This window comes from Sinocyclocheilus grahami, unplaced genomic scaffold (genome assembly GCF_001515645.1).
Source record: "Sinocyclocheilus grahami isolate Dianchi unplaced genomic scaffold, SAMN03320097.WGS_v1.1 scaffold154.1, whole genome shotgun sequence".
NCBI classification, from domain to species: Eukaryota; Metazoa; Chordata; class Actinopteri; order Cypriniformes; family Cyprinidae; genus Sinocyclocheilus; species Sinocyclocheilus grahami.
This window is the reverse complement of record NW_015505333.1, coordinates 1,191,173-1,319,116: the sequence shown is the minus strand read 5'-3', so window position 1 is coordinate 1,319,116 and position 127,944 is coordinate 1,191,173. Positions and strand designations below refer to the sequence as shown.

General features: G+C 37.7%; 5 protein-coding genes and 1 long non-coding RNA gene across 11 annotated transcripts in view; 4 read left to right on the top strand and 2 right to left on the bottom strand.

Moving 5' to 3' along the window:
- Nucleotides 1–1,826, top strand: part of LOC107592590 (protein kish-B) — a 15,130-nt gene extending 13,304 nt beyond the window's left edge. The window contains exons 2-3 of the mRNA XM_016282120.1: nucleotides 1,006–1,137; nucleotides 1,222–1,826. Coding sequence (XP_016137606.1) covers nucleotides 1,006–1,137; nucleotides 1,222–1,304 — 215 coding nt within the window. The 3' untranslated portion in view covers nucleotides 1,305–1,826. The remainder of the gene's footprint in view (nucleotides 1–1,005; nucleotides 1,138–1,221) is intronic.
- A 9,478-nt stretch (nucleotides 1,827–11,304) lies between these two features.
- Nucleotides 11,305–27,850, top strand: LOC107592575 (mitogen-activated protein kinase 14B-like). The gene is made up of 10 exons (XM_016282104.1): nucleotides 11,305–11,355; nucleotides 12,771–12,829; nucleotides 16,510–16,621; nucleotides 18,567–18,596; nucleotides 19,999–20,046; nucleotides 20,236–20,350; nucleotides 21,808–21,879; nucleotides 26,333–26,430; nucleotides 27,068–27,308; nucleotides 27,409–27,850. The coding sequence occupies exons 1-10, from the start codon at nucleotides 11,305–11,307 to the stop codon at nucleotides 27,474–27,476; spliced, it is 894 nt and encodes a 297-aa protein (XP_016137590.1). The 3' UTR covers nucleotides 27,477–27,850.
- Nucleotides 27,851–34,398: 6,548 nt separating this feature from the next.
- On the top strand, nucleotides 34,399–86,957 carry LOC107592563 (SRSF protein kinase 1-like). Of its 6 annotated transcripts, none has more exons than XM_016282092.1 (17): nucleotides 34,399–34,524; nucleotides 49,322–49,376; nucleotides 54,291–54,368; nucleotides 68,724–68,839; nucleotides 71,454–71,562; nucleotides 71,670–71,757; nucleotides 72,036–72,123; nucleotides 72,308–72,414; nucleotides 72,485–72,650; nucleotides 75,814–75,839; nucleotides 75,957–76,173; nucleotides 79,765–80,172; nucleotides 81,837–81,937; nucleotides 82,129–82,236; nucleotides 83,961–84,030; nucleotides 85,231–85,323; nucleotides 85,606–86,957. In XM_016282092.1, exons 1-17 carry the CDS (start codon nucleotides 34,512–34,514, stop codon nucleotides 85,788–85,790), a joined length of 2,028 nt encoding a protein of 675 aa, XP_016137578.1. In that variant the 5' UTR covers nucleotides 34,399–34,511; the 3' UTR covers nucleotides 85,791–86,957. The 6 variants fall into 6 exon arrangements, with proteins under 6 accessions (XP_016137578.1, XP_016137583.1, XP_016137581.1 ...); XM_016282097.1 differs by having other exon boundaries at nucleotides 34,400–34,524; nucleotides 79,765–79,989; XM_016282095.1 differs by lacking the exon at nucleotides 54,291–54,368 and having other exon boundaries at nucleotides 34,400–34,524.
- A 1,327-nt stretch (nucleotides 86,958–88,284) lies between these two features.
- On the bottom strand, nucleotides 88,285–94,003 carry LOC107592561 (tetraspan membrane protein of hair cell stereocilia homolog). Its single transcript, XM_016282091.1, has 3 exons — nucleotides 93,592–94,003; nucleotides 91,357–91,596; nucleotides 88,285–88,727 (listed from the first exon to the last, which is right to left on the bottom strand). Exons 1-3 carry the CDS (start codon nucleotides 94,001–94,003, stop codon nucleotides 88,717–88,719), a joined length of 663 nt encoding a protein of 220 aa, XP_016137577.1. The 3' UTR covers nucleotides 88,285–88,716.
- A 13,195-nt stretch (nucleotides 94,004–107,198) lies between these two features.
- The window catches only part of LOC107592560 (kinesin-like protein KIF21B), a 107,838-nt gene continuing 87,092 nt past the window's right edge, over nucleotides 107,199–127,944 (top strand). Inside the window, exon 1 of the mRNA XM_016282090.1 lies at nucleotides 107,199–107,646. Within this exon, the coding sequence (XP_016137576.1) occupies nucleotides 107,606–107,646 (41 nt within the window). The 5' untranslated portion in view covers nucleotides 107,199–107,605. The remainder of the gene's footprint in view (nucleotides 107,647–127,944) is intronic.
- Nucleotides 107,657–109,314, bottom strand: LOC107592562 (uncharacterized). The gene is made up of 3 exons (XR_001609994.1): nucleotides 109,233–109,314; nucleotides 108,592–108,603; nucleotides 107,657–108,374 (listed from the first exon to the last, which is right to left on the bottom strand). It is a non-coding gene; the product is annotated as an uncharacterized lncRNA (long non-coding RNA).

The window sequence follows — 127,944 nt, the reverse complement described above, 5'->3', positions numbered from 1 at the left end:
CTGGTTTTAAGGGATACGGCAATTAAAGGGTTAATCCAAACCATCAAGACTGTGAAATACACAGAACAATATATATAACTTTAGTAACGCTTTACAATAAGGTTTCAGTTATTAACATGAACTATATTAATGAACATGAACAATAATTATATAGCATGTATTAATGTCAGTTAATATTCAAAACTTAAACATTAAAAAAATTGTTAACACTTTATAATAACTGCACACTATGAATCATTAGTTAAGCATTAGTAAATAGTCAATTCATCCTTTCTAAAGCATTGTTCCAACATTAATAGGCATTAGGAAGCAGTTTATAAATACAGCTATAAATGTTTTGTTCTTGAGCATATCTATAATGTTTAATAATTGTATTTTTATACTTTATTAATGATCAATTTATCATTTCTAAATTATTACTTTATTTACAAACCAGTTATTTAGGAGTTCATATGATCATTTAGAAAGTGTAAGTAAATGATTAATAAACTATTTAAATGTACATTTATAAATCTTATTATTTAGACACACGATAATAGTTGCTCAGTGTATTAATGAATGCTTTATTAACACATTCCTGCTGTAATTCATGATTAGGTCAGGTAGTTATAAAACATTTAGTAGTTGCCAGACAGCTATTTTTGTGAGCTCATCTAAAGTGAGGACTGTTTATACCTGGTCAAGCATTTACAAAAAGGAGATTTAAAAGCTCATTAATCTTCCAAACAGAAAAGTTAATCAAACACAACACAGAGGGATACAGAACACAAAAATATTTTCTCAAGATTGAAAAAATGAAACTGTACAACTGTTCACTTGATAAAAAGAAAAGAAAAATAAACCTGCAATTCCATATAAATTTTTTATTTTTTTTTTGCATCTTGAAATAAATATTTCTGAGTTCTGTATCCCTCGGTGGTGTTTGTTTATTTTTTCTATTCAGTTTACAGCACACTTTTTGAGCTGCTTGTAATCGAGGGTTAATGGTGTGCTCTTTATTCACAGTGTACTCTTTCGACGGCATTCTTGTATTTGGGCTTCTTTTCATTTGCACGTGTGCATACCTGAAGAAGGTCCCTCGTCTGAACAGCTGGCTCTTGTCTGAGAAGAAGGGTGTCTGGGGAGTCTTTTACAAAGGTAAGCCATCTGTCGGATCTGTAATGAAGCTCATGGCGTTGCAGTGAGGTTTCATGCGCTGTGTGTTTTCTCTTTTCTCTGTAGCTGCAGTAATAGGCACACGGCTCCACATTGCTGTGGCGGCGTCCTGTATGTGTATGGCATTTTACCTGATTTTTCTGAAGTGACCCGGATGAATCGCTCTCTCTGGACACTGGACTCTGAACGCCTGTAGAAATGCAGTGCTGGCGAGTATCGCTGGAGGAGATGCACAGAGAGCCGACTCCACCTGCGGTTTAACACCGATTTAAGACCTGCTTTACATTTCTGTAAATGTTTAACTTAAGATTAGATTTCGGGTGAATTCGGTCTTAGATCAGGGTTAAACTGTAATACCTGCCGAAAATGAAGAACTTATTATGGATTCAAACTTCTTTTGCTTGGGCTTAGAGGGGTAAAGTAAAGGCAGAAACAATGTTATCTTGTACAATTTTTGAATACAAGTTTTTTTTTTTTTTTTTTACAAAAATGTCATTTATTGAGAGCTGTTTTAGGTTTAGGTGTCATGAATGGCTTATGTCATTATTCAAATTACCCCAAATGTTTATAATAAACATAAGACCTATTGTTTGCAGCATGGGACAAATTATGAAAAATGTTCCATAGACTTCATGGAAACCTTCCCATTCAAATAGGCAAACTAGTAATGCTACTAGGTCGAAACAGAGCATTATTTTTTGATTCCACATATATAGTTTAATTGTATGATATATGTAAAAGCAAACCTTCTTGATCAACACCATATGATTTCATTGTGAAGGCGTGTCTGTTTGGTTCGGTTTGATAAATACACAGCTAACCGGGCTTACATAAAACTACAATAAACATATAGACGTCAACACTTTTCTGAATGGTCCTGCTATCATATTATATGTGGATGATATGATATAATTGGGAAAATTCTAATCGTTTTGGGAAAATACACTACAAGTTCAATCTTTAACGTATATAAATTAGAGGGTTAATTTCACTTTTTCAACTCTTAAGTCAAGAGTTAAGATTTCTGTAATACAGTCCTATGATATTTTTTTTGTGTTGATGCATTTTTGTCTATTACAAACATTACAAACATGTAGATTCCAGGATGCTCTTTTGTATTTAAGCATTCAAATGCATGTCGTATCTGTTATATATATATATGTACACACACATATGCATGTGTGTATATATGTTATAATTTGTTGTTATTACTTAGTATGGATATAAGTAATCAAGCATCTTATATAAATGAAAATCATACCTAAAAAAATCTATTATAAAAAAAAAAGATACGTTTGTAATATGCAAACAATCGCACAATTGGTTGTTATTGTGTACAAAGGCAATAAAATAAATAAAAATGTAAACTTCATTCAAATTCATTTGTGGATATAACTTACTGAACATCTATGAAAAGACGATCATACAAATGATCTGTTATAAAATATAATTATTCTTTATAAGTCATATAAACTAATGAAATACATATAAATCAGCTGAAAAAAATCATATCAGCAATCTGTCATTCTGACTCCAGAAAAACTACCTTATGAGGAAAACATAAAAAAAAGTTGAAAGCCCCGTTTGAATTGGAGTAAAGCTTTAGTGGAGTGGGTTGTTGCTCTGACTCATAACTCCTGCATTAAGTGTTCTCCTCACCACTGCGCTTGGTTACCCGTGCTTGTGAGGACTCCTGCTAGAAAGAAAGCTCTTCTAAATATTACATCATTTACTCAAAACTAGTGGTTTTCCTTCAACACCTAGATTTGACATTGGACATCAAGTGGTGACCCAACGCTTTACCTAAGCTCTGCAGGAAATCCATTGATTGTGCTCATATCTGTGTGTATTCGACTAATGCAAGGTTAAATAAGAGCAAAAATGTGTGGCATGTAGTTTGGGGCTTTCTAGAAGGAAAAGCCAGCATTTCTTTGCATGCTGCTGACATCAAGGACGGGCCTCGATATGTCTGGAGGAGTGTCGTCTCCAGTCTCTTTCGTTTTCCTGGACAGCCCCTAAAAATGTGGGCGGATCCTGTCCGTCCTCTGTCAGAGATAGAAATAGAACTCCATTGTGTGTGTTCCCAGGACGTTTCAGTCTGGTAAATCAAGCAGGTCAAGTGTGTTCACCGTCAATCATTCCTGCTCCTGCATGAAGCTGCAACACGTGTTTCTAGCCATACAGGAAGCACTCTGTCTGTCATGCTGATGAATATAAAGCCACTTCATCAAACCCTGACATGAGAAGTGTAGTCGTCCTACAGGCGTTTCAAGAGATATTTTCAATTCAGTGAACAATAGGCAGCAATTTGTGTTTCAGACAGACATTTAAACATATCTTTTTCTTTATTAAACGAGTAGTTCGCTCACCAAGCAAAACGTGTAACTGAATCTGTATGTAACAGCACTTTTGCTCAAGATGTTCTGGAATCCAGTCTGTTTTTGTTCTCCTTTGGTTTCCCGCCCACTACGAGCGATCTTGGAACAGGAGAAAATATAGACGCGTTCCAAAAATCAGCTTCAGTCAACTCTGCTGACCTGGACTGCTGTAAAAGACGAGTGGAATGACATAAACAGTGAAACGCCTTAGAGCTGTTATATATTAGATTCCCATTCATTTTTTCCATAGGGATTTCCATATTTTCCATAAGTCCTCGTTTAAGCCATGAATCACACCAACCAGCTACGAGGTCAGTCTCAACATTATTACAAACTTACGTTTGGAGCGAAAAGTATTTGAAAATCGGGCAAAAAGTCAAGGGCACAAGGGTTTAACTGATGGAAGCATTGTAATTAAATAAATTAAAACCCATAGATAAATATAAAACTATTGATTTTGAATAGAAATGTGAATAGATGTTGAATAGAAATAACATTTTACATTTATTGCGCAATATGCATATTTAGACCTTATGTAGCTCCGCCCCTTTTCAGCGCTGCGCTCGTTTGTATTTCCACAGCGTGAAAGTAAGGTCATACGAATTTATGAATGAAGCGCCGTTTTAAAGCCTTCTAAAGCTACTGACATTTGTTATGACATCGGCCTCGAACATTACAATGCAAATGATAACTCTCGTTAACTCTACAATAACTTGTATAAAAAGTCAATAATTCATAAAAGTAATCTATTATATATATATATGTACACACACATATGCATGTGTGTATATATGTTATAATTTGTTGTTATTACTTAGTATGGATATAAGTAATCAAGCATCTTATATAAATGAAAATCATACCTAAAAAAATCTATTATAAAAAAAAAAGATACGTTTGTAATATGCAAACAATCGCACAATTGGTTGTTATTGTGTACAAAGGCAATAAAATAAATAAAAATGTAAACTTCATTCAAATTCATTTGTGGATATAACTTACTGAACATCTATGAAAAGACGATCATACAAATGATCTGTTATAAAATATAATTATTCTTTATAAGTCATATAAACTAATAAAATACATATAAATCAGCTGAAAAAAATCATATCAGCAATCTGTCATTCTGACTCCAGAAAAACTACCTTATGAGGAAAACATAAAAAAAAGTTGAAAGCCCCGTTTGAATTGGAGTAAAGCTTTAGTGGAGTGGGTTGTTGCTCTGACTCATAACTCCTGCATTAAGTGTTCTCCTCACCACTGCGCTTGGTTACCCGTGCTTGTGAGGACTCCTGCTAGAAAGAAAGCTCTTCTAAATATTACATCATTTACTCAAAACTAGTGGTTTTCCTTCAACACCTAGATTTGACATTGGACATCAAGTGGTGACCCAACGCTTTACCTAAGCTCTGCAGGAAATCCATTGATTGTGCTCATATCTGTGTGTATTCGACTAATGCAAGGTTAAATAAGAGCAAAAATGTGTGGCATGTAGTTTGGGGCTTTCTAGAAGGAAAAGCAAGCATTTCTTTGCATGCTGCTGACATCAAGGACGGGCCTCGATATGTCTGGAGGAGTGTCGTCTCCAGTCTCTTTCGTTTTCCTGGACAGCCCCTAAAAATGTGGGCGGATCCTGTCCTAGCGGTGTCCTCTGTCAGAGATAGAAATAGAACTCCATTGTGTGTGTTCCCAGGACGTTTCAGTCTGGTAAATCAAGCAGGTCAAGTGTGTTCACCGTCAATCATTCCTGCTCCTGCATGAAGCTGCAACACGTGTTTCTAGCCATACAGGAAGCACTCTGTCTGTCATGCTGATGAATATAAAGCCACTTCATCAAACCCTGACATGAGAAGTGTAGTCGTCCTACAGGCGTTTCAAGAGATATTTTCAATTCAGTGAACAATAGGCAGCAATTTGTGTTTCAGACAGACATTTAAACATATCTTTTTCTTTATTAAACGAGTAGTTCGCTCACCAAGCAAAACGTGTAACTGAATCTGTATGTAACATTTCCAAAATGGAATCTGTATGATTCCATTTATTGCGCAATATGCATATTTAGACCTTATGTAGCTCCGCCCCTTTTCAGCGCTGCGCTCGTTTGTATTTCCACAGCGTGAAAGTAAGGTCATACGAATTTATGAATGAAGCGCCGTTTTAAAGCCTTCTAAAGCTACTGACATTTGTTATGACATCGGCCTCGAACATTACAATGCAAATGATAACTCTCGTTAACTCTACAATAACTAAATCCACTTCACCAGCGAATTACTCTTCATCAGTGACTATAGAGCTGCCGCAAAAAATGGATGTTCAGACATAATATTCTAAAAATGGCTGTGTACTCGTTTCTCTGACGCATAATAAGGTTTATGTGCAATTATTTAAGTAAGTTGCGAGCCGTGTACGGGCACTAAAGTGTTCTTTTGGGATGTTTTGCTTGTTTCGCTTCTCTGATTGGTGGAGATTTCTTTGCAGAATCATGGGTAATGTAGTTTTCCACCTGGAATTCCAATGTTAAACTTTATTTAAAAAAAATAAGCTGAAATAATGCAGGCTGATGGCTTCAACAGAAGCATGTATCATAGATGAACACCCTGGCTCACTGTAGGTTTATAAGTTACTGCTAAAAATCTGTTTCCTTGCGCCGTGTCTACACCGGACGCGACAAAGCGATCGTTGCAAATCATTTGAACTTTGTGTCAGTACATCATAAATAGAACAAGGCATCGGTTTACTGTCTGGGATTTGTCATGACGTGTCGCAACCAGTGTAGACGCTCGCGTCCGGTGCAGACATGGTGTTATCCAAATTGAGGATCAGACATATAGGTTACCACTATAATGCTGGTCAGTCGATCTGTTGAGATTGTTAGAGGTGTGTTTTGTGGGTGCAGCAGTGGTATTCCTAGTCTGTGAGATGCACAGAAATGTCATGAATTGTCATGTGTGTTTGCAAAAGCCCCACATTGTTCAGGTCTTGTTGTTTGACAGAATAGACATGGATTCTGCCGGAAGGCTCTGACTGCGGCGCTCTGGAAGTTTGGGGCTTTCTCTTGGAGCGGCTGGATCAAAGAGAAAATCCATCTGTAAAACACAGAGTCATTATATGAGTGAGGAACAGAGGTGTTTATCATCCGCGTGAAGAGCGTGATGTACGATAGAATCAGCAGAGTGAAAGCACAGTGTCTGTTTCTTCTTCACTCATTTAATTGAAGCTGTTTGTGACGTATGGTGCAGGGCAGAGGGAACACAGCGACTGACTGACTCATGGTGCTCTTCATTGGAAACCCCGTTGGCCTGCTTCAGGCCTGTTTTGCTGGGGTTTGTTTTTCTTGCTCTGCCACGAGTTCTTCATGATCTAGGCGAGGTCGAACTGAAGCCACAACTATCTCCCTGGTCATTGCTTTGAAGGCATATTCCATATTCAGTGCAAAAATAGTTTCAGTTTACGGTAATGCGCTTTGTCATGTTGCCTTCCATTGTAAAGACGCTTCTCTGTAGATGCGTTTTTCTTTTTCTTTTTATAAACGGAAATGAATGAGTCAAATTATTTTTGGTAGTATTTAAAATTTACATGACATATTACATAAGTGATTCCGGCTGATCACACATGTCCTTTTCTCACTGAGTGATGACGTATTTTTGTAGGCCAACTGGGAAGTTTGCTTCACAAAAACCCAATAGGATATTTCCAATGGCTTTTAAATTATTGAGTTAGAATAGTTTGCAAAAGTACGATTATAAGCACAAATATAGGCTAGTTGCAAGAGGTGATTATCTGGGTCAAAGCACCAATCGTTCAATAGGTGATAAAACTGCCATGTATCTTTTCAGATATTATGTGTTTGTACTGCGAAGTCAACACAGTCTGGAATCTCCGCTGATACTGAACAGCTTAGAAAAACGCATGATAGTTCCAAAAACAATGCGGAAATATTCAGGCATTCACATTGATGGAAAAATATGCAAAGAAGACCTAAAAGGATCTCATCTAGTGGACAACATAAGAATTACAGCCATCATCTGCCATTCATATTGAGAAAATGCTGAAATTTGATTGGCTGCCGGTGGATAGGCTTGCTGCGATAGACGGTGTTTTCAGTTATACCGGTGTTAAGCCGCAACACTGGTTATTATTAAATGCATAAATACACATATGTGTGTGTGTGTGTGTGTATATATATATATATATATATAAAAAGAAACAAAAATTTACAAAATTGTATGTACAGGTGTGCTATAGATGGAATAGAATAGAGTAAGATGTAGGGATGGACTAAGATAGGTGGTATCAAATAAATATAAGTGGTATTGCACAATGGGGAGAGCATTTAACTGCTCATGAGGTAGATTGCCTGGGGAAAGAATCTTAATTTTTTTGTGCCTGGATGTCCTGGTGTTCGGTTCTCTGTAGCACCAACTAGATGGCAAAAGTTCAAGAGGGGGGTGGCTTGGATGTGAGGGATCCAGAGTGATTTCCTGAGCCTTTTTCCTCACTCTGGATATATACAGTTCTTGAAGGGTGGGCAGACAGTTATTGAAGTGCACAGGACAGACTCAATGACGGCTGAGTAGAGCTGTGTGAGCAGCTCCTGTGACAGGTTGAACTTCCTCAGCTGGCAAAGGAAGTGCAAACTTTGTTGGCCTTATTAACAATGGAGTCAATGTGATTATCCCACTTCAGGTCCTGAGAGATGGTGGTGCCCAGGAACCTGAATGACTCTACTGCTGCCACAGTGCTGTTCATGATGGTGAGTGGGGGGAGTACAGGAGGGTTTCTCCTGAAGTCCTCTATCATCTCCACTGTTTGAGCGTGTTGAGCTCCAGGTTGCACCAGACAGCCAGCTGCTCGACCTCGCTTCTATAAGCAGACTTGTCACTGTCCTGGATGAGGCCGATGACTGTAGTGTCAGACAGGAGTGTCAGACAGGAGTTTGACAGAGGGGTCAGCAGAGGTGCAGTCATTGGTGTACAGGGAGAAGAGCAGTGAGGAGAGGACGCAACCCTGAGGGGCGCCAGTGCTGATGGTTTGGCTGTTTGACATGAACTTCCCCAGTCTCACTATCTGTCAGAAAGCTAGTGATCCATTGGCAGATGGAGCTAGGAACAGAGAGCTAGGTTAGTTTGGTCTGGAGGAGTGTTGGGATGATGGTGTTAAAGGCCGAAATTAAGTCCACAAACAAGATCCTCACATAAGTCCCTTTCAAATGACTTCATGACCGCAGATGTTAAAGGTGACATATCATGAAAATCTGACTTTTCCAGGTTTTAAGTGCTATAATTAGGTCCCCGGCATCTACCAACCCAGGAAACGTGAAAAAGATTAACCCAGTAACTTTGTTTTGGTAAGCCTTTTTCTTCAAGCATCTGAAAAACGAGCGTCTCCGATTTCGCTCCCTTTGTGACATGGCAAAGGGATCTTATTATAATATCACCGCCCCTTTATCTGCACGTTTCCACTTACGGCGCCGCCATTCTTGTTTTTCGCAAGCAACAACGGTGTACCAGCTCTAATGCCATGGCAAAAGTTTTAGCAGAGCATGCTAACTGTTCTGTCTTTGGCTGCACAGACGAGCACAGAACACTATTTAGAGTCCCAGCCTCAGAGGAGACAAGAGAGCAGTGGATTTATTTATTTACTGTATATTACACTGCTGCCACACAGATCTAATATAAACATGCGATTTCTTTCCCAGCTGTTTACCTTTACAGACATGGCAGACTGTTTTTGTAACTCGTGTGTTTTTCACATAAACTTTTGTGATTGCTGGAGGTGTTAAGGCCCCGATATTCTTCAAGCGAAATCGAAGAACGAACTGATGTGACATCATTTCGAACAAAATCTGTCCAAAACTAAGTTTGTTCTGTGTTCGTTTTGGGAGTTCGAAATGGCTTGCCAAAGCGAACTTTCTGGAAAAGTGCGTTCCGGCTGCAAAACACCTTCGTACTACCATTGGTCCGTGACGATTACGTCATAGGAGGTGTGCACTGAGGCTCCGCCTTCTTTCACACAAAACTTTTCTCCGGGTTCATTTCATCTGTCGAAACCTTGGAGGTGAGATGTCCGTGGATAAAAACTGAACACAGTGAAGAGCCACTTTATAGTAGCATATTAAGTTTTGCTTTTGATGAAATCAGACACTGACACTGTTTTTCATGTTTAATACTGCGGATTGCTTTTAAGCAATATATTGAATAAAGTGTCATGTAAATACATGTGACGTGACTTCACGGGAGTGCTAATTTGCAGAGCTTGTACAAGCATACCCATGTTGCTATGAAAAGATGCTTTTTATTAAAAATGATTGCTGTTCTCTCCATTTTTGATGTGTTTATATTGTTACTGAGAGGAAAGCGCGCAGCACATATTTACATATTCATATAAACGTTGCTTTCATCAGAGTGGGCGGCGTCGGGAAGTTCAATAACACTATACCACTGCTCACGTATTTCAAACTTTGTTTTACCCCTAAACGAAGAATGAAAAAGAACTTCGTTTTGAGTATATTGGGGCCTTAATGGTTGTGTAGAGAGTTGGTCTGCGTGGGTTTGGGGTGTAAGACCGGGAGTTTCAAATCTACAGTAAAACTCATTCATGTCTTCAAGTTGTTGATTCGCCTCAGTGCTGGGGGACGGTCTTGTAGTTTGTAGTGTCTTTCAGGCCTTTCACACTGAAGCAGGGTCGTTGGCTGAAAAGTGGTTTTCCAGCTTCCTCTCAGCTACTCTAATCTCCTTATTCAGTATGTTCCTGGCCTGATTGTGCAAGATTCTGTCCCCACTTCTGTAGGCATCCTCTTTGCCCTGACGAAGCTGTCTGAGTTTTGCTGTGAACCATGGCTTATCATTGTTGTATGTTAAATAAGTCCTGGTAGGAATGCACATATCCTCACAGAAACTGATATATGAATGTTACAGAATCTGTGAGCTCATCCAGATCAGTGGCAGCAGCTTCAAAAACACTCCAATCAGTGCAGTCGAAACAGGCTTGTAATGCCCACTCTGTTTCATTGGTCCATCTCTTTACAGTCCTTACTAGAGGCTTAGCAGATTTAAGATTGTGCCTGTATGTTGGGAGAAGATGAACCAGGCAGTGGTCAGAGAGGCCTAAAGCTGCTCTGGGGACGGAGCGATATGCATCCTTTATTGTAGTGTAGCAGTGGTCCAAAATATTTTTGTCTCTGGTGGGGCATGTAATGTGTTGTTTGAATTATGGCAGTTCACGTGTGAGGTTTGCTTTATTGAAGTCCCCGAGAATGATTATAACAGAGTCCGGGTGTTGTTGCTACAGTTGTTGCTGTGTCTGCGATCTGATCACGTGCGCTTACGGAATGTAAACCACTAACCAGAATGAACGAGGAAAATTCTGCACAACTGTTTTCAACATATATAATAATCAGAATTGCATTTTTACAATATTACTGTTTGCAATGCATTTTTATCAGATAAATGCAGCCTTGGAGAATAATTGAGATGACTTTATAAAAAAAATCTTCCCCCAAAATTTTGAACGGAAGTGTAATTAATGGTTGCCGCTTTGCCCAAAACACTGTCTGTCAGCCAAGGTTGGCCAAAGTTTACAAATGTTACTGTGGGTAGAAGTGCAACAACAGTTTAACCAGTATGTAATTCACCCACTCCTCCTCTTGCAGCGAGAGAGAGAGAGATAAAGGTAATGCCCACACAAAATCTAAATGAGAGTTTCACAGAGGATGCAACACATCTCACTCTGTGTGCCGTTTCCTCTGAGATGAACCGCAGTGGGCCGCATGCTCACCAACATCAAGAAAACAACGGCAGTCATGACAGATGATGTACAAGTACAGCTTATTTTCTTGTACATGTGTTTAAAGTGCAGAATTGTACATCAGTGTTATTTTATTAACAATGAGATACTTTTATAGATTTTATTAATAGTTTGAATTCGGGATGTCCCGAGCCGATCTCAGGGCCGAATTAGCTTTTTTTTTTTACTGATCGGTATCGAATATTCTAATCGCGGGATTTTGTGTTTAACGTATTTGATGAACACTTTTGTAACAATTCACTTGAAAATTGTTTATTTACAGTTTATTGTTATCTATCTGAGATGTCGTTGTCATAATGCGTTGCTATGGGTTGTGTCTTGCTTCGAACTTGACTGGCATTCTGGCATTCGCTAGCTTCATACTTTCTAACCTTTACTCCACTTTTTATATATATATATATATATATATATATATATATATATATATAATTACTGTAGTAATTGTTATTTTTATATTTGAAGTTCAATAGATATCATATTGTTATATACTTAGAGATTACATATATATAATTTTTACATTTGAGCCTCTGTCCCTGAGAAACTCTCTGCACATCTCTGTATAAACTGGATTGATTTTAATAACTTTTTAACTTTAATGTATTTGAAGTGTGCAATAAGCGTTCAGAAAATACAAGTATCTAAAAACCTGATTTGGACATCCTTAGTTTGAAGTTTCAATTTTTTTTATTTTCTGTTTTTATTAAATTTTTTAATTGTTAATATTTAGTTTTTTATTTATAATGTCTGTATAGTTTATTTCATTATTAGTTTTAGTTATTTTATTACATCGTTAAACTAAATGAAAATGGGAAATGTTTCCTTGAGAACTAGCTGAATTAAAGTATTTTATTCGTTTGCTTTTTTTTTCTATTTCAGGTAACTTTTTTTTTTCATATGGAAGCCCATTTCCACCACTGATTAAAAAAGAAAAAAGTTATTGTGACTTTTTATGTCACAATTCTGACTTTTTTTCTCGCAGTTGCGAGTTTACATCTCGCAATTCTGACTTTTTCTCGCAGTTGTGAGTTTACATCTCGCAATTCTGACTTTTTCTCGCAGTTGCGAGTTCTGAAGTCAGAATTGTGTGATATAAACTAAAGTCCAATTCTGTGGGGAAAAAATACTATTTTCTTACAATTGCGAGTTTATATCTCACAATCGTGAGAAAAAGTCAGAATTGCGATATAAAAAGTCACAGTTACTTTGCTTTATTTTTTATTCAGTGGCGGAAATGGGCTTCCATAATTTCAAGTACATTTTTTTTTTTAAATTTTTATTGTTTGGTTTAAGTTTTAGTTAACTAAAATAACTCTGGTGCACACTCAAGGAATTGAACAAAAACAGTTTAGACTTTAAATGATTTGACCTTAACCTTATAATGTTGTCATGTTTCAGACTAATTTTCTATGACACTTGTCTTTGTTGCAGGTAATTGGTCTACTAGATGTTTTCACGCCCGCTACCTGTCTATCAGGATTCAATGACGTGTGAGTATTTGGTTTATTTCTAGAAGGTGGTCTGACTTAAGTTCCCAGATTGTCAACTTATCTGTTTTCATCCCTGCATCAAAAACGTTCTTCTAGGAAATGTTGTTGTAAAAGGTTGCATGTTGTATTATGGGTTGCATGTCTGTGGTTTCTGAGCCATACTGAGAAACAGAGTAACAGCTGATATGTAGTGGCACACTCCAGTAATTACTCTGGCGTAGCTGCCACACCTCAGTAGCGTGCGGTAATTATTCAAAGTGTAGGTGTCTCCAGTGCACAACCCTGCATTACTCAATAAAATCTTAATTAGACATAGTCCTGATTGTGCGGTGTGTGCCCACTGTGTGGTGAAGGACCGGTTAAACCCGGTTACGTTCAAGTGCCTTGCATCCAGCTGTCAGTGCGATAATCGAAAAGCAGCACCTGTCGAGTTCTGCTCTGGGAGGGGTGAGGAACATCGTGGCTGCACACGTGTTGGGAATATCCGTAGTTACCATGGCAACACGGATTCATCCGCTCAGCATAATTTCCTCATAGGCACATATGCAATAACCTTCAAAATGTTATTGCCTTATAATATAACTGCCTCTTAAAACAATTAACACATACAAAATAGAATAAGAGCACATTCAGGGAATTATAGAAAAAAATTGGTTGCCTTGGCAATAGTTTCATATGAGCTGTTGCAGTTATGAAATTTTGGGTGATAAATGGTCTTACTAATAATTATAATTATCTCTTTTGTACATGTTACTTGCATTGTAAGCTTAATGCACACATATACCTTAAGAAGAAGACTTTGCAAACATGTATAATCCTGGGGTAGAATATATCATGATTAATTATCATTAGTAAATAATATAATGACTATAATTTTGAATACAATAATATTTTTTCAAACTTCAGTTTCATTTTTGGAGTTCAACATTTTATATGATAATTTAGTTAGGATAACTCTAATATGTTATTTTTGTTGTGAATGCTGGAATGTGTAGAATGTACATTTCTTAAATTCTTCAATGTCACATATAATTTTTATGGTGGTCTGACTTCTAAAAAAACATACCGTTATATTATACCGAAATGTTGTGTTCGCAATATATTTTAAGCTATGTTTATTAAAGCTCTCAACAATATCTGCAATTAGATTGAAAAAATGCAATCATTGCAATTGTGCACTTGTATTGTATTGGACCATTCAATGTTATAAACCTCATAATAAGAGGTTATAAATAAGATTCCAATCAGAAAATCAACCAAAGAACTATCTTTTCAGAGCTGAGTTAATGCTGCTCTGTGCCTGCTCAAAAATGTGTAAAGATGTAATGCAGCATAAAAGCCAGATTAAATTATGCCACTTGTAATTATTGTGTAAATGCATTTATGCCACCTCTAAGCAGTATTAAACAGTCTGTGTGAAGGGTAAAGACACCTAAATGTCACTAAATAACACCTAAGAGCTGTGCTAAGGCTGCTCTGTGCCTGCTTAAAATTTTGTAAAGACACAGCGTAAAAGCCAGATTACGTTATGCGAGTTGTAATTACTAAATAAATAAATTTTTCCACCCCTGAGCAGCATTAAGCAGTCTGCGTGAAGGCACCTAAATCCCACTTTGTAGAGTACATTTGGCAGTGATTTACAAATGCGAAGTGAAATTTTGAAACCTGACTTCCCTTGACTACTAACCACAGAGTCAGGTTTGAACAGCGTGAAACGTGGACGATTCTGGGTGTGACACCCTCTTTTACTCCGTAAAAGTCCAATGTAAAATCTGTGTCATTGACGCAAAACTGCTATCATATAGATCCATCGTAGCTAATAGACATAAAAGTCCCATTTTTATTTCATGGGTTCTTTAAGGACTGCTCTCATTTGCTGTCCAAATGTGAGCCCAGTCTCAGTATAGTTCATTTAAATGGGTGAGAGCCGTTTGAGGTCATGACTTGTAGGAGCGATTCCCAGGAACAAGAGCTCCAGTGTGAGTTGTGTTTGGCTGCAGAGAGCTGGAAACAGGAGCTGGAATTTCTACACACAAGCACTGCAAGATGCATGGAAACAAGAGCTAAGAATACTATAATATTCCTATAAATACCCCGGCCCCAAAATCTCATGGAGAATGAGTGGGAGAGCAGAGCTCGGGGCAAGAGGGAGGAGCACGTTTGGCAAGAGATATTTCTGAACTGCATGCATCCATATACTTTAGTATCTACTATGCAAACCTCTCTGACGAAGTGCTCGCCTTTAATGGAAGGCATTTTCACTACCATAAGGTTGCTTCACCGAGCATGTTTGCCTCGAGTGTTGCGAGAGTGCAGAGCAGCAAAGCGCTCATGATTGTTAAGGTTAATGATAGCGCTCGTGGCCGGGTCAGACAAGTGCCGCTTGGATTCCTTTCACCACTCAGCAGAGCTTCCAGTAGGCCGCCTGTGCCCAGCTGGCTCTGCACCAGACGCATTCCACTGTTCCCATCTGTGCGCCAACAAGCTTGATTGGTTGTGCTGGATGTCAATCAAGACTAGTGATCCACTGAAATGACCAGAATTAAAAATTTAGACCAGAATTTGAAGTTTTCATTTAGCCAAAAAACAAAAATTATATTATCAACTCTCAAAATAAAAAGTTGTATTTAAACATTTAAATCGCACATTAGACAGTTTTTTTTCCCTATCAACTTTTTAATGGTATAAAGTAGTGATGCACCAAGAATTCGGCAACCAAAAATCAGGGCCGAAATCAGGAAAATAATAAGCACAAAAAAAGAAGGAAAAAAATCACGTTTCATGTCTCATGTAATTGTGCAATCAGTGTTTCAACTACAGAAAGACGTCAATAAAACAGCTTGCAAACAATGTGTCACGTGACATTACATTTACCTCAGGAAAGCCATTCAATGACGGTAAAAACGATAGTCAACGAGACAAAAATCACTCTTGAGAGGAGCATTTTGAGGTAAATATAACATTGTCACACTGTTTACAAGCTGTTTTATTGACATCTTTTCACAATTGAAACACTGATTGAGCAATTACATGAGACATGATCCATTTCAGTAAGTTGTACTGTTTCTTTGAGTTGCATACCCTCTGAAGTTCATTCATGTTTATTTAGTGCTGTAACTAGTAGTAAAAAGGAGGAGATGATCGGTTCACGTGCCGCTTGAACTGAGGCGACTACAGCAGTCTTGTCACGCCACATTAAAAAGCATCAAATTCCACATTTAATGTTTGAATTTCATTATAAAATTGACTGAATTTGAAAGCTCAGAATTTGTCAAATCAAAAGTAACAAAGCACACAGCTGTATTTCTGTTAGTGGATGGTAGGCATGAAGTTTTGTTCACTCGACTGAAAATAGCTTAGACTAAAATCTTGGTTCCTCAAAATGAAGATCAATTCAAATTGAGAAATCGATTTTTTTATTCTAATCCCCACCCCTTTTACCCTTTGGCTGCTCTGTGGCGACTTCGGGACCTAATGCTACGAGACACACTAAACAGTTTTAAGTTAATGCTGTACTAATGCAATGAATTTTATATCCCAGTTGTGTGGTTATAATGATTGCTTGAGTATAAATTCTGCTGTCCTTCAAAGCTTTAGTTTACTTCTGAAAAAGTTAATTCAGGGTAACAGTGAAGCTTCCATCTGTGAAGTTGCTGTGTCATGACGACTTTGTTTAACAGGTATCTGGTGACCCACCTCATGGGAGCAGACCTCAACAATATCGTCAAGTGCCAGAAGCTGACAGATGATCACGTCCAGTTCCTCATTTATCAGATCCTACGAGGATTGAAGGTTAGGCCCCACCCACTGTTTTCATTTTTACTTTGTTGTAATTGCTAAATGTAATGGGAGCTGAAAGGAATATTTATACATACATACTGAAAGCTTGTATTAAGATCTGCCTCCATCCAATCAACCGATGGACAGTAGGGGTGTGCACAAATAGTCAAATATTCGATCTGTAATTATTATTTGAAAAATAAAAACACCATTCGAGTTTTCTACGTGTTGCTTTGCTGGCCGTAAATGCAGAGAATCCATGATAAATCCTAAGCACACAAACTAGAAGTCAGTTATAACTAAATGCACTGGGTGGCGCTGTGGAGCGTGTTAACAAGTTGATTGTATTTGATCACAGAATGTAGTCATCTGACTTGTGAAGTTTGGAATTACTTTGATCAAAATGATCTTACTGAACAACCCTCTACGCACACCTTTGTAATATGATCGCCATTGGCTAGTAAATTTGTACGTGTATGTACATTTTGTACTGTAATTGGCACGGTCTGCTTTATTTTTTCAGTTCTCATGCATTAATAAAGCATTAACGCAAATAAATTTTTAACGGCACTAATTTTATTAACGCGCGATTAATGCAGCACACATTTTCTGTTTCAGGGTTGCCACGGGTCCTTAAGTCTTAAGAGGTCTTAAATTTAGTTGTATCATATTTAAGGCCATAAAAAGTCTTAAATGGTACAAGAAAATCTTAATTATGGTTCCAGGAGGTTTTAAATTTGGGGAGGGAAAGACAAGAATTGCGATAAGGCTTAATGTGACGATTTAACTTCAAAAGGCGATGATTTCATTGAATAAATATGAGAGCTGCACATTTCAAAGTCAGCGCTGCTTTGTTTACAGAACGGCTATATTTCTGCCATTCCGACAGCGCCATCTGCTGGCAGAGAATGAATTAGCATTTTCAATAAGCCCGTCTGCTGTTTTTGTTCAGACCGATGCGAACATCCACCCATGTTTTTATGCAGCAAACACACAGAGTTGTAAATGTGAACTGGTAGATCGATAAGAAGATAATGCATTATAACAATTTAAATAATTAAGCCAGTAAAGTTATGTTATATATAGTTATGTTATTTAATTAATATAATAATTAATTGATGATAATTGTTTAAATTAATATAATAATTGATACTTTTGACTTTTGTTTCAGTTTCTTAAAAATGGTTTAAAAAACGTTTGTTTTTGTGAAAACCTGTATCTGAATTCTTTATGCTCTGTTGAGTATGATTTCACTAATAATAAACATACATTTGTGTAAAGCATCCATATTTGTCCATGCCCATGATGATTAGAGTATTAAAAACGTGAAAAGTATTAATTTACGGTACATTTAGAACAGATAAAAATGTGCGATTAAGTTGCGATTAATCACGAGTTAAAGAGTGAAAAATTTAAGGGGGTCTGAATACTTTCCGTACCCACTGTATAAATAAAAGCTTGTTCAGAAATGGTGACAAAAACTTGATTATTAAAAAATAACGTCTTTTTTTGTTAAACGTTATTTAAATAAACGAATATTTGAATATTCATTTTTTATGATCCCAAATATTCAAATATAATATTTTTGAAAAATGCCCATCCCTAATGGACAGAACCACGTTACTACCCTACTGTTTTTCAATAATCTGTTTCACTCAGATGTACTGTACGTCGCAACACAGGAGAAAAGTTCTGTCGCTACTTCCGCTACATCATGACTTTAACCTTTTTTTCCCTTTAACGCTGCTCTTCATCATTCACTCTCTCTGGTGTTAATTTAAAAGATAATGTGTCGTGTTCATAGTACTTAGGAGAATGAACTAGAGTATGAAGGACTGTTTTGGTGTAATGTGTTGATCTAAAGTGTGCTTCGCTCAGACGTTTAGCCTGCAGGTAATTGGTTCTCATTGATCTCTGTATTTGACTGAAGTGAGTTCATCTGTCTTTCTCTCTGCAGTATATTCACTCAGCAGACATCATCCACAGAGTGAGTAGACCACACTTTCTGTTCATTACTTCATTTATTTATGAGCAATGTGAGGGTATTACTTTTTAAATAGTCTCTAGTGTTGTTTTAGAGTCATATTTTGGAAGCTAAAAAAATATATATTTTATTTTCCAGGTATTTTATTAAATATTAAAGTTTATGGACATTATATAATTAATAAAATATCTGGGAAAAACTACAGAGATCCTACTTTATAAATTCACTTCAGAGATTAATTTATTCAATTTCTGGCTTAATCACTATATAGAAAGAATAGTTCTCCCAAAAAAATGAAAATTTGCTGAAAAATGACTCGCCCTCAGGCCATCTAATATGTAGATGAGTTTGTTTCTTCATTGGAACAGATTTTGAGAAATGTAGCAGTACATCACTTGCTCACCAATGGATCCTCTGCAGTGAATGGGTGCCGTCAGAATGAAACAGCTGGTAAAAACATCACAATAATCCACAAGTATTCCACACCACTCCAGTCCATTAATTAATGATTTGTGAAGCCAAAAGCTGCATGTTTGTAAGAAACAAACTTAGCATTAGACATTTTAACTCTGGCCAAAATACCAGTCCATAATCCATAATAATGCTTCCTCCAGTGAAAAAGTCCATCTCCTGTTGTCCTCTCACATCAAAATCCACTGACACTGTTTTGGACTGTTTTTGCTTGTAAACGTTGCTTGATCTGTGCAGATTACTCTCCTGATTCAGAAGAGATTACTTTTTCACTGGAGAAAGCAATATTATAGATAGAGGACTCATATTTTAGCTGGAAGCAATGGTTTAAAGTTAAAAACGTCTTATTTGTTTCTTACAAACACAGCTTTTCCCTTCACAAGATGTTAATTGACGGACTGGAGTGGTGTGGATTATTGTGATGTTTTTATCAGCTCTCATTCTGACGGCACCCATTCACTGCAGAGCATCCATTGGTGAGCAAGTGATGTAATGCTACATTTCTCCAAATCTGTTCTGATGAAGAAACAAACTCATCTACATCTTGCATGGCCTGAGGTTGAGTACATTTTAAGCAATTTTTCATTTTTGGTGAACTGTTCCTTTAAGATGTGTAGGGATGGAAAGGCAAGTGATAACTTTAGACAGATTTGATTGAAACGTATAGCTGTCAGTACAATTTTTTTTTTTTTTTTCTCATTAGTCCAGAATGTGAGTTTTGTTGCCGGTTTTCCACAGGTAAACAGGTTTTAGGGTTTCATCTGCATCACTGCTTGTGTAAACACCTTTATGGTTTATAATGAAGGTTATTTCTGCCGTGACCTGATTTCAGCTCCCAGGATGACTTTTATTAGTTCATGAAAGCCATTTGTAGCAATACATGGAGTGATTCTCACTTACACCTTCTCTCTGCTCATCTTTTCCTATCATACAGGATCTTAAACCCAGTAACTTGGCTGTAAATGAAGACTGTGAACTTAAGGTGAGAGCATGGTAATCTAAGCTTGCTCTGATTGCCAAGAGCTCTGCCATCATCATCATCATCTGTTGCTTTTACACGGTCACATCTGTTATTATTATGCACTGTTGACCAACAGTAGGTTTATAATCACAGATTGAGCGCTGATAAGTCTAGTTTATGGCTAATGCTTGATCTGCTATCTGTGCTCAGATTCTGGACTTTGGACTGGCCCGGCTGACTGACGATGAGATGACGGGATACGTTGCCACCCGATGGTACCGTGCCCCAGAGATCATGCTCAATTGGATGCACTACAACATGACAGGTCAGGATTACCCAGAATTCTCACTTATGTATTGATGAATAAAAACAGCTTTTGTTTATATGTAATTTTTACATTTTCTAACTGAAGGCAACATGGAATAGCATTCAAAACTGAATAAAAGAATATTCACCTATTGTAGGATGGGATCTAAGATTATCTGTGAGGATATGATTGGATGTCTAAAAGTTGTTATTGGATGTTTAAAAGTAAAATGTTATTGATTGGTATTATTTTTCTCCATCCACGGGGTCTTGGTCACATTAGCAAAAATGCTTATACTTAATACCACAATATTGTTTTTTACATTTATTTTCATTGGCTTAATTCTTATTGTTAAATTTCTTCATTTTGATTGGCTGACACGTATTTATTGATTTTCTGCACAGCTCTGAATTGTGTTCCATGTTTGTTGATCGTTATCACCTCATTATATTCTTTTTGACTAGTTAAAATTTAAGTTTGAGTTAATGGGTTCTGTTTTTTTGGATGAAAACTTGGAATTTTTTATAAATATTTGTCTTTATATTAATATAAGTGGAATAATTATCTTGTCACAATTGGTGTGGTTGTTGTAAACAAAAACATTAAAAACTAATTTCAGTAATTGAAATAAAGCTTCTACATAAATTATAAGTATTTGATGCAAAACTTTGTGCTAACTTTGCGAAACTTGTGAAAATGAGACATTTTGCCATGGAAATGTTAAAATTACAAACTAAAACTGAAATAAAAAATGTGTATATATATATATATATTGGTGCTGTCAAACGATTAATCGCATCCAAAATAAAAGTTTTTGTTTACATAATATATGTGTGTGTACTGTGTATATTTATTATGTGTATATAAATACACACACATGCATGCATATATTTAAGAAAAATATGTTATGTTTATATATTAAATGTATATATATAATATAAATTATATGAATATAAATATATATACATGTAAATATTTTCAAAATATATAATGTATGTGTGTGTGTGTGTATTTATATATACATAATAAATATACACAGTACACACACACATATTATGTAAACAAAAAAATTTTATTTTGGATGCGATTAATCGTTTGACAGCACCAATATATATAATGAAAAGCACATACATTTTTTTTATAATTATTTACACTTAAACTTAAATTAAAACAAAAACTGAAAATATAAAAATAAAAGATAATTAAAAACTCCGTGCCACTGAATAGTTGAAAATGAATCCACATTGCAGCTGATTCACCACAGATTTACATATTTTCAGTAATTCAATATTCCAGTCAGTTGTTTCCTACTTGATGAAATATAAAACAATTTTTTTTTCATTAGAATAACAGCACTGATGAATTCTACACAGTAAGATTTAGGACATTTGTTAAGAGAGTTAATCTCATTTTGTCTTTAACAGAATGTATGTTGTTTCAGCGAATGAGAAGAGGGTTTTTGTTTTGTGTTGTAGTGGACATCTGGTCGGTGGGCTGCATAATGGCTGAGCTCCTCACAGGACGGACCTTGTTTCCCGGCACTGATCGTATCCTTTCCCCTTCATTCACCCCCTGACCCAAATCTCTCTTTCTGGAAACAACCTTTAGTCGTGTGACATTTTTTGGCATGCATTGCCCAAGCCCTCCCTACCTCCCTCTCTGCAAGTGTGAAGAAAAACACTTACGCGTATCAGCCAAATCTAATTCATAGAGAGGCAGCGATCCCGAGGGGAATGAGTCAGCTAGTGTCGGCCCACTGCCTCCCAGTGAGTCACACTTGCCTGATGGTCCTGTTGACAAAAAACATGAACTTTGCTCAGTCTTAAAGGACAAAGATTCTAGCACAGCGCGTGCCACTCTGGGAATTTTAATGCTTTGCTGCTTCTGTTCTAGTGTGTGAGGTCGAGTCAAGCCCCCTGTGAAAAATCCAACACATTCAGTCCACATTAAATGGAGTCCTGGCCTTTCGAGAGAGGAAATGTGATCTGCATTTCAAGGAAGTCTGCGAAAGAATAGATTAGGATAAAGTAGTTATTTGGTTGCCTAAACATGCAGATTATCTACTTTCTGTGTGCATTTACCTACTTTCTGTGTGCGTATGATAATATCTGCAAATTGGGTGTAGAATTTTTGGGTGCAGAATTGCAAGAATGAATACAATATTAGTTAAAACTCAGTTTGTGTTTAAATTATAGGTGGCACATTCACAAATGCACTGTGTGTCCCTACAACATAATTAGTTTGGCCAGGAATAAAACTGTCAATCATTTACTCACCCTCATGTAATTCCAAACCATATCATTCTTATATGCAATGCATTGTGTTTACTTAAACATGATGTTTTTGACATCAAGCAGTCTTATATTCACCTTATTTTGCAATCCAGAAGTAACCTATTGTCTCTGAATGTGCAAGACTTTGCGTAATAGGTAAATCACTTGAGGGGCAATAAATTACGGTTAACGGTAAAACTATTGGCGCTACAAACTAGTGTTTATAATTATGACAATACAATTAAAATGATAAGATAAGAAATACTCTCAGTCTCTCTGAAAAGCCTGCATCATACTTTCTTGTTTAAAAAATAATGTTAGGATCTCAAGGGAGGCAATTCAAAGACTATTTTTCACAACTGACACTACACAGTGTCTTGTAATCTTGTAATGTCATCTGTATGGTTCTGTTGATGGAGTAAACTTGTGTTTGCGTCTTTCTAGTATCCTCCTACTACAAGTGCGTATCAGTGGGCGGAGCTAAAAAGGCAGTGATGTAGAAGCAGGTGTTGATCTTCTCCTGCGGAGGCAGTGTTTAGCCACACTATTACGTCATAAAGTGGCACATTCCAAAACGAGTCATTTTCTCAGCTTGGTTTCAATAAAAGCTGTTTTTTAACTAACGAGAAAGTTCTGAGTTCTGAAACTTACAGGATGTTTTTATAGTACATTGACCTGTTATATATCAAAAGATCAAGGTAAATTTGATTTCTCAGTTCATGACCCCTTTAAATCAACACACACACACACACACACACATGCATGACCTGAATGTTGATTTGTTGCATTTATGCATGTTTCTAACTGCATGAATGAACTACCCCAATCTCTCATCTACTTGCTTGCGAACACTTTTTAGTCTTCATGCAGTGATACCCCTTTACCTTCATCAGCTTTTCACTTACATTTTGATGATTGTACGCGCTTTTTGCTAACACCCACCTTTGTCCGATTTGAACAGAAGTCAGTGTGGATCTGGACGTGTGTGTAGAACTAGCCCACTTTGCTGTAGCTCACACCTGCCTGTCACACTCAGTTGTTAAACATATTCACAAGTTTTCACTGACTGCATTTACGTGCATGAGAATATTCCAATATAAATCAGAATTTGGTCATATTCTGATTATGCAAGCAGCCATATTTCAATAATGTAGGCAAATTCCAATGTTGTAAACTTAATGTAAATGCATTAACTATAATTAGGATAAGCCAATATTTTGGTTTCTAGTAATCTGCATGTATTCATCAGAATTTTGGATCATGTAAACTTTTTAATTTTCGGAATATCCTCCGTAACTGAACATTATATATCACTTTTATATGTTATATCTCAAAGAAAGGTAATTCTTGGTGATATTACTGTAGGGTTCTGAAAAATTAATTGATGAAACACACTTTTGGAGATAGGAATTAACTATATATTAAATAAAATATATAAATATTAAATATATATCTATATACACTACCGTTCAAAGGTTTGTATGTAAAATGTTTTTGAAATGAGTCTCTAATGCTTACCAAGGCTGCATTTATTTGATCAAAATTACAGTAAAAACAGTAATATTGTGAAATGTTATTACCATTTAAAATAATAGTTTTCTATTTTAATATACTTTAAAATATAATTTTTTCCTGTGATGCAAAGCTGATTTTTCAGCATCATTACTCCAGTCTTCAGTGTCACATGATCCTTCAGAAATCATCCTAATATGCAGATTTGCTGCTCATTTACTGGTGATAATTTTTGAAAAGTTGAAAAGCGTTTGGAAATAGAACTCCTTTATAACATTATAAATGTCTTTATAGTCACTTTTGATCAATTGAATGCATCCTTGCTGAATCTCATATATATATAGAGAAAGAGTTATCAGAATAATATCTTAACCAGAATATGAAGAATAATCTGTAAACCAGAATAATCTGTAAATGATGTGCATGTAAATGTGGTCAGTGTCATGTACAGTTGTACAGAACACATCTGCCTGACACGCTGTTGCATTGACTCAGATTTTGTCTGCTGGAAGTGTACTTCGGTCAGGTAAGTGTACTAGCTTACATCTGCTGTGCCAACTCACTCAGTAAAACAATAGAGGAACCTGAGAAGTGCTGTGAGCTCCATTCATTGTTATTACAGAATGCATGTTGGCTTTGAACCAATCATGACTGCGTTATATTTCTTCCTTTATCCTATTTTCCTGTGCTGTTTTTATTCTTTTGTTAAACGATTACTTTTATTATTGTTGTTAAGTGTACTAGCTTACATCTGCTGTGCCAACTCACTCAGTAAAACAATAGAGGAACCTGAGAAGTGCTGTGAGCTCCATTCATTGTTATTACAGAATGCATGTTGGCTTTGAACCAATCATGACTGCGTTATATTTCTTCCTTTATCCCATTTTCCTGTGCTGTTTTTATTCTTTTGTTAAACGATTACTTTTATTATTGTTGTTCCCCCCCCCCCCAATCCCTGCTTTCATAGTCACCCCATTCCCTGCATTTTCCTTTATTTTGCTCTTAAAGATATTGATCAGTTGAAGCTTATCTTGATGCTCGTCGGAACCCCAGAGCCAGAGCTCTTGACGAAAATCTCTTCAGAGTCTGTGAGTTTTCTGTCCTGCCTGAGTTTGACTCCCTCCGTGTCGCAATGACGGCCTGGTGATCAGTTCTGCTTGCTTCAGTCACCCCGATCACACTTCATACTCATATCACATTATTTTTTCCCCTTCCTTATTCACCGGCATGGACTACTAGTTATGCAGTCGCCTTAAAATTAAGGATGTAACCATTCACTCCACTCACGATTCGATTAAATGTAAATGTAAATAACAAAACTAAACTGAAATTTTAAAACAAGCCCCAAATCAAATAAGTAACGCAAATAAAATTAATCTCTTCATATAAACAATATAAGGCTTTGTCTGTGCTCTTTCAATTTAAAATTAGAGGCAACCACTGCATTTTACATTACATTTAATCATGATCCAAACAAAGATACTGCATACATGCAACATGAGCAGTTTTTAATCTAAATTAGATTGTATAATTTCGAAATTTGAAACAAACGAGTGGTTTGACTTCAGTTTTGTGAAACTATACATAAATATCTGCATGAAACCGAAACAGCAGACGAGCTGAATGAGACGCAGATTCACTCTCTGCCAGTAGGTGGCGCTTAAAGTGTTTCCGCTGTAAACAAAGCAGCGCTGCACTTATGAACTTTAATATGCATTATACAGAGGCAAGATGAAAAGAAAAAATACCATCTAAACTTTTCTAAAGACAGTAAGTTCTACATTCACATAAACTCCTACCCCTAACTGAATCGCGATTTGTTTAGCATCTCAACCGATTTGAATCGATTTTCAACCGACTCGCGGTTAATCGTTACATCCCTACTTAAAATAGTAAGTTGAAGTCAGATGATGATGGCAGATGATTTTGCAAAATCAGCCCACGCTTACGAGTGCATAGCAATGGCTTTCTCAATCCTCACACTTCCTGTTACATTTCCTGTGTCTTTTTCAACACTAGATTGATTCACATGGGATGCATGGGTCTAATCTAACACAGTGTGCATTTGTGTTGCCTCTCCTCCTCTTCCTGTCCTGTTTTTCTCTTTCTTAAATCTCGGCATCAAGCCGCAACGATGGTCGCATTGTTTTCCTGTTTTAGCACTCCTATTGGTGAGTGTATTTTATCGTACAACCCTTGACCTGGGTTCCCCAAGATATAAACCAGCTTCAGCAGATAATGCGACTGACGGGAACCCCGCCAGACTCTCTAATAAGCAGCATGCCGAGCCACGAGGTGAGAACGAACCCCTTCTGAACCCCATGGTCCACGTCTGGCCGTAGAATGTCACAGAAAATCCTCCAGACCCGGGCCGCTCTGGAACAAGTGACTACGTTTCCCCTATGTGACTCTTTTCTGTTTGCAATGGGTCGTTTTTGATTTTCCAAACCCCTCCCAACATCCCTCTTTCCCAACTTCTGCCTGCTTTTCGTATGCAACACGTCTGATCTCATTTCCGCCCACTGCAGTCCTTACGGTTCACTGCAAGGCTGTGCTTATAGGCATATACCGCTACTCTTTTTAAACACAGGCATGCAGTGAGTTCAGACTGCTTAAGCTCTAACATAATGTTCTGTGCAGTAAACCAAAGCCACAGTGTTTGTTTAACATTGTCCACTGGAAAACACTGAACAAGATCGAGATGAACATTTCAGCAGAAATCTGATGTTAATGGAAGAACAGAAATCGACCCAAAGAATATTTGCACATTTTTTAACCCGTTAGGTCAATGCATTAGATATAAAATATCAATAGAGTATTGCAGTGATGATGTATTTTTGTTGGCCGTACACAATCTTAAAAAAAAAAAACATGTTTTCATAATGTGACTATTTTCTCTCAGTGTAAATTGTTCTTTTATATATATATATATATATATGAGCATATTTAGCTGCCTTTTATATTTTATAATTCCGAATGTTGCTTTTTGAGTCTATGTCCTATGTTATCCGTTCTAGCTGTGGACCTACTGGAGAAGATGCTGGTTCTGGACACAGATAAACGGATAACTGCATCACAGGCTCTCGCGCACCCGTACTTCTCCCAGTACCACGACCCGGACGACGAGCCCGAGGCAGAGCCCTACGACCAGAGCTTCGAGAGTCGCGAACTGGACATCGAAGAGTGGAAACGTAAGCCTGCACCATCTAGATCTCGCAGGGAAATGACATTTTATTGACCAACCTCTCCATGATGTGACAGTTGCGCTTTTAACAGTCTGTCTGTCCACAGAGCTCACGTATGAGGAGGTGATCAGCTTCGAGCCCCCCGTGTTCGACAGAGACGAGATGGAGTCATGAAGGCTGCTCGACCTACAAGACCTTCATCCATACAGGAAAATGACATTCAAGTGCCTGCCATCATCAAGTGCTGGCTTCCCACTGTGTTCTGAGCCTGCTTATCCATGCCTTCATACACGCTCTGTCGAAAAAGGGAAAAAAAAAACAGTGCAAACTTTCAAAAAGGACACCGAGAATGTAAGGTTTTGTGTCTTGTGACCCAGTAATTTAAAGGGATAGTTCACCCAAAAATGAAAAATTTTGTCATTTACTCGCCTTCATGTTGTTCCGAACCTGTGAGAGTTTCTTTCATCTGATGGACACAAAAGAATATTTTGAAGAATGTTGGTAAACAAACGAATTTTGGTATTTTTTCCATACTATGGAAGTCAATGGCTACCAGCAGCTGTTTGGTTACCAACATTCTTCCAAATCTTGTTCAACAGAAGAAACTCATACAAGTTTGGAACAATTGTGACCCTGGACCACAAAATCCAGTCATAAGGGTCAATTTTGAAGCTGAAAAGCTGAATAAATAAGCTGTCCATTGATGTATGGTTTGTTAAGATCGGACAATATTTGGCTGAAATACAACAATTTGAAAATCTGGAATCTGAGGGTGCAAAAAAATCTAAATATTGAGAAAATCGCCTTTAAATTTGTCTAAATGGAGTTCTTAGCAATGCATATTACTAATCAAAAATTCAGTTTTGATATATTTATGGTAGGAAATTTACAAAATGTCTTCATGGAACATGATTTTTACTTAATATCCTAATGATTTTTTGGCATAAAAGAAAAATCGATAATTTTGACCCATACAATGTTTTTTTGACTATTGCTACAAATATCCCCCAGCGACTTAACACTGCTTTTGTGCTCCAGGGTCACAATTTGAGGCTGAGAAAATGACAAAGTTTTCAATTTTGGGTGAATTGACTACTTTTTGTTTTTGGCCAGAACACTTGAAATTGGAGAAAAATATGTATTCTCATTCAAACGCAATCAGTCAAATTCATAACAGCATTTTAAGCTCACAGTTTAATATTCTTTTTTTTTAGGGAAGCCAGACATTTGCCTCCGAGCTCCGCTTGTAGTCTATACAACAAATAGAGGCCAGAAAAACTCAAGTACTGTCAGAATACTAAGTTTTAGATATGTAAATAAAATGGCACTGCTGTACATAAATGATAATAATGTGCAGCAACAGTTTTCTTTAGTATTTGCTGCAGAGTACACATCACGGAATGTGATCTGCATTATAAATGGCAAATGAACGAACTTCAGAATGAATCCTAAAGAGAATGTAATTATTATTTAGTGCTCTGTGTAGAATGTAAACAGAGGAGTATATCGACGCAGTGATCTTCTGCCGTCTGTCAATAATAGATGACAAAAACAGTAATAAATGCTGTTTATATGAATGAACGCAGATATGCCTGTTCTGAAATCTATTGGAAAATGTTTAGAAAAACACATGGTGTTCAGTGCTAAAGTGAGAATGTACAGTTCCCCATAATGTTCTTACATATAAAATGGTATGGGCGAATCTCACAAAACCTCTCCAGAGCATAATTAACCAGAAAAACAGAGGACAAAAATTGTTCAATATATTTTAAAAATAAAGACACATGGCAATAATTATGTTTGAGAATCAATAATTATTATTTATATACTGATGATTTGTTCATTTTACTCTGTACACCCAGTGATTATTACCAGAAAATAAAAAAACTCAATTGTCATTGCTGTAATGCAGTGAATAAAACTGTGACATGTAATTTAAATGATAAATCATTTATCCATCATGATAGTATTTGTTATACAGCTTTTATTCTATATAGATTTACAATTGGAAAAAAAAAAAAAAAACTGTAACACTGTATTACAGTAATGAGACTCGCCTTTCAAAAAATGGTCATGAAAATCAAGTCAAAATTTTAAGGTTTCTAAAGATAGGCTTCCTTTTTCCTATCTATAGAGTTATTTTTGACTTTGCGATTTGGACATGTTTTTGGCTGGTTCGCCTGATTTTCTGCCTGTTCTTCAAAGGCTCGCTGTTCCCTTCACTCCATGTTAAAGGGCTGCTGATGCAGTTCCTCCCCTCATTCATTTATTAGTTATGTAAATTGAGAGAAATGGGTTTAAAACGGGGATCTGCGCCTTTGCGTTACGGGCATCCCGAGTTCGAGTCCTGGCTTGTGGACCTTTCCCAATCCCACCCCTGTCTCTCTCTCACCCACTTCGCTTCCTGTCGACCTACTGTCCTATCTAAATTAAAGGCATAAAACGGCAAAAATTAATCTTTAAAAAAAAAACAAAGGGGGATCTGGATTTAACAGGAAGTTCCTGAAAACAGAACAGCTCTGCGAGCGAGACCCAGCTGCATTATGGTCCACGGTAAAGTAGTTCCCCTTTATTTTTGCTTGCCCTGGGAAAGACGTACAGCCAGAAAGTTCATGTTTGCGAAAATGAACGAACCTGAGCCAATATTCTGCTTTTCCGTTGAGCACGACGATCTTAATTTAACAGCCCAGACTAGAAGACTGTCTCATCAGGAATGTGTTTTCATAAGCAGTGCCGGCATCTAACTTATTGTATCAGTTGTTTAAGATTATTATTATTTTCACTGTATATTATCACTTAATTTTATTCAGCAATATTTTCTGTGTTGAGCATGTATTGTTATATGTGAGGGGTGGGGTTGTTTGTATGAACATTTACAGTTTTCTGACGAGTGCACAATCACTAAACGTGCCAGTCAGTGGTGCATCGAGCAGCGAAATCCATTAAACGTGGTTTATACTTCATTTTGTTGCATGGAATCCATTTTTCATGGAAAAGAGATTATTGTTTTTTGTGTGTGCATATAACCGTTTTTTCTTCAGTGGCACACAAGTTATGTGGTCTGTGAACAACCACTGCTATACAGGAATAAAAGCAATTATTTTTCACAACATTCCTTCTTTGGTATTTCTTTTGCACAAAAATACAAGGGATTATGTAAAGTTGCATCTGTGCAAACAATTTTTATTTTTTTTGGAAAACACTGCCATCAAGTGGTAATACTCACTCAAAATGCCTGAAGCAAGTGTGTTACATAATAAACATGTATTGCAGATTACCACAAACCACTGCAATTCTTAATATGAGTCATCATTTATGAAATAATCACTCACTGACATATTTTCTTTTAACCTCTGGTGACACCAAAAGCTCAGGAAACTCAAAAATGGAGTAAAATATGTCTGCAGAGGAACACTATTTGTGTTTAAAGTCTTTGGTACAGAAATCTATTGAGCATGTTCATGCTGTTGTAGCCCAGGGCAGAAAAAAAGATAGAAATAACTGAACACATTTTGACAGTTTATGACAACATGTCCCATTATCAGAGCATGCAGGTGGGGTCAGTTGTCACAATGGGAAACCATACTTATTGACACTGAGGGGAGGGGGGACACTCTGGTGTTGCTGTAAAAAATGTTTTTATTTCAATAAAATAAATGTACTATATTTTAGTTCTATAATGTTTTTCAATTTAATATTTTGTATTTTCAAGTGATCTTATGGTACTAAATTATATTTATGTAATAATTATGATCCATTTATTACCTGTTAACCACTTTTTGAGCATAGACCTGAAAATGTAATTTCTGTCATAAATCTTGAATGCTTTGGACTTGCAGTGGTTCCCAACACTGGTCCTGGAGGCACTCCAACACTGCACATTTTGTATGTCTCCTTTCTCTGACGCACCATTTTCAGGTCTTGAAGTCTCTACTAATGAGCTGATGACCTGAATCAGGTGTGTTTGATTAAGGAGACATGCAAAACGTGCAGTGTTGGGGTGCCTCCAGGACCAGTGTTGGGAACCACTGCTTTGGAGCGCAGAATTAAGTTTGGTCACTTTTTAAAGAAGACACTTGGCAGGTTATTGTTGAAGTGAAAAAAAAAAAAAGATAAACTGAAAAAAATGATAGAAGTTTAAGTTTGTTATAATTAAACATGCACAAAATACTATTTTTAAATGTTATTTGAAATATATTTTCGAAAACTGCGAGAAAACCAAAGGCATAAATCTAAAGTTGTGTTCCAAATTTGAAGTTGAAATCGCAAAAATTCAATATTTTTTCAGGACCATTTATCCTTTTTGAATCATGTCCATGATTTTGTGTGTGTATTCCTACATTATGGGGACTGAATGTCCCCACAAAGATAGAAATACCAGTTAATTTTGACCTTGTGGAGACATTTGTTAGGTCCCCATGAGGAAACTAGCTTATAAATCATACAGAATTAAGTTTTTTGACAATCTAAAACTGCAGAAAAGGTTTGTGTGAGGAGTGGATTTAGGGTAAAGGAATACAAAATAAAAAAAAATGTTTTACAGTATAAAAACCATTACATTTAATGAATGTCCCATAACATGGAAACAGTATGTGTGTGTGTTCACATAGCAAGTGCCAAACCATTACAGAGTTTCATACCATTACAATTAAGTAAAAAAAATAAAAGAAGAGCCCCAGAGGGATTTTAAAAAACGTGTTATTGTCTATTTAATGGCTTTTTTGCTGATTGTTTTTTTTATGTTCAAGGACTCATGTTTCTTGTGTCTGAACGATTACAGACAAATCTGAAAAATATCACACGTGTTTGTGCTTTAGGAGGTTATTATATGAGGCTATAATGTTAGCTCTAAACTGCTGGATGATACAAGTTATTAAAATGGTAGGAGTGGGGTAATTTGAGCCAAAGGTCCTGGTGTAAGTTGAGCCAGTGGCTTGTTTATGAAAATTAGCCATTAAAGTTTTTTATGAAATTGTATTTCCCTGCAACACTTATAAGTGCAATGTTGAGTACTATTAGCCCAGTTCTGTTGCGGTGTGTGTGTGTGTTTTTTTTATTCTTCAATTTGAACTTTTTGTTCTGAAATTTTAAAATAGCTTAATTTAAGAATGCCTTCAAAGTTGTGAACTGTACCTTTAAATGAAACTTTTAAGAAGTCATCCATTCTATTGTCCAAACCTCTTTGTTCTTATTAAGTTCGTGGGGAGCTGGATCCTTACCCAGCGTCTTGAGCCACAGGCTTTAGAAACTCCCTGGATGAATGGCCAGTCCATCACAAGGCTCACACATGGATTTTAAGAAGTCGTTTTTATTAAATTCCTCTTCCTGTGATATAGCATGAGGTGAAAAAGTTTTACTTCAGCATAATCAGTGGCACAGTTTAACTCCATGTGGCTCAACTTACCCTCTCCCTAGGCTAATTTACCCTCACTGGGGGCAAGTTGAGCCAATAGAACATTGGAAAGCCATATTTTAAAAGCAGTTTATTTTAGACCCAAAGTGATTATTCCCAAGGAGGCACCACATCCTGAAATCTATGTACATATTTAAGTTGTACCCATTACTGTCATGTGCTCGCTTTAAACACTGTGTAAGTAAAAACTGGCTCAACTCACCCCGCTCTCCCCTATACGCAAGACTGGATGGTCCCTTGTTTACCCAATAGCTAATAAACCAACATCGACTTTTGACTCGGAACTTTGTGACAATGGTGTTCAATGGTGCGTTCGTGTAATGGTGCGTTCAAGTCATGTCAGACAGATCGTATTTACGAGTTGAGCGCACATGAACGCCACCACAAAGTCGTTATTACGAGTGGGAAACTCGAAATTTTCTTTAAGCCCCGAGTTTCCGAGTTGGGTGCATGTCAATGAGAAACATGGCGGAATCGATGGATGCAACTTCTAGTTGACGGTAAATTTTTGTTTAAATTGATAGTTTAGTTGTCCTATAAACTTAAACCGGTCATGTTCTTTTTACGCAGCTAGTTAATGAAATCCAAGTAAAAAAAACGCAAAACACACCTGATGCGAATTCTTTGCTCTTCATTTTCTATAAGCAGAGTTAACAGACCCTTGTATGTTCTTGTAATTTATTAAAAGAAGGTACACCACCGACTAAACTGACTTGAACGCACCTAACGTCGTAATTACGACTTAAGTACGAATGTCCCAGGAGGACTTGAACGCAGCATAAAGGCGGGCGTACACGGAGTGATTTTTGCTGTCGTACAAGCTCGCAAACTATTTTTTTCTCTCGGGAGAAAATCGCAGACGCTCGCATGGTCGCGGCTCGTACCGTGTGAGAAGAATTACGGGCCGATCCGAGACGTTACGAGCACCTCCCGTCCTCCCGATAATTTTCAATCATGTCAAAAAAAATCGGATGCTGCCGGTTTAAATTCGTGGCGTATGTGCAGTTGAACGAGACGATTTGGCGATCCATCTGAAGTTGACCAATCAGAAGATGACAAAAACCATATAGTCTATAATAATTTTAGTTTAATTATACTGTTCTATTATTTATTTGTTATTCCGAATGTGCCAAATTTGCCGTTCAGCTTTATGAATGAATATGCCTGTTTTATTTCCGGCAAAACGAGCAGAAATCCAGAAATGGCCTACTCCCTCGAGTTCTTTATGAAGAACAGAAAGTCCATGCTTTTCAGCCATTCTCTTTGCCATGTCATTTGTCTTCGTTTTTTGTTTTTTTTGGACGTCACAAGCCGCCTGCCACAAAGAAAACGATTTTGTCCTCAGAATCCATATCTTTACGAATGGCGTGAAACGTCAGAGTTTGTCAAATCGTAGTAAATTCGTGTAGTGTGTGACTGCCTGCGTACGATTTTCGGATTTATAAACTCAATCGTGACATGTGCCACAGCTCACGACGTTCCGACCTTCAGAATTGCACCGTGTACGGCCGCCTCTTTGGTTTTGAGACTTTAGTCTTTGCAACTTCAGGGATCTTATCTATGCACAATCAGCTTGTAACACTCCAAAGAGAAAGGAAAACTTGAAATCGCATCATATGACCCCTTTAAGTAAGTACATGTGGGTGTGACAGCGTTATTTTTACGGCGGTGAAAAGCACGCGAATTCTGAACCATTTGGCGTTCGATACAGCGTCGCGTTGTTGTTGGGGAAGTTTAGTGCGCATGCGCAGACCGTTACATGTGAGTGAATCTGAGCACTTAGCCGCCGGTGCAGCATGGAAAGGAAAGGTGAGCATCAAAACGACCGAACTGCTGTCCTCCTCGACAGTCTGTAGCGACAGCGTTCGTGTAAATCGAAATAAACACAGCATCCCGTCTGAAGCGTATCTGTGTTGTGGACGTAGGCGCTGTGAGATTCACCAGTGTGTGCTGATAGAGACAAAAGCGCGTGTGTTTAGCTGCTGCTAATATAACAGAGCTGCTGCTTTACAGGAGCATCTGCTCATGTTGCGCTGTATATCAGGAACGCGGGCGGTTGTTGTTTAGTTCTCAGTTTTTTCAGCGTGTTTCTGATTGTAATCGATGTTTGTTGCGTGTTTTCTGCGACCTCGTTCTCGTGAGCCGTTGCTAGCTGAACCTTCTCTTGTTTTGGTTCGACTCACGATGTTGCGCGTAGATGTGTATTTTAATCAAAGTAAGTCAGTGCTGTGGAAACAATTCTGTTGTTTGTGTCAACAAAATGCTAACCGTACAAACTGATAAAGCCGTCAAAAACTTAGAAATGAATCTATTTAGATATTTTGCTAACCGTGGTTACCGCATAAATGCCACATTACTGTCTACTGAAAAAGCCAAATGAATTGTGAGGTAAAATGGTAACGTCACGATATAATAATCTTTTAGCCTACTTAATATTATTATTATTTTTTTTAATGACCATTGTAGTATCCGTAGTAGTGTGGTATCTTGAAAACTATGATTACCAAGTTTTGAAAATTGTTTTGTGGCTACATGAAAATAATGACTCAATACCGGTCTCTTAGAGATATTACTTTTAGCTGTAATATAGAAGACTAATAAGTTTAGTTGTAAAAGTGTTTACCTTAATCCTGGGACCCAGGCATAGACTTTTGTCCTCTGTAGAGGACATTATATTTTAGTGTATTGCTTGGAGACCATTCAAGTCAAGTTTATGGATACATATGCTTTTCTGGATACAAATCGTTGCAAAGCAGCTTTACAGAAAATTAAGTTTCTACAATGTTTAGTGGTAGCTTATCAGTGGTGACTGTCAGTTAATGTACATATGGCAGAAATGTACGGAAAAATCAATTTAAGACGTAATAAAACAGACGATGAACACCATTAACAGCAATTATTATATGATGCAATCAAACTTATAGCTAAATGTGGTAGTCTGTATGTTGTTTCAGGGTTGGCATCGTCTGAGGTCCTCTGAGGGGTTGGCATCATCTCTTCTCAGGTGTTCTGGTTCCAGACTGAAGCAAAAACAGAGAAACAAATAGAGACATAATTAGCGTAGCTGCTGTTCCAACCAAGCAAAAGTGATTTGTTTAACACAAACTAAAGACTAATAATGTGCATTTGATCAGATATAACTGGAGTACAAGATTACGAGATGCATTATTTGAATGCTTGGCCAAAGAGATGTGTCTTTAATCTAGATTTAAACAGAGAGAGTGTGTCTGAACCCCGAACGTTATCAGGAAGGCTATTCCAGAGTTTGGGAGCAAAATGCGAAAAAGCTTTACCTCCTTTAGTGGACTTTGCTATCCTAGGTACTACCAAAAGTCCAGAGTTTTGCGACTTTAGGGAGCGTGATGGATTGTAGCGTGGTAGAAGACTAGTTAGGTACGCAGGAGCTAACCCATTAAGGGCCTTATAGGCAAGTAATAATATTTTGTAACTGATACGGAACTTAATAGGTAGCCAGTGCAGAGACTGTAAAATTGGGGTAATATGAGCATATTTTCTTGACCTGGTAAGGACTCTAGCCGCTGCATTTTGGACTACCTGTAGCTTGTTTATTGAAGATGCAGGACAACCAGCTAGCAGTGCATTACAATAGTCCAGTCTAGAGGTCATGAATGCATGAACTAGCTTTTCTGCATCAGAAACAGGTATCATGTTTCGTAACTTGGCAATGTTTCTAAGATGGAAGAATGCTGTTTTTGTAACATGGGAAATATGATTTTCAAAATACATGTTGCTGTCTAATATAACACCCAGATTTTTGACTGTAGAGGAAGTAACCGTACATCTGTCTAGTTGCAAATTGTAATCCAAGAGATTCTGTGTACTGTCTTTTGGTCCAATAAGTAAAATCTCTGTCTTAGCCGAATTTAATAGGAGAAAATGATTGGTCATCCAATCTTTTACATTTTTAACACACTCTGTTAGCTTGGATAATTTAGACGTTTCATCTGGTCTTGAGATATATGGAGTGTGACTGTTTGAGGTTGTGGACAGGTGTCTTTTATACTGATAACGAGTTCAAACAGATGCCATTAATACAGGTAACCAGTGGAGGACAGAGGAGCCTCTTAAAGAAGAAGTTACAGGTCTGTGAGAGCCGAGGAATTTTACCGAGGAATTTACCAATTAATTCTTTAAAAATCCTACAATGTGATTTTCTGGATTTTTTTTCCTCATTTTGTCTCTCATAGTTGAGGTATACCTATGATGAAAATTACAGGCCTCTCTCATCTTTTTAAGTGGGACAACTTGCACAATTGGTGGCTGACTAAATACTTTTTTGCCCCACTGTATATTTGAGTATCACCAGCATACATGTTTTTTAAATCGGACTGATTTTCGAATTGTGTGTCACAAATGAACATCTCAGGAACTTTAGTGGGGTTTTCGAAGCAGAATAGGGCTTTCTGTTGTGAGACATGCATCGATTTCATACATGTCCTCTGTAGTGGACACCAGGACATCCTTCATGCTTATCAGGCACTTTAGGGAGACATAATAAGTAAAACATTATATATCAATATTTGTATGAAATACTATGTTATATGACAATGTTGCTAAGTTATTACTCTCATTATTATACTTTTGTCATTACATGTTGCCCAAAGAACACATTAATATGCAAATTAGAGACATAATAGGAAAACCCATTTTTTGGCCATGTTTACAAACATATTGTGTAACGTAAAATAGTATATCAAATCATTCTCTAGTATCTTTCATACCACAGCTGAGAATCTTTGTGCAAAGTTTGGTTCAGGTGGAAGTTTCCTGGAGCTGTCGAATTCCTGAAAACTGATTTCCATTAAATGCCTATTAAATGCAGGCACTAGTGTGCATACAAAATGCAAAATATAACATTCGCTAAACATCTTTTTCCAACATTATTATCATATCCGTTTTGCAGAGGACCATAAGGCTGGGTATCGTTCAAAAATGTTCGATATCAATACTGATACCTTGACTTTGTTAACAATTCCTGAACGATTCTTTTTTCGATACCAATTTGATGAAATCCGTTTTAACAAGATTACAGTACACATTACCTCAAAAAACATTTTATTTTTTCAGCTTGTTGAGGTTTTTACAGACTCAATGACTGATCTCCTGAGCCACTGCTCAAAGGAACAAAATATAACCAACAGAATAAATCAGTGCAAATAGTTTAAATAAAGTTCAAATTGTTTTCAGTTTACACATCTTTTAGGCTATGTTCACACTAGTGCGTTTTCATTTTAAAATCATCATTTCTATTCATTTTCCACTGATTTACTGATGAGCATTAGCAGCTTCCAGCGCTGTCTCACTGTTTTCTCTTCCACAATCGTTGTTCTGACTCCGAGGAAGCTCATTCGCAGCTCATCTGTTAATCATATTATGTGTTTATATCCTGCCCTTTCTCTGATGATGAATGTCCATTACACTTCCGCGTTCAGTTCTGTACTGTACATAAGAAACCCAGGAAAACATTTCTACGGATGAAACATGAAGCTAATAAACACATGATTACGGCGGTGTATGATTTGTAGAGGTCGACTGATGGATCAGTTTTGCCGATTAATCGGCACCGATAGTTGATTGCTGGAACTATCGGTTATCGTCAAAAATCCATGCCGATAGTTTTCCCGGGTTGCGTCCATTGCTGGAGCGGCTGAGACGGATCTGCTGTCATTATACAGTGCGAGAGCGCCCTCTAGTGGTTGAAATCATTGACAGCACGTGCTATTTGTTTAGACACGTGATACTGCACGCTGAACAGAGCGGGAAACTTCAGACGCGGATTTAAATGCAGCCGACAGAAAATCCTGCCGCGCCATTCACATAGTTTTCCTTTAAATTACATTATATTGGTCCCGAATCGTTGTTAATGTACATAATGAATTGTGTATTGTGCATTTTCAGCTAAATGTTTGTCTTTCTGTGGCTCTAATAAAGTCTGTGTGCTTCATTTATAGAGCTATAATATAGGTCGCGCTTTCTCTTTCCGTTTGCTCCATTTTTTTTAAATGCCGAACTTCAAACTCATGATACCAAATTGTTAATTCTTGAAGTAAACTTGTGTCTGTTTGGTGATTAAATAAACTGTTTTAGACCGCTGCTCGAGCTGAACGCGACGCGTCCGCAGTGTGTGGGATACCGGCGAGTTCTCCAAGACTCAGCTCTGCGCTTTTATTTTGATTAGATAATCATCAAGTGTTCAAGAATAAAAGCAGTTCAAGTCTGAGAGTATACATACAATATCCGTATATATATAATTTTAATGCTATAGCCTTTGTGTATATATTTAAAGATGTGCATCTTTAAGCATGACAGTTGAAATAAAATGGTAACACTTTAAAATGAGTCCATTTGTAGCATTAAGATTAATGAAAGCTGTGTAAGTATTGTTCCTTGTTAGTGTGTTAATTTCAACATTTACTATTACTATTATTATAATTATTTTTACTACTACTACTAGTATGGTTCAGTACTGGTTTTGTTAATAAAGCACTATTTTAGTTTTTATTCAGTATCAATTTTAAAACAATCGGTTAATTAATCGGTATCGGCCAGTGTGGTCCAACCTAGCTATCGGTATCGGCAAAATCCACTATCGGTCGACCTCTAATGATTTGTATTTATTTTCATGACATTCTGCCTATTTTCATAACAGTACCAGGTGTTTACATGAGAAATGCTAAGAAGGTGTAGCGATTAGTTTGATATAAAAGTAGAGGTGTGCAATATGATGATTTTTTTGATCGTGGACAATTAAAATGTCTCACGATCTGCTTTTGAAGAAATATCATAGTATCGCGCTACAGCGCACAGTCTATCAGTTGCAGTTCTGGCACCTCTGTCTCAATATACTGTACAACGCTACATATATTCACATCAAATGTTAATTCAGCAGTACAGTTGTGCAAAAAATTTAATGCGGTTTTGATGCGCATCTCGTCAGTAAAGCTGCTCCTGTGATTAGTAGTAAATCTCCAGCACATGCGTTCATATGGAGCTGCATTTACTACACAGAGCCGTAGTTCACTGACAAGCTACACAAAATTGTGTTCAAAATCGCAGGCGATTCATTGCCGAAAAGCCCTATGTGCATGTGCTTTAAAGCCTTGCCAGTTAAATATTTCATTCGCGTGCTGTCTGAGTACGTACACCTGAAGCGCGCGCACACTGAAAAAAAACTGTCAAACAGCGCATGATTACTGAACTAAGTTATCTGATTGTGCTAATACTGTGTAATAGTACTAAACATGTTGCTGCTTGTCAATAAAAGGGTCAGTTCACCCAAAAATTTAAATGGCCATTATTTACTCACTCTAGTGTTTTCCCTAACCTGCATTAATTTCTTTCTTGTGCTGAACACAAAAGATGATGTTTTGAAGTATGTGGATAACCAAACAGTAGCTGGTTTACATTGACTTTGATAGTAAAGTTGTGACGGTGAGGAAATTTTCCCACCGGTTAATCGACGTGTGACCACACCGATAATACCGGTATCACCGTGGGGGCAGGGGTGTTCCCTCTTTTCCTTGCTTTCCTTCACTTTTAAATAGCTTGTAAAAGCGGCGTGCGCATTTTATTTTCACTTTTAAATAGCGGCAATTCAGTGTAAAGCAATTGTTTGTTTTTAGTTCGTTTGAATTTTCCCTCTTTTCCTCTCTTTCCTTCGCTTTTAAATAGCTTAAAAGCGCCGTGCGCATTTTACTTTCACTTTCGAATTAGTGGCGGTTCAGCGTCAATTGCTTGAATGCAACAACAAAATACAAAGTCAAACTCACTTTAGCCTATATATAAAACATAGAACTTTTATTAACAAAACAAATAAAAATACACCATGCTATAGGGCAGGCTATGCCTATAAAATAACAAATAATTTACATCAAGTTTAAATATGTATACAAAACTGGAAATGAGTAAACGTATAATATATAACCAAATAAATAAGAAACGTAGAACGTTTATTAGCAAAACGAATAAGAAAGCTTGGAGGCACGGCATACACCTTGATGTCAAATTAAATAAATTACACAAAGTGTAAATAAAGTAAAAATCAGGAAACACTGTGGAACCAATTAAATAAGAAATTAATGTCACCTTAGGTAAACTGCAAAAGTCAGCAGGCTTTTATTGTTTTAGAACTAAATCATCCGCCATTGTCTTGTCTGTCTATGGACTATGAAAATACTATGGAAGTCACTGGGGGGCAGTGCTGCAAAAACGGGATATGCAGTATATGCAGTGCATTGGGGCGCTGCTCATAGGGGGGCGCAATTTTGCTGAAATAATTGTGAAAATCTTTAATAAAACGTTATAAATAATCAAACGCTTAGTTGTTAAAAATAATGTAATGAAACATTTTTATTCAACTGTTTTTAGCATTTTTAATGAGTTCAAATATGTTTTTATTTTTATAAACGAGGTACATATCAACCGCTCACCATTCGACACATTACCGTCACAGACAGTCACATGACCAAAATTAGAAACCAGAAAAAGAAAAACCAGAAAAGACAAAGGGGAAAAGAAAAACAATGCATTAAAATACAGTAATTTACAAGTGAACTTAACAGTAAATGGCAAGCTATTATTATTTTTCATTGTAAGTCATAAAGTCATTCAACATTTGATGTTGTTGCCTAAGGCTGATGATACACGAGGCAAATTTTTTGAGCAATTTTGCCGGGCAACTTTTTTTTTAGCAATGTTGCTTGGCCACTTTCCAATTGAGAATGGGTAACAAATTTCTATCTGGAATCTGGATACTTTAGATTGGTCATTGGCCCTGTGTCTCACCTGGTTTCCCATTGATGGCAACATTGCCCAAAGTTGCCCGGCAACATTGCTCAAAAGTTGACCTGTGTATCATCAGCCTAAGAGGGAAATAAGTGATTGACATTAATATCAGTTCATTTCTGCGTATCTCTATTGCTCAAAAAGTGAAGTCGCAATATGTTTGTCAATGGACGTTTGATTTACATTTGAGAGAAACTGAGAAGATTGTTAACAAGATACAAACTAGCCACCTTTCGCCAAACATTGCCGTTTTAAATTTAAAGGGGTCATATGATGCGATTTCAAGTTTTCCTTTCTCTTTGGAGTGTTACAAGCTCTTAGTGCATAAAGAAGATCTGTAAAGTTGCAAAGACTAAAGTCTCAAATCCAAAGAGATATTCTTTATAAAAGTTGTCAACCACGCCTACCTAAAACGGCTCATTCTAACACACCCCCACATATCTACGTCACTATGTGGAAATATTAGCATAATGCCGCCCCAAATGTGCACGCAAAGAAAGAAGGTGTGGTTTCAGGAACAGCAGTAGTGCTGATACAGCATGTCAGGGAGACGCTGTGTGATTCAGTGCGAAAGCAAAAGCAATTTATTTGGCCTTCCGGAAGTAGATGCAATTACGAATCATTGGTTAAGATTTATTTACAACAGAACAGCACAACCCAGATGTTCGAATTTGTGCAATGCATTTTATGGACGACGGTTTTTTTTAACCTAGAAGAGTACAAGGCTGGCTGTGTACAAAGGCTATTTCTAAAAAAAATAAAATAAAGGGTCAATTCCGACTTTGCTATGACAATCTGGCGCTTCTGAATCAGCGACTGTAAGTATGTTTTGTTATTAGTTTTAAGTATTTGCTATTGACTGTTCAAATGCGGAGTTTTGCGCAGCGCAGAGTAACGTGTGTGTGTGTGTGAGGGGAACAGGGGCACATCACAGGAGAGTGAACTGTCTGTCAGAAATCATAGCACGTCAGCTGTCTTAACAGCGGCTTGTGTACTGCATCATCACTGTGTCTGTCACGCAGCTCTGTTGCCCTTTCTGCCTTGAACTGATGGTAAAACTAACGACATTATTAACTGTCTTGATATTTACTTTGAAAGCTGAAGCTGCGATTATGGTAAGGGGCATTACATTTCCGATGCGTGCTTGTGGTGTGTTCGGCCAATCACAATGCACTGGGTCAGCTGGCCAATCAGAGCAGACTGCACTTGTCAAAGGAGGGGCTTTGTTGAAAACGACGCGTTTGAGAGAGGCGGGGCATAGAGGACCTACAATAATGTACAGTATTTGAAAAATAATGTGTTTTTTGAACATTAAAGCATGTCAACATATTCTGTTACACCAAATACACAAAATAATGATCTTTAAAATAGCATCATATGACCCCTTTCAAATAAGTAATTTGTGTGATTTATGTAGAAAACTTGCTACTTCATACTAGGTTTGCCGCGATTGAAGGTGCTGACAGTGATACCGTTGATAAGCCGCAACACCGGTTACGTCACTTGCCCACCGAGGCACCGACTCCCACCGTTTTGATTTTTTATAGTAATAAAAATCATTTAGTTCAGTAAAAGAACAGACACTACAATTAAAAACTGAATGCGGCTGCTAAATGCAGCGTGCCGAACGACAGTCGCATCACAGATCAGATTTAATTTATCCAGTGAGGAGAGTGAGTCGAGCTGACTGACAAGAAGAGTGAGGTGAGACAGACAAGACAATGGCAGATGATTTAGTTTCGAAACAAAATGCAAAAGCGCCTGTTTGGCAGTATTTTGGACTTTGAAAATCCTGTTGACTTTTGCCGTTTATCTAAGGTGATTTTGGAAGTTTTTTTAAACATTCGTTTCTTATTTAGCCTAATTAGTTCCACAGTGTTTGCTGATTTTTACTTTATTTAAACTTTGTGTAATTTATTTATTTAATTTGACATCAAGGTGTTTACCGTGCCTCCTAGCTTTGTTATTCGTTTTGTTAATAAATGTTCTACGTTTCTTATTTATTTGGTTATATATTATACATGTTTACTTAGTTCCAGTTTTGTATACCTATTTAAACTTTATGTAAGTTATTTGTTATTTTATATTAGGCATAGCCTGCCCTATAGCATGGTGTATTTTTATTCATTTTGTTAAAAGTTCTATGTTTTATATATAGGCTAAAGTGATTTTGATGTATTTTGTTGCAACTGACGCCGAATTGCCGCTAATTCGAAAAAGGGAACGTAAAATGTGCACTGTGCTATTAAGCTATTTAAAAGCAAAGAAAAGAGGGAAAATTCAAACTAACTAAAAACGAACAATTGCTTTACGCCAAATTGCCGCTATTTAAAAACTGAAAGTAAAATGCGCAGGCCCCATTTACAAGCTATTTAACAGCGAAGGAAAGCGAGGAAAAGAGGGAACGCCCCTGCCCCCACGGTGATGCCGGTATTATCGGTGTTGTCACACGTCGATTAACTGGTGGGAAAATTTCCTCACAGTCACAACCCTACTTCAGTACAAAACAATAATGAACTTTGACAAAAAAAAAGTAATTTTTAAATGTTATAATAGAGATTTTATAATGTCAGAATATAAATCCAAAAACAAAACATGTGAAAAGAGCTATATTACGGAGTGGAAATGGTAAATAAGACAATGAATGATCCTCTGCTGCCATCTAGTGGTTATAGTGGGAATATCATGACACTCATTTCAATAGTATTTGTATTTCTATGAGGTGGCAGAAATCTTCCACTTAAGCGTGACAAATTTTCCATGAATTATCTTTATAAGTATACATGAAGAAATGCAGGAGTTCTTTAAAGTGAATTTTACATAGTGTTCTCATTTTATATAAAAAAAGTAAAAAAATATATATAACTTTGAGGCAAATGAATGATAATAAAAAATTATATATTGTAAAACCCCTCAAATTACCTTACTAAAAAGTGAGCAATGTAGCGAATCAGCTCACGGGGAAATATGAATAATTAATCATAACTAGTTATTAATTATAAATATTTAGATTCGCTGTAAGTATTTACTTGACCTCTTAGGGTCAACTGTCTGTCAATTCTAAGAACGTTAATTTCCTGGTTAAGGGAAATAACTTTCTTACTGTACATTTCTACACAGAGCCTGTAGCATAAATCTGCATGATTAAGTGACTCCAGTTATGCGCAAACAATGAACAACGTCAAGTGTGATACAAGGAAGACTTTATTAACTACATAAACACTTAAACTAGTCCAACGTACTACATAAACACTTAAACTAGTCTAACATACACATACACACGCACACACACACACATGCATACAGTTGGCATAGGAAAAGGGTTAAAGCTTAAGCAGTAAAAAGGAGAGAAATAATGAAGGTATGGAACCATTACATAAACACTTAAACTGGTCTAACATACACACACACACACACACACGCATACAGTTGGTATAGGAAAGGGTTAAAGCTTACGCAGTAAAGAGGAACAAAAATAAGAATGTGAAAGTATGGAACCATTTGATATTCAGCAGATTTACAGCCTGAAGGAAACATCAGATTCTTAGTTCAAACACACCTTTGTAACAAGGTACCCATGATACTTAATATATCAATTAATACAACTAAGTTTGAATACTTGCACGTCTCGTCTGTCTGAAAGAGAGGTTTGATGCAATCTGAAGGTTCAAGTTGATCTTTGCTGAAGTTGGTTGATGAAAAAGAACCAGTTTGAGTCAGAGAATCTCGGGGAAAGGAAAAGTCAAGGCCGAAGCCTGGCACGAACTTAGGGTGTCCTGGAGCGTTGTAGCTCACATCATCTCAAAACCTAACAGAACCACCGACTGCGGCGGGTCACTGATGTGAGGCCTTTAAGGTCCGAGAAGATTCACGCCTCTCAAGATGGGCTTGTCCAATGAGAAAGGCTGAAATCCCAAGTGGGAGGTTGCCATTACTGGAGGGTTTTATGACCCTTTGTGTGAGGGCATGGTAATTTGCAAATGGAACTCGAGTGGGGGCATGATGAAATATTACTAAATGTTCTTAGAACACCAATATGTTGCATAGGTATAAACATATAATATACACTCTCAATTAGATAATCCAAATACGAATTCATAGAGACCAAACATGGTATATGTAAGGTTACATGAATGAGTGGTTATATCATAAGCATGCATAAAATAGTCTACAATGCAACAGACAATATACAAGACAGCAATATACACAATGACTTGAAGGATATGTGTGTTCATTCACAGAAAGGTTTCTGGACTATAGAAGAGTCCATTTTGCTGTGCATTATGTGTCTTTCCTATGGAAAATGTAGTGAGAGGGAGAACTCTCAACATGCCATTAGGTCGTAAAATCTATCTGGTCTAGCAAAGGTGTCAGGGTTGCCATGGTAACCAGGGTCCTGGGCCTCGTTCACAGACATCTTGGCACCCAGTATGTTTATTGGGTGAGGGGTCTGTGAATGTTTGTTAATCTAATGAATAATTGATTTTTTAAATCAAATGAAAAATGGTGTGTCTGATTGGTCCAGACGCTACACAATATTACAGCCGTTTGAAAAAAAATTATTTAAACAGAAGTGTTCTACTGTCGGGTCAACCATCTGGAGTTAAAAGGGTCATATGATGCGATTTCAAGTTTTCCTTTCTCTTTGGAGTGTACAAGCTGTTAATGAATTGATAAGATCCCTAAAGTTGCTAAGACTAAAGTCTCAAACCCAAAGAGATATTCTTTATAAAAGTTAAGTCCCTCCTAAAATGCCTAATTTAAACACGCCCCCATATGTCTACGTCACTGTGTGAGAAGATTTGCATAATGCCACCCAAATGTTCACGCAAAGAAAGAAGACGTAACTTTATTGTTGCTGCCACTGCCGCCGCCATGTTGTGAAGACGCTGTGTGTTTCGTTGTGAAAGCGAAAATACTTTGTTTGGCCTTCCAAATGAGGACACGACTAGAAATCAGTGGTTAAGTTGTATTTACAACACTGTTCCAGAACACTTCAACCCAAATATTCAGATGTGTGCAGCACATTTTATGGAGGACTGTTTCCTGATCCTGGTAGAGTAGACTACAATGCCGGCTGTTCTGACTCAGTCTGTAAGTACGTTTTCATATTTAAAGGATTTGCCACTGACGATTCAAACATGAGTTTTGGGCAGTGTAGAGTAGCACTTGTTGTTTGTCATTTCTCTTATCACAAATGCAGACATGGTTTTATGTTTACGCGGCGCGATGCAACGTGTGTAAAGACGGTATAAATCATTATAATCAGTAATTATGTCCCCACTGGATGCAACAAATGCCTAGATTATAATGGGTTTTATTGGTTTTGTCTCGTTGTCACACAGCATCACAATATGGTGAGGGGCGTAACATTTCCGTCACACGCTTGAGGTATTCGGCCAATCACAACGCACTGGATAGCTGGCCAATCAGAGCACACCTCGCTTTCAGAACGATGATTTTTGTAAATATCTGCGCATTTCAGAAAGGCGGGGCATAGAGGAGAAACAATAATGTACAGTATGTGGAAAATAATGTGTTTTTTGAACCGTAAACCGCATAAACATTTAATTACACCAAATACATAAAATAATGTTCTTTTAGCAACATCATATGACCCCTTTAAAGGGGATGTTATACAACACTTTTCTTTTTTTTCTTTTTCCTATGGTATTGAAAATGGGGGAGGGGGTTCGAACCTTTGTCACTTTTTTCACCCCTGATGAGTTTGTATCCTTCCATGCACAAGCTAGTTAATGGGCTTTTGGTCATTGACTTGCAGAAAGTTTTCTGCGGGAGTTAGTGTCAGGGGCTAGAATACAGGGGGCGCCAACACTGATCTTGCATACCCTTCATCAAATGTGCAGCTGTGCCCCTGCTGGGGGGACCCACTTTCTTTAAAATAACTTTTACATTCAACAGAAGAAAGAAACTCATTCAGGTTTAAAACAACCTTGAGAGTGACTTAATGATGACAGAATTTTTGGGTGAACTATGCCTTTAATGTTAATAAAACAATAAAACACAAAGAGAAAAATCACTCACTGCTCTTGACTGAAGAACTTTAATACAGTTGCTTTAATAAGAATAAATGTATAATTTATACTAGGCTTGTGCCGATAGATGATAGTATCATGTATCGACGATCGCAAATGTCTTTGTCGATAGTCAGGATGATATAGGCTCATTCTCCTATAAATGTATTAAATTATTATTATTATTATTAGGCAGCCTATTATAATTCGGCTATTATTATCAAATTGCCCCACTATTTCCCTTCAGCACCACATTTCACACATGCTGTATCCATTCAATTTAATTTACTCCAAATATATGAACTTACCTGTTTTAAGTACTTTTATATTTAACGTGTTCGTTTATGTCCAATATTTAGTGTTAAACTGTTGGTCTTTAAAATAAATTTACTTTTGATGTTCACCGTTGACTGCAGACCTTTTATACTGATAACTTCCATGCTCTGATGAGGCAAACTTGTCACAGGACGTGCGGTCCTAATAGCGATATATGACTGTTGTATCCGAATATATATGAAATAGCGGTTTTAAATGTTTATATTTAACATGTTAGTTTATCAATATCCTATGTTTGAAAGTATATTATTTCGATTATTGGTGCCACCTGCGCGGTTTAAAACACCACATAGTTATGAAATAGCTTATGATAAGTACAGTGAGTCTCTCTCTTGCACACACACGCATGCACAATAATATCGTGTATCGCGATCTCACGGGCTGGCAATATGACGATTTGAAAAATGACCATATCGCCCAACACTAATTTATACAGTGTTTTATTTTGGTATTTGTTCATTCAATTTCTTGAATGGTACTGCTAAATACACCCACTGTACCTGTATATATTTGTATATTATGTGTATTTGTAATGTGTATCTTTGTTCTTATTTAAAATAACGACAAAGACTTTTATCTTTGCCCACTTTGGCTGCCGTTCTTTTTTTTCTTATTTTGTTACCTTGTAAGGCTTTGTTTTTAAAATAGGGAAATTACTTTGGCTGTACTGCTCAGACAACTTGCAAAATAGTAAAACCAACATTATAAAGAATCGTGATAAAATTGTGATTTTCCTAAAAAAAAAAAAAAATTGTGATATGACTTTTTTTGTCCTATATAAAAGGCTACAAATAGCATATTTCAGCAACATTATATGGCCAAAACACACATTAGATCGCAATCGGAAGTTATTACAAACACTCAATGGTGGTTTAAAGTGAGTTTTGATTAAAAACATATTATAAATCTTATAAATTGTCTTATGTAGCATGATGCTACAGCGTTCATGAATGGTCACGTAACATGCGTTATCAGTCGTGTGGTGTGGACTGAGATCTTTTCTGAAACACAGAGGAAACACAAGTATTGACGAGGATCGTTCTAGTGTAAACGTAGCCTTACATCTTACATGAGGGTTTGGATGCTTATACAATACAGCCTCACGTGTGAGCCACGTCTCTGAGCAGATCCGGCGTGAACTAGTGTTTTTCCTTGATGTCTCATCAGAGCCAATCACCAGCTCTTGATTTAGGCACATCTTTGGTTATAGAGTCTTGTTTACATTTTCATATTTACTGAGTCCTAGTGTCCTCTACATAGGAAATATAATAAAATATTAATAAAAAACAAAAATAATTTTTCCCCCCCGCCATTCGTTTCTTATGATCCAAACAATGTAATGATTTACAAAACCTTTTTTCTATGGTTCTATAATTTATGAGAAGTGCCCAAATAAAACGGTTTAAACTCTGTTATCTGTTTTCTGACAGTACTTGCACTTCAGGCGAGGAAGAAAAGGACCAAAACCAAGAAACCTGGCAAAAAGTGAGTAAATTTGAGTGTGGATTCCAATTATTTTTTGGGATAAAGTTGTGAAAAGAGGTCTGAACATGATTCAGAAACATCAGTGTATAGGGAGTGCTACAATGGTGGAAACAGTTATAATAGTGTGCTCTATGGAGAGATCATTGCTTATCTCCAAAAAAACTAAACAAACAAAAACCCATCTCCATTGAACCTTATTAAGAGATCTAAACATGCCTGGAATTTCAAAACTGCTCAATTCAAAGCGCTCACTCTTAGCTTAAAAAAAGCAGAATGCATAAAGTTCACAACAAGGTTACAAGAGGCTGTTCTGTTTGAATGGCAGTCAATGGAAAAGTTGCTTCTGTATGCTGAATAAGCTGCTTTTGTGTCAAAATGGCTTGTCACAAAACTGGCAGCTTTCAATATGTTGTAATTAGGCCCATTTACAGTCTCTCCCCCAGCCTCTGAAACATCAGAAAACAAGTTTTCGTTTTTGGGCCAACCGTTTTTTGAGGGCTGAGATCACTGACTATAACAGTGATGTTTAATGAGTTCTTCTCAGAAGGCACATTTTGACTGTGTCGTGCAAACATCGTGGATAAGATACAGCACATGTCGGCTGTGTGGACACTGGATTGGCAATGATGATTGGAAATACTGATTTCTTGATTTTAAGCAGTCTTTGTTCTGATGAACCAGTATCAATTCTTAAATCGTTTAGTCTTTGCTGATTCTTCATCAAAACGTCACTAAACCGTATTTGTAGCACACCTCCCATCCATTAATTGAAATAGGCTTTGTGTTTTGTTGGTTTTTGATATGAAACTCAGCTTAAATTCTGTCAATTTTATTCTGAAGTTCAAACAATAAATGTAGTTTTGACACCCTTTAATTTGGTGTAACAGGCTTAAAAACTGGCTTATGTGCAATTTAAATAATTCTTCATTTGAGTGTTTTGTTTGATAAAGGAGTAGTTCACTCGAAAATAAAAATGTGTTGAATATTTACTCACTCTCAGGTCATCCAAGATGACGATGAGTTTTTCTTCATTGGAACAGATTTGGAGAAATTTAGCATTACATCACTTGCTCACCAATCTACATCTTGGATTACTTAAATTGTTTTAAACTTAAAATGCGTAAATTGTATAGCAAAGTTTCACATTTAAATTAACTGTTCCCTTAAATAAATTTGATTAATTAATTGATTGTTAAATAACATTAATTTTTTAAATTTTTGTTTCAATTAAAAAAATAAAATAAAATCATTTTGGTCAATCACTAAAAATATTATGTCTGTTTTTGTCGAATTGTGTGGATGTTGTTGTTGTAGCTCGCACGCTGAACATGCTTAAATATATAGACTATAAAGTCACTTCCAGTATTGATTGTTTTTAGTTTAAAATTAAACCATCATCATTTTAGTTTGTGTAGATGGAGTCCTTGAGCCTTACAGATGGATGGGAGGGTGTATTGGACTAAAAGAGTTGGGAAACATGATAATATATTATTTAGAGTGTTCTTTTGCATGCAGCTTCACCTTGGATTCGAGGCTAATTTGTGTATCAGTGCTGGATGGTTTCATTGTAAGTAGTATATGTTTGGATCAGAATGTGATAATGCATATCAGAATTTGACTGTTTAGTGTTTTATTTTGATCTGTTAGGTTAGTTAAAAAATAGAAAATTGTCATGATTTACTCACCCTCACGTTATTCCAAACTTGTATGACTTTTGTGCTTCTTAAGAACTTAAATGAAGATATTTTGTTTTTGTTGCTGTTGTCTTTGCATTGAAGGTCAGTGGGAAGTAGTGATGTTCTGTGGGTTATGCAGGTTTGAGTCTGGCCTGCCACATATGTTAATCTCATTGTCCCAACTTTTGATTTATTTTTCCTGTCACATCTTCAATATATCTGTCTCTTAAAACAGAAGTCAAATAAACAAATTCTTAAGAATCAGAGAACCAAATGTAATGTAGATCATCGACAACCTAAAATTCACCCGAAAATTCTGGGACTAGCCTAAATGATGGATCATGTCAATTATGAAGACCTTCATAGTGTGTGTGTGTGTGTTCCTCTCTTAAATACTGGATGGCCACACGTCTGACCTGAAGAGAGCAGTTACATAACAGTACTTTGTGACAGCCATCAAGCCAGATGCGTTTTATTCTCTCTTTCCCTCTCACACACACACACTCACTCTTTCATCTACTGAACGCTCAGGTGAAACACAAACAGAGGGGAACATGGCCTCTGGGGTCTGCTTATGTCCTTGAAATAAGACATGTCAGACCGACAGAACGTTCAGCCCGGCTCTTCTGCCGAAGAGAGGTGGGGTATATGACTATTCAAAGGATGTCATCGTGCCCTCTCCTCCTGCTGTGCGTTTGCGCCACACCGTGTTAGTTTTCACTCACTTATCACCCTCCTCCTCTGCTCTTCTTTCTCTTGCCCTTCCCCTCCCTCCTGCGCTGCCTTGTTTTCCAGCTCAGTAGTGTCGGATCAGTAGTGTTGAGGCGAGCAGAGAGCAGGCAGGCACACTTTGGGAGATAGAAAGAAAATCTCATCTGCGGTTCAATTGTGGCTCGCACTGTACCGTCCTGCCCCGCGCTGTCCTCCTCTGCCATGTGGCTCCTGGACTGGATCGTTTCACTCAACACTGCCGTGGTGAAACTCGCCAGCGGTCTGAGGTGCAAGTGAGTGTGTGTGTGAGGAAAGAGTGAAGGCTGAGGTGGCACTGCTGACTTATTGATGCCTTGATTCAATTTTAATCAGACAGCTGATGTGATCGGGCAAGGTTCGGGTTAGATCAGTCCTTTGGGACTCTGGGGAGTGTCAGGCCATTGTGGGATGCATGTTTGCACCGAGTAAGTGGGATGGGTTTGCAGGATCCTGTGTTAGATCCTTGTAGACCTCTCTGATGCATGCGTGCATGAAACTTGCTGACTACCCGGTTCTGTCGAGCATCCTGCAAAAGTGGAATTGGACTCTTGTATCTGCACTCCGTGTGTTCCCTGAGTTGAGAAATTGTCTCCCCAGGTGTATACACCCTATCTGTCACTGTGCACAAGTTCTGGTGCAGTGCCGGAAAACTTAATGGGCTGGTATCGCAGTTCTGGCTGCAGTCAACTGTGCTGGGATTTGATGCTCATTATGTAAGCTGTATCCTCCACAACTGCAGCACAGGGGGTCTGGAGGACTGCAGATGGCAGAGTATGTGGCTCTCTCAGCACGGACTGCATGAAACCAAATCAGGTCACAGTTTTGGGATGCTGAGCGCCATGCAGATGCTACACTGGCCCGTTTAGCAGCAGGGGCGGTTCCTGTTTCGAGTTACTTGATCGATCAACTCTTTTAAGTCTTGATATTGGCAAATCTGCATTTGAAGATGCCAGGGTGCTTCCTAATCATCACTGGTTTTATTGCTTAGGGTCAGGGATTTGAAGGAACCGCTAACCTTAAGTATTAAACTTGAGTATGTAACTTGTGCCGCACATTTGTGCAACAGACATGAATCATACCTCAAATCATGCGGCTTGTTGAGCAGAGGTGTGCTAGTACTTTTCTATGCAATCAGACTTACATTTTTGTCCAGGAGACAATAAAACGGGAAGGGAAAAATTGAAGGAATGACTGGAGCTCCTTTGGAAAGGGCTGTACTGCTTTTGGAGGGCCACCTTCCTGCAGAGTTTTGCTTTAAATGACACCAACACACCTGCCTGGAACTTTCGAGTGATCCCGAAGACCTTGATTAACTGATTCAAGTGTGTTTTTTGGTTTGGGAGCAGCATTGGACCCTGTCATAGCTCACTCAAAAATGAAAATTCATCCATTTCATAGCAACCTCCTACTACACCCGTGCATTGTAGCAGTGACTTTTGCACAGGCAATATGCATGAGGAGCAAAAGTTTTCCGTTTGGGTGGGGCTACCTGGTGCAACGCTGCTATGTGTAGTGTCGCTTCTGCAGCTGGTTAGGACATGGTGATAGAGTTATGAAATGCATGTGCTACTGTAAAACATGCACACTGACTGCATCAGCAGAGACTGATGTGCTGTCATCATGCCCTATGATAAACTCCTTTCTCTGTGGTTGGCACAGATTGCATAACACAGCAGGTTTAATCTAGCATGCCCAATGATGCTCAGTTAACTGCAGCTCTCAGACCGCAAGCTAATTCCATCAGTTCTAGTATGACACCCTTTCATTGTCCATTAAAGCTTGATTGAAAAAAAAAAAACTGCTTGGTTACTAGTTCAGCATACTGCAAAGTGGCATAGATGGGGTACAGACAGTATGATTTTTTGCTTTTTAGTATAAAGTGCTATGTTGCATTATAATGATTTTTCTCATGTATTTACCCAAACTTAATGTGAAGGGCACTTAGGGCTCACAGAGATTTAAATATGTGGTCAGTGGCAAACTTAAGTGTTTAAGTGTAATTTACATTTGTTGGTTAATTAACTGTGAATGCTGAGCTGCTTGTTCTGTAGTGGAACATAATTCATTAAATGTGGTTGGGCCTCGTAATAGCATTTAATGTATATCATATGGAAAGCCGCAACTACATGTTTAAAATAGTTTGTTGGCCTTGAGTGTTGCATACATGTCTCTGAGTGCTGTGGTGTGGAACAGAAATGGAAGATTCATTTCAAATCCTTGTTTGGTTGCACCAATAAATATCCCTGAAACAGAAGATTAATTGTATTCTACTGTTATGAAGGCCAGCATGCTGTCTGCTGAACATTGATATGAAGTGGTTATATGTTGACAAATGCAAAAACGTTGGCAAGGAAGGTTCAGAAGTAGAAAACTGCCATAATAAATTTAAAACCTGATATATCTGCTACAATCTATCTGCGAAGATCATTCATTAGAGTTTCGTGGGAGGGTGTAAAAGTTCCTCACTAAAATTTCCCTTGTGTTCTAGTTGGTCAAGCGAATTCACCCCAAAAGTGACACCAAAAGTGACAAAGCAAGCAAACGACGAAGACGAGGGAACACGAAGGTGCTTATAAATTTACCTGCATCTTCATCTTTTTGGAGCATTCCAATACGTAAATATTTCCATAACTACATGGCTGAATGTATCCTAATTCATTTAACTGAAGGCTAACTGATCCTCGTGATTCATATTCAAAATGGTGAGCAATTAGAACAACACAAGGGTGAGTAAATGGTGACTTAAAGGGTTAGTTTACCCAAAAATTAAAATTAGCCCATGAATTACTCCCCCTCAAGGCATCCTAGGTGTATATGACTTTCTTCTTTCAGACGAATCCAGTCAGAGTTATATTAAAGATTTTCTTTGATCTTCCAAGCTGTTTAATGGCAGTCAGCGGGTGTTGCAGTGCCTCAGTCCAAAAGAAGTGAAATAAAGCGCATAATAAAAAGTGTCTCACACAGCTCCGGGGGTGAACAAAGGCCTCCTGTAGAGAATCGATGCGTTTTTGTAAGAAAAATAACCATATTTAAAACGTAATAATCAATTTAATCGAGCTTGCGCTCACTGTTGTACATGGGAGCCACTCCAGAACGGATGACGTAGGATGTCGGTGTTGCACATGCGCCACTCAGAAGTGACGAATGCGGAAGCGCAGGGGAGAGATCAAAACAAAACAACTGTCACGAATTAGAAGTACAAAACGAGGATTTGTAAAGAAGAATGTCGGAGGATTTCGATATAAGCCAAGAGGAGACAGGTTTTCCTTTGTTAAAGTAAGGAAACTTTGCTTCCTTTGCTCCTGTAAGCAAACGTTGGTTTTCACGAGACTCACTGGAGCGTGCGCAATGCCAACATCTTACGTCATCCTCCCGGAGCTGCTTCCGTGTACAACTGTTGGCGCAAACTAGATTAAAGTGATGATTACATTTTGAATATGGATTTTTGTCTTACAAAAGTGCATCGATTCGCTACAGGAGGCCTTTGTTCACCCCCGGAGCCATTTGAGGCACTTTTTATTATGGATGGATGCGCTTTATTTCACTTCTTTTGGACCGATGAACTGCAACACCCGCTGACAGCCGTTAAACAGCTTGGAAGATCAAAGTAAATTTTTAATATAACTCCGATTGGATTCATCTGAAAGAAGGCCTAGGATGGCTTGAGGGTGAGTAAATAATGGACTAATTTTCGTTTTTGGGTGAACTATCCCTTTAATTTTAATTTTGGGGTGAATTATCCCTATAATGTAATTATTAAATTAAGTGTTAAATGTCCAAATATTTTAGGTATAAAAAATTATTTTTAAGTTATTAAGTGAAAGAAATTACATTACATCCCATTTGTTTTATTATGCACTAAATATAATAAAATTATGCTTTAAATTAATAATTTTTTGATTGTACTTTGTATAAATGTTCAATGACAGCTGATGGAGACATAGTTTCGAGGGGGGACTCGATATGTCAAGAAATCATCTCAAATTGTTTGTTGATGTTGTTTTGTTTCTTCCTCGACTGTCAAACTATGGCCCGGGTCATTGTTGCCACCTTATTATGAAAGCTTGTTTCTGAGAATTGAGGTATAAATTCTGACTTTTTTTCTCACAATTGCGAGTTTATATCGTAATTGCAAGTTAACATAACGCAATTCTGATATTTTTTTTCTCAGAATTGTGATATATAAACTAGAGCCCAACCGATATATCGTTTTGCTGATATTATAGGCCGATATGAGCCTGTCGCCCATGAAAATTTTTTTTACGGAACATATAACGCAGACAAAAATGCTTGAAATGGTGTAATTACTTAGTTTGTCCAGCAGAGCGCGCTCCATTATTTGCTACTGGCGACCTGGATGAAATGCTTTAAAGCTTAGTCTATGGAAAACCATTGAAACTTTGAACGGCCATATCTCCGTAACGGTGCGGCGAATCCGCACCAAATTCAGGGGATCCCTTCAGCTCGAGGAACGCGAATCGAGATAGTGACACCAGTCAACACTTTCACTTCAGTAAGGAGGTCTCTTGTTCAGGCAGCAGCATTCAAGCGTGGTCTTATTTGACCGTAAGTGCCCTGCGAAGTGGACTTCACATGAAATTCCGCCATGATTCCAGTTCCAAGGGAACGTACACGGTACATTCAAAGGGCATTAAAGTGCGCGAGACGTGAATTTATATTGTATTTATTTACAGAGGTATATTATGTCACACTTCACACTTCTCTAGTAAGTTTCGTCTGTGTGTGAAGACTGTAGCGCAAATCCGTGAATTAATGTTCCGAAGTGAAATAAACTTCAACTGAATAAAGTTGAATGGAATTGAATTGAATTAAATCTGAATAAACTTCATCTTCACTGTTCAGTGCACTGATGTCAGACTCATTTTGGATAATAAAGTTAATTGTTAAATGCCCTGCCTCCATTACGTATCTCTGTCACGTCATTATAAGTGTTTGATCACCACATTTGAGTGATCATTGCAAAAAATGTGTTTGTGTATATATATTCTGTTTATGTATATACTGTATTCTATATATAGTACCAGTCAAATGTTTGGACACGAATGGGAAAGTGTCCAAACTTTTGACTGGTACTGCACTATAATATACACAAAGAATATCGGCCAATATATCGATATCTGCCTTTTTTACTCCCTAATATCGGTATTGGTATCGGTCCCAAAAAACCCATATCGGTCGGGCTCTAATGTAAACTCGCAATTGTGAGTTATAAAGTCCCATTCTGAGGAAAAGAATTCAGCTCACAATTCTGAAATTTTCTTACAATTGTGAGTTTTTTTTTCTTCTCACAATTCTGACTTTATAACTCTCACAACTTTAAGTTTAGGCTATATCAGGCAATTCTGACTTTATAACTTGCAATTGCACATTTCTTAACCTTTTCCAGGGTGATAGTTATTTAATATTAAGTTGCATTTACATGCATTACTGTTATATTTTTTTGTTTCCTACCATTATGCATGTGAAACAGATTCATGCCCTGGGGTTGCTCTTTAGAGGGAGAAATTGAAAACTAGTTGCCTTCAAGAGCCAAATGGATGAAGCCCAAATACAGGCAAATCAAAAGATTTGACCCAAAACACTTGACAGAAAGCTATAAAGAACTATAAAGTTCAACTATGAAGAAAAAAAGGAAATACATGTTTTCCAGCATTTGGTCTATTACTGTATTGGAGGAATGAATAAAGACCGCAAATGATAGGGGAATGGGTTCGAAAAAGTGTCGCCCACCATGGCTCAATGTGTCAGTACATGCTGCTAGGCCAGCATGCAAATAGTTTTTTGATGCGTAAATGTGTTGATGTGCAATTGAGAGGGGAAATGATTATTTCTCAAATTGTATAATTTATCCAGTGCTGTAACGGGAACAAAATGTCGAGAATTCAAAGCAGTGAAGTGCATACTTCCTGAAGTACCGACACACACAAATGCTTATATAAATGTATCAACACTATGAAAGGCTTGTTAATTGCGTAATGGTTAATTATGCAATACACGTGGCAAAGTATTTTATATCCCTGTCAGTCAGAGAGACCCTACCTTTCTTCTATTGCCAAAGGTTTTGTGGTTGCTAAGAAACTAGAAGACCTTTAAATGCATTTTATCTAATGACGTGTCCTGCTGTAGGACCAGAGGCAGCTTTTAAGAGTCCTGCATGCTGCACTTTTTGCAGCTTTTAGCTTGTGCATTTGCATTAGACTTTTTTGCATCTGTACATCTTTAGATTTTAATGAACAGTGTAGTCCAACTGACTCCTGAGCAAATGACTCTTATGTGCGTTTTATTTTTACGGAATCAAAAATAAACATTGCAACTAGAGTTACGTTAGTCTAACTGATTCCTGAAAAAATGACTCTTATAAGCCGATTCTTCTTACAGAATCAGAAACATACAGTAGGAGCTTTCGCACCAGAGGAACCTTTTCATAGTTTGCTGGAACTAATTCCTACTCTTTGGTGTGTTCACACCGCAGGAACTGGGAACGAATTTAGCTGTACGAATGCCGTTTGGGGGAACTAAATTAACTCCTACTTCAGAGTAGGGTATAACCCAGCACAACTGGAACTATCAGTGAGAGATGTAAGTGTACTGTATGGAGGACCAAACCTGCAGAAATTAAAAATAAATAGATAGATAGATAGATAGATAAAATAGCAGGAAAATAAATAAAGATAAATGACTTTTTCATGTCATTTATAATAAAATTTTACTCTGATTTTATTTTTTATTACTTTTTTTCCCTTTATGTATTATATTATTTTATGCATTTATTTTTACTTTTATTTTTATTCTTTGAAAATTGCATTTACTTATTCGCTCATTTATTTATGTATTTATTTATAAATGTATTTATTCACGCATTTATTTATTTTTTATATTTATTTATTCCCACGTGTTTATTTCAGTTTTTTAAATTAATTTATGTCTTTTTACTTTTCCGTGTGCAACATGGAAATGAGGGAGGCGGTCCTTGCGAAGCTCCGGTGAATCATTAGTTGAGAGCTCATGCAGAAGTGTCAGATCTAACTAACGATAGAGATCGGCGTTTGTGGGATCAACTGGAGAGTTTCGCGCTGTCAAAATAAAAGTCCTGCCTCGAACACATCAGCCAAGCAGAAAAGCTTATCGGGCAATGCCGATATTTGAAAAAATGCCCAATATCGGCCGATATATCGGTCGACCACTACTTGTAATACAGCACACAGCGTCACACAATGATATAAAGTTAAGGAAACTAAGCAACCAAGAGCACTATATCTCTTCCTCAGATGTTTGATCTGTACATCAGCATCGTGGAGAATATCGTTTATCATCGCCTTTGCGGTAGAGAAAGTCGCTACATGTAAACTACATGGAGAAAAAAGTAACCGTGAAGGCGTTGAACAGAGCTTTCGTGTTTAATCAGCTTGTCTGCATATATTCTGGCTCTGATAATCATAACTTGTATTTACCACTGGCTCCATTTCAGCACATCAGTTTTTGTGAATAAATTACTTATTTTACTTCCATATTAAACCATTAAAATGATAGATTGGGGTCTTTCATTTGAGATTTTTCATTTGAGTAGCTCTCATGTAGTAGTGCACGTCTCAGAGGGGCGAGAGACAAGAGTAATTAATTGAGTTGAGTACCCTCTTACATAAAGAGAGTCTCTCTCTCTCTCTCTCTCTCTCTCTCTCTCTCTCTCTCTCTCTCTCTCTCTCTCTCTCCATGACTCACTGCTGCTTACCTGCCATCACTAATAAGGTTATAAAGAGGCTTGTTTAGACTGAGACACAGATCTTATGAGCAAGAGAGTGTCTAACCCGCCGTCTTGTGAGCTGGCTGCCTTTGCTGCTGTATTTAGAGAGAGAGCAGATGGGACGAGTGATGGCAGAACGCATCGCGTTATGAAGGAGAAATGAGGAGGCGGCAGTGCTTTTTACCTGCAATGCAGTGCTAGCTTTCCTCAGCCAATCAGAGCACATGGCACAGAAGGAAGGGCGGGCTCTTGTTGCTGACGGAGGCAGAGAGAGCGGGAGAGGGAGGGATCGAGCTCCTCAGCATTCAGCCTCACTGTGCATCTGTGTGCACTGAGGTGGCCCTCCTCTGCCTCTGGTACATGGCTCTGTCTCTGGCCTGCCAGCCTCTGTTGCCTTCATTAGCACTGTCTCTCATGGGCATCCGCGCATCTTGTAGGTAAGAAGCAAAGTGCACCTCTGTTTGCGTCTGCGGTGGCTCTTCAGCGCGTGTCTGGTGCGCCATGTGTTTGAGAGCTGATTGAGAGTGATTTGACAGATTGGTGAATGTAGTTTAATGTAGTTGCTTGTGTCGAGCTTCAGAAGGAAAATAATGGAAGGACTCTTTAAAATTATATAACTGAAATGAACGATAAGGGTTATTACAAATTAGAAAATATTAGGAACTTACAGTTTATGCACATTTTAAAAATGAGGTTGAATGAGAACAGTAGTTCTGTAGATAAGGATTTGTATAATGAGAACATACGTTATTTGTATAAATAAAAGACAGAAATGTATAGTGTAATATTATAGTATCATGATGTTTAATTATACCGATATTTAGCAGCAAAGCTGCAATTCAAAAATATATTCATGCAATGTTTGAAAAAAAAAGTTATTCAAATATTTAGCATTAAAACTACTAGTTAAAATATATTCATACAATGTTTTATTGATGTAATGAAAAGAAAAAATATGTATAAAGGCTATTTCACTATGCAAATATTTAGCAGAAAAACTATTCAAAAATATATTCATATAATGTTTTATGATGAAAAGAAGAAAAATATATATGCATAAATATTTCATTATGCAAATCTTTTGCAGAAAGTCTACTATTCAAAAATATATTCATACAATGTATGTAAATTGTATATCTGTGCATTTAATTAAACAATTATTTGCTGCCGAAAGTACTGTTGCAACTCTGATTTTCTTTGTACATATAGTATAATACTGGATAATACCAATACTGATATAAATTATAAGTATTTCCTTATAACAATATTTACCAACCTGAATAGAAACAGTTTCCCAAAATGTGAGAAATTTGCGTCATACATCCCTAGTGCAGTGATTCATCATTAAAGTTCTGATGTTGTGGCTCTAACATGCATCTTTCTGAGTCGATCAAACTCTCAAAAGACATGCACGTGTGTCCTTGAAAGTGCTGTTTAAAAACACATGGTGGACACACTCTGTGTGAAGTTTTCAGATTGAATCCAGCTTTCCTAAAGAGTCTGACTGAGATGACTCGTGGCAGAGAGGAGATGAAAGCGAGGGAGACGTGTTGAATGCACGCTGTGCTGCAGCCGTATACGATCAAGCTGGACCCTAATGAAAAAGCCACTGCAATGGTGGGTGAAGTCGCCAAGTTTCTCTACTGACGTCAACATCAGTGCAATCAGAAGAATGTTACCCGAGCAAAACCACAGGTGGGAAAGGCCACACGGGACAGGTTTTGCACTAAATGAAATCGATTTAAACAACCTTCCTTTGCTTTGGGCTCTGATGCTGCAATGCAGCTCGCACATGAGTGAAAACAATGGAAGCACGGTTTTCAGAGCCGGGTTACTGGAAGAGCAGATTGTTTTGATGCATGCATGAGCACTCTGACACAAGACAAGAGAATGCCAGACGTGTTGTGGTTTGTTGTGTGGGCTGGAGAAGTTCTGAAGGCTGAGCTCTGTATTAAGAGTGAATTTAACTCTCTGTGTGCCAAACGTTTCTCCCTCCCACTCACGGACGATCACACGGACCAACACTCATGCACAGACACACAGCCCTCTTGTTTTTCTCTCGCTGAATGTGTTAAGAGGCTCGGGAGGTGAAGTTTTGGTTCAGATGAGTAGTCCAAGCTGGTTGCTAAGGCTTGAGGCTTTTAATAGAAGCCTCCTTCCCTGAAAAACAACTTAAAGTAATGGAGGGAATTATGGAAATGTGATTCATAGACGGGATCTGGATGAGGCGATAAGAAAATAACCTCTTTGATGCAACCTCTTTGACCACCCATTACCTGTGATGTAATCACATTTGAGATTGAAGCCTGGTTCTATAGTAAAGCCAATTTCAAAGACTCATAAACTTACTCTACACAAGCGACTGGTTCTTCCTCTGAAGTACTCAATGGACTGAGCTGATACTTAGTAAACATCCCTTTGTTTCCAGGTGGTCTGGTAAAAACCTGTGCACACTATAGCATAAATGGCAGAATGAACGGTTAAAGAAAAAGAGGGGGGAAACATGTAGGGATTTTTGTAATCAATTTAAAATGAATGATCAATTAATCATGAACACAAATACATACAGACCCTCTCTTAACACATTTATGACTGCAATGGAAATATCAATTTTACAGAAATATATACTTATTTGTAGTTTTCTCAATTTATAAATGGCAATTCAAGAGCATTTTATTAGATTGGTTGTTTGGTATTATTAGTGATATAGTGTATATAGAAAATACAGATGGCAGTCTTTTTTACTAGGATTTATTTTATGAATTGAACAACTTTTCCGACTTTAAATTATAACTTGTTTACTGTGCAGTAGTTCTAGTTTTACTCTCTAACTTTATTTACGTTTAATTTAAAGTAAACATTAATGAATGCAGGTAACATTAATTACTGAATTCTAACAAAATGTGTGTTTAAGGCATAAAGAAGGGGGTTTGTCATGGGTTAACATATATCAACATATTAACATGCTCCAGGGTCAGTCTTGTATGCTGTCTGTTGAATGTTACACGATAAGGTAAATCGATTAATTTATTAACAGCAATTAATCAATCATAAAGTAATCATTTACAACCTTATAGCATTAGACAACTGAGAATAAGTGGTAAGTGTCATAAAAATGTCAACCAAACGATGTCGTATAAAAAAATGATGCTTTAAGCAAAATCTTATTTTTTTCTGTTATTTTGAGGTGAAATATGACCGAGACAGTTCTTGACAGTTTGCATTGGATTCATTCTTCTGATTTTGAAAGCTCTTGTCATTTGTGTGTGCAGCATGTATCAGACGGTCCGTAGGCGTGCCGTCTGAGGCTAAAAACAATACGCCGTAGACTTGAGATTAAGCAGAATTTAAATGGCGTGTTTAACAGTAGATTACATCCCTCTCTATTGCTTCCTGCCAGCTTAAACAACCAGATGAATGATTCCTCATCTTAATTTTTAATCAATGTTCTTGAAAGGACTAATGGCATCAAGTAAAACAGTGGTTCTGGAATCTAAAATGAGCAGTCTGGGTTACTCAAAGGACAACGATTGAGAGCTGAATTAGAGGATTCATTGGTCTGATGTCTCTTAAACTTCTAAACGTTTCTTGTCTGAACAATCGATGTGTCACACATGCAGGTCCTTTGTGTTCCAGACTTTCTGTATACCATCCAAAAAAAGGTTTGTCCTGTCCTCTTAGATATCCATGAATTTGTCTTTTGCATTCCAAGCAGGAGCTGCCACAAAACTCACCGAACAAACCTCAATTGACTTTGACGTCTTGAATCTCGGAGAGTTCTGCAACCTCAGTGATCATCCATCATTCAGAGAAACTGAGAATTGTAATCGTTATTTAGAGTCTTCAGTGCTTAACTTTGCATTATAGTCTTATTATGGTCAGTAAATGCATGTCATGCATTTACTGACCATAAATGACCATAAATTCTGCCCCTCTTTGTCAATGGTGTGAGTTGGGGGCGGCACTATCTGTATGTCCCACCAATGGGAGAGTGTTTGTTTGAAAAACCAGTCTGAGGTACAGAGTTTTTGCATTTCTTCTCAATCACACTAATGGCACCTTTAAAGTGGCTCCTTAAGTAAACACTACTAAAAATCGACATACTCTCCAAAATTAAAACAAACCTGGAAGCAAAAATGAAATCAAGCAGCAATGTTTCTCATAAATTCTCAGTCTTGGTTGTGGTGAATATTTGTTCTTTGAACGAATACGCCTTAGGTCATCAATAGACAAAAATAACATAATGACCAATGTCCTATCCACACATTACTCAAAGGGTAAGCGAATACTTAAGTCTGACACTAAAGAAATACAAGGCATTCTGGTATGTCGACTGCTTTGTGCTGACAACAGTACAAAATAGGACCGCCCACAATCTCTCCAGACATCTGGGTTTCACATCTTAGTAGGCAAAGTTTTGTCTTTTCCCCATCCTTCCCACAACAGAACAGTTCTGGCTCTTGTGTCTGAATGGGAGCAAATCCATGTTGGAACGTCTAGTTGAAAGTTTTTCCAGAATAGGAGGAAATACTACCTACTAATGCCCATGTTTTTGAACTCTAAACCCAAATGTGCTTCAACAAGCACACATGGGTGTGGTGTCAATGTGTCCCACATACTTTTGGGCATGAAGTGCATCTTCACCCATGACTACACGTCTCTTGAGTTCTATATTACTGCAGTCATTTGCGACATTGCTTGGCAACTCCAGATAACTAAACTCTGTATCACGTTATTCCTGAAAACTACTTCAGCTCTTCCTTGTTCAAGACATGTTCTGCTCTGTTTTCGCGTCACTCTCACATGTACATATTGTAAGGTCATGCCCACTGATTGCCACATGAATGTATCTAGCATGGTATGAACGGTACAGCTAAATCTCTATTGCACATTATATACCACTTAAAAACAAAAGCATAATGATGTGAAGTCTTTAACTTGTGCTTTAATTCAGTGGCTTGTCTCATTAACTGCTGTGCAGAGTGTTATGTTTGCAGTGATCTCTCAGTATTCATCAGCGTCGGCTCTCAGATTGCTGCTCTCGTCATTATCTTTTAATGAATGCATCCGTCTTTGAATTGTTTGAACTTTTTTGAATGATTTTGTAAGAAGTTTCTTTTGTCATCACACTCTTTCTAGAAGCGAAACCGTGATAGTCAAATTGGTTTTGTATGTGTTATTTCTGGCACTTGATCAGGTTTTTACGAGAGTTTGTCGGAAACGTAAAATATAGGCGGGCATTATGCAAATGTGTTACCCTGTGACGTGTAGCCGTCACTGAAGTGGGATTGGAATTTAGGCGATTCCGAGTCTATTCTTTTTTGAGAGACAATAACTTTATTTACTGTGCACTGTCAGCTTCACAACTTTGCAGATAGTTTACATTTAAAGGCAGCTACATTACACTAAAAAATGCTAATAATGAAAGCTAATATTCAAAAAAAGTGTAATGGGGAATTATTTTAACAGCTTGCTCTTGAAAACTGCAGAGAGGCAGGACAGGAGCACAGCTGTGTAGGAAACATGGGTTTCCCAGATGAGTAGTCACTTATACAGCGTGGTAATAGGTGATAGATTTAATAGTGAGAGATTTATTTTTATATATTTACTCTGAAAATGCTTTTTCAATCCATCATCGGAACCATTCAGTGTGTGTATTTACACCGATCAGCCTCAACGTTAAAACTACTGACAGGTAGGGATGTAACGATTCACTCAACTCGCAATTCGATTCGATTTACGATTTTGCTTTCACGATTCAATTCACGATTTCTTTTACAAAATGAGATTTAAGACCAATTATAAATTAAATGTGTCCTTTTATTATTGCTTGGACAAAATGCTGCACGTTTCTTTGTGAAATTGAAATATAACACTGTAATATTATACTAATTTAGCACTTGTAAATTATTGCTCTTTTGTTGGTTTTGATTGCTTCTATTGTCCTCGTTTGTAAGTCGCTTTGGATAAAAGCATCTGCTAAATAACAAAATGTAAATAACAAAACTAAATAGACATTTTAAAACAAGCCCCAAATCAAATAAATAAGTAACAAATAAAATAAATCTCATCATATAAACAAAATAAGGCTTTGTGCTCTTTCCATTTAAAATTAGAGGCAACCGCTGCATTTTAATCATGATCCAAACAAAGATGCTGCAAATCTGCAACATGAGCAGTTTCTAAATCTAAATTACATTGTATAATTTCGAAATTTGACGCAAAAACAGAGTGGTTTGACTTCAGTTTTGTGAAACTATACATAAATATCTGCATGAAACAGAAACGGCAGACGAGCTGAATGAGACGCAGATTCACTCTCTGCCAGTAGGTGGCGCTTAAAGCGTTTCCGCTGTAAACGAAACGGCGCTGCACTTATGAACTTTAATATGCATTATACAGAGGCAAGATTAAAAAAAAAAATACTATCTAAACATTTCCTAAAGACAGTAAGTTCCCCTCAGACATACATTCATATAAACTTCTACACCTAACTGAATCGCGATTTGAATCGTCACATATTTGACTCAATTTTCAACCGGCTCGCGGTTAATCGTTACATCCCTACTGACAGATGAATAACATTGATTATATCGTTACAATGGCACCTGTCAAGGGGTGGTATATATTAGGCAGCAACTAACACTCAGTTCTCAAATTTCATGTGTTGGAACTGACGACTGGTCAGAGCATCTATAAAACAGCAAGGTTGTGGTACCTGCCAAAAGTGGTGCAAGGAAGGACAACCGGCATCAGGGTCATGGATATACAGTGAGACTGGTATACCACTGCAACCCTGATATAAAGAGTGCGGCGCATCGATGCACTCCATACAAATCGACATCCTCGATGTGTTGTTTCAGCCCTAGATGTGTGCACCAGCACGAGGACTGACACTCACATGATATCCCAGCTGTTAGCAAAGGACATCAATCCAATCAATCCGCATGGACAGTCAAGTTCCACCCTCATTTGAGAAGCCGTTCACTTGCATATGCTGTATGTCACAATAGGAGGAAAATATTTAAGATTCACGCCGACTTTAATGGCCAAATTAAAAGTCAAGTAAAAACACACTTGCTTAATTTGATATTTCCACCAAAAATAATATATAGTGAATAACTGAATATTCGCTATATCGCTTTTCCCTTCACATGAGAGCGGTAGTGGATGGCAGGGCTGCTGTGTTTCAACATCTGCTCTGCTCTGAGCCATGGGCACTTGTGTGTGTGTGTGTGTACATACAGCTCTCCCCCCAGACCAGCGTAGCATTCACACACACTTCCACTGATTAACTCCCACTAGCACAGCCTCTTATTATCTGGGATCTGGCTAAATTAATTTTTTTCTGGTGTAACACCCACCATGTTCAGCCCATAGCACACAATCGTTTCCACTAATAGCTTGTTCATTAGAATATGTGGAGTGTCTGTGCAAACTGCAAAGTTAGCTTGTTTCAAGCAAAAACCTTAAATCCCCGGGATCTGAAGTAGACGCTGGTGTCACCTTCATTATTGAAACACTCACTGACGCACGAAGCGCAAAATTGATTCAGTTGGCAAGCAGACAGAGATAACAGCTTCTCAATTAAACTGTTGCATGTTTAGAGGAGCAATCTAAACGTGTGTGTGTGTGGGGGGGGGATGCCTGGAATTTGTGGGAAAAAGCTTTTCTCTGCTCCAGTGTCAGGCTGTTCTGTTTAACTGCATTTATTATTCATAATTCGTGCAGATGCGTATTTTTCATTTCCCTCTTAGTCTGTTGCGTTTGGCCAGATTTGGACATACAGCTTTAAAATGTTAAAATTACACTAAACCAACAAAAAGAAACCTGATCTGCAGCAGCAAAAACATACATGTTTAATAACTCGCTGCATTTAACCAACTGCTTCAGACACTCTTTACGTATTGTTCTGAAGCTGTATCTGAGAACGACTAATTCAGAAAGTGTCCTTGTAAAGGCTTATGCTATTTCGGACTTGTTTCGAACATCCATGCTGCAGTTCAGAGCCCAGTTTAGGATGCAGAAAATTGCCAGTTGCTTCAGAGAGATTACGCTACGCAGCAGGCAAACTCATCAGCAGGAACGGCACAAAGCTGCATATCTAATCGCATTAATGCCCGCTGCTGGTGCAGCCAACCAATAGAAATAACACGGGGAGTAGCATGATATCGAAAAGGTCAAAGAGATATTTAGACACAATGCAGGTAGAATTAATGCATCACCCGTCTATAATTAAAACTATCAGATTGGCAGAATTGTACAGCGTACATCTGGTCTTATTCGAATCTTACCACATTCCCTATTTTTTTGGGCTGAAATCCCTAATTGACCAACATACCTTGACATGGTGACAGGATATATATATATGACTAAAATGCTGAATGCATTTAATCACATATTCAGATGTATACTTTGTCTTTTTATTGCATTTGCAAAATAGGATTAGAATAGTGATTAGGAATTGATGTGGTATTTTAAAATCATGTATATAAAGTGTTAACCATATCCGTGCTTGCCTGTTAAAGCAGTATCTTGCCTTATGCTAACGATAATCAGTCAATGGGGTCCAATGTATGGACAGACTGTCCCCCCCCAAAATATTATTTTGTTTCATATAAGATAGAAAGTCATACAGGTTTGGAACAACATGAGGGTGAGTAAATAATGGCAGAATTTTCATTTTTGTGTGAACTGTCGCTTTACGTTTGCTGCAGCGAATGCTTTATGATTTCTCTCAGCTTGACGCCGTTTATGAATTTCCTTCACGGCTCCCGCTGAGCTACAGTGAACCAGCGAAGACCGTCTCTCTAACTCTGCAATATAGCTGCACTTCCTCCAGTTTAACATTGCACCTGCACTGATTGATTGGTTTCATTAATGTCTGACCCTCTCAGTAGAGAAGCCCAGTGGCCATTCATAGATTATATGGTGCAATAGCAAGATAATGGTGGTATTAAATTGTAAACGCAGCTAACCCCACAAAGGATTTCAAATAGTTGCAAATAACAGCATTTGAAAGGCTTAGGATAATATTTGGCTGCGTTCCTGTAACTAGCACATCTAGAATGAGATGTATGAAGACATTTGGCCAGGGGTTGTGGTTGCTACTCGGCTGTTGTTGCATCTGTTTTCTAAAGATAAGCTGTCTTTCTCCAGGCCTGATCCCCACCCGAGGGGAGCCGCACAGCAGCCTGACTCACTGCAGGAGCAAGATGAGGAGATCTTGGGTTCAGATGATGAGGAACAAGAGGATCCTAATGATTACTGCAAGGGTAGGAGTCCTGTGATCATAGTACGGGGAGAGATTCATGTGTATAGTGAAAGCATATGCATTGTAAACAGGATCCAGCATTATTTTTTGCCATACTTGGCCATTTGGGCTGAGCAATTATTCAAAATAAAATCGGAATCACTATACGTGGGATTATTAAATTGCAAATGCAGCGATTTAATTTAATATAAGCACTGTGCGTTTCAGAGTGAAGCGCAGCACTTATCTTGTTGCGTGCAAGCAGCTCATGATGCAGTGTTTTCAGCAGCTCAGTTCGTACTCCACACAAACTCCATCTCTGTTTCTGCTGAGTTTGAGTCGCTCATAACGTGCATTTGGGAACATTTCAAAAGATTTGTAATAAGGAGCATTTATAAACCTGTTGCCAACAAATGAGAAACCTGATCCCTGAGTTTTTCTGCCAAAAATAAAAACTTGTTTTGGAAGATATTAAGACAATATTAGTATTATTATAAAGTACGATATTGTTTTTATAAAATTCTAGATTTTATTATATTACAGTGAAATACTTCTGTTGCTACTATTTAATTTAATATTTTAATTTAATAATAATCATTATCATAATACGATTATTACCATTATTTTATAGTCATGCTGATATATAATCACAGTATAATTTATATTGCCAAGACACACACATTAAATCACAGTTGCAATTTTTATCTGAATTTTTTTTTCTCAAATCAAAAAAGAAATAATCCTCAGTCTTAAATAATTTAAAAAACAATATGCATTTGATCAAATCCCAAGTTTAGTTATAATAGATGGTGTGTTTGTTTCTCTGAAAATTAGTTTGATATACAAATGAGTGAACAGATTTTGAATAGTTAATTCGTAACTCTAATTACATTTTTGGGGAGTTGGACCACATTACATTTTACAACATGAATAACCAGGGGTGCGCATACGTTTTTCAGTCTGGTTTTCATGAGAGCGCCTGGAGATTTGGTTTGGTGCTCACACTGCGACCCATTATATATAACTATAAAAAATAAATTAATGGTAGTAGTAATAATAATATTATTGCCCTTGATTTATTTAGTTTTTTATAAAAACAAACAATATGATAAAGTGTGATAATACTATTATATTTTAAAATAAAAATAGTTATTTTATAGTGCACTTAAAAATACAATGCTGATATTTACAATTTCATTGTTCTCTTTTATACCTTTTCATTTTCTGAATGAATTTTCAAACCTTAAATCAGCAAGCTTTTATTTTGGCGGGTTGCCGGCAAGTAAATATATGCACTGCAAGTTTTAGCGTTGCAGTGAAGCTGTGGATGAAATGTCACAGTTTTGCGTTTTGCTCTGAAACCGGCAGCAAATCAGTGGTGTGAACTTATTTGTTTTATTTTGGTGCACCACTTATGTGCACTCCTGTGAATACTCTTCGGAGAATAGTGGTCCTCTCTTCCCTGTTTGACCTTTTTCCCATACATGTTTCTGCCTGTTGGTTGCACCACATGACTTAAAAATATTTTATTTTTATTTTTTTTATACATGAAAGGGTTAGTTCACCCAAAAATGAAAATTACCCTCAAGTCATCCTAGGTGTATATGACTTTCTTCTTTCAGACAAATCCAGTCGGAGTTATATAAAGAATAGTCTTTGATCTTTCAAGCTGTTTAATGCCACTCAGCGGGTGTTGCATGCATCAGTCCAAAAGAAGTTAAATAAAAAGCGCCCATCCATTAAAAAAAAGTGTCTCACACGGCTCCGGGGGTGAAAAAAGGCCTCTTGTAGCGAATCGATGCGTTTTTGTAAGAAAAATTTCCATATTCAAAACGTAATAATCCACTTTAATGTAGCTTGCACCAACAGTCCTACACGGAAGCAGCTCCGGGCGGATGACGTATGAGGTCGGCGTTGCGCACGCTCCGGTGAGTCTCGTGAAAACCAACGTTTGTTAACAGGAGCAAAGGAAGCAAAGTTTCCTTCCTTTAGCAAAGGAAAACCAGTCTCCTCTTGGCTTATATCGAAATCCTCCGACATTCTTCTTTACAAATCCTCGTTATGTACTTCTAATTAGTGACCGTTGCCATCCATAAAAAAAGTGTCTCACACGGCTCCGGGGGGTGAACAAAGGCCTTCTGTAGCGAATCGATGCGTTTTTGTAAGAAAAATATCCATATTCAAAACGTAATAATCACTTTAATGTACACCCCAGAGCCGTGTGAGACACTTTTTTTTATGGATGGGCGCTTTTTATTCAAGTTCTTTTGGACTGATGCATGCAACACCCGCTGAGTGGCATTAAACAGCTTGAAAGATCAAAGACAATTTTTAATATAACTCCGACTGGATTCGTCTGAAAGAAGAAAGTCATATACACCTAGGATGACTTGAGGGTGTGTAATTTATGGGCTAATTTTAATTTTTGGGTGAACTAACCCTTTAAGCCCTTTTATAAGAAACAGTAGTTAAAGATTATGCCAAACTATTCAATAGTGTATTTAAGTCTTTATGTATGAACTTTGTTTTTAATAAATTGTATTTTTGAATAAATGAATACATCTGGACGGTGTTAATTTTGAACCCTGGTTTTAAAATAATTCCAGATGTTTTGTTGCCAAAAACTCTTCTTCTAGGTGGTTATCACCATGTGAAAATAGGCGACCTGTTCAACGGACGTTACCACGTAATCCGCAAGCTGGGATGGGGTCATTTTTCCACTGTTTGGCTTGCTTGGGACATACAGTACGTTCCCTTACCTGTCTGTTTTTTTGTTTGTTTTTTTTCTTCCTGCATTACTATTTATAAATCAAGCATGTGTACTGAGAGGTAATTTATTGTTTTGATTGCAGAGGGAAGCGTTTTGTGGCCATGAAAGTGGTTAAGAGCGCAGAGCACTACACTGAAACAGCACTCGATGAGATCAAGCTCCTGAGAGCGGTGAGTTACCCCGACACCCGCGCTGCCATAGAAACCATTACGATGAATTATTCGCGAGATCATTTAGTGTCAGGTGAATTTGACAGCATGCCACAATGTGGTGGGAAAGTAATGAAAGCCAGGTATATCCACATGCCCCGAGGGAAAGTGGTTTCATCAAATGAAAACACGGTTTATTTTGTTATAAACCAAAGAAAATGGTTTCGAAATGTAGAGCGTCTGTAAAACTGTCCGAGGCCTGAGTTATTTCTTTCCCCATCCCCATCTGGTGGATTCAGGTCAGGAACACAGACCAGAATGATCCCAGCAGGGAGAAAGTGGTGCAGTTATTGGACGACTTCAAGATCTCGGGCGTGAACGGAACCCGTATCCTTTCAGTGAGGCTGTTTATTGTACAGATGGCCTTTCGTTTACTGAGGGATCCACAGGTGTTTTTCTAGTGCACTCCATAGCTTTCAGCTGCCGCTCGATCTCCTACCAGCTCGTAATGAGCTGGAGCTCTTGGCTGGACTTTTGTTCTCCATCATTTCCCTTTAACATGCGCTGTCAGATGTGTGTATGGTGTTTGAAGTTCTCGGCCACCATCTGCTAAAGTGCATTATCAAGTCCAACTACCAGGGCCTGCCGCTGCCATGTGTCAAGAGCATTATTCGACAGGTACTTATTTTCCATTCATTATCATTTGATGTGGTTTACAGCAGGTCAAACAACAATTTTCTCTGCGTAGGTTTTGCAAGGCCTGGACTACCTGCACACCAAGTGTAAGATCATTCACACTGATATAAAGCCAGAGAACATCCTGATGGACGTGAATGAGGCGTATGTCAAGAGACTGGCTGCGGAGGCCACGGAGTGGCAAAAATCTGGAGCTCCTCCCCCTTCTGGATCCGCAGGTGACGGCAAGCCCTCCTCTCAGATCATTGAGATTATTTAGGGATTGTTAACAGATGGGACAAGCATATAATACATCAAAATGAAAGTCTTGAAGCGTAAATGATGGCTAAAGAAGCCTGCAGATGTTTATGTTGTTGTTGTTATTAAAGGAACGGTTCACTCAAAAATGAAAATTAGCTGGAAATGTACTCATCCTCAGGCCATCCAATATTTAGATGAGTTTGTTTCTTCATCAGAACAGATTTGGAGAAATGTAGCATTACATCACTTGCTCACCAATGGATCCTCTGCAGTGAATGGGTGCCGTCAGAATGAGAGTCCAAACAGCTGATAAAAACATCACAATAATCCAAATGCATAAAAAATACTTAAATCACAGTACATATTGAATTAGCAGTTAAATATTGTTGTAATGTCGAATCGGGAGGTCTGTGTTATTTCTCAACCCTAGTAGACAGCTTTATTATCTACAATAGAACTGGCCAGTTATTAAAAATGTTTTCTAGCAGTGTTCATTGGGTTATAATATATTTTGCATTAAATATTTATTAGGGCTGTCAAACAATACTTAAAAAAAAAATCTAATTACACAATGTGGTGTTTAATTATATTAATTGCAAATTAATCACACATCAGATTTGGCTGAGAAACTACCCCCAAAATATAATTTACGGTCATTATTGTGTCAAATGAGAAAAGCATCAAATAGACATTACAAAAAGTAGCTTTAGAAAGAAACATTTGATTTGATTTGCCAATGTATTACACAAAAAATATTTAGGCTACCATGACCATGATTTTTTTTTTTCTTTATCTGAATTGGTATTTATTAGGGCTGTCAAAAAATGTTTAATGTCGAATATTCATCGAATTTAAAATAAAAATCCACATTCGAATGGAAAAACGTTGCATTCGAACTTTAGGTGTACATCAGTCAGGCTTATCAGTGGTGCACGAGATGCAATGACGATGTAAGTGTCATTGCATTTTAATGCTTTTGTTAGCCTATCCAGTTGAACCCACTAGATGCGGCGCTGCTACGTTGTTCATTCAAAATATTGTGGGAAATAAGAACATCAGTGCGGAGATGTTTACGTCAAAACCGAAACCAAACCGTTCACACAGAACGCATATCTATCACATTTTCTAGAGGGGCATCTATCAGCGTTGCACTCTTGAGACACACAAGAGAGCCGCATGTTTAGAAAGCCATGTAAAATGAATGTAAGTTCAACTTCTTAAAAACATGGCTCAAGACTTTATGGCGGTTTTTCCCCACTCTACTGCATCTCAAGTTTTTAAATGAAGAAACTAGTCTTTGTGATTGGTTTTCGGTCCTTTGTATTAAACATGATTCTGTTTTGTTTCTAATTGTTTAAGCAACTTTAATTATATAAGGTTTATAAAAATAATTTTAAACCTTTTTTCAAAGATAGTCGTGTTATTTTATTATGCTTTGAAGAAACGTGCATAATATTTTGTTCGATGCGCCCTCTTGTGGCCTCAGGAGAGAAGCCAAAAGCTTTTTTCCCCCCTAACTGAAATTATGCCTTTTAAATTTGAATATACCGTATTGACCCGAATATAAGACAATGTTTTTTTTCTTGGAAATACATCTGAAAAAACACGGTCGTCTTATATTCAGGGTCTAGACTTTGACATGTCAATAATACACCCACAACAATAGGTGGCGCCAAATACGCATAAAACGAGTGTGCCATGCAATATGTAATGTAATGCGTGACGTAAAAGATCGCAAGTAAAAACGATAGAAAAATAAAACCTTACAGCTGCATGAGTCGTGACTGTCACGTTAGCCTGATGGGACCAAACTCCCTTTGTGATTTTAAAACGTAAGACAGTACCCAGATTGGAAGACTACAGTAAGATTTAACTTCTACTGTTAATAAGATTTTAGTAGGCTACTATTAGGTGGATAGCCTAAATGTCCTAATTCAGATGGGCTACCTGTTTTTTTTTTTTTTTAATGGTATATCAAAAAGTGTATATTTTTTTAAATGTGATTGTTGGTACATTTGGCCAGTTTTTACTATACTTTCAAAACAAAAATTAAAATAGGAAAAATATGCAATATGAAAATAATTGAAGACAAAATGTGTTTTACTGAGAAAAAACAAGATTTGTTTTTTAAAAAGCCTTTTTCCAAAAGGTACATCTGGAAAAAGGTGGGTCGTCTTATAATCAGGGTCGTCTTATATTCGGGCCAATACGGTAATTCAAATATTGATAGTATTTAAGTACAAAATTCTAATTTAGTTTTTAGCCATTTTGACAGCCCTAGTATTTATTTATACAGTGGGTACGGAAAGTATTCAGACCCCCTTAAATTTTTCACTATTTGTTATATTGCAGCCACTTGCTAAAATCATTTGTTAACTTCTACTAAATACTGAGCAAAGGGTCTGAATACTTAGGACCATGTGATATTTCAGTTTTTTTTTTTTAATAAATCTGCAAAAATGTCAACAATTCTGTGTTTTTCTGTCAATATGGGGTGCTGTGTGTACATTAATGAGGAAAAAAAATTAACTTAAATGATTTTAGCAAATGGCTGCAATATAACAGAGTGAAAAATTTAAGGGGGTCTGAATACTTTCCGTACCCACTGTATATTTACAGACAGTTTATTGCAGCTCATTGGTGGCATGAATGTATTTATACCGCAATTACAATTGCATAAATACTGCATAAACATAAATGATAGAATAATTATAGAATATTTATTGTAAATACTACTTAAATAATTAATACAAATATGTAATTTGCTAGAAATCACAAATAACTAGGAATTCATTGATCAAAATCCCTGTATTTAGCATTTAGACTGGGTCAGAGTGTTTATAATTGTTCTGTTGTGTACAGTATTATTTGCTGGTTTATATAGCTGTAACTTCACATCCATTCACCTCTTCTGACACGTCAGCATAGAACATCTCCATTGAGACATTATGCAGAGTGACGTAAAGTCTGCGGGATGTTTCAAAATGGAGAGCAGTGACTCATGTGGTCCTCTGAACAACTGAAGGATGACACATTCTCTGTGCACTGCTTTTGAACTCTGTGCAGCAAGTGAAAAATGATGTTGATAGTGCACAACAAGATGCTGATGTTGTCTTCTCTTTTCATCTTCCTCCATTGCAGTGAGTACAGCTCCGGCCCCAAAACAAGTAAGTGTTCGTCAGAGATGAGTTCTGGGGCATCTTCCATGATGTTTCATCTGTAGCACATTCACATATAAAAATTAATAAATTTTCATAGAAAAGCTAAAAGATTCTCCTCTTCAGATGGGCAAAATGTCCAAGAACAAGAAGAAAAAGATGAAGAAGAAACAGAAGCGTCAGGCTGAGCTCTTGGAGAAGAGGATTCTGGAGATCGAGGGGCTGGAGAAAGGCCCTGAGGGAGGAGAAGAGGAAGAGGAGGATGAAACGGAGACGCCCGACAGCACCCCGTCAGTCCCCGCCAGTCACACACTGCAAGACATCACAGCCGAGGCCACACCGGGTGAGCGAGCATCAGCTAAACGCGGGATTATTAGTACTGTTAGAGCAAGACATCAGTAAGCTATAGAACCGATTAGATTTCAGTTCACAAGCTTCTTCATTGGATTCTGACTTTTATTCACTTTGATTCTGAATCATTTGGGTGTATTTCAGTTACAGTGTGCAAATAAAAGAGATTCTGTTAAGTTAATGCTGCAAATAATTAGGGGTTGCATCGACTAGTCGACTTCAATGCTCTGCCATGACGCTTTAAGCTTGAGGTCGACTAGTCGCTTGTCCTATAGAGGGCGCAACAGGATAAGAAATCTTTGAAGGACTTCCACATTTTACGCTCAGTTTCCAAACAGTTAAAATGACAAATAAATGCATACTCTGAAAGCGCTCCACAAGACATGTGAGATTACATTACTGGATGCTCGAAATTGAACAGGAGGATGCACGTTTTAAACCACTTATTGTACAGGTAGGAAAGTTAATCGCCATTCTAATCTAATGCGCCGCTACACTGTAACGCACACACATTACAGACAGTAGCTCCTACATCTCGCGCAGATCGCGTGCACAGAATCATTCAGCGCGGAAATGTATTGTCAACACTGTTCTGTGATTTCTCAATAAAATTGCTTAGAAACTGAAAAGTTCTAGCGTATATTTCTTAACAACTAAATCCCACTGCTCCACTACTAGTAAAGAGATGCTGCCAGGTAGAATTAATTCAGGCACGCAATCACTCTCATTAATGCATTCATATGAATGCAATCTTTACTGTGCTACTTTATCTGTATCTGATTTAGAACGAGCAGAAATCTGTGAGAAACATAACGACTCAAAGACAAAAGAACTGATAAAAAGGTGCTGTTATAGGAGCAATAGCCGTGTGGGCAGCGCTGGGTCATATGCCATAGCTGTGCACAAGGTGTTTATCACAGCTCCAGACTAATTTGTTCATTAATGACGTCATCAGCGACTAGTTGACTTCGACTCGACTGTCATCACATAAAAGTCGACTTTAAAAAAAATCAGAAGTCGTTCAACCTATACAAAAGATATAGGGAACCTTCTATCTTAGTACATTACAGAGACATTCATTTTTCATTAAACATGAACAACAGGCAGTGCTATTTTAGTATTATCTGTAAATTGTTGTAGTATTTATTAATATTTTGCATATGTTTTTATGTCTCAGATTTTATACTTAGTCTAGTATTCAGTATTTTTTATTTTCGTTAGTTGCCAACATTTCTCATTTTCTAGATTTCTGGTTTAAGTTTGTTTTTCATCTAATATTTATATACTTTTTAAACTTTATTTCAAGAACAAAAATTATTTAGTATCTGCAAATATATAAATTTTTCCATCCATCTGCTTTGTAATATATTACATATTCCATCACTGCAATGCAGTGTAAATAAAATTTGAACACAGGACTAGATGTTGATTTAGAAACCACTGTGATGGATTCAGTCAGTTCATTCAGGGAAGGATTTCTTTCTTAAATATGAATAAATAAATAAATAAATATAGAACATTATTAAATGGAGTAGCTCAAAACAGTCAGTCGTTTGTTTATTGGTTACATTTTCGACTCACTAAACAGAACTGGTTAATAAGAGTGATTTGTTGGTAGATATTTGATAAATCAAGTGCTCCATAGCAACACACCCAGAACACCTTAGCAACAATTAATGCTCTGCATCAATCAACAACATCTTAGTACAGTACCATTAATCATAGGCAAACACCAATTACATTTTCTTATACATTCATTCTAAATCTAAAGCCATTGTTAATGCTATTAGTAATTCTATCATTATTAAATAACACCCAAGGCTTTTTTGTGAGATATCTGTAAAGTAGCAGAATCTCTGCTGCTCTTCTTTGAGTCTAGCCACATCCCAGTCGTTTTAAAAAAGTCATGCTTCCAGCTGCTGTCTTCATCAATTATGGTGCTGCAGCTTTTGAGAGATGCTCGAAATTGAACAGGAGAATGCACGTTTTAAACCGCTTATTGTACAGGTAGGAAAGTTAATCGCCATTCTAATCTAATGCGCCGCTACACTGTAACGCACACACATTACAGACAGTAGCTCCTACATCTCGCGCAGATCGCGTGCACAGAATCATTCAGCGCGGAAATGTATTGTCAACACTGTTCTGTGATTTCTCAATAAAATTGCTTAGAAACTGAAAAGTTCTAGCGTATATTTCTTAACAACTAAATCCCACTGCTCCACTACTAGTAAAGAGATGCTGCCAGGTAGAATTAATTCAGGCACGCAATCACTCTCATTAATGCATTCATATGAATGCAATCTTTACTGTGCTACTTTATCTGTATCTGATTTAGAACGAGCAGAAATCTGTGAGAAACATAACGACTCAAAGACAAAAGAACTGATAAAAAGGTGCTGTTATAGGAGCAATAGCCGTGTGGGCAGCGCTGGGTCATATGCCATAGCTGTGCACAAGGTGTTTATCACAGCTCCAGACTAATTTGTTCATTAATGACGTCATCAGCGACTAGTTGACTTCGACTCGACTGTCATCACATAAAAGTCGACTTTAAAAAAAATCAGAAGTCGTTCAACCTATACAAAAGATATAGGGAACCTTCTATCTTAGTACATTACAGAGACATTCATTTTTCATTAAACATGAACAACAGGCAGTGCTATTTTAGTATTATCTGTAAATTGTTGTAGTATTTATTAATATTTTGCATATGTTTTTATGTCTCAGATTTTATACTTAGTCTAGTATTCAGTATTTTTTATTTTCGTTAGTTGCCAACATTTCTCATTTTCTAGATTTCTGGTTTAAGTTTGTTTTTCATCTAATATTTATATACTTTTTAAACTTTATTTCAAGAACAAAAATTATTTAGTATCTGCAAATATATAAATTTTTCCATCCATCTGCTTTGTAATATATTACATATTCCATCACTGCAATGCAGTGTAAATAAAATTTGAACACAGGACTAGATGTTGATTTAGAAACCACTGTGATGGATTCAGTCAGTTCATTCAGGGAAGGATTTCTTTCTTAAATATGAATAAATAAATAAATAAATATAGAACATTATTAAATGGAGTAGCTCAAAACAGTCAGTCGTTTGTTTATTGGTTACATTTTCGACTCACTAAACAGAACTGGTTAATAAGAGTGATTTGTTGGTAGATATTTGATAAATCAAGTGCTCCATAGCAACACACCCAGAACACCTTAGCAACAATTAATGCTCTGCATCAATCAACAACATCTTAGTACAGTACCATTAATCATAGGCAAACACCAATTACATTTTCTTATACATTCATTCTAAATCTAAAGCCATTGTTAATGCTATTAGTAATTCTATCATTATTAAATAACACCCAAGGCTTTTTTGTGAGATATCTGTAAAGTAGCAGAATCTCTGCTGCTCTTCTTTGAGTCTAGCCACATCCCAGTCGTTTTAAAAAAGTCATGCTTCCAGCTGCTGTCTTCATCAATTATGGTGCTGCAGCTTTTGAGAGTCAGAGTACTGCATCATGACACATCAGTGTTTTTACTCTGAGACTGTGTTGAAATCAACTTTTTTCCACCCCAGGTGGCGTCTCAGATGATTGGTCTCAGCACAGAGGCGCCATCAACGGTCACAGCCAGGGCCCCGAGGAAGAGCAGACCCTGGACCTCCAGCAGCAGATCAAGGACGAGACCCCCGTGAACCCCTACGACAGCGGCACCGAGGGCTCAGAGCCTACTAACCCTTACCCAGCATGCAACGGCACCGTAGAGAAAGAGCCCAGTCCTCCATCCCCTGTCACCACAGACGGTAATGGACCTTTGATTTGTGGCATGGTTGAGTCACAGTGCCCTAGGGTGCAGGATCAAGAGAGCCCCACGGCGGAGCTGAACGGCTCCGGTTCTGTTGAGGGCCCCAAAGCGGAGATGGGCCTCACCATGGAGGTGGACCCCAGCGCGCAGGCGGCCACAGAGGAGGAGAGCCTGAAGGACGGTCAGTGCGGAGCCCTTGCTGGAGGAACGCCCCTCTGTTTGCTCCTTACTAACTCCCCTCCCTCCTTTCTCTCGCTCTCCGTCTGTGTGTTATCCTGCAGAGTCTAACACTGAACTGAAATCACTAACAGCCCGATTTTGTGGTGTTGAATAATGTAGCAGTATTTAACCAGGAAAGGGACAGTTCACATAAAACTTGAATTCGATGAAACTATAAAATTATACAGTTGCAGAGTTCCTATAGTCATACCAGGCAAAGAAATGAATGCGTCTTATGAATAAAAAAATTATGAATAAAAACATTTTCAATTATGTGCATGAAAAAAATGCTTGAGGCAAATTGGTATATACAGTATTTACAGATAGTAACTGTAATAGGAATGAAATAATATAATATTATAATATACATTGTATTAATTTTTAAAATATTTTTTGAATAATTATAATCTAAGATAAACATTTTATTATTTAAATAAACAAAAGAGGTTATCATCAAAGTAAATAATAGTTCTTCATTAGTTGCAGCATTACAATACTAAATTCTTAAAAGGGCATATGGAAAAGTCAAGGTCATTTTAATGAAATGATGCATCTAAAAAATTCTGAAATATTTTAACAGCTGAATAAATTGCTCAATGTGAATGCAATCTCTTTTTTTTAATCTTTTTTTAAATCATTAATTTATTCATTACACATAAAAAAAGGAAGGATAAAATTCATGTAAATGCAGTGGTAGATGGAATGGGGTGGGAACCCTGAATAAAATGAGCATGCTAGCTCTAGATTTTTTCAGGGAACTGTTCCTTTCTGTATCTGTTATGGTGACATCCATTCACATCAAACTGAAGTTATATTTATCATAGTTACCCTTAACTAACTAATGCTTGTAATTAATTGTTTCATTGAAAAAGTATTTCTTACTGCTGTTGTCTTAGTCTTACAGTCAACATGAAATCGTCCTCTCACATTCTTAACATAATTATTGTGCATTATTATTCGTCAGTGCAAGTTATTCCAAAAAATCTGTTTATCTTTATTATCTTTCATCAAAATGCTATATTTAATGTCTTCCACCTTTGAAAATAGTTTCTGATGTCAACAGTCTGTCTTATGTTGTCATTTCCCATTTAACTTGGAAAGTGGTCATTTCCAACTTCCTCCTCGGAAAAGTTTGTCAGAATGCCACTTGAAGTCCAACTTCCCATTTATAGACTTGTGTGGAAATCCACAACAGAGAGATCTATGACTTCACATGCACATGTCGGCACACAGTTAATGACAATAAAGAGTTTTAAACGGATAAAAAGTTCAGAAGTGCATCACATTGTGCAAGAATTGGGTGTCGATTGCGGTTTCATGTTGACTTGAATTCCCACTGGTTTGTTTTCCTTGTTACAGGATTGCCTATTTCATATTTCACGCAGTTACATCAATAAGACAAGCGGTTAATGACAGATGTTCACCTGCTACCAGCGTTCTAGTGTCTTCATTTTGATGCTCTGATTTTCCATGGCTGGTATTGATTAATAGAGAGCTGCTGTATTAGACTCAACATCCTACAGGGCTTTAGAATTCAGCAAATACACAGTGCCTCACAGGAGCCAATCCAGAATCCAGTGTTGTTGATTCTAAAACTGTCTTTTTCATTCCTCTCTTGTACTGCAGCTAAAATTGCAGAAGGAAACCTGCTAGTCAACCCTCTGGATCCGCTAAACGCTGATAAGATCCGAGTAAAAATCGCTGACCTGGGCAACGCCTGCTGGGTGGTAAGTCTGGGGTTTTCCTTGCATTTACACCAAAAACAGCTCAGTCAGAATGTTAAAGGGATAATCCTCTCCTCATTTACAGCCATTTGTTGATTAACTGATTGATTGAGGTTCTGATATCCTCATGGGTATTAATGCCTCTCCTCTCTCAGCGGTTGATTCTTCTTTATGTAACTGTTGTTTGTCATCAGCACAAGCATTTCACAGACGACATTCAGACGCGGCAGTATCGCTCTCTGGAGGTGTTGATTGGATCAGGATACAGCACCCCAGCTGACATCTGGAGCACAGCTTGCATGGTACGTTTAAAGACCGCTAACTGAGATCTGATACAAATTTCTTTTTGTATTTGCACAAACTTTTATTTAGAGCCTAAATGTATTTTTTAATATATGCAGGGTTTCCGCGGGTCCTTAAAGTCTTCAATTTAGTTGAATCAAATTTAAGGCCATAAAAAGTCTTAAATGGTACAAGAAAGTCTTAATTATGGTTTCAGGAGGTCTTAAATTTGGGGACGGTAAGACAAAAATTGCGATATAACTTAATGTGACGATTAAACTTCAAAAGGCTGCAAATTCATTGAATAAATATGAGCGCTGCATGTTTTATAAAGTCAGCTGAAGCGCTGCTTTGTGTACAGCCGCTACCGAGGAAACCACTGTATTTCTGCTGCTCCAAAAGCGCCACCTACTGGCAGAGAATGAATTAGCATTTTCAATCAGCCCGTCTGCTGTTTTTGTTCAGACCGATGTGCAAATCAACCCATGTTTTTATGCTGCAAACACGCAGAGTTGTAAATGTGAACTGGTGGATCGACAAGAAGATAATGCATTATAAAAATCTAAAGAAGACAGTAAAATATATTTAGATGTTAATTAATATAATAATTGATTGATCATTGTTTAAATTAATATAACGGATACTTTTGACTCATCCATTTTCTTAAAAATGGTTTAAAGGCTGAAATGTGAAGTTTATCATTTTATAAAACTTTTTGTTTTTGTGAAACCTGTACCTGAACAGTAAATCATGCTTTTTACAGTCATTTTACAGTTTAATATATTAACAGACTTTTCCCTACCTCGCTCATATGGTATTAATTTTATTTTTTGTCTTAAAAAGAGCTTAAAAATCCTGCAGATACCCTGAATAGGGAATAAATCTCCACTTGTGAAGTGTGCAGTTCCAAAACATCAAAGTTTCATATCAGCAGCTCTGTTGCAAAAATCCAGTGGGCTGAGTTTTGTGTTAGCATGCTGCTAAAATAATGACTCGATACTCAAATATGATTCCAGTAGTTTTATTTTTGCATGTTGCTAAAGTAATGACTCAACACTCAAATTTCATTCCAGTAGCTTTGCATTAACATGCTGCTAAAGTAATGATTCAATATGCAAATTTGATTCCAGTAGAGTTTTGTTAACATGTTGACAAGGTAATGAATATAAATTTGATTCCAATAGTTTTGTGTTAGCATTTTGTTGAATTAATGTCTTGACATTAAAATTTCACTGCAGTATTTTTATATTAGCATGTTGTTAAGGATATGACTGCTTTTTTGCATTATTTTGGACACCCATGGTGCCTTGTAATGCTGTCTAGGGCAGCAGCTCAACAGTTTTTGGAACAGAGCTAATGTCTAGTCAAGCTGGAGTCAGAGGTCTTAGAGGAAGGTGACTCGATGACTGACTTCTGCTCTCCGAGCGTTTCATCGAGCGCTGCTGACGCCGGTCCCGTGGCATTTGTCCTGCTCCGCAGTGCACAGACTCTGCACCTTTTTTTAAGCAGTAGGGCCAGACCCACCAAGAGAGGTTAAACTCAGTCTGAATCAGCATTTCAAACCCACTGCGTAACAATAGAGTCTCGCGAGCTGCACTCACTGTGTGCTGGCTTCAGTCCGAGCAGGGCTGAGAAGGTTGGTTTGGCCTTTCAGACATTAGCCTACCACCTAGAGAATTTGATACTAGGATTGCTATCTCCACACACACACACGCATGCGTTCTCAAAGTGTGTCTCTCCCTAGGCATTTGAGCTGGCAACAGGCGATTACCTGTTTGAGCCTCACTCCGGAGAGGATTATTCCAGAGATGAAGGTAATTTTTCTTCCACAGGTTTGGAATTCAGCCCACATGACTTCTGCAGACCCGCAGCCAATCAAAAGCTCCAGCACATAAACTAACAGTCGCATCTGGAGAACAAATCACAGCGTGCCTATTAATTAGCACTTGAACGAGAGCCATTTCTAGTGTCATAATGACGCCCGATGCATCCATTTCTCAAACGCAGTGTAATATTTGCGCTGTCATTATGGAGGTGGCACTGGGGAGTGAATGGCCAGAGAGGTTTCGGCCTCTGAGCTGTTTTAGAAAAGCCATGTTATAGTCTCCTGAAATCTTGAAACATGGCAGTTTTTGCGTTGCTGATTGTCACAGTATTCCTGCAGTGCTGAAATATACAATATAGTAACTAGGGATGCAGAATATATCAATACTACATTAGCTTTTTTTAATTTAACGGGTTTTTTTGTGCATGTTGTTTCATTTTTACAGTCAGATTACATTTGCCATCACTAACTTTATCGCATCTATTCACGTCTTTGCATTGACTTTGTATGTAACCTATTCGCGCAAACAATTAAATTCGCTTGTGGTGTGCACACACCATTAGGGTTCATCTTTAAAATCACTAATTTTATCTTGAACAAATATTGAAACGAATAGAAATTTTTCATATTGTACATTAAAATGTTGATACTTTTTGTTTTTGAAAGGATTGATTTTATTTTTTAATTATACAAAATAATACAGAATTTTAATGAGCAATTTACCGTTTTTTAGCTATAACCAAATTCGTTTTTAAAATAAATTAATATCGGCAACAATTTTTAATAGCACAGCCCTAATAGTAACAGGTAAATAATCCATTTTTATCTTATAAAATTAATAGTTTTTTATACTTTTAAAAATATGTTTTTATAAAATGTTCTATGCTGTATATTTTATTACATAGTTATTGTTTAAGCAGTAATGCACTAGTTTTTGTGAAAGGTCCTGTAGTAATCAGTAAATTGAAAAATGATATTGTTTGGTGCATATTTCAAAATATGTGCATATTTCAAAAGTCATATTAAAAAAAAAAAAAAGCCTATTCTAATTCAAGGACAAACATGAATTGGCAGGACAACACATGGCAATTTTAGCACATCCATTCATGTAAAGTTTTAAAAGTTCCATCTATAACTTAAATGTAAATGTCAGAAGCTTTATCTCGAGCCTTTTTTCTACTGCAAACAGATCACATCGCGCTGATCATCGAGCTGCTGGGGAAGATTCCTCGTAAACTCATCACGAACGGCAAATATTCCAAGGAATTTTTCACCAAGAAAGGTACATCTGTCAATAGACACTTGATACATGAGCGATTGCTTAACTAATGTGTTTCACTTACTTCATAAACTTGCTGGCAGTGTTCAGTAGCTTTGTGTGAATGTCACAGTTTGATTGATGGGGTATGTCTGCACTCCCATTATTAGTATAGCTATACATTTTTTAGTATGTGCGTAAATGTGTAGTCCATATAGCCGCTCTTATTTCTGTTTTAAAACTGATAGTTCCAGTTCTAACTTCTGATTGGATGTGGATGTGTCCATGTATTTATTTGTGCGCTAGGGGACCTAAGGCACATAACCAAGCTGAAGCCGTGGGGTTTGCAGGACGTGCTGGCCGAAAAGTATGAATGGCCCCGAGAGGAAGCCCAGAATTTCTCAGACTTCCTCCTCCCGATGTTGGACCTCATCCCAGAGAAAAGAGCCACGGCTGCCGAGTGCCTCCGTCATTCCTGGATCACCTCCTAGTGGCCAAAAAGCTCCAAACACACACACACACACTTCTCTGAACTCATGAATGCTCCCCACTGGCAGACGCGGTCTTAAGAGCCGTGCCTGGTGTCATGGCAGATATTAGCCGCGAGTACAAGAAGATCCAGTTCTCAAATTGTTGTTGCTTTTTTATGTAATTGGTATAATTTGTGTACTGTCATTACAGTGGTTTGTGCTCTTGCTAATTTATCTAACAGCCACTTCTCTTATCGATTTCTGTCATATCACAGGATGGTTTGACACATCAGAATTGATTTATCTTCTTAAGAGATTCGACTTTGTTCCACTTCTCTCTGTTTTCTTAAAAGCGTAGTGTTGCAGTAAGTCGGACTCAGTAGCTGATTGTGGTGTTTTTTTCACTGTATTAAAAAAAGAGATTGTTAATCACAGCTTCCTTCAAACTGTTTTCCATATCTTCACAAGGGGTTTTACATCAGCTGTCTGAATGAAGGGAACATGAATGGACATTTTTGAAGTTATAAGAGTGTTTCAGAAGTCTTCATATTGAATGTGAGCTACTATACAGTGTAAGAGAAACACACATATATTTTTACCACAAAGGGCAAAAAGAACTCAAAGTAGAGAAATGCTAACCCTTCATGTGTCACAAAATCCATAAAGGACTATCATGTTTTTTTTGTTTGTTTGTTTTTTTTAAGTAATGACGTTTAACATGTGAATGCCAGGGAATAGTTTTGGTATCAAGGTCTATTTCTGTTACAAAATCTGTGAAAACATTCGACATTATGTACATACTCGTACCAAAGAGTTGGTTCTTCACACAATCAGTGCTGTACAGACTTAAGTCCCATCATTGTGTACAGTTTTGCTATGAATGAATGGCTTAAGGAAAATGTTTGAGAATCACTGATTTAGAGATGCCTTGAAATGAATCTGCAATGATCTGTGCGTCTTTCTGAGCTTTTTTTTTTCCCTACAGTGTTGATTCAAACAATATCCCAGCTTGACTTTGAAGGGCCTTTTGCTTTCTCTTCTGGATGAGGCGATTTCATGTGACCTTTTACAGCATCACAAATATCATCTGCTGTCTCCTTTTTCATGAATGTCTCTGCTGTTGATTGTCCAGCATTGGACTAAAATTGTTTCTGTAGTAACTTCAAATAAAGATTTGAAATGGCAAAAGGCTTTTGTAGTTTGGATTAACTTTTTGGTTCTGATTCATAATGCAAGCTATGAGCGTATCCGGTTTAATTTTGGAATGAATTTCTTATGTTTATTTCAATTCGTCAACATTGTTTCGAAAGCAGCCATCACCAGACTTTAAGCATGTTAAATTCCTTTGGACACCACAACAGTTGTGAGACTGTCACATTATGTGGCGTCTTTTTTAAAAACATAACTCCAAAATGTAAAAAATATACAATTTACTCTAACTTCCTGCAACACTGCAGATTTAAAGTTTGTGCATAAGATTCCTGTTGAAAAAAACAGCATATGCTGGTTAGGTATGTTTTGATGCTGGTTTAAGCTGGTCCTTTGCTGGTTTATGCTGGTCCTTTTGCTGGTTTATGCTGGTCATGTGCTGGCAAAGGACCAGCATAAACCAGCAAAGGACCAGTCTAAACCAGCAAAGGACCAGCATAAACCAGCAAAGGACCAGTCTAAACCAGCAAAGGACCAGCATACCAGCATAAACCAGCAAAGGACCAGCTTAAACCAGCAAAGGACCAGCTTAAACCAGCAAAAGGACCAGTCTAAACCAGCAAAGGACCAGCTTAAACCAGCAAAGGACCAGTCTAAACCAGCAAAGGACCAGCTTAAACCAGCAAAGGACCAGCATAAACCAGCAAAGGACCAGCATAAACCAGCAAAGGACCAGCATAAACCAGCAAAGGACCAGTTTAAACCAGCAAAGGACCAGCTTAAACCAGCATCCCAGCGTCAAAACATACCTAACCAGCATATGCTGGGTTTTTCAACAGGTTATGCGGCAACAGGTCCTCACGTGATATGAATTCACAGGTCAGAATTGTCCAAACTTCAGATTTGGAATGCAGTAAAATGCTAAACTTCTTTGCATGAGCTTGTATATGAATGAAAGTTAATGGAACAGGAACTGCAGTGTAACCACCTCTTTAATGATGTAACTAGCAGAAAGAGCCACTGAACAAATCAGGTAACAAATCTGAATCTTTTAAGCAAACATTTAAAATATTCGAGTCCCTGACTGGTATGAATGAAAGTCCCCACTACAGGGTGGAGCAGGATTTTGGACCAATGAGATTCACTGTGGGTGGGGCTAGTCGATGTGACTTCATATGAATAGTGTTTAGTTCAGATTTCATATGCTGGGTTTTTCAACAGGTTATGCGGCAACAGGTCCTCACGTGATATGAATTCACAGGTCAGAATTGTCCAAACTTCAGATTTGGAATGCAGTAAAATGCTAAACTTCTTTGCATGAGCTTGTATATGAATGAAAGTTAATGGAACAGGAACTGCAGTGTAACCACCTCTTTAATGATGTAACTAGCAGAAAGAGCCACTGAACAAATCAGGTAACAAATCTGAATCTTTTAAGCAAACATTTAAAATATTCGAGTCCCTGACTGGTATGAATGAAAGTCCCCACTACAGGGTGGAGCAGGATTTTGGACCAATGAGATTCACTGTGGGTGGGGCTAGTCGATGTGACTTCATATGAATAGAAATCAGTTTAGTTCAGATTTCATTTTTTTTAACACTCAATTTGACTTTGGTCTCAAAATATAAAACTGCTGTAAATATATATTAGAAATACTGCCTGAAGTAGCCTCAAAGGTGGCAATTACTTACTATAGAAACATATTAAATAATTATTTTTCTTCATATTTCCTTCAGATAGCCAGAAAGTAGCCTGTAAACCCACAGGGTCCAATGAGCCTGATGATGTGCAGGGTCTTCATGCTTCCTCTAAGGACAAAAAAAGAACTATATTAGTTTCTCAATAACTTTCACAGCATTGCATGAGGATTATGAGAACAGGAATCGCATGATTAATAGTGTTTTGCTGTGTTCTTGCAAGTGACAATGTGAAAGGCACACATTAATGCACACAAATCTATCACAGCTAATAGAATTCATTTGACTAGCGCTAGCATTTTACTAGAGAGCACAAAAGGAATCCTGTCTCTCTGGGCATTGTTATTTTTACACAGCAGAAGATACATGAGCTTTTTCCTTCAAAAAGAAGCAACTTTACACCGCCATGAGAGACCTGCTTCAGTTTGATCAGAGATCAAATGCTGAAGACTAGAACACGGGTGCTGTAAAAAGAAACAAAACACCATCTGCCTGTCTTTTCTATAATATATTGAGGAATAATTCACCAAACAAAATAAATTTGTCATTGCTATTTTAAAACCGTATGACTGTTTTTCCTCTAAAAGTTTATGGTAACCAGTGCTGGGTAGTAACTGGTTTTATGTAATCTGATTCCACAAATTAAGTACTTGTAATTAGATTACATTACATGTTAAAATGCTCATAACCAGATTACATTAACACATTACATTTGTCGCCATCTCTGTTTGAATCCTGCAATTGCAGTTATTTGCAGATTCTTCTTTACGTGGGTTGTGCATCGGCTCCTCAGCGCAGATGAATCTAATGTTTTGAGGAGTATGTGTGGCTGTCAGTCACCGCACCGGTGTGGATATTCACTGTACTGCGGAATCACAGATACTACGTATACTACTTATTTTTCTATTCATTCTATCTATCTATCTATCTATCTATCTATCTATCTATCTATCTATCTATCTATCTATCTGTCTGTCTGTCTGTCTGTCTATCTATCTATCTATCTATCTATCTATCTATCTATCTATCTATCTATCTATCTATCTATCTATCTATCTATCTATCTATCTATCTATCTATCTATCTATCGTTCATTAACATTAATTTGTGCGCAGCCTACATTACAAACTGTCCTGTTTAATGCAATTGGTCAACTCGCTGTTGTTTTGAGCAAATGAATTGCATTCCCACTGAAAAACAAGCGTTCTAGCGTGAAAACGTTGCCTATAAACAGTGTTGCTTGCTTAGTAGTCTCAGCCTCAGACGTCACACCCACGGACCGTTGGCTGAACGTCTGATGCATACGGCACACAAAATTGGAAACACTTAAGGCAGGGGTGCCCAAACTGGGTCCTGGAGGGCCGGTGTCCTGCAGAGTTTAGTTCCAACCCCAATTAAACACACCTGAACCAGCTAATCAAGCACTTATAGGCATACTAGAAACTTACCAGCAGGTGTGTTGAGGCAAGATGGAGCTAAACTCTGCAGGACACCGGCCCTCCAGGACCGAGTTTGGACACCCCTGATTTAAGGAGTTTTGAAGTCGTCATCGGATTGGTTGAATTATACAGGATTTCCGGGAGTCGTGTGTGTCGCGTTCTTTAACGTTCCGCCTGGAAACAAAGGTGCCGTGACGTCAAACCCCCTCATGTTAGAAGAAAGCCGTCGTGTTTACAACTGTGAGGCTGAACGTCTGATGCATACGGCACACAAAATTGGAAACACTTAAGGCAGGGGTGCCCAAACTGGGTCCTGGAGGGCCGGTGTCCTGCAGAGTTTAGTTCCAACCCCAATTAAACACACCTGAACCAGCTAATCAAGCACTTATAGGCATACTAGAAACTTACCAGCAGGTGTGTTGAGGCAAGATGGAGCTAAACTCTGCAGGACACCGGCCCTCCAGGACCGAGTTTGGACACCCCTGATTTAAGGAGTTTTGAAGTCGTCATCGGATTGGTTGAATTATACAGGATTTCCGGGAGTCGTGCGTGTCGCGTTCTTTAACGTTCTGCCTGGAAACAAAGGTGCCGTGACGCCAAACCCCCTCACGTTAGAAGAAAGCCGTCGTGTTTACAACTGTGATAATGAGTGCTTATCGGGATCAACTAAACACTGGATTTTCGAAAGTATGTGAAATATTTAAAGTTCGCGGCATAGAATCTTTAAAATACATCCAAGAGTTTTACACACGGTATGCTATTGTGGGGACATTTCCACGCCCCTAAACATGACGCGGCACAAAACGAAATGTGATTGGTTGCTTTAACTGTCAGTCGTATAGCCTCTTGGGCGGTTCTTGCCATTCAAACCGGCCAAGGTTCCCAGACCTTCTGCCATCAGTCTGAAGGTCTGGCTACGCGAGACTACTTGCTTGGGAACTAATGTCAAGCTTACGTGACTCTGTTCTCTGGAATCCTGTCAAGCAGAGGACTTCTATATTCCGATTGGTTGCTGCTGTACCACGTCATACCTCATTACCATAAAGTTGACCTGACTTCAACTCTACTCGATGCCCACACCGTCCAAGACGTGCTGCAGCAGGCCCACATTGAAAATGAATGACTTCCGGCCACTTTGACGCTCACGCTGGCGGCGGTGTGAGCGCACAGTAAGTAGTCAGAATACATTACCTAAAATGTGTAATGTAATAGATGACGCGACTAATTACAATTTTCGTCATGTAGTTTGTAATCAGTAATGGACTACAATTTGCACGTAATCTAGCCAGTACAGAAAGTACCTTTTTTCTCCTCCACCTGGAAGTCTTCTGGCAGCAGTTTGTCTTGCCGGTTACCCAGTACAAATGCCAGGAAGGATAATGTGAGCGAGTCCATGATGCTGATGATGGCCAGGATATACGCCCAGCGCACTGTGCAGTTACCCAGCGTGTATTTATCTGTCCGCTGACCACACATCCTCTTCACCTCCTCTGAGTCCCAGCCGTCTGGATAGATCATACAGCCTATGACCATACAAGTTGCTGAAGATGAGAAGAAGAAAAAAAAAGTCAGATAAAGATGACATGAAAATGATACATTTTTGTGGTTTCTTAAAGCATTTTGTGTTTTATAATTGCTCTGATTAAATTTAGCTGACAATCCATTAAACAGAAATGGCCTAAAGTTCATATAACAGTTCCAGTCCTTGTATTTGATTGGCTGAGCTGCGTTCAGCGCTACTCACTCAAGTCACCTTTATTTCTATAGTGCTTTATACAATACAGATTGTTTCAAAGGAGCTTCATAGCAATAAACAGGAAAATGTCAGAATTACAAAAATTACAAAAAAAAATTCAGAATTACAAAATTACAAAAAAAACATTTGTTGTTATTTTGAAGTTTCAATTCATCAAAAAATTGTGAAAAAATGTTTCACGGTTTCCAGAAAAACAGAATGATTTCTGAGGAATGACACTGAAGACTGGAGTAATGGCTCAGATTTGCCATCAACGGAATGAAGTACATCTTAAAATATATTAAAACAGAAAAGAGTTATTTGAATTGATAATTTCACAATATTATTGTTCTTACTGTATTTTGATCAAATAAATGCAGCCTCTCTGAGCATAAGAGACTTCATTCAAAAACATTCAAATTCTAGTATATTTCCATTGGTGGAGCAAAAACAGAAAACATTAACTGCCAACAGTGTGTTTAAAACTTAGCACAGTTTCTGGTGTGATAACATTTCAATTTGTCTTTATCATTGGGCAATATGATGTAAATGTTCAATATTTTTTGTAGACTTTAATATTGAAGTCTATAGAAAGTAACTTTCAAAACATAAACCCACCCTGAGAATTATTCACTGGAGAAATGCATGACTCCTTCGCATTATAGTCAAAAATACTCTTGGCTAGCAGAAATACTTTGCACTGGGACTGTTGCCTGGCAACTTCAGCCACACTTAACTCATCATTTATTATTCATATGACAATATACTCTGTGCAGGGCAGCTGGTGCTGCTGTGGGTATTGCTTTACACACACTCTGTCTCTCTCACTCTCATTATCACTCTCACTTTCGTTTAATGAGTATGCATTGCAAATACATTGTTATGTAACATGATGTGATGAGAGGGTTATCTGTGTCCTCATTGATCAATTCATTAGAGAGGATGAGACTTAAACACACTATATTTCGCAACACAGCACAATTTGCAATGTATTCCATTGATATACTGTAAAGCAGCATTGCCTGTCAATAAGATGTGGAACTATCCAGGGTGCTGAAGTCCTGAGTAACCTCATGCATTACAAGCCTCAAGAATGTAACTGAACTTTGGAGCATCTGAAGAGGCAATTAACTCAGACTACATTAATTGCATTAATAAAACTGATAAAAAAGATTTTCATTTGGGTTAATTGAAATAAATCTGTAATAAAATATAAATTTTTGATGAAAACTTAATTTTTTAAATTTCAATTAGTTGCCAAGGCAACATTTCAAATTTGTTCACATTTTAAATACTAAAACATAAATACATAACTAAAACTAAAATAAAACAGAAATAAAAAAAAGCAAAAACTTAAAAAAATAAAATGACAAAGTTCGAACTAAAATTAAAACTAAAAATATAAAATAAAACTAATTCAAAATATTAATAAATACTATAAAAGTATATAAATAATACAAAATTAACACAACATTTAAAACACATAGAAATGGCTTAATGTTATTGCATTAGATAATAAATTATTAAATGACATCTGCAAACAGATTATGTCACTTTAAACAAAACAAAGCAACAAATAAATGTCACTTGGTTTGATATATCATAAATTAAAGATTTTATATTTTTAAGAAAATACATTTTAAATGTAACTTAAATGTCCAAATAATTTCTGGGGTGCTGTATATGAAAATAAATTATAATATATATAATATCATTATTATTGAACCACCAATGCAAAACATATTATATTATAATTAATGTTTATGTCATTAATAAAACTGAAATTCAGGGAAATACTAACCAGCTGCTAGCTGCATCCATGCGCAGATCTTATACACGCTGCCTGAGTTGCAGAAAAAGAACAAACTAAAGCAGACAATAGTCCCCACGATCAGCAGCAAAGAGATCCCAACGAAGAACATAGCGGTTTTGAAGGCACCTGAAGGTATAGATCCAAAGTCCAAAGCACTGCCCTTACACACCAGCTCTCCTGTGATGGGGTTCCCAATGCAGTAGTGAAAAAGCCCGAAGTATCCTGACTGAGGGGTGTCAACACTGTCTCCAATCCAGTAAGGCTGAATGAAGACCACCACACAGATGATGGCGAAGCAGATGGTGAAGATAGTCCACAGAACACCAACGGCCCTCGCGTTTCTCACGTAATTTGTGTGATAGATCTTGGCAGCCTCCTGGGCCGATAACATTTTAGTCATGTTTGCTGCAGATGATGGGCCACCTGAAGGTGTGCGTTAAAGCAATGTTCAGACAGTAGACAACTAACAACTTGGTATGTGAGAAAAAAGTCTTCCTTGAATCAATCCACTGCTTGAAATAAAGCTTAACACTCTCAAATAACAAGATTAAAAGAAAAAACGCGCCTGGTCAGTGAACGTCTCCTTTCAGAAGGAAGTGTACAGCTCTAATGTAACCCAGAAGGATTGTAACCTGAGTCTCCACCTGCAGGCCATCAGTGGTTAGATGTATCCTCCGACTGTGCCCATTAGATCCAACAGAAGAGAGAGTTTGAAAGCTGATGAAAGTGCTCTCTTCATTCAGACAAGCACTGTGTGCTGCTGTGAGATCACTGGATTATTAATTAATGGAGGTGCAGAGTTGCACTCTGGCTGTGTGTCAAACCTAGAGAGCTGACTCACCGTCTGTGACTAAAACAGCTCCTTGTCATTCACTGTGCTAATGGTTTTCACTGAAAGTAGACAGACAGAGTCTACAGTCTGTCCGTCTCTTTAGTACCACAGACAGGTAGACAGACAGAGGGAGAGACAGAGAGAGATATAGACAGACAGATAGGCAGACATAAAGATATACAATTGAATTTGAATTGAAATGAATTTGAACTGAATAGATATATAGACAGACAGACAGATATGAGCCTGGTTTCTCCCAAGGTTTTTTCTCCATTCTGTCACTGATGGAGTTTTGGTTCCTTGCCGCTGTCGCCTCTGGCTTGCTTAGTTGGGGACACTTCATTTCCAGCGTTATCGTTGACATAATTGCAAAGATATTATTTAAACTGAACTGAGCTGGATGTTGACATCACTGAATTCAATGATGAACTGTCTTTAACTGAAAAATGAGTGTTTACTATTGTCATTTTGCATTATTGACACTATTTTCCTAATTAATGCTGTTCAGTTGCTTTGTCACAATCTGTATTGTTAAAAGCGCTATATAAATAAAGGTGACTTGACTTGACTTGACATATATAGACAGACAGACGTATAGATAGATATATAGACAGACAGATATATAGATATACAGGCAGACAGATATAGATAGATATATAGACAGACAGGTATAAAGATATACAGGCCATTGAATTTATTTAATACACGAGTTTCACAATTTAAGTTGAATTACTGAAATAAATGAACTTTTCCACGACATTCTAATTTATTGAGATGCACCTGTAGATAGATATATAGACAGACAGGTATATAGATATACAGGCAGACAGATACAGATGGATATATAGACAGACAGGTATATAGATAGATATACAGGCAGACAGATATAGATAGATAAATAAACAGACAGGTATATAGATATACAGACAGACAGATATATAGATATACAGGCAGACAGATACAGATAGATAAATAGACAGACAGATATATAGATATACAGACAGACAGATACAAATGGATATATAGACAGACAGGTATAAAGATAGATATACAGACAGACAGACAGCTATATAGATATACAGGCAGACAGATATAGATAGATAAATAGACAGACATATATATAGATATACAGGCAGACAGATACAGATAGATAAATAGACAGACAGATATATAGATATACAGACAGACAGATACAAATGGATATATAGACAGACAGGTATAAAGATAGATATACAGACAGACAGCTATATAGATATACAGGCAGACAGATATAGATAGATAAATAGACAGACAGATATATAGATATACAGGCAGACAGATATAGATAGATACATAGACAGACAGGTGTATAGATATACAGACAGACAGATATATAAATATACAGACAGACATATATATAGATATACAGACAGACAGATATATAGATATACAGGCAGACAGATACAGATGGATATATAGACAGACAGGTATATAGATAGATATACAGGCAGACAGATATCTTTGGCAAAACCCCCCTGAGTCTCAAAAAATTAAAAAATTAAAAAACTCCCACCAAGAAACAATCCTGACCAAACTGTAAATAAAAGCGGTAGTTAGTGCAGCTCTGCAGAGCCTCAGGCCTGAACATACTTAATGGCAGGATCAGAGGGGACTCTTTAGGGAGGTTCACGTGTTGTTCAGGGCTTGGAGCTGGTGTAGATGACTATGCCATCACTGACATGGACCCATCCTCCTTCAGTGCATTCACTGTCAAACAACAATCTCCCCTTTCTGACCAGAACCAAATTAACATTTATATTATTAAAATACATCATACACCAACACAAAACATACTGGAATCCTGTCAAATGTATCAAATCCAGCAGGGATACAGATGATCTCCAGACAGCACAGACAAATTTATTCAAGCCCTCAATTCTGAAGAACTGAAAACTCGAATCACTACATTTATTAACAAAAAATTTGAAACAACTAAAGATGGTGTTAATTTGGCTACAAATTAAATAAATTATATATCAATCAAAAAACAAGCAAGTAAAACTGAATTGAAAAAGAAAGGCAAAAAATATACTAAAACACCAAAAGTTGAGAAATTGTTTGACTCAGACTGCAAAACATTAAGAAAACTTAATTATCAAATTATTAAAACTGAAACATAAAGAACCAAACAATGCTGCTGACATAAGAACCGAATACTGTTCAATATTAAACAATACAAAAACTCAATCAGAGCGAAAAAGAAACACCATCTGACCAAAGGTTTACAAGAAAATGAACATTCAATAAATCATAATCAGTTCTGGGATATGTGGAATAATCTGAGCACAACAAAACTACAAGAAACATTTTGAAAATGTATATAAAGTAATCCCTCCAAAACAACTCAATGACAATTCAGATCAAACAAAGTCTACAAACTTATGAAAACGCAAGAACTGACCCTTCGCAAAGTTATTCAGCAGTACAACAGAATCGTAAACTTCCTTAACGAACACAGGGTCCTGAACCAGAGTCAGAATGGCTTTCTTATAAATCATAAAACTACTGATCAAATTTACACCCTGCACACCTTAATCAATAATCACGTAAAATAGGCCAAAATCAGAAAAATATGGGCATGCTTTGTCGATTTCAAAAAAGTATATGATTCTATTTGGCACGATGGAAAATATGCAAAAAATCCCTCCAATTCTGGATGCATCTAAAATTGAGTCCCACAGATTCGCGACATTTTAAAGCGCTACAAACCCAAGAACTGACCCCTGAAAAAGTCCTCTCAGTCAGCTGGTTCTGAGCCTTACTAACCTGACTGACTCTACTCACACTAACCAGTCTCAGACCAGCACTGCTTCTCACCCAAACATCAAAATTAATCAAATTATCAAACAATCCAAAAACACATATCTGGAACATTGGGATCACGAAACTAATACACGAAGTAGCCTGCAATTCTATTGAAGTCTAAAATCAAATTATGAATAGGTATAATATCTCCAGAGTGCAAGGGTGCCGGAACAACTTTTTCCAAGGGCCCTGATAAAAGAGGGCCTTTAACAAAGGGTCCAATGAGAGTCCGCAATATGATGCTTTACCCAGTAGGAGGCGCTGTGATATTGTGAAACCACCTCTGCTAGACACTCGGAGGACCAAGAGGGCTTTTAGCTCTGAGTGAGCATCTCATATTTATTTTAATCTCTGATTCAATAACTGCGCTGATTATTCTATTACAGTCAAGTCCTGTGTTCAGGGTTCAGACAGAATTTTATTAATGATACGGTTTAACGTTTACAGATATTGTGTGGCTAAATCAGATTAGCCCTGCTGTCAGTAAAAGTGTATGTGCAAACTACTACATAATCGCCCTGTCTGTTTTAACAATTGGCCCTGGTCCCATTTTTTAAAAGTGACAGAGAGGGACAAATAATGTTGGCATTTAGAGATAATAATGTCACCATCCCCATCACCTGTCTCTCCGGTGCATAATTGCACAATAATTCATGATTAAAATATATGAACCAAAGGTGCTGGGACAATAGCACAACACAGTGGCCCCCTGGGGTTGAATAAGGAAATCAATGAAGTGCTCATCTGCCCAATTCAACCGTCCCACTTGCTTTGTCATGAATAGCCACCAGACGCATGTCAAGTGACGGACAGAACGTGCCATCTGCTGCTCTTGATAGCATTTTGTAGAGCATAGAATCAGCTTATTTTATTTTGCGCCATGGAAAGCATTGATGAATTACAGTGAATTACACAACACCATTAGTACAGAAAGCTTCATAATGTGAACTGACTGCTTTATGATATATTACTAAAGCTTTGCAGCCTTGATGGTAATGTGATTTTCCTCTGGGACAATTTGACCCCCCCCCCCCCCCCCCCACAAAAAAAAAACAATAGATTGTTTGGCCAGTTAATATTCCATCTTACTTTTATATTGTAAATGGAAAGGCAAATCTCGAAGTGTTTGCTTGCTTAGGGTTTGAACAAACACTAATCATTGTACTTTTGTCGAGAAGCGTTGAGAAGAAGATAAGCTTACTTTCATTGAAAGAATGACTCTAGCTACATCCAGAGACCAGAGAGGCTATTTTGACCCTCCAAAAGTCTGTTCTGGGAGTGTTTGGTAACTAAGTGGGTACAAAATTCTGCAAAAAAAAGTTGGATTACACGTGCACTGCTAAACACTGTAATGTTTATGACAGTGACTTCCACTCACTGAACTGTAGGGGGCTCTAAAGTTGCAAAAATACACAAAACTACATAAGGTTGCTTTAAAAGTAGCTCAACTTTAAAAAACGCGACTCTACAGCTTGCGGTTTTAAACACATTTTTACAATAAACATGGGCTTGACTTACTTTTGCAATTGCGCGTGCGTGTTTTGCAGCGTTTCGGCCATAAATCTGTGAATTCTGAAAATTCTGAATTTTATGGAAGGCGGACGGGGTCAAAAGTCTTTATTGTGTGAATGTGAAATTTGAATGTGTGAAATTTGACCGTCAAAAAATCTAATCAAATAAAATAGATCATTTTTGAACATGTTTTTTTGTATGTGTAGACATTCACATTCTGGCTGCGTTAAGGCATCATTTAAAAAAAACATAATTCTACAAAAACTGAAAGTTATTTTGTAATTGTGGGTGACATATTGTAGCTTGTATTTCCATTCCTTTTTTTAATTCAAATGTGAGACGAAACAATACGAAACACAATACAAAATATTAACACGGTGGAAAGACAACAAAGAAAAAAGATAAAAAGAAGAAGAATTAGTAGAGTTTAATTTATGATAAGGAAAGTAATCGACATAAGTTAAAAAAAACGGGACACAAAATGTTCTTCGTGAGTTTCTCATGATTCATGAATCTGTCATGAATCTACTTCACTTTACTGCAATTCAGCAATCCTGTAGGTTTAAAGTTTGCATTCTTTTAATTCAGCTAAGATGCCACGTCAATCTTCTATTGGTGGCCATAAATCTGTGAATTCTGAAAATTCTGAATTTTATGGAAGGCGGACGGGGTCAAAAGTCTTTATTCCGGTGAATGTGTGAAATTTGACCGTCAAAAAATAAAATAAAATAAAATAAAATAAATACAATAAAATAGATCCTTTTTGAACATGTTTATTTTGTATGTGCAGACATTCACATTCTGGCTGCGTTAAGGCATCATTTAAAAAAAACATAATTCTACAAAAACTGAAAGTTATTTTGTAATTGTGGGTGGCATATTGTAGCTTGTATTTCCATTCCTTTTTTAATTCAAATGTGAGACAAAACAATACGAAACACAATACAAAATATTAACACGGTGGAAAGACAACAAAGAAAAAAGATAAAAAGAAGAAGAATTTGTAGAATTTAATTTATGATAAGGAAAGTAATCGACATAAGCTGACAGGATATAAGCTACATAAGTTAAAAAAACGGGACACAAAATGTTCTTCATGAGTTTCTCATGATTCATGAATCTGTCATGAATCTACTTCACTTTACTGCAATTCAGCAATCCTGTAGGTTTAAAGTTTGCATTCTTTTAATTCAGCTAAGATGCCACGTCAATCTTCTATTGGGCACATGTCTTCGTGATACAAAATCACAGGGCAGAGTTCACCGAACTTGACATTTGGGGAATGCAGCAAAATTCACACGAGTTTGCGTTTTCCTGTCTCCCGTATTCGCATACGTATGAATGTAAGTCAATATAACAGAAAGTGAAGTTTCCATTTTCCATTCTCAATAGTGTAGCTATGTGTGAAGCACTGATCAGTTTCAAACAAAGGAGTTTTCAGTTGATCAGCGCGGCAAATTCGCATGACCAACTTGAACATGAACGAAATCTGCATGAGGAACTTTTTTGCACGAAAATCCCAATTGCGCAGATTCGTATCGAAGTGAATGGAATTTGCCCACAACATTTCTCAACAGTAAATGTGACCACATGACATTCTAAAAACATGGTGCTTGGGTTAAAAGTAATTCAACTTTTATAAAAGCCATTTTGCTTTTTTTTTTTTCAATTGCATTGCCCTGCCTCTTTTATTTCTGCTGTGTAAACATGACCATATTTGTATGAATAAAACTTCATTGCACACTGCAACACGACAGGCCTACAGTACATCCAACCAGGCGATTTAATGTCAACCTCTGGTCATTTACTGTGTGGTCTTTCCACAATGTGGCCAGACAGCTGGTGTCCATGAGTGAGGTGTACTTACAGTAATGAGCATTGCACTTCACCAGCAGTATTCTCTAATGACTTGACCCCACTTGTTTTGAGGTCCCTAAAACCTTTTCAGTCTGTCCTTTACTGTAATCCAGACCGCTGATGCGTTTTCATTAAATCTTTATTGTTTACAATCAGGATGAGCAGAGCTCATAAGAAGAGTTGTGTTCTCCTCGTGGCTAAAGGCAGATGCTCATCCTGTGATGTGTTTCGCCCTCAGGTGGAAGTGAGGTTCGTCTATTCACACTTTGTGGACATCCTAAATGCTAGACCATACAAAAGCCTTTTTTTGTTGTCAGGACATGGGTTCTAGTTTTCTTTTTAAAAACCGTTCCCATGGAAACAGCGCACAAAATGCTATTAATAATAAACTGTGTCTGTTACAAAACTGATGGAACATCAATAGGCCCTTCCTCAAAAATGCAAGGGATCATTTTGCAATAATAACCAGCGGACTGGACGTTTTCCACTTCAGGCACAGTTATGTAAAGAATAAATAACATATCATGACATATTCAATACTTTTCTGATTTGCTATGTTTCACAGACAGTGTTACTAAACTGGGCTCTGTCTCTATTGCTCGTTCCATACATGAATGATCTTTCCTGTTATGTGCACTCATGTGGTTTCAAGTGGTCTAGTTTAGACTTGCCTGCTCTTTTTACCCATTCAATACAAAAGAAATCCCTCCCTTTCTGCTCCGCCGTGACCTCACTGTCATCCCCTCCACACACCAGGCCTTTCTGTCCGTCATCTGGCACGAACACTATCAATAACTGTGTCAGTGGGGCAAGTCCCATAGGCTACACTCAGCCCCACTATCCCGAACCCAAACCAGGCCCAGCGTGAAATTCAGAAGCCTTTGGTGGGGGTGAAACAGCACGCGACACAGAATGGAGGCCCCCCGAAGAGACTCTCTTTTGACCACCAGACCGCCCCGGCCATTGACTTCCTTCTCAGCCAACTGTGCGTTCATCACACCATCTTTGCCTTTGTCAACATTCGAAGGGGTAATTATTCCCCTCCTTTATGAAAACCAGATGCCGTTTGTTGCACAGAACAAGCAACTGATTAGCAGTGCAAGCTAATAAAAGCACAGCTAATTTCAAACATAAATTGTGAACGTTGGAATACTTGGCACATCAGGCCATAGAAACTATCTGAAAGTGCTGGGAACACATTATAAACCTTATCAGCTTGTCTCATGAATATTAATTAGATGGCGATAGTTCTTGCAGAAAGTCAGGTAAGGGTGCTTGATTTGCTTGATTAGCGCTTCATTTAATCCACTACTGCTGGGAGAAGCTTCTGCTTGGGCCTAATTTGTTATTTTATGCAACCAGCTAAATATCTTTTCTTTACACATCATCCAAAACTCAAAAAATATGATATGAAGTAGATTTTAGCTTACTTTTAAAAAGAGTACTGAAATAATATACTTTAAAAGATTATAACAGTGAAAACTGCACATCATTGTATGCAATTACTTCAATTGTTTTTGAAATATGATTAAGTGTCCTGATGAACATATTTATGGTAAACTAAAATATACTTTAATGCCTTTTTTTGTCTATTGGAACTTGTATGTCATGTATTTAAATATATTTGTGATTGCACATCTGTAATGATACAGTTTAGAACATTTGGTACATTTAAAATATATTAACTTTGCATGTAAAATTGAATAACACACTTTTATAATTATAATCAAGGACTTACCGTCCTTTAGTGTTATTGACAAAAGAATATTAAAACTCTTCATTTGACATTATTACGAAGTGTACTTAAGTGTGTTAGGAAACAGTGATGAAAGTGGACTTTAAGTACACTTAAGAGGCCATTTATTTCATTAATATTTTCTTGTACGCACACTTTTTAAAAATATATACTTTTTAAGATTTTAAGTACACTACAAGAGCACATTCAATACAATTAAGCAGACTTCATTTTCACAAGGGCTAGTTCACCCAAAAACGGGCGCCAAAGCACCTAAGTTGGAGCACAATGTTCACTTGATCTGGTCTAATGTGAAAAGTAAACTTGCAACATTGTGACTGTGTGTAATTCTACAGTAGAATGTTAAAGGAATAGTTCACCCAGAAATGAAAACTCTGTCCTTATTTATTCACCTGCCTTTATTCCAAATCTGTATGATTTTCGTTCTTCCGTGGAACATAAAAGAGGATATTCTGAGAAATGTCTCAGTTTTTTTGTCCATACAATGTTAATGGGCACCAGAACTGTTCTTCTGTGTACCGTAGAAGAAAGAAAGGCATGCAGGTTTGGAACAAAGAAGGGTGAGTATCCCTCATCACTCTGTTTACTGGAGAAATACACACAGTCAGCGTGTTGCAAGTTGACTTTTCATGTTACACCAGATCAAGTGAACACTGGGCTCTAACCTGGGCGCTTTGGCAAGCCCCTTCGCACACAGATGGTGATGTTGCTGGGGGGAGGATGGATGAAATTTGGGAATGGATGAGGGAGTCTGTGTGTCAACGTGTGTGTGTGTTGTGTGTGTAGCCCAGGGGCACAGATATACACACATGCAGCAGACTGACCTAGATGAAGTCAGAGCTGTCAGCTGACTCTGTGCCTGGCTGTTCCCTCTCTCTCTCTACCTAAATGTGCGGCTGCTGTATTCACAGGATAGAAACAGACATGGACTGTGGCTAATGTGCCCCCCCCCCACACACACACTGAACGAGTCAACCACACCGCTCTTTTCCTGGCTGTTGTATGGAAGCTTTTGTCTAGTGTGGGGCGACCATTAGAGTGAAGTGTGCTGGGATCTGTAAAGACTGGAGCCATGTCATCAAAAACTCTACTGCAATTTTAATTTGTTCAAATTCATCTGCACAGTGCAGAGTTGAATGAATTAGGATTAGTCCTTTGGTAACCCATGGGCAGATATGAGTTAGCAAAAACTGGATGCACAATAATATGGATGCAAAAGGTTGATTAAAGAATGTGAAATTGAATCAGCTTATGACCTCAAAACTAAATATAGCAAACTGCGCAAAAGGGATTAAGGAAACATCAAAGACAAATGAAAATGCACGTCACAATCTGTGTCATTCTGAATATATGGAATATAGTATAGCCTATATGTGTGTGTGTACAACTTGCTATGTATTTATAGGAAAACAGTAAGAAAACAAAACATAGACATACACATATGTACGGTGGCCGAGAAGTGCAAAACAAATCACAATTCTGAAAACAAAATAACAAATTACAAACGCAAATGCAAGTCTAAAAAACAAAATAACAATTCAGAAAACACAACAACAATTCAGAAAACATTATAACAAGTCAGAAAACACAACGACAAATCAGACAAACCGGAAGAGGTAGGTATAGTTTGAGACAGCGCCATTGGTTTGGGATTACTCACCGCTGACTGGACGAGACATCTGTCAATCAACGTATACAGGAAGAACCACCTGAGGAACAGCAGAGTCATGGTAGAAAGTTCGGAGATGGTATTAAAGTAGCTCAGTTTAAATGTATTGTATGAATTGCCCTTACTCTGGAATAAAAAATACGGAGTGTCAATTTACACTTAGTTAAAAGTAGCTGGAACTCATCAGTTCCAGTGGCGCAGATGGATAAGCGCATGTCGTCAGCTTTTTGACGCGATCGACCCGGGTTCGATCCCACCTTTTGCCGAACTTTTTTTCCCTCCCTTTTCAAATCTCATATCACATCGTAAAGGCATTTATTTTCAATAAAAAGTAAGTGAGTAATCCCAAACCAATGGCGCTGTCTCAAACTATACCTACCTCTTCCGGTTTGTCTGATTTGTCGTTGTGTTTTCTGACTTGTTAATTTGTTTTCGGATTTGTCGTTGTGTTTTCTGGCTTGTTATTTTGTTTTTTTAGACTTGCATTTGCGATTGTAATTTGTTATTTTGTTTTCAGAATTGTGATTTGTTTTGCACTTCTCGGTCACCGTACATATGTGTGTGTGTATGTTTTCTTTTTGGCTTCGATTGGTTATGTATTTTAGAGAAATCATATGTAGATTTATCTTAGAATCTGATTAATTATGATAAAATTAAGGTGAAAGGTGAAAGACACATATTTAAGGAGGCATTTTCAAAAACATCGGCTTACAAAACCAAGATTAACACAAAAACCTCTCCTAAGTCTCTAAAATAGCATAAACTTAACACTTACATAAGTCAATAATCCAGAAGACAGGTTTTCGAGGATATTCTTAAACATTCGCTTCCTTTGAGATGTCATTTATGATGGGGGCGTCTGGTTGAATGGGTTCAGAATCCCTCTTGCCTGCTTTGGATTGTGGGCGGCTGCATGCTCTGCATAATGCAACATGCATTAATTTATATGAAACAGCTTCTTTAGGTTTTACAGGACTGCATCTGATACTTCCACAGGCAAAATATAATCCTCATGAGAATCTGGTGTTCTTGTGAAATTATTTAGTTGTTATTTGGACGAAGGGCTGTTTTTTAATCTTAGAAAAACTGCTACAGTTGCTCCCATTACAGCTGCTTCATTACTCTGAGCTATTATAATGTCAGATTGAAGTTACAAGCTCAAACGATTTCATTGGGTTTCTATTTGAGAACAAATGCATTTCATATTTCTAGTCTTGTTAAAAATTAAAGGATATAAAGCATGCTTTTGTTCCTCACAGCTGTCTGCGACTGTTTGAACTGACACAGTTTATGGTTCCACTTTTAATGCAGAAGTAAAGTTGTGAAAGTTTCTCTTTGTTTCTCAACCGTTTACAGCCATGCTTGTTATTATGGTAGTGTGGGCTAAATCCAGTACATTTTTTATTATTTTGTTTTGACTTTGCTCTCTTGTGTATGATCTGTGACTAATGGGGTGTCATAAATCATGCCCCTTGAACCCAGAACAATTCCACGTTAGCAGCCTTTAGATGCTTTTCAGATGTGACTTTCGTTTCGCGAATGAATCTTTCATTTGAACCGATTCTTTTTAATGACTCAGTGGAACCGATTCGCAATTTGTCTACTAACGTTGTCCGAAAATGGATTTAAAGGCACAATATCTAAGATTTTTTTAATTAAAATATCCAAAAACCACTAGAACAGTGTTATATATTTTGCTGACTTGTGTACTTATCCCAAATGTTTCCAAGAATGTTTAAATCCAGAGAAATAAGAGCGTGTCCATAGTGTCATCGTGTCGCCTGCCAATGACGTCATAACCCCTCGATTTCCGGTTTTGTAGAAAACACGGAAACACCAAAGATGCTTTAATATGTTGTGTGTTTTAATAGACCGGTGACGACCGCACAGAGTAGCATTATAACAGAACTTTCAAACGTGTCTAGTATGATTAAACAGCGCTGCTTTACCCCACATACGCACGACCGGAAGCAGCGGAAACGCTAAAGTGTGGCATAATAAAAGCTCCGCTGCTTTACCCCACATACGCACGAACGGAAGCAGCGGAAGCGCTAAAGTGTGGCATATTAAAAGCTCCGCTGCTTTACCCCGCATACGCACGAACGGAAGCAGCGGAAGCGCTAAAGTGTGGCATATTAAAAGCTCCGCTGCTTTACCCCACATACGCACGAACGGAAGCAGCGGAAGCGCTAAAGTGTGGCATAATAAAAGCTCCGCTGCTTTCGAGCCGTGTGTCGCGCTCGTTCAGCGGCCTTGTTTCACTTCGACGGCTTTCCGCCTCACTCTGCTTCATTCTACTACGTTAATAAATCATTAGCTCATCCATGCTCATGATTTCTGCCCGAGCCCCGTCGGGTTGCGTCAGCTGTGTGGGGATGAAGACGACAACTCCCATGATTCCACACTCAGTCACGGCGTCATCAAACTACGCCTTTGTGCATTTTGAATACACGCCCTCAAGCAGCGAAAATGACATATTGTGCCTTTAAATGCATCACAGGAGCATCTCCACCACGTTTTAAATGTTGTATTTTGTCTGATCACATTAAAGGCTGACACTTTAAACACAATGGATAAAATGAAAGACCCTTTTGTATAATTTACATGAGAAGAGATGATCTTGACTGGAGATGGCACACATCTTCACATCACATTCTTACACATCACATGCCCCATATTTCATATCAAGCATGCACTTCACTGTAACAAAAATAAATACATTTATGAGGGTTTGTGGTTCTGATGGAAATGACGCCACAACAAAGTGACAGTTATCATTTGTGTAAAAATGAATAAATAATTTTCACATAATGAGTAGACATGCATGTACAGTTTTACGTTAATTTCACTCTTTGTTCAGATTAACAGTTTTAATCATGTAAAAACAGAAACACATTTATATAACTAAAACAACGTAAGATTACAAGCTCAATTATTTCTCAGTACCCTTGAGTAAAGTAGTAGTGAATCGTTCTTCGGTTTTGTTTTGCATGAATCGGATTTCCCAAAGCAACGTTCAGACGTGTCAACTGAAGCTTCGTTGAATCTACGACCGCTAAATCTGCTTTTAAAGGTAATCCGCCGCTGAGCTCTAATTGGCCAATTACATCCATATGTGGGCGGGGACAGCAGCTATGTGTGGTCGTGAGGCGTGCCAATCATCTGCGTTTAGACACGCCCACACTGCTCTCAGAGAGCGCTGCACATTGAACGTGCGGCACACAGGCGCTGTGCGTGGTTTCGGATGCACGCTCTAGCACCACTCGCATATATGACAGGATACGAGCTCGGAGGAAGAAAATATGCCGAGCTCCGTCATGTTTCATGCGATTTATACGCCACTGTGCTGCTTTCAGCTGTATTCTAGAGCTGAGCCGCGATGTCTGGCTGCGTAACGCTGATTGACGGACCGGATCGGTGGCTCGCCTGTTGTTAACGCACAAGAGTGTTTGCAGTTCGTGCGCAAACTTTGCGAGAACTTCACGGCATCGCTTCTCATTTTGACAGGCGAGGTGAAACGGCAGCACAAAGCATGGCGACACAAAACGACTGCTGTGTCAAGGTCTCTTTAAGGTAAGCCCGACTGTACCCCTATGCAACCATCATTTCCTATTGTTTGTACTACAGCACACTCTTCGTTGTATTTTACGCGCTTTATTGATTTATTTACACTCAAAACAAAGAGTTTATAGGACAAACAGGGCTGTTGCAGTTCTTTGGGTGTGTGCAGCGCTAGGTAAGACCCGGGTGATAGGGTGGGCACATGCACATAGATGCAATATTGCAAAATTAAAATTGCTTGCAAGTGTCAAACACACAGCTGTGCGCGGTAACTGTAGTTCCCATGTGCCGCCACATACATGTTACATGCACGCATAATGACATGCATAATGCAAATCGAGACAGAAGTTATATTTAGGTTTGGCACGTCTCGTGCATTGTATACAAGTGTGCGGCAAGGTGCATTTAATTGCGTTCTGAGTTTTGCATAACTGCTGAAGGACGTCAGATGATGCAGGGATGTCTGCAAGGTGATAATGACACAAAGACACGCGCGCGCTCCCTCAATGTCCTTCTTTGCTTTGTTAAAACCCCACATTAAGGATTAATATCGCTGTAGATCAGTATCAGATCGATTCGCATTCATCTGCAGTGATCATCAGAATTGCCAATCACATAATGCCATTATTCACTAGCGGTGAGCTCGTAAATTGAAGCGCGTGTCAGCAGTCTGGAGAGGTGGGCTGCAGCATGACTGGAGGCGGTGGTCTAAGCATTGTCTGGATCCTCTTTCGATCAGTCTGATGGAAGAAGATCGAGATCAAGTCAACTGTCTGGGTGTGTTATAGCCCTGAGGTGAGCTCGTGTGCATGTGCTGTGTGGTGTTATAAATGGAACTGTGTTGCAGTAATGCAAGATTAAAGTGGATCTTTTGTGTTGTCCAGTATTAGGAAGTGTGGCTGCAGGTGCATGGTTGATTTTGCACAGTGAGCATGCTTTACTGTGGATGCTACTCACTCAGGGTCACACCTGCAGATGGGAGGGGGAGCATTACATCAATGAATGAAGTGGACCCACGTGTTCTGCTGAGCATCACAAAGACAGACTGTTATTTAAAGCTATACTTGAACCGGATCCAGCTCCAATGCTTGCAAGGCAGGGCTGGATTGATATTGCTCAAACATCCGTGCTTCTTGGTCAGTCAAGCGTCACTGTTAGTATTGCACATGCTTAACATAAAGGGGTGTTCCCACTGACAGCGATGTGGAGCAACAAAGTGACCGAGTGTCATCCATTTTCAATGATAATTGGAAACTTCTGAGAAAAGTCAGCTTGAAAATGGCAAAATTAGTGACCCACCACCAGAGATGTTATTACAGAGGTGATCGACTAATGTTAATGCATGAGAAGAATCATAACACTTAATATGGCATTCTAGAAAATCTAATCTAGTTAAGGTTGTAGCTGGCTGCTGTAGTTGACTCAAGTGCAACCGAGTGCATTTGTATGTGTGGCTTTCCTTGAATGTTGGCTCAAAATATCAAACTGATAACATGGATTCGTAGTCTGAGGGTAAAGTATAGAGTCTGCACCAATCATACAGTTTGCCTGCCCATTCAGTCTTAATGGGTAACGGTAAATGAGCTTGGCTTGCTGACCTTGAAGGAGGCTCGATCCCGAGGCTCGGCTTGAGCTCTGAGTTAACCCCCCTCAACACATAGTAAGAGATGTTACAGAGGTGAAGGGATGGTGGAAGAATTGTTGCCACGAAGGCTCAGTGGCTGCTGCTTATATATGCTTGTAATGATGATTGACAGGACTGAATGATTAGGCTCCTCCCGAACCTATGTTTTGAACTTCATTTCTAGAAATTAGAATCTAGTTAAAGTTTGCATGAAATACAAAATCACACAATTTTCAAAATTCATGTTATTGGGAACAATTCATTCATGCATGTTTATTTTTTATATGTAAACTTTTATTCTTAATCACAATATCATAACTCGATCATCCAGTGAAATGCCAGCCTTCAAGTGCACTTGGGAAACTCCGAATCAGGCATTTGTTATTCAAGACAGAAACATAACAAGGAAGCAGCATAAACAAATGATATGTAATATCACCACTTTGTTACATGAAGAAAACAGTGGTAGTTGAGTGAATTACTTTACACCGTTCACTACAAACTTGCTTTCTGTTCACCGACATCTATATAAATGATAGATATATGGTATTATCTATATTATAGATGAGTGTTTCCGCCATGTTTCAAATTGACACACCCCTTTCAGCGTCACAACTCTGCAACTCTTGTATCATCTAGAATTCTGAGTTTCCCACTTGTAAATACAACTTTGTTTGGTCATTTATGTGCTTGGAACTTGTAATTAGGAATTAGATAAGAGTCAACAACCAGTGAATTGAGTCAAGTACTTGCCATAATTTTTTTTTCTCTTTCTTTTGGGTGTACATCACAATACGAAAGAAAGATCTGTTGCTACTCTCTGTTATATCGCGAGAAATTGCGAAAAAATGAACCAAGCGCATTTGGATGCAGTCTTTCCTTAATATCCTCCAGCTAGATGAAGTGATAGTCTTGAGGGTAAAATTCTGGAGTCCGCTCCAATCATAAGCAATTTTTCTGTGAAATTAGTTTTAACACTGACTAGCCAAAATTCACAGACTGATTCTGACTCTCCCCAGATCTGGGCTGAAGTTGTGTATTGTAATCTAGCTGTACTTGTGTTTCATTGTCATTTTTTAGGTGTTTGAGGAGGTGTAGAAAAGTATTGACCAATGATGGTTAATTTTGCTGTGTATATTAGGGTTGGGCCGATAGACGACAGACATCGCGATGTTAAGCTGACATCGTGATAACCCCCCCCCCCCCCTTTGGAAAGGAAATTAAGTGTACTAACAAATAAAAACATTTTATGTTTTGATTAATGTTACTTGTTAGTGGGCTATAAATCTGATCTCATGTGAAAGGATAATCAGTGACTGATGGAAAAATGCATTTTAGTGTCTTTAAACTAATGTCAAATTAGTTGCAGTCTTTGCATAGCAGAATTAAAAGAGGGGTTTAGATCGTGGACAAGAGTCATCATTAGGGTTGGGCCGATAAACGATGCAATCATCCATTGCCGACGACTGACAGACATCACGATGTTGAGCCGGCATCGTGATCTCCCCCCATACCCCCCGCATCCCAGTTCCATGTTTGGAAAGGAAATTAAGTGTACTACGGAAACCCTAAAGGGAATAAATAGCCTACGAGATGGGAGGATATAAAAATATTTCGCGTTCGTGAGTTTAAACTCAATAAATATAACTTTGTTTTCCTACCTCCACAAGTGCCATCTATTATTGCGTTGTTTATCTAAAAGTGCACTTTTGCTTGTTTTAAATCTAGCCAAAAAGCCATGTGTTGACTGTGAAACAGTAGACTTTAATTATATGAATTTATGGTGTTATTACTACATTTCAGTGTCAATCCATGTTTTTTTTTTTTACCGCAAATAATGCGCTGTCACTTTAAATCAGTGCGTGCGGCACAGCAGCACAGCAGAAATAGATTGGGTAGTACAATTCGACAACGAAAAATGCTACCTGTAAAATTATGGTTTATTAATGTCTACACCACAACCCTAAACCTACCCTTACAGTAATGCAAATACACTAATTATGTGTTATATTCGCAGTTGTAGCTAGAAGGGATACAGCTACAGGAAACCAACAATAAATAATTTGTTCTACCTATTAGATTGTGTTTTATTAAAGTCTACACCTACCCCAACCCTAAACCTACCCTTACAGTAATGCAGATACATTAAATATTGTTGTTCAGAATGAGAAAAAGGACGTAATATTGATGTGCGCATGCGCAGTAAACCCTGGTAGGACAATCTGACGGGTAGGATAAAATGTCAGGACACCGGACTGCAATCACGTGCGGTGTGAACGCTCTGATCTGTTAACATGGGCACGGAAAAAATACGCACCACAGATGGTGTGTTATACTTTTTTACGTGAGCAATCCTGACTTGTACAAATACAAGTAGTCCGTGTCTGCGACGTCTGTGTACGCGGACTACTTGTATTTATACTACTGAAAGCATACGCTGATGGTCCGCTCTGCGGACGTGTTCCATACATGTGCAGTAGATCGGCTTGAACAATGAACAAACAATGGCCCAGAGTTATTGCACATCTGGCTGTCTTTTATATTGTATATCGAGAAGCAGCCTACTGACGGTCACAAAAAATGGGCACACTCTCCGATGACGATTTTTACGTCACGCATACCATGGCGGACCCTTGCGGACCCGGAAAGTATAACACAGGCTGAGTGTGTGAACCTGGCGTTACGTTTGTATGCCCGCCCGGTCTGTTCTGTTCTCGTGCTCCATTTATGCTTCGGATAGCATACTGCGGGAGGTCGGGGGTGAGGAAAATCATGCTATAAAGCGATTTAGAAATCGCGCACGCTCAAACCGTGATTTTTATGACGATTTCGATTAATCGCACAGCCCTAACCCCACCAAACTCCCCCGCCCCGCCTACTGATGTCATCGTCCATCACGACGTTTCACTGTAGACATTGTCCAATGCCAATTTGGTAGACATCGCCCAACCCTAGTGTCTATCATATGCAATCCTCTTGAGGAGCGACAAACTCCTCAAACCCGACATATGAAGTCAAAACTAGGAAGCAGTGAAATCCTCAAAATGCCATTTATTTCATCATTGGCAGTTCTTTTTTGGTATTTCCCTGCAGAGTCATTGGATAAGGGCAGACAGGATGTGATTGGGCTGGGACGGTGAGAAATTGAGGACATCAGTCAATTAGTATCTTCCTTGATGCTCACTTTAACAACACACAAGATCTGATGACGGATCTTAACAATTCAGTTCTTTCTTGATGAAATCCCAACCAGTAGCCTAATTTACAGTCTTGGGAACGGTTATACTGTTCTGCATTTACAGTATGTCATGTCATTGTTGTCGTTTGGGAAATGAACTACTTCCCCATCATTATTGAGAGACAGAATGTCCTTGCCACAGTGAGAATGTGATCTCAATGTAGCAAGCTCAGCTTCACTTCTCATGAGTGGACCCTTTTTCTCCCTCATTTCCTATTAATCACTATCAAAGCCTGTAGTTGAGAGATTGATTATGTTTGCGCCTCTGTGGGTGGGAGTTTGCATCTGTATTGTGTGTGTGTGTGTGTGTGTGTGTCGTCCCATGGGTGTATGTCATCTGGAGGCCATCTTTCCTTGCCTCCATCCTTCTGGTGTAGAGTCTGTAGACGAGTGAGACGTTCTCCAGGAGTGTTGACTCAACAGCGCTGGTATAATTAAACACCAAGCGAAAATTTGTTCTGCTGATGATTTTCTTGCCTGATAAAAGAAGTTTATCCATACTGAGGCGGCAGGCTGTCTGTATTTGGAGGGTCTCCTAGGAATCCCTTCAGGGTCTCGAGATAACACGTCTTATGATTTTATATTTTCAGGAATGTTCTAACATTGCTAGCTGTTCTTAGTCTCCTTTCTCTTTGAACTGAGCTCAAACTTAATGGTTGCCAGATAAGTGCCGGCATCTGACAGTTTGAGAAATGCATGATCTGTTTATGTGTCCAGTCTGCTTCCTTCTGACATGACTTGATCTTTTCTCAAGGGTCTGGCTGAGAATGCAGGGGTTTGTGGGGGGATCATATTAATAGTTGAGGCTCCTGGGAACTAGACTCGTAATTGCTTTGTTTATGAGAATAGCATCCTCCAAGACTTCAGGGTAAAGCATTTTGGGTCTTTTGAGATCCTTGGCACCCCCAGGAGTTACATGGTGGAGGTGATCACAAATGACAGCGTGCATAATGAAGATAAAAGAAAAATCAAGTCCGCAGTTTACCCGTGGAATTGGGCTACTTTTTCACTCTTGCTGCGGGTTGTTTTTCAAGCGACCCCACTAACACAATGTTTACCCCCGGAATGCGTTTAGGCTAGTTTTGAGAAGCAATTGGGAGGGTTTTGTTGTGAAAACCTGGCAACCCTGTTCGTATTGTTCTTTTGCGCATTGCGGGTCAGTTCAGAACCATGATCCGTTCACACTGGAAATCTGATATTGGCCACATTTAAAACAACAATGTGAACAGCTATACAAGAAAATCGGTTAGGAGCAAAAATCGGAATTGAGCGCTAAGGCTCGCAGTGTGAACGTAGCCGTTGAATTCATGTTGGTTTCATGTGGTTTTGAAAAACATTTATGGCATTTTTCGTAGGAAAAATGTAAATTCAATGACTTCAAAAATGTTATGTGGTATAACCAAGTTAAAAGTTGTAACATATTTTCCTTACTTCTTAAAAACAAGAATGTACACCTTAATCATTATTTTCAAAAAAGTTTATTTTTTAATATTTAAAAAGGTATTTAATTTAACCTTTAATATTTAAAGTTTAAAAGTGTTCAAATATATAATGAATTATTGATTTATAAATATCTTAGGTTTTGTGGAGACTCGCCACATGGCATTTTAATAAACTTCAGAGATTTTTAAGAAACTTTATTGACCTCATTTCCATTTCCCCCCCCTGCATCATGGTTGCACCACATGACTTCGATTTGGTGGATGAATATTTTTCAAATATGAATTACTTAAAAAAAAATAAAAAAAAGAATAAAGTAATATGCCAAACTACTTTACTTTTCAAGAATTTCATTCTTCTAATTCTTTATGCCCCACAAAAATCAAAATGAATTTTAATTAAGCAATTTCAAACTCATTGCATATTTGTATTTTTTTTTTTTATAAATGGTGATTTTTTTTTTTTTTTTTTTTTAAAAATGGTTTCAAAAAAAAAAAAAAAAAAAAAAATATATATAATTGAAAAAAATGTCATGTCATTGACTCCTCTGTGATTGTCAGTATTTACTGAATGCGTTGTGATCTCAGTTGCTTGACTTCTAATAGAGACTGGTCCATTTGGCCATCCATTAAGCTCTATTAAGGAACCTGAACAATGCAAGTTGAATTGTATGCCACTGCTCACTGTCCTTTGTAAAGGTGGCCTACTTACTGCCTGTTTTGTAACCTTTATGTCATATAGACAGAATGTATGGGCCTTTTCTCTGGTTTTGATGGGTGTGTGGAAAAGAGTTTGGTTTATTTAGTTGGACATTTCGATTAATTTAGGCACACAGAAATGCAGAAGATGGCCTAAACCATTTTTTGCTGCATAAAGGCAGGGCGAAGTAGCTTCTTTAGTTCTTACTTGATAATGCTTACTAATAGAACGACTTCCTCAACTGCCACATGAGCTGTACTTTTTTCTGTCGATCTCTGTTTCTTTACTTCCTGCTGATGCAATATTTAGGCCCTGGGCGGCAGATAGGGCGGAGTCCCGTGAGTTTAAACCTCACAACCACAAAACGCACTAGCCGGCATTTTCATGAACAGACCATGTCATCACACGCACCTCACTGCAAGTCAGTCGCTTAAATTAAAGACGCTAATTGCATGCTATGTTGTGAAAATCTCACTATGACTATCCTTCCTGCTGTTTCCACAGGAAATCGTTCGCCCTGCGAGGCAGTAGATTATGTGTAGTTGAATGCGTTAAAGTTCAACGCACCGCACATGAAGTGATAGCTGAGGGGGTCAGAGGTATGTTTCTGTGACCTACTTGTGACATTAGTCTCAGTTTCTCGCAGACAGGAAGACGTGCTATTAAATGCACCCAGTAGTCCGTTTGCCTCAGGGCTTCCCTTTAAAACCTCTTCCAGACCCGCCGACCCTGATTCACTGACATGAGAGCATCAATTGATAATGTCTCTCTGAGTGAATTAGATGCTGTTCTGGTAGACATCGACGAAAGAAAAGGCCAGTTGTGTTTCAAATGAAAAGGGGAAGAGACTTGGAGGGAGGCGGGGAGAGAAAGGGAGAGTGAGAGGGCGAGAGAAAACAGGAAGTGTCTTTTTCTCTTTCAGTGTCAAAAGGGCTGCATCAAAAAAATCAACATTAGTTCTCAGTGGAAGCATACAAAGAGAGGCATTTATGAATTATTTGTGTGTGTGATCGGTCACTTTGTGTGTTTTGAGGGCACTAATAAACGGCTGCATGTCACAGTCCCTCACAGAAAGCAATGTCATTGAGCCGTAGAGTAAAAGAATAAAATTCTGTCGCTTTTTCATGGAATGCAATGAGAGATGCTTTGCAGAATGTTCATGCTGTGCTTTTCTATCTGTATTTATATGCGCAGGAGAAATTACCCCATGATTTACTCACCCTCAAGCAATCGTAGGTGTATATGAGTGAGTGAGTGACGTGACATGTGGCCAAGTATGGTGACCCATACTCGGAATTAGTGCTCTGCATTTACCCATCCTAAGTGCACACACACACACAGCAGTGAACACACACAAACCGTGAACACACACCCGGAGCAGTGGGCAGCCATTTATGCTGGGGCGCCCGGGGAGCAGTTGGGGGTTCAGTGCCTTGCTCAAGGACACCTCAGTCGTGGTATTGAAGGTGGGAGAGAGCGCTGTACATTCACTCCCCCCACCTACAATCCCTGCCGGTACGAGACTCGAACCCACAACCTTTTGGGTTATGAGTCCGACTCTCTAACCATTAGGCCACGACTTCCCCTTATATGACTTTCCTCTTTCAGACAAAAACAATCAGAGTTAAATAAAAAAATGTCCTGCCTCTTCCAAGCTTTATAATGGCAGTGAATGGGGGTCGAGATTTCGAAGGTCAAAAAAGTGCATCCATCCATCATAAAAAGTGCTCCACACTGAATAAAGGCCTTCTGAGGCGAAGCGATGCGTTTGTGTAAGTAAAATATCCATATATAAAACTTTATTAACCATAATTTCTAGCTTCCGCTAAATGGTACGCGCATTCGCGAGAGAGTGGCGTTCCAGCGGATGACGAAGGATGTTGGGGTAGCATAAGCATTTTTTATGATGGATGGATGCACTTTTTTGGGCTTCAAAACCTCGACCCCCATTGACTGCCATTATAAGGCTTGGAAGGGCCAGGACATTTTTAATATAACTCTGATTGTTTTCGTCTGAAAGAGGAAAGTCATATACACCTAGGATGGTTTGAGGGTGAGTAAACCATTGGGTAAATTTCATTTTTGAGTGAACTATCCCTTTAAGTCTCTCCCTCATACAAAGCTATATAGTTTTCTGGAAAACAGCAATGAACGTTCTGCAAAAATTCTCCTTTATAAAAAAGGACCAAGTACGTTTTAAATGACTTGAGGGTGCATAATAATGTTAACTTTTTTGCGTGTACTTTTACTTTGTTACAAAACTTTAATTGGAATCAAAGGAGCATGACATAAGTAATTCCCAGCGTGTCCTCTTTGGTCGTGTTTAATCTTATCATAGTTGCAAAATAATTAACCTAGAGGACTTCATGGTTTTTGCATTTAGTATTTCAAAACTTTTTGCTGACAGAAGCTCTTTTTTTCCGTCTTATTCAAATTTCAACAAAGGTTCAGGAAACTTCAATGGGGCTTTTCTTTTGTGAATCTGAAGTACACATACATGGGCTATTTTTCCTCCTTCACGCTCCTCTAGACTCTCGTGGCTCCCTGCCGGACTGTCCAAGGGCTGTGCTGCAACACTGAGACCGCAGAGCGCAGCCCCCTCCCTCAGATGCTGGTCCGCATTCACGGCGAGCTCGTACCCCGGCCTTTGAAATCAAACTGACCCCCTGCTGCCCTCTACAGCCACCAGCCCCCACCCATAGTTCTGCTTTTCTCCTGTGAATTGGGGGGTTGTGGGACAATTAAGTGAATAGATCATTGGGTTTGGACCCTTTGCACCGGTCCCTCAGTAACTTTTTTTCATACTGCATAACAGAACCAGGGCCGGGACAATGACACAGGCTCAGTTCACCCAGGTTTTGGAGCACCCAGTGAGGGCTTGTCTGCTTTGTTCACGGGACCTTCTGGACATTGCACAGCTTGTAAACGATAATAAAGAAGTTGTTTAATGGATCTAAGGGACCAGCTGGTGATTAGGTATCTTAAGCCGTAAGGAGCTTAAATAGGTCCTGGGGTCTCTGATGAAATTGGTTTTGCTTCCTTATTAGTGGTAGCAAAAAAGGCAGCTTCTAAGGCAAGCACCATTGCTTGTTAAACATTGGCGTGTAACTTCCTCACTGTTTGTGCTGCAGACTTGGATGGTAGTTAAAATTTTGCAGCTTGATGAAGAGAGATGTGCTGTTTTTAAGCAGTCAAACTTTGATATTTAACCCAGTGTACTAACTAACTAACTAAAAATACAATAAAAAATAAAATAAAAAATCCTGTGGACTTACACTACCATTCAAAATTTGGGGTTGGTAAGATGTTGAAAACTGTTGTACTGTTTTGTTTTTTCCCCAGATTTAAAAAAAAATGAATAGAAAGTTAAAAAGAACAACATTTATTTGAAATGGAAGTCTCTTGTAACATATAAATGTCTTTACTGTCAATTTTTTTTTCCATTGAATGTAATTAATATTTAATCAAATTAAAATCTTTCCCCAAACTTTTGAATGGTATTGTAAAAAATACCTTAGCAACCACATTGCAACAAACCATTCGCAACACCCTAGCAACCACCCACAACATCCTAGTATTGTGTTGCATGGCCAGACACAACAGAAAACTTAATGTAGTATTCTTCGTAAGTTTTACAAATTGTTAAATTTTATTATAAACGGTCAAAAGTCACGTTTACCATTGCTCTGTGAAATTTTGTGGGCAAAATCATTTCAGTAGGACCAGGAATTTTGTGTAAGGGTGAAACATTTCCCCACACAGATTTTACATCACATTTTTCACACAATTTTGCCACATTGGCCAACAGAATGCTGCTTGGTTTGAAAGTGACGACTGTGTGAGCAGTGTTTCATTTATCACTGACAATAATCCATGCATAGCACTTTTTTCTTGTGCCATGGTGACAGACCTGATCGAAAACAGCATGTGACTGACTGTGTTTGTTTGGAGGTGTGTTTACTCCTGTAAGAAACACACATTTGCTTAGAAGAGGCATTAGATGGCATATAGCTTGCTCACCCCCCAGGGACTCGCTCCCACTCAGGCTGGGTCACGCTGTCTGGCCCAGCAAACACAACCGGGTTCTGGGGTTACTGAGGGCCGCTGCTCGTTTAATTCATGCTTGGTGCGAATAGGAACAGATGAATGTCTCACCTGTTCAGAGAGGTTGATTACCATGTGACTGTTAATGCCGAAGAGTCATTTTATTTAAAGATAATGAACTGATGAATACAATTACTTAGAAGTGACCTTTTATAAAGAGCCTATTTACATGAATAGGATCTGTCTGCTACTTCGCTGAATATACTTATTTTTACCACACAATAAGCTCTCAATCACATGCGCACGCACTCATTGACGCTCCCAGCTGCGATCATCGGGCCGTATGACCTTGAAATGGGTGTTGAGAGAGGAGAGACTGAACCAAGCCTCTGGAAATCCACCGATGTGCCAAAGTCACTCTTTTAAAACCATAACATACATCTGCGTGAATGTGTGTCTGAGTTTGGAATGGAATATTAGCATATTGCACATTCCGGCTTAATACACATATATGCTTCTTAGTATTATAATTGCATGTGAAACATTATTATACAAAGATTTAAAAGAATATTACATTGTTGTCACATGACATCATTATATTTGTTTAATTCAGCAAATGCTGTCTATGATCTTGTACAAGGAAAACACCACTGTAATGCATTTTAATTCAGTTTTGTGTAAAAAATGGTTTGTGTTGGCAGTGTGATCAAATTATGTGTCAAGAAAGAACACCGCAGGTATAATTTCAGTTTAATTTATCACACTGGAAATGGAAGGTAAAGTGGCAAATATTTTGGCAAATTAACAGGTCATCTGAGCACTTCACATATAGAAGACTTGCATAGTATGGAAAAAGTAGGATTCTGTTCAAAACATTGTATTTGGATTTTTCTGTTTGGGATTTTAATAAAACTTTTTATTTTATAATATTTTATATTATATTATATTTTATGTGTTGTGCTGTGTTGTGTTGTGTTTAGTGAGAGAAAATGTGTGTGTAATTTAATGGGTTTTAATGTGGAGGTGAGGATTGACCTAGAATCTTTTTGGAGGTGGAACACTGTGGCATTATCATATCACAAATGCTCATCTCCATAATCGGACAGCTCTCCGGATGAAGACACTGAGTAATTGTTCACCTGTTCTCCTCACTTCCGTAGCTGTCATATGCGCACAGTTTTAATAATATTCCTGATGACCCTGCTTTCTTTTGTTTATTCAGCAGAGTATTATACTGCTTTTTATTGCTCTTCCCCTCAGCCTCCTTGACTGGCCAGCGAATGACTATTTTGTTCGCAAAGCCCTCCTTAGATTTCTGTAATGGGGGTAATCCCATCCTGCAGGCCTTACGGATCTCTGAACGGCTCTCTGGGAGTTGTAGTCCAGGTGAGAACGTGAGTTTTGGAATCAGATCTCAAGGTCTTTGTGAACCATTAATTGGGCCTGCTGTAGATGCTTTAGAGCAGGGATCCTCAAATCTGGCCCACGAGATCCACTTTCCTGCAGAGTTTAGCTCTAACCCTAATCAAACACACCTGAGCATGCTAATCAATGTCTTCAGGATCATTCGAAAATCACAGGTAGCTGAGTTTGATCAGGGTTGGAGCTAGACTCTGCAGCGCATTGGACCTCCAGGGCAAGATTTGAGGAACCCTGCTTTAGAGACTCATCAGATTATTAATCATGGGGGTGAAATTAAGTCATCCAGCTTTGTTACAAAACCTAGTAGCGAGCCACCTACCTTGACAATATTTTAAAGGGAAAGTTCATCCAAAAAATTAAAATTGTCATGTACTCGCCCTCATGTCATTCCAAACTACTACACAATACAATATTTGGAAAGTGTTTTTAGCTGTTTTTTTTCCATATGGTGAAAGTCAATGGAGCCCAAAACTTTCATGCTCCAAAAAGCTTTTCTGAAGCGACACAATAATTTTGTATATTGAAAACATCAGCACTTATCTTCTGTTCATTCATGTTCATTCACTTGCACATTGTGCAAATTGTGCAATTCAAGTGACGTGCAAATCGACAATTGATTCCAATAGAGTTTGATGTTAGCATGTGTAGCGAATCAGCTCATGGGGAAATATGAATAATTAATCAGAACTAGTTATAATTAATTATAAATATTTAGATCCGCTGTAGATATTTACTTGACCTCTCAGGGTCAACTGTCTGTCAATTCTAAGAACGTTAATTTCCTGGTTAAGGGAAATTACTTTCTTACTGTACAATTCTACACAGAGCTTGTAGCATAAATCTGCATGATTAAGTGACTCCAGTTATGAGCAAACAATGAACAACGTCAAGTGTGATACAAGTAAGACTTTATTAACTACATAAACACTTAAACTAGTCCAACATACTACATAAACACTTAAACTAGTCTAACATACTACATAAACACTTAAACTGGTCTAACACACACACACACACACGCATACAGTTGGTATAGGAAAGGGTTAAAGCTTAACTCAGTAAAGAGGAGAGAGAATAAGAATATGAAGTTATGGAACCATTTGCATATTCAGCAGATCTACCGCCTGAAGGAAACATCAGATTCTTAGTTCAAACACACCTTTGTAAAAAGGTGCAAATGATACCTAATGTATCAATTAATAAAACTAAGTTTGAATACTTGCACGTCTTGTCTGTCTGAAAGAAAGGCTTGATGCAGTCCAAAGGTTCAAGTTGATCTTTGCTGAAGTTGGTTGATGAAAAAGAACCAGTTTGCGTCAGAGAATCTTGGTGAATGGAAAAGTCAAGGCCGAAGCCTGGCACAAAACTTAGGATGTCCTGGAGCGTTGTAGCTCACATCTTCTCAAAACCTAACAGAACCACCAACTCGGGCAGGTCACTGATGTGGGGACTTTAAGGTCTCGGAATATTTGTTAATCTAATGAATGACTGATTTGTTAAATCAAATGAAAAATTGTGTATTTGATTGGTCCAGACGCTACACATGTTGCAAAACGAATGACTTGATACTTTGACACAGATTATGGAAGGCCCGTTTCTGCCACTGAATAAAACATAAAAAAGGTAAATGTGACTTTTTATCTCACAATTCTGACTTTTTCCCTCAGCATTGCAAGTTTACATCTTGCAATTCTGACTTTTTTTTCTCACAATTGTGAGATATAAACTCACAATTGCGAGAAAAGAAGTCAGAATTGCCTTTTTTAATTTTTTATTCAGTGGCAGAAATGGGCTTCCATAGATTATCATTATACCTTAGAAAGAGTAGCGCAATATAACATTTTTGAAATGAATGAAAACTGTTGAAACACCTTTCCGAAAAATAAAAATAAATAAATAAATCCTATAGGCAAAATTCTATAAAATGGTTTTAACAGTTGTGAGTTGTGAAAATTATGTAGGCCTATTCTAGGACCTTTATACTGTGCATGTCTCTGTATGTGTAAGTTGATCAATGTTTTGTCAAAGTATCAAGTCATTAGCGTAGCAAACTGCTAACGTGAAACCATTGGAATCAGTTGTCGAGTTACACTCGAATTGCACCATTTGTATGGCATGAGACACTACCGACGAACAGTAGGTGCATTTCCATTATCAAATTGTGCAAATTTGAAATTGAAAATTGAAAATACGCCTACGGCAATTTCTCAAAAACGTGCAAAAAAAATTTTACGCTCACATGAGGTGGTTTTTCAGAAAAAGTAATATTTTGCAAAGCTGCAATGGAAACGTGTTTTTTTTTTTTTTTCACATTTACAGGTCACATGGCGTATGTAAAAAGTTATATGATCATTCTTTAATGTACTCTAACCTAGGGTTGGGTATCGTTTGAATTTGATCAGTTCCGATTCTGCTTATCGATTCAAATTCTTTTCGATTCCCAGTTTCGATTAAAAATATTCCCATGTGATTAAATAATGATATCAAACATTTATCCTGTATCTCCTTTTTGCAAACCATTTATTGGAGCTGAACACCATTAACAAAAAATCAACAGGCTACATAAAAACTGGACGCTTTAAGAGCTGTTTGTGTGCAAAATAGAACTGCATGATTCTGGATAAATTCTCCCCCCCCCCCACAATGGAAGTTGTGGCACTCTCATGATTCTGAAGAAAAAACATTAGACAACTAAACAAACTCACATGTAATTTATGAATTAATTATTAAATGACTCACTCAAGATGTACTTGTTTCATTACTGGATGAATCAGCATTCTTGAACAAATCTCTTGTATGATTCAAAGACAAATACATTTTAACAGCCCCTTTTCGCCACCTACTGGTGTAACAATGTAATAGATAAACCTTCATTTGAAGCGTCAAATTATTTTCAAAAAGTGATTTACTCTATTTTAATCGTTACCATACACATCGTACACCCAGTTTATATCTGAACTATAAACTTTTATCCCAGTACTTCTGTGAGTTGAATGTTTGTAACAGAAATAATGATACTGTGTGGCTGAAAAGACTGTGAAGCGGTTTCATTCATGACAGACAGCTGCTCTCTTTAGGTCAATAGCAGCGCGAACGCAAATTTAAAATGTTCAAATCACACTGGTGTGATCGTACTCTGCACGGACGAACCAAGTGATCACAACATTGATCGCACACGTCAAAGCTTGAGGAATGAAACTGACGAATCATTGTAATTTAGGAATAGAATCACGCTGCTGTTTGAATCGTGTTCGCGATCTTTAACGATCTATTAAATTAAAGTGCTTTGTCATGTTGGTGGTGACACCTCTCTTGCAACATGTTTAGCTATCACAGATATTATACTTTAGCTTTTTTTGGCTTCTGACCCCAAATGTAGCCAAACTTTGGAGCGCTTAGTTTAGTGAGCAATGTCCTGGCAGATTGCTGGGTCCGGTCCTCACAGATGAAGAAAAAAGAAGCGTGGAATCGAAATTTTAATTTGACAACAAGCATCCGATTCCTGAACTTAAGTATCCGATTCTGGAATCGATTTTCAATTCCCAACCCTACTCTTACTACTCTTACTTTTTTTTAACGTCATTTATAGAATATTGCAAATGTTTTGCGCAAATTTGTAATGGAAACGCTCCTAGTGTTTCAAATCTCTCACTGGTTCCTTTTTATTTTATTATGTTGCTTAAGCAAATCCACTCACTGGGTTTTTGAACAGCTTCTTTGTTATGGATATTATGTAAGTTTACATGGAGTATACATGGATTGTAATAGTCAGCACAGTGGTTTGGACATTTTTGTGTTTGTTTGCATGCATGTATTTTAATACGGGATGGATTTGCATGTGTGTGCATTTGCTTTTGTGCCAGCTTGAGCACAGGAGAGTGGCAGACGTACACAGGCGCTACTTGAGTTATGGAGCTAAAGCAATCTAATAAAGTGACTTGAGAGCGAGAGCATGTAGGTACTATACCTCAAGCTTTGCAATTACAATCTCAGGCTGCCCAGTGAGATCATGTTAATGTGTTGAGGAACTAGAATGCATTGCTGCACAATAAAGTCCCTATAAGCTGCCCCCCCCCCGTTTAATACTACTAACCCTGCTGCGACCCATCCTTTCACTTTCTCTCAGGTAAAGTATGGCACAGCTGAAAATCCCAAAATCTGCCAAAATCACAAAGGGATGCAAAAACTAAGCCAGAATCTCCCGATTAACCATATGATAGTCTGTTAGCATCCGTTCCTCTGATCCTCATATGGCATCTGTGGATAGACACATTGTGGAAAGTAGATGCTTTGGAATATTGTTTGGAAACTTGGTCAAGTTTATGTTAGCAGCATAGGTTTAAAAATATGATGGGCCAATAAGCATTGCATTTTTTTTTAGTCCTTGTGCTTTAATACTGTGAATGATGTCTGTCTGTGATTTTATTGTATTTTTTTTTTTTTAAGGCTTTTGAGAGTAATATATTGTTCTGTAAAAATCAATGTGATCAATAATGGGTTGCATGCATGGGGAAATGACCGGCTCTCAGAGAGAAACGTTGATACTCAAAGGACTCAATGACCATTTACTGAATCATTTTTAAAACATTGCCTGGCTTTTAGGACTCTGATGACCACAACCTTGCATTTTTAGAATTGATGGTGAACATTTCTATGAAGCCGAAATCATAACTACCTTTTAAAACCGATTTATGGCATTAATTATGTTATTCTTTGTATTCATTCTATTATTTAAGAAAAAAGGCTATGTTTGGAATAGCATGTGATGCTAGTTCTACAGTAGTATGTTCAATACTGTTAAAAGTCAGTAAGATTTTAGTTTTTAAAGAAATTAATACTTTTATTCATCAAGACATCTGTAGTTACAAAATGTTTATATTTCAAATAAATCTTGTTCCTTTGACTTTGTTCATTAAAGAATGATGAAAAAAATAAATTTTTCCACAAAAGCAGAAAGCACTATTTTCAACATTCATAATCATGCAAATCATTATATTTCTGAAGGAACATGACACTGAAAATTCAGCTTTGCATCACAGGAATAAATTACATTTTAAAATAGAAAACGGTTCTTTTAAATTTTAAGTTTTTGATCCAATATATGCAGCAGCCTTGGTGAGCAGAAAAAAATCTCACCGACCACAAACCTTTAAAAGTTAGTGTACTGTGTCCCCTAATGAAATGCACTCGACTTGACTTATTTGTCCAGTATGATAGAATGAAACTGAGCATTATTGACCATTACTTTTAACGTCTTTTTTTTATAACTTGAATTCACACTAGTATACCAGAATCAGCCATTCTGTCCTCCAGCTCTCTTGGAAATTCACAGTCAAACCATTCAAAGTCACTCTTTTTCAGTACATTATTTTCAGGATTCAAAGCTGTGAATAGAATAATATCTGGTTTCTCTGGCTCTAAATGGACTCATTCCCATCAGGACAGTATCGCGTTCAGTCCCCCGTAGCCGCCCCTTAATGAACTGAACAACAGTTCCCCTCATTCTCTGACTTCAAAGACAATTATCAATGTGGTGTCACTTCAGCGCTGCTGTATCAGGTTCACACATGACTCTCAGCTTTCTGGGGCCACATGTTTTACAATCACATGCTCGCATTGTTCTCTGTGCACAGTGTGCAGGCACCAGAGTGGCAGTCAAAACAGAGCCACCTTGGTGACTCTAAACACAGAAGACAGGAAGTGCGATGACGGAATAGCCATCCGCTTTCTATTCATTACCTTTCTGAGATAAACAAGAGCTTTTTATGGCCCACTTGGAGAAAAATTAGAACAGAATTTTCAAGCTGTTGCTTAGAGATACATCAATATATGTCAGTAAAACAATAGAGTCTTGCTGCCTGCAGTTGACAAATGATTTTCAAAAGCTTCTAAATTTATATATGTACGTTAGGGGTGTGCGATATTGACAAAATTATATCTCGATATTTTCGGGGATTTTATCGATAACGATAATTAGACGATATTTTGCTGAGTGTGTTATTGTGCTGGTACCTTAAGGACTGCCGAAGACAGCTGACTCCTAATGTTTTTAATATTCTTCATATTCTGTGTGGTGGTCAGTCCATACTGATAGAAATGAATCTTTTCCAATAAGTTTAAACTAATTTTTGCCTTTTATGGGCATTTTTACCTTTATAAAGCCATTTTCTCTAAAAGTGTCCCTTATCTTTTGAGTCAGATTCTTACATTTAATCAGGGAATTAGAATAATAAGACATGTGGGCTGTTACCAAGCAAATTAAATCAACACAGACGCTGCATCTGAAGTGGCATTTAGATGTATTTACACACATGTATTTTGTTTAATGCAAGACATGAATGCATTTAACCTGCAATTACAAATGCATAAATAATGTTTTGATATATTAAACATAAAACGTTGAATACTGATATTTGGAATGATTTAAAACATGGAAAAAAGAAACGAAAGAAAAAGCCGAAATTTGAAATTAAAACCGCCAGTAGGTGGCAGCAAATCACGGTTAATAAGTGAGTTATTGCGATTTAACCGAATCATTTAAACGGTTGATTAATTCAAGAACGAAACACCGTCATGTTGCTCAGAGACACAAAACAGCGCTGTGGCTGTATTCGGAATGATTTTTGTTGGCGAAATAGAGCAAAAACAAGCAATATGGTGACCCCTTGCATAAGCCGCCTCAAAGTAAGGGTGTTGTGGCTGGCTGGCAAGGCATTGCTTTGCAGTTGCTAAGGTTTTCTGAGTGGTTGTAACACATTGCTCTGTGGGTGCTAGGGTGTTCTGGAAGATTGCTAGGTGGTTGTTTACTAGTCAAGTCTAGATGGGTCAATGACAGAGTCTTCAAGATGAAGAAAATGATAATTAAAAAAAAACAAACAAATCTGCTTTGAAATGTATGTGTTAAGTTCTTAGAAATGCGCACTTAGTATTCATGATCCTTTCATATGGTTTTGAATAATTTTTAAATTGCTTTCAAGAAATATTCAATTTAATGACTAAAAATGTCATGTGGTGTAACCATCAAGTAAAACATAATGGTTTCTTTAAATCTTGTATATAGTAAGTGTATACAAGATAGAGATATATAGTAAGTGTATACAAGATATACAAGGCATCAGTCATTAATTTAAAACTAAATGTAGAAATATTTTATAGATAACTGATTTCATATGAAGGTCCTTTGCATGATGTTTTGGTAACACTTTACACTAAGTTTCCATTAGTTAATGCTAGTTAATGTATTAACAAACCATGAACATTTACTACAGTACAGGACATTTATTACAGTATTTATTCATCTTTGTTAATGCTAGTTAATGAAAACACAGTTGTTCATTGTTAGTTCATGTTAATTCACAGTGCATTAACTAATGTTAACAAGCACAACGTTCGATTTTAATAATGCATTAGAAATGTTGACATTAACATTAAGATTAATACATGCTGTAGAAGTATTGTTCATGCTTAGTTCATGTTAACTAAAGTAGTTCACTAATGTTAACTAATGAACCTTATTGTAAAGTGTTACCGATACTTCCTATTAATTTTTTTAACACAATGTTTTTGCAAATTAGTTGTACCATTTGACTTTGGTCGCACCCATTGATTTATAATTAATGATTTATGCATTTAGCAGACGCTTTTATCCAAAGCGACTTACAGTGCATTCAAGGCTATACATTTTTTACCAGTATGCGTGTTCCCCGGGAATTGAACCCACGACGATTTGGCGAACAATTATTTTTAATTTTTTTTTTCAAATATTCATACGATTTTAAACACTGCGAAATGAATTGCGTACCAAAGTAAAAAAAAAAAAAAAAAAATTTTCTTGACATATGCC

Bases quoted from the DNA above. Each gene is read 5' to 3' on its own strand.
- LOC107592575 (XM_016282104.1), top strand. From the start codon at position 11,305: ATGCTCACCAACATCAAGAAAACAACGGCAGTCATGACAGATGATGTA. The intron at 11,356-12,770 runs GTACAGCTTATT...TCTTTGTTGCAG, and splicing joins TCATGACAGATGATGTACAA to GTAATTGGTCTACTAGATGT. The intron at 27,309-27,408 runs GTAAGCCTGCAC...GTCTGTCCACAG, and splicing joins GGACATCGAAGAGTGGAAAC to AGCTCACGTATGAGGAGGTG.
- LOC107592563 (XM_016282092.1), top strand. The intron at 81,938-82,128 runs GTAAGTCTGGGG...GTTTGTCATCAG, and splicing joins TGGGCAACGCCTGCTGGGTG to CACAAGCATTTCACAGACGA. The intron at 85,324-85,605 runs GTACATCTGTCA...TTTGTGCGCTAG, and splicing joins GGAATTTTTCACCAAGAAAG to GGGACCTAAGGCACATAACC.
- LOC107592561 (XM_016282091.1), bottom strand. From the start codon at position 94,003: ATGACTAAAATGTTATCGGCCCAGGAGGCTGCCAAGATCTATCACACA. The intron at 91,597-93,591 runs GTTAGTATTTCC...TCTCATCTTCAG, and splicing joins ATGGATGCAGCTAGCAGCTG to CAACTTGTATGGTCATAGGC.